Source organism: Chinchilla lanigera, unplaced genomic scaffold (assembly GCF_000276665.1).
Source record: "Chinchilla lanigera isolate Chin_1 unplaced genomic scaffold, ChiLan1.0 scaffold00059, whole genome shotgun sequence".
NCBI classification, from domain to species: Eukaryota; Metazoa; Chordata; class Mammalia; order Rodentia; family Chinchillidae; genus Chinchilla; species Chinchilla lanigera.
Window position 1 is genome coordinate 12836446 of NW_004955460.1, and position 137528 is coordinate 12973973.

The 137528-nt window shown below is 49.2% G+C and overlaps 4 protein-coding genes and 1 pseudogene across 14 annotated transcripts; 2 read left to right on the forward strand and 3 right to left on the reverse strand.

The window, feature by feature from the left end:
- Positions 1-10994: 10994 nt before the first annotated feature.
- On the reverse strand, positions 10995-39169 carry Chst12 (carbohydrate (chondroitin 4) sulfotransferase 12). Of its 3 annotated transcripts, none has more exons than XM_005397875.1 (2): positions 39079-39169; positions 10995-13794 (listed from the first exon to the last, which is right to left on the reverse strand). In XM_005397875.1, exon 2 carries the CDS (start codon positions 13710-13712, stop codon positions 12453-12455), a length of 1260 nt encoding a protein of 419 aa, XP_005397932.1. In that variant the 5' UTR covers positions 13713-13794; positions 39079-39169; the 3' UTR covers positions 10995-12452. The 3 variants fall into 3 exon arrangements, with proteins under 3 accessions (XP_005397932.1, XP_005397933.1, XP_013376742.1); XM_005397876.2 differs by lacking the exon at positions 39079-39169 and adding an exon at positions 27576-27597; XM_013521288.1 differs by lacking the exon at positions 39079-39169 and adding an exon at positions 19690-19711.
- Positions 21535-23721, forward strand: LOC102023445 (annotated as a pseudogene).
- A 5852-nt stretch (positions 39170-45021) lies between the features above and the next one.
- Positions 45022-79537, reverse strand: LOC102023785 (kinesin-like protein KIF19). Its single transcript, XM_005397970.1, has 20 exons — positions 79502-79537; positions 78653-78733; positions 76031-76141; positions 73445-73532; positions 72680-72816; positions 72339-72464; positions 71156-71350; positions 69095-69244; positions 68422-68544; positions 65983-66130; positions 63231-63408; positions 61451-61628; positions 59400-59670; positions 55819-55940; positions 54411-54532; positions 52708-52816; positions 51144-51533; positions 48762-48912; positions 46004-46111; positions 45022-45475 (listed from the first exon to the last, which is right to left on the reverse strand). The coding sequence occupies exons 1-20, from the start codon at positions 79526-79528 to the stop codon at positions 45375-45377; spliced, it is 2916 nt and encodes a 971-aa protein (XP_005398027.1). The 5' UTR covers positions 79529-79537; the 3' UTR covers positions 45022-45374.
- A 2366-nt stretch (positions 79538-81903) lies between these two features.
- Positions 81904-104705, reverse strand: Eif3b (eukaryotic translation initiation factor 3, subunit B). Its single transcript, XM_005397880.2, has 19 exons — positions 104252-104705; positions 99186-99378; positions 96056-96175; positions 95678-95735; positions 95365-95493; positions 94971-95128; positions 94165-94296; positions 94019-94085; positions 93353-93399; positions 91204-91414; positions 89828-89900; positions 88532-88654; positions 86430-86508; positions 85612-85750; positions 84825-84950; positions 84280-84357; positions 83323-83431; positions 83052-83168; positions 81904-82374 (listed from the first exon to the last, which is right to left on the reverse strand). The coding sequence occupies exons 1-18, from the start codon at positions 104679-104681 to the stop codon at positions 83065-83067; spliced, it is 2376 nt and encodes a 791-aa protein (XP_005397937.1). The 5' UTR covers positions 104682-104705; the 3' UTR covers positions 81904-82374; positions 83052-83064.
- Positions 104706-104925: 220 nt separating this feature from the next.
- Positions 104926-120758, forward strand: LOC102017102 (speedy protein E4-like). Of its 9 annotated transcripts, none has more exons than XR_001236529.1 (6): positions 104926-105142; positions 105239-105502; positions 112823-114384; positions 114987-115045; positions 115606-115691; positions 117875-120758. XR_001236529.1 is itself a non-coding variant. In XM_013521229.1 (3 exons), exons 1-3 carry the CDS (start codon positions 115022-115024, stop codon positions 118026-118028), a joined length of 264 nt encoding a protein of 87 aa, XP_013376683.1. In that variant the 5' UTR covers positions 114437-115021; the 3' UTR covers positions 118029-120758. The 9 variants fall into 9 exon arrangements, 1 of the variants encoding a protein (XP_013376683.1); XR_001236530.1 differs by having other exon boundaries at positions 112830-114384; XR_001236526.1 differs by lacking the exon at positions 112823-114384 and having other exon boundaries at positions 105052-105142; positions 114944-115045.
- The last annotated feature ends 16770 nt before the right edge of the window (positions 120759-137528 follow it).

The following is a 137528-nucleotide window of genomic DNA, read 5'->3' on the forward strand; positions in this document are numbered from 1 at the left end:
TCCCTGGGTGGAGCAGGAGGAGCTTCGGCCTCTACAGCAGGGAGACAGGTCACTCCCACCCAAGCCTCAGCCCCAGCCTGAGGCTGAACCAGGACAAACTCACCCAGGAGGACCTTGTTTCCTGGACCAGGGTGTGGGATGAGGGGTGGGCAGCTGAGCGGGGCTGCATGGCAGGAGATGGAGAGGCTGGGGGTGGGGGGTGGAGGTCAGGGTCAGGGAAGGTGGGGACCGGGTGGAATTTAACCTGGGGACAGCAGGCAAAGAGGAGGTGGGCTGGGAAGGCGGAGGCCCTAGGGGTTGGAGGTCAGTGTCAAAGGCTGGCTGGGATTGGGTGTTCCAGAGTGGGTCTCTTCCGATGGAGCCCCACGGAGGGAGCTGCCGGCAGTGAGAAGGCCCAGGGCTGACCAGGGCCACATCCTCCCTCCCATACCCCGCTCAGCTTTGATCCGGCATCCCTGGCTCTTCCTTCGCGCAGGATCCTGTCCAGAGAAGAGGCCCGAAGGTGGGTCCCGGCAATCCCAGGGCATCCACCAGCCCCAGGCCCCTCACACTCTTAAGCAAGGACACAACTTTGGGGAGACCTTCTGTCTCAGAGGACAGACCCCAAGCCCAGACGCGGATGTTGAGGGAGGACGGTGTGGGGCGCTGGAGGAGGAGCATCCGGCCAGGGTGGAAGGCCGTGGGGAGCAGGGCAGGCAGGAATGCCCTTGTGTGCATGCTGTCTCAGGCGCCAGAAATGTCCTGTAGTGTCGTGGTCAGGTAGTAGAGACACAGTGAGCATGTCTGTCGACTCTGTACATCTTAACAATATATCATTTCCCCCTAGAACTGAACTATATCCCCAATCCTTTTTATTTTTTATTTTGAGACAGGTTCTTGCTAAATTGCTCAATTGCCCAGGCTGGGTTTGAACATGTGACCCTCCCGCCTCAGCCTCCAGAGGCCTGGGATTATAGGTGGGCGCCACTGCACCCGGTTGCATGTGGACATTCACTGAGCTGTGCCCTTAAGATCCTGCACTTTGCGCACACAGGGGAGCCTTCAGTTTCCAGGTGATGATGATGGTATTTTAGGTGGCCCAGACAAGAGGATTAGAACCTAAGGACACAGCCACCCCGAGATGAGCAGAAGGGTGGGGGGCAGAGGCTGCCTGGAGGCTAGGCTGGGAGGTGGGGAGGGTGAGGACAGTCCCCTTGTTCAGGAGCCCAGAGAGAGCCCGGCGGATGACTCAGGAGAGGGACAGAGCACTCCAGAAACAAGGTACTCTTCTCCTGGCACCCGCAGACCCCTCGGGCCCTGCCCCTGGGGCCCTGTCCGAGGCCACGGCTCCTGGGAACAGGCCTCTGTCTCACCAAAGCGCCTTCTGCTCCTTCTTGGCAAGAAAAGGGATTGGAAGGTCAGAGCCCAGGCCCAGCGTGTGACCAAAGATGCCAGCGTCCTTCCTCCGGCTCACACGGCCTCAGGTGGACAAGGGTGTGCTGGGGCGTGGGCTGGGCCGGTGTGTGCCAGTGCCTCCGGGATGACCTGGGACACTCCAGGGAGAGACTCAAACTATGACCTGGAGCCGGAGTCGTGGTGGTGGGGAGACAAGAAGGGACTTCAGGGCCTGGGGAGCCAAGTCACATGTCCCCCAGAGCCCCTGAGAGGAACCAGAGCAGTCCTCTCAACAGGAAGTAATGATATAGCGGGTGGTACCCGGGCCTGGGTGATGGAGACAGGGTCCCCAGGGACAGCGTCAGGCTGGGGAAGGTCACGTCGCTGTCACTCTGGATGCTATGGGCCTGGGGGAGCTCCCCTGAAGATCGGGGATAGGAGGACTTCAGAGGCCTGGGACAGGGACCCAGCCCTGCCGTGGAGACACAAACCATCGAGTGCTCTCCTGCCCAACGGGCAGCCACTGCCGTGGGCACACCGGAAGAGGGACCTCAGGCCTGCTCCAGGACCAGGCCGCTGTTGCCGATCTGAGGCTGCCCCCTTGTGGACGGCGCCGGGAGCAGCCCGGCCCAATCCGCAAGGACAGCGCGGTCTCCTGCAGACTCATCCCGTCCCCACCCACGGACAGGGAAACTCTGGGGCCACACGCAGGACCAGGCTGGGCTGGAGCCACAATGTCCCGTAAGTCCTCTGCCTGGGACAGGGAGCCAAGATCCTGGACCAGGTGCTGGGCACAGCCTCTCTGAGCCTCAGCCTCCCCACCCATAAAACACTCAGTGATGGGTCACAGTCCGATGTGGCGGGCTTGTGGGCGTCCGAACAAGGATGTGCTGCAAGTGAAAAACACACACTGATCTTATTTATTTTTGGTACCAGGAATCGAACTCAGGACCTTGTGCTTGCCAGGCAGGTGCTTGTGTCACTGAGCTCTATCCCCAGCCCGTGATCTTGAAGACTAATACAAAAAAAATATATAAAAAAAATCTATTTACAAAAACCAAAATATAAAATAGCTTAGGAATAAAGTAATAATTTTTATAGGAATTATAAGTTGAAATGCTAATATTTTAGACACTGGGTCAAATATATGATTAAATCAACCCCCCCTTTTTGCTTTATTCTTTTTCATGTGATTCTCAGGACACTGTAGGCCATGTGTGGTGGTGTACTCCTACAATCTCAGCACTTGGGAGACTGAAGCAGGATCACCACAAGTTTGAGGCTATAGACTAAGTTCAAGGCCAGCCTGAAATACATAGTGAGACCCCTGTCTCAACAAAGCGAAACAAAGCAAAGCAAAACAAAACAAAACGAAGTTGGGCATGGTGGTGTATGCCTGTAATCCCAGCACTCGGGAGGCTGAGGCAGGAGGATTGACGTGAGTTTGAGGCCAGCCTGGGCTACAAAGTGAGCTCAAGGCCAGCCTGAACTGCATAGGGAGACCCTGTCTCAAAAAGACCAAAACAAACAAACAAAAAACCCTTGTAAGTTAACAGCTCAAAGTGCTGTCAGGAAGGCCCAACAAGACACCTTCAGCCATCAGGAGACCCTGGGACCGATGGCCACTCCTGTTGTTACTGACACAAAGTGGCTGCTAAAAGGAAGAATCGTACTGACACCTTGTTTTATCTGAAAAATTCATAGAACATCTGTGTTCTCCCCCATGATCTATTTGTGCTTCTTTTCATGAAGTTGTTTTTGTTCTTGTGTTTGCAAGCGTGGACCCAGGTCACCAGTTGGGGGAGATCTGCGGCTCCTTTCGACGTGTAGGTATGGAGCGGGGGCGGTAGTTGTACTCGGCTTCCTCCCAGGAAGCCGGAAGGCTGGTGGGCTGGCGGCCTCTGCCTGAGGCCTCACACTCTCCCCAAGTCACTGGGGCCCCCTAACCCCTCCACCGTGGCAGGCCCCAACCCTGTGTGATGGCACGAAACAACGACCTGTCCATGGTTGTGCTCATTCTTGGGGACCTCTGGGGACCTGTCCCGGAATCCCACCCACACCCCCAAGCACGGAGTGCCCCCTTCAGACCACAGAAATGAGACTGGAGCCCAGGGAGAACTCAGGGCTTGGATGGCCTCTGCAACAGTCCCTTCAGGAGACAGGGAGACCACAGGTGGTGCTATTAGAAGGCAGAGGAGCCCAGTATGGTGGTGCATGCCTATAATTCTATACTCTGGGAGGCTGAGGCAGGAGGATTACAAGTTAAAGCCCAGCCTGGGCAACTTAGCAAGACCTTGTCTCAAAAATTTAAAAGTGCTTGGATATAGCTCAGTGTGAAGGTCCTGGGTTCAATCCCCAGTACCACTACTACCACCAAAACACACGCGCACACACACACACACACACACAAGCAGCAGTCAGGAGTCTGTGCTGAACTCTGGCTCTTGACTGGTCCGGGTCAGAGGTTGCGGGGTGTGGGAGAGTCCAGTTCCAGGGGTGACAGAGCTTGGAGGCTCCAGGAGAATCCACATGTGACTGAGTGAATCGATCAGGGCTGCAGATGCGGGGGGGCAGAGAATCAGAGATCTGGGTCCCACAGTCAGGGTCCTGGAGCTCTGCTCTGGAAGCCACCTTGCTGGCCACCTCTGTGCCTGGGACGGGTCACCCTGGAGATGTCTGGGTGAAGACCCTGCAGGTGAGAGGCAGGGTGGTGAGGAACAATACGTGGGCAGGCTTGCTCGTGGCCCTGACTGGTGACTGAGCTGGCTCCTTCCAGGGAGTACTGGAAGTCTAAATTTTTATGTGAAATTGCTTGACTTTTAAACATTTTAAAGCCAAGCAAAACCCATATGTGGCCCAGATCTGACCAAGATCTCTGCACTGGGGTGTCCACGGGAGGGACCCCAGGAAGGCTGCCAGGAGCAGTCACATGCTTGGTGCAGCGCTTGGTCATGGCCATGTGAGACAGCACGGGGCTCCCTGGGCCCCAAGTGTGGTGCCAGGGCCCTCCTCCCGCACTGCGCCGTCATGTGCCAACACCCTCCTCGGGAGGCACGCAGAAGCCTGCACGTTTCATGGAAGGTCTTTCTTCCAAGTCCCAAAGGGGTGGATCCCGGGAGAGAGGGAGGCTGTGCCCCATGGGCCCCGACAGCCAGAAGCTGCTCAGCAGCGCCGCAGCGCTAGGCGCCCACTCTTGCCAGCCTCGAAGTCACCTGAGTGAGATCCGGTTGGAGGCCTGCCTTGTCCTCCACACCTTCCAGTTCTTCTGTCGCCCCCACCCCTGGGTAGTGGGGTTCGTGAACCATGGGAACTGTTAAAGGCAGGTGGAAAGGCAGGCTCTTCTGCTCCAGGGAGGGAGCGCTCGCTTTTATTTTTATTTTTTGGCTGTCCTGGGGATGAAAACCAGTGCTTCACACATCTGCCACAGCAATACCTTTTAAAGTTGTATTTGAGATACTGTCTTACAGAGTTGCCTACAGTGGCCTGCAACTTGTGACCCTCCTGCCTCAGCCACCCGAGAGTAGCTGGGGTTACAGGCGGGCGCCATCACACTTGGCTGTAGGGAGAGAACTCTTCAGACTTCTCTGGGCCCAAGACCTCAGAGATCTCCTCTGCACCTGGGATGGGGGTGATGGGGGAGCAGAACCGGCCAGGGCCTCCCAAGCTGACTGTGCGCTGGGAAGGAACCCTGGCTGGCCTCCTGCTGCTTCCCTGGTGACAGGCAGCAGAAGCCCCCAGCACTGCCTGGGTGTTCATTTTCCTGCACTGCTGGCTGCCCCCACCACCTTCCCCAGGAGAAAATGACAGCACGCACGTGCACGCGCGTGCGCACTCCTACACAAGTGCTACAGCGCGCACAACCCCGAGGGAAAAACTGGGCAACATGAGGCTGAGCCTGCGGTGGCGGCCACCTCTGTCACCCCAGAGGCACGGGGATGAGCCAACACATTTCTGCCAAAGCCAAGACCAATCTGCAGAGCAGATTTTCCCATCTTCCCAGCTGGGGTTCCGAACTCCTGGAAACTGTTGGGAAGGTTGGAGAACTCTGTCTCCCCATCCCAGCCAGGCATCTCCAAATCCTGCCTGAAGCGAAGGCAGGGGCTGAGGGCGATGAGTGCAGTCGATGGGAGGGACCCAGGAGGTGGCCGCCATCCTGGCCGGAGGGGAGGGTGCATGGGCAGCTAGGATGTGGGTGCGATTGGACCAGGGCTAGCGTGGAATGGGTGGTGGCCAGAGCTGGGTGGCCTCCTATTTTCAGAAAGCTGCTGCCAATCTCCTTCTGCCCCGACACCCCTGGAAGTCTCACCTGCTGTCACCGCCAGGTACCCCAAGCTCAGAACAAGCCTGCCAGGCCCGCCCAGGGGCTGCTGTGGCCACTGGCCCTCAGGGCAGCAGTGCCGCAGGACAGGGAGAGCCCGTGCCTGTTACCAGCCCTCTCTGTGACCTGGGGAATGTCTGTCCCCCACAGCGGGGGGTCTACAGTGAAGTGGTCAGCCCGGCTGCTTTGGGGGCCAGGTCAGCATCACGAAGGGAGAGGTTGGTGGGGGATCCAGAGGTGGCTGGAGCTTGCCCCTGTGGGCACTAGCCCGCCTGTTGCACCCACATCCTGCGTACTTACCGTGGTATTCAGCTTCCCAAAGCCCCGCTGCTTCCCTGGCTGGTGTTCAGGGTCCTTACAGCTCCTATGGACGGCACACCTGGGAGCCAGAGCAGGCACGCGGGGTGCGGGCCAGGCCAAGGAGCTGCCGGGGCTGGGGAGGCGGCTCCCCAGTAGGGGCCTGGAGTGCCAGCTCAGAGCCCCAGGATGCCATCTCAGCTGTGGGCTGAAGCCTCCAGGAATTCCAAAGTCCACACACCTGGCTCTCCCAGCAGATTTGCTCTGGGCTCTGTCAGCAGGGGGCTCGGCTCCAGGTCAGCCATGCAGGAACTGGTCCTGCCGAGGGGGCGCCTGGTTCCCACGGCTGCGGCCTGGCTCCTTCCAGCCTCCCACCAGCACATGAGGCTGGGAGGGCCCTGGCTGTGCCCACAGTGCCCCCCCTGGACAAAGTGGGTCTAGATGACCTTCTATGATGATAGTCATGAGCTCTGGCCCTTGGGACCAGCCCTGGGCTGGTACCTTGGAAAAGACATCTCTGTGATGCAGGGGCTCTGGACAGCCCCTAGGCAGCAGAGGGAGCTCGAGGGCTCCAGGCCTGGCTCGCAGGGAGGCAGATGAAGAGCCCGGAAGCAGTCACGCCCAGGTCTCCATGGCTGCCACCCAAGTGCTGGGCAGGAGGCTCCATAACTCACCACCCTTTATAAGCAAGGCCTGCTTGGCTGGCCAGGGCAGGCTGCTCCCCAGGGCAGTGGGGTTAAAGCCTGGCCACACCCACGGCTGTGGATGTTTTCCTTAAGCACTGGATTTTTCCTCTCTTCCCGCTGCCCGGGGCTTCTCTACCAATCCGGCCAACACTGGCGTCCACACCACTCCCGGCTGCTTCCAGCTATCTGCCCTTTCTGCCAACTCCATTTTTCCACCATCTGCAGGCCGGGATCCAGGGCAGCGGGCAGGCCAGCTGCGTACTCCCCCTCGGCCCTGTCTGTTCCTTCCGCTGCCTCTTCCAGAAGGCCAGAGCCTGCTTTGGCCAGGGCGCGGTCCACGTGGGTCAGCTGGGGCAAGTCCTGGGCCCACTGCCTCAGTCGTGGGTGGTGCTCCTGCATGGTGCCCTGCGAACTTTGGGAACCAGGACATCCGGCCTCAGCAGGTCACTGCAGCCTGAGCCTCACTTTCCCCATCTAGAAAATGGGATCAATATTCTACATGAAGCCCACGACTTTTACAGAACTTCCCATTGCGCTGTTTCCATCACACAGGCCTCTTCCCAAAGCAGACCGCTCTTCTTTGTGCAGTCCTTGTCTAGTCCTGAGTGACACTGCCCTGGGAGATGTTTCTGTGGACAGGGACATGTATGTGGGCTGAGGCCAGGATCAAGGGAGGTCCAGGGAGGACAGCAGCCTCCCAAAGGTGAGCCCCTTCTGCAGAGCGCCCTCAGAGGGACGCCTAAGAGAGAAATGCCTCACAGGAACGGTTTTTTGTTTTTGTCTTTTTGAGACAGGCTTTCACTATGTAGTTCAGGCTGACCTCGAACTCACAGCAATCCTCCCACCTCAGCCTCCTGAGCACAAGGATTATAGGAAGGCACCACCACGCCTGGCCTAGGAAACAGGTTTCGGAAGGCACAAACACATTTACCCGGAGCTATGTTTCCCAGCGCCCCAATGAGCACTCGGGAACACACCCTCCTCTGGCGCAGTGGCCCTGCCCACAGCATGGCTGTAGCTCTAGGTTCTAGGAGACATTTCTGGAACATTTTAGAACCAAAATATTTTTCAACCAAACCTTTTAAAAACCACTTTCAAAGCCAGCCTATTTGAAACTTGACACTTGAAAACCGACTCTGCAAGTCTGTGCCCGAGTTTCAAAGCCCAAAACTTCTGGAAAACTCCTGGCAGCAAAATACTTTGGAATGAGACCAACTGAAATGGCAAACAGTTCCATCCAGATTGCTTTTTAAGCCGATTTTTCATTTTTTGAGACAGTCTCACTATGTGGTTCAGGTCAGCCTTGAACTCAATATATAACCCAGGCTGGCCCAGAACTCCTGTTAAGCCTCCTGCCTCAGCCTCCTGAGAGTACTGGGATCGGTTTGGGCCACCACACCGGAATTAAGCCCCCAAGTTTTACAAACTGCCTTGAAATAAAAGCGGTTTCATCAAAGCCAGATCTTTCACTGGAATTTTCCTGAGAAGAAACCGGGATGGCTGGCAGCCCTTGAGCAAGTTCTCGCTTGCATGGCAAAGGCACCCATGGCACCGTCAGAGGCCAGGAGGCTCCTGGATTTCTGCTTTCTGTACGCCTCTCGAAGCCCCTCCCAGCTATCTCCCCCAATGCCTTCCCAAACCAGGCATCGAGTGTCTGTCTCAGTGACCAGCCCTCTCAGCCTGATGCTCTCTGTGGGGGGACGCTTGTGGCCTGTATGCGGCCGAAGCTGCAAGGCACAAGCCCAGGGGTGCCGTGAGATGGGGCACCTGAGTCCCACCCCGCCTGTGCTCGCTCACACTGCCATTTTGTGCTTTCACATCCTTCACATTTCATTCTTCCAAGAAGGCCGCTGAGCGCCACTGTGAGCAGTGCCAGGTGGCACAGGTGACCCTGAGGACACTGTGGCCAGTGAAACAGGCATAAAAGGACAAATTCCATGTGACTCCATGTCCATGAAGCCCCTAGAGGAGTCAGATTCCTACAGAGGCAGGGTGGTGGGAGCCGGGAGGGGGACGAGGAGTTCGTGTTCGTGGGTGCAGCTCCAGGTTGGGAAGGTGGGAGTTCCGGGGTGGAGAGCGGTGACAGCTGCACACCAGCGTGGGTGTGCTCAGGGCCCCTGGATGTGCACTTACACATGGTTACAATGTGCCCTTTTGGAACTGAAATGAACACCAAGGAGAACCATCCCCACTACCAGCCTCTGATCATCCAGGAAAGTATCATAATGGAATCAACTTCTTTTTTCTTGTGAGACATCCCTTCTCTAGACAGGAAGGCCTGCCATGTAACAATAAAATATAACGGCTTTACTTTAATTATTATTATCTTAGTAAAAAAAATTTTTTTCAAGGTCCCTACTTCAAATATGCAAGCGCAGCTGTCCTGCCTTCCACATCTGGAAGGGCCTGGTGCTGAGGCCCTACCTGCCCTCTCCTCCTCCCCATGCGGATTCTCCAGGGGGCTGGGTCCGTCTCCTCGGAGTGAGGTCTAGGAGCTCACTTAGCACAGGGCTCCATGCTTTGAACCTTATAAGCAGAACATTGTCTGGAACCCAGAAAGGCACAGCTGAGGTTTTAGCTGGTGCTTAGAGAAGGAAAAAAGACAGTGCCTCCCCTCCTCTACCCAAGGATTTCAGTGTTTCTACACACTCAAGTGTAAGGCAGAAATCTCACACCCTGCAAAAACAAAAATGCACGAACATTGGTGGCCCCCCACCCCAACTATAGGAGGAGACAGAACTGTACCAGTTTCTAAGTTGTCCTTTAAATTCTACCAGACAGACCTAAGTGTGATGCTCTTCTGTGAGTTTTGCATGCACAAAAATCTACTAGTGTTGATGCATTCCCACCCAAAGAAGGTAACAAGAATGCCAGCTCACCAGCTGGTCCACGGGCACCCTTCTGCAGGCACCTCAGGGTGGGCATGGGCCTGAGCACTGCCCCGCCCACCTGAAGACCTTCTATCCAAAGCCCTGACTCCAGCCTGGGCTTGTGTGAGTGAGCCAGTCCCCAACATGCAGGTCAGGTCCCAGGTTAGGTTCAGCTCCACCCGGAGACCTTGGCAGGGGCTGCCCAAGCCCACCTCTCAAACTTCAGCACGTCACTAGTCCCGCCCACTGTCGGCTCCCCAGCACTGCCAGCCCCAGCTGAAGGTGCGAAGAGCAGAAGGAAGCAAGGCTGTGTCCATTTATCACTGTCAACCAGCAGACCTCATCAGACAAGCGTGACACTACTGTCATGGAGGACAATTGCTCTCGAGATGACACCCAGGATGGCCACATGGAATCATCCAGGCCTCTGACCCAGTGTCGTGTCCTTAGCAGCTTCCCTCTCAGAGATGCATTAAGTAATTCCTGAGAAGAATCTCCCACATTCTCCAATTCGTCTCTACTGGTCTGAACTGGGATCCCAGTGGGGGAGCTTGCCTCCATCACTGGGTTGTGGCAGAGTAACTGAATATCTATACTATTTCAGAATACTAATACATCACCAGTGCCCCAGAGAATGCCTGCACTTTCAGAGGTCACGTGATTCTCCATTACTGCAATGTCTTCAATCCCAGTTGATCCAATGCCAACATATTAGTTAATAGACTGATGTGTCAGTCAAGGTCCTGTATGTTAAGTGCCACAAATCCAACTCATTATTTTAAGCAAGTGGATGCTTATCAGACCCCACACCTGAAAAGTATGGGTAACTCTAGCTTTAAAAGCTGGACTCATCTGGAGGTCTATGCTCCTCTGTCCCCTGCCTTACTTCCTCCCCTGCTGGGCTAAGTGGCACTTCTAGGTGGGGCACAGCTGGCTACAAGCTCTCTGGGCCAGAGCCAGATGGGGTGGGAGATGCAACACCAAGATGGGGCGGAGGCTCCTCCGGGCACAGGTCCCTGCTGGCTGTCAGCAGGTCCAGCCCTGTGGCTCAGCGGGGGCTTGATGGTAACTTGCAGAGGGGCTTCTGTGCACCATGACGCAGCGCTCAGACCCGGTCTACTGGTTTTGGGTAGAGGAGGTGACACAGGCTGGAGGACAGAGGCAAACAGAGTTAAATACTTCTAAGTTTGGAGAATGTCTGGTTAAATTATCTAATTGTGTAATACTATTTTTTAAACTGTTTTTTCTTGGTAGGGAAAAAAACAGTCAAATTTCTGTACAGGCTACCACACACTGTGGGCCAGAGACATGGCAGAGAATCAGAGGAAATGAAGTCTCCCCTCCGGCACAGTGGGGTGGCCCTCTTCCACAGCCCATCCCCCACCCCTCGGCCTAGCTGGTGGCCCTGCATAGGAGCTGGGTAGGCAAGTGAATGTGGCTGGCGTGTGCTCCAACAACCCATCAAAGGAAGGCGGTGATTTTTAGTGTGGTGGAGAATGTGCCCAGGGTCACCCGGCAGCCACAGACCTCACAGGCCTTGATCCCTCCTGGACAGTGGGGACAGGCAGGGACACTGCGCTGCAGAGATGCAGTGAATGCCCCTACAGAGCACCACCAACACTCCAGGGAGCGGCAGTGCTGACCAAGTGCCATGAATGGAAAGACAATGCCGGTGTGCTGCCAACAGCAGGAATTTCTGCAGCAGCGCCATTCAGCATGGCGGCAAGGTCAGCCTGCAGAGGGGTGTGGCCGGGTGCTCAGGGGCCTCCTAAGGTGCCTTCAGGGGCTTCACCCCCACTCCATACACACACCTGAGTGTTCAAGGTCAGCCGTGTCCTGAGGGCAAATGGCACTGGAGCTGAACCAGCCAGTGTGAAACACAAGGGCACCTGAGCTCCCCACTGACAACAGTGCCCACGGGAACAGTCCAGTGGTGACAACCTCCTGCCACACCACCCCTGCTGACTATGATGGGGACAGCTTCCACTGTCTAAGGGATGGCTGGAGGGGGAGGTTGGCTTCCCCTGTGGCTCTGACTCAAAGATAGCTTCTCTATGTCCCAACCCGATCTCAGACAGAAAGCCCCGAAGCATACGCGGGCTTGCACTTTTAAAGGATTTGCCTGCCACCCCTTTAAAAATACAAGCAAGGCTTGTATGGGTCACGTTGTCCCCCAGGGATCTGCATGTGGATGCTTGGTCCTCCACAGGTGGGCCTGGGGGCAGCCCTCAGGTCGAGGGGCTCATGCCCTCAAAAGGCACCACGGGACCCCAGCTGCACTCCGGCCTCCCATCTTGCCATGTGACCCCTGCCACTGCCCCCACCCTGAAGTCCTCACCAGAGCCAAGGTGAGGTTGGACGATGCGGAACCTCCGAACAATAGGCTCACAAACCTCTTTGTGAACACTGACTACAACAGCCTGCCTTCAGATTTCTGCTGCTCCTCCCCACTGAGACACCATGAAGCCTCCCTCTCTGGTGTCCGCGGGAGGCCTGGGGTCCCCATCTACTGCTGTCCCCGCCCACCGTGTGCTTGGTGCGCAACCCGAAGAACTTCAGAGTGCTGAGAGCGCAGCTGCCGCGCTTTACTCTGGTTCTCCTCCACTTTCATTTTAAATATCTGAAATATATTAATCTTAGAAAACAATATTAACACAGTGCTCAGAGAACACAGGCTGTGGAGTGAACGGCAAGCCCAGGCTGCGAAACCGGGGGTTGTTTAAAAACCGGAGCATGTGAAGTCAAGCCCAGACCCTCGGCAGCCTCCCGGATGGGGCGTGTGACACCCCGAACAAGGGCAAGGAAGCAGAAGGGACAGCTCGGCCCCAGTGCCCTGCTCGGATGTGGCACCACGGCAGGCCCCCCGGGGCTTTGGGGGACAGGGCTAGCACAGTCTTGGAGTGGGCCTCAGTCTCTGAGCAGGTGTTCGGGCTTGGGGTAGCCAAAGAGAACGAAGTCCGCCTCGTAGAGTTTGTAGAGTTGTCGCCGCCAGGCCAGTGGGATCTTGGCGAACCAGTCCTCCTCCCAGCTGCTGGCAGTCCTGTTCCGGTAGCTCGGGGGGAAGTGGACCTGCGCGTCCACCTTGAGGAGCCGCAGCAGCTGGGCTGCGTCCTCATCCAAGGTCTCCAGCTTCCCCACGAAGTCGTAGTCTATCTGGCACGGGTGGCAGAGGCGGTACACCTGCCGCCAGTGCTCGTTGAAGGGCGCCAGCTTCTCGGTGTGCGGGTCCAGCAGATACTGGATGAAGTTGGCGAAGGTGACCTTGAGGCCGGCGCTGAAGGCCTCGCTCACCGAGGTGGGCAGGCTGGTGCGGTTGGCGTAGAGCCGCAGCATGGGCGCCGCGAACTTGCGGTAGAATTCCTCGTTCTCCAGCTCGAACTTGCTGCGGAAGGCCGAGATGAGCCGCACGAAGGGGTCGCGCACGAACAGGAACTTGGTGTACTTCTTCAGCTTGATCTTCATGAGGTGCCGCGAGAACCTGCCGTAGCGGCGCCAGAACTTGTTGAAGGTCAGGTGCGTGCTGGTGTTGTGCACGCGCTCGCGCGGGATTTCCAGCGGGTCGCGGTAGGGGGCGCCGCGGTCCAGCAGGCTCTCGCTCAGCACGATCATCACCCGCTTCCAGTTGGTGCACGCCACCTTGGGCACGTAGCAGTAGATGACGCCGTGGCGGTCGTCCACGATGAGGTGGTTCAGCTCGTAGTTGGGGATGTCGTCGAAGGAGCGCTCCTTGGTGGGGAAGGCCAGGCTGGAGTTGGCGCAGAAGCTGCGCAGCACGCTCCTCCGCTCGGCCTGCTGCTGGCCTGCATCGGGGTGCTGCTGGGCGCTCTGCGGGGACCAGTCGTAGCCCCTCACGCTCTCCTCCATGCGGCTCTGTGCCGGCTTGCTGGGGGCTAGCACCTGGGGCTGCTCGGTCTTTTTCTTGGAAAAGTCACTTTGCTTTGCACCGGAAGTGAGCAGCTTATCTAGAAATTCGTCCATATCGGAGGTGAGCTCTTTGTCCTCCCCCTGCCCCGGGGTGGGGAGAGGCGCCAGTGCGTGGGTTCTGGACAAGGAGGTGTGCAGGTAGAAGTGGGCAGTGCCCACGTTGTCCCAGTACACTATGATGAGCAGGACCATGAGGACAGACCCCAGCGCCAGCCACAGCCGGAAGAGCCGGGGCTTGGTCATGCTGCCCCGGCAGGGCTGGGCCCGCGCCTGGACCCTCTCACTTCAGCTTCACAGAGAGCCAGGGCATCGCTCTGGGGTGAACCTGGAGGAACAATGACACCATGTTAGCAGCAGCCCCTCTCACAGTTCCTCGTACCCCCGCCCTCCGTGCTTCTGACCCAGCCTTCTTAGGCTTCATCAGCATCCACCTCCTCTGTGCAAGGTGACTGAGGACACTCAGAACGACCCAACACACGTGCAACCAAGGAGACAAGCAGAGATCTTCCGTCACTGTACCACACAGAGGAAGGTCTAACAGCAAGGAGCTCCTCTCCAGGAGGAGGAGGAGGTGCAGTGAAAAACAGTCACCAGGAGGCTAAAGCCAAAGTTTAGGAAAATGCTGAAGATGCCCCTTCCCTAAAACGCCCTTCCACTGCGCGCACCTGTTAGAGATCACCCCTGCGGTGGCTGCCTGTGAGGGGAAGTGCCCTCCCCACACGGCACAACAACCTGCTTCCTGCTGGGTCTACCGCTTGATGTGGAAGGTGTGAAATATTCAACTAGTGAGCTTGGAGCCCAGGTCAGCAGGGAGGTGGGGGAGATGCGGGACACAGGCCAGGTTCCAGAGCTCCAATACCCATCTCATGAGTGGAGCTGGGAACATGCGCATGGTGGCCTCACAACAGAAAGCTTTTCAGCAACACCTGTTTCACGTAAGCCAAATACCAACGCAAGGCTACACGGGGGCCGTCCAGGAGCTGACCTTCCAGCCTTTCCTTCCCCAAACTCCTGACCCCTAACCAGGCCCCGGTAGCTGTAGTTCTGGGGCCAGGCAGGTAGCTGAACCCCTTCTCTCCACCCAGAGGAGCAGGAGGTGCTTTGATATAGTCCTGCAGTGGCTGGCCTCAAGCCCACTTGGTGTCAACAAGGTGGAAGGAAATGGTGCAAGGCAGGACACGTGCCCTCTGACCCACCCCCTCCCACCAGTGGGACACCTTAGGAAGCTGGGCTCACCCTACTCCTGTCCCCATCAGCACCCATGGGGTGGAGCCAAGTGGCTGGAGGTGGGGCTGGCTGGCATGCCACTTTCTCCACTCCTCTCTGCTGGGTGTAGAGAACATTAGCCAGACAACATTAATTGTCAGGAAGTAGAGATGACTAGATTAATACCACATGCAGTAAACTTCAAGGAAAAATTACAAGAAACAATACATTGCACCCTCAGGACCAAGTGCCATGGAACCCAAGCTGTGGGAAGGACACCCCAGCCCAGCAGCATGTGTGCAGACTGTATGTAACTGGACATCTATTTGTGAACATGTAGAGTCAGATATCTGGATGAGCATTCATCAAGACAGCACTGGCAAATAACCTTGGGTACTTGGGTGATAAGTGTCCTTGGGCATCTGGGTGACTCTGTTGTGGTTTATATCTAGATGTCCTGCAAAGCCTCATGCACTCACAGGGGGTGCTTTCAGGTGATGATTGGATCATGGGGGCGTGATACTTACCAGCGGATTAGCCCACTGGTGAGTTTATAGCTAAGTGATCACATTGGGAGGTAAAGCCCAGTTGGAGGAGGTGAGTTACTTCTTCTGCTCCTCCTTTGTTTGTTCTCAGCTTCCTGCTGCCACGCCATGGACCAAAACCCCTACAAAGTGGGAGCCTTTCATAAACCTTTCCTCCTTAAGTTATGGGTGTTGGGAATTGTGTTCCAGCAATGAGAAAGCAACTAAGACAATGACTTCTTTGTGGTTTACTGTATCTAAATGTTTTTGTTTATATTAACTGTTGTTTTTTACTATCAGAACACAATGTTCATTTTTTAAAATATAGGCTAGGGCCGGGGATATAGCTCAGCAGCATGGCACCTGCCTAGCAACTGCAAGGTCATGAGTTCCATTCCCAGTACCAAAAAAAAGAAAAGAAAAGAACAATTAAAAATATAAAAATATAGGCTACTGTTATAGTTAACTGTGTCAACTTCAGTAAGAAATGCTCAACTAAATTGGATCAACATAGTTCTAGGTGTGGCTGAGAGGAGTCCCACCTCTGGCCGGCTTGTCCCCTGGATGAGATAAAGGGAAACAAGGAAAGCTCACTTCTGTTTCTTCAGAGGAGCTCCAGTCTTCACCCTCACCTTGGACGTTGTTTTAGGGCTTCCAGCACTGACCCTTTGGCCTACTGATATGGACTCACATGGACACGACAGTGAGCTCCAGGCCTTCAACTGGATCTTTCAGATTTCTGGCACAGACAGCCCTTTCGCACTCTTCCACACCTGACTCTCTGGGCGGCCATTGTAAGCCTGCCTTGTAAATCTTCATAAACTTACATAGCTTGCATTAAATCTGTTTCTCTAATAAGCACTGACTAATACAGATTTTGGTACCAGGGTGGCTCTAGAGAAACAGAATTGTAAAGATGAAATTCTTTAATGGCTTTAATGGTTCCTGGAGTTGGCTCTCCAATTTGATGAGAACTAAAGATGTCATGGTCTCTCCTTCTGATACTGTGGGAAATTCTGATAGTCCTTGGTGTGAACTCCTTAAAGGAGTATGCAGTGTAGATCCATTGGATTATCCTAATTCACCACTTGTGAAATGTATGGAATTTAGTGATTCCATATATGATACTTTTGAATATTTTTGGCAGAGTGGGAAATACAATGATGCTGGCTGGTTGCTCTTAGCGTCTCTGGACAAACTAGTGAAGGAAAATAATGAGCTCAAAACATCCATAGGAAATCTAAAGTCTTCGAACTGAGGACAAATTAATAAAGGAAAATAAGGAGCTCAAAGATCCAAATTCCCTGCTCCGGACACCTAAGTATCTAAGCGTTTCTAAGTATGTCCTGAAAGAGCAACTCCTCTCTTTTAGCTGCAGGGTAGAGATTGAAGAAACCCCAACCAAAGTCCTTCTAATTTGATTGGATGAAAATACAGCGTAAGTTTAATGCTCATCCTCATAGAGTATCTGAAATAAAAGTAAGGGTACTGATTGGAAAAGAATGCGATCCCACAAGCTGGGATGGAGATGTTTGGGAGCATCCTGACAAGGCTCAGGATGTTGAGCTACTTACGGGATGCTAATGTGATTATTTTGCCAGAGGAAGAGATTTCTCCACCCACAGCGGTGGAGGCACCCTACCCCCACCCCCTGTGGAATTGGCCGCTCCTCCTATACCTGAGGAAACTAACCCTGTGTTGACCAAGCATGATAATGCTGACACTCCCCGAGACCCACCATCACCACCCATTTTTGGGCTTATAACCAAGCTTATAAGCCAAGCTCAAATCACAGAAGGCTCCTAAGAGTGAGGTACACAGTGTGACCCATGAGGAAGTCCACTATTCTCTCAACAAACATCTGAATTTTCTGTTATAAAAGGAGGCCTGATGAGCAACTGTAGAAATGGATCTTACGGGTGCGGGCTAATGGTGGCAAGAACAGACATCTGGGTCAGGCTGGGTTTGTTAATATGGGCCTGGTAGGTCGGGATTCTGAATTCAGTGTTGCAGCTTGCAGAGTGAAAAAAGGTGTTAACAGTTTATTAGACCGACTGGCAGAAGTATGGCTCTAAAGATGCCTCACTGTGAATGAGTTAGAGAGGCTTGATATTCGGTGGTTTACTGTTGATGAGGGGACTCAGAAGCTTAGGAAAATGGGAATGGTGGAATGGATCTGTCATACCAAATCTAATTCACCACACTGAGATGACCCAGAAAATGTACCCTTCACTAATACCCTGGGAAACAGATTCATGAGGGGAGCACCTGCATCCCTGAAAAGCCCCGTCACTGTCTTGTCTAGTCTCAGACCTTACAGTGGGGACCACAGTTACTCAACTGGGAAATTTAAGGGCAATGGGTTTCACTAGATCCTGGAGTGGCAGGGGTCAAGTGGCAGCACTTCATCACCAAAGGCAAGGTACATATACTTTTCATAATGGACAGCAGAAGTAGAACAATGATCAGAGCGGTCTCATACGTGTAGACCTATGGTGCTGGCTGATGAGCCACAGTGTTCTCGAAAGTGAAATAGATGTGAAGTCTAAAAGTTTTTACTAGATTTATATAATGAGAAGAAATTTAAGGGCAAATGAATAGAAATCTGTTCAAATCGCAGTAACAGAGAACCATGGCCCCTCAAACATTTCCCAGATCTGAGCCAGTTTACAGACCCAGAGTTCCCTGAATGAAGGGGAGCCTAAGTCTCCTTGAAGAAGGACCTTGGTGCACCACCAAAAATTTATACAGTCAGTCTTTCTCCCATCCTTCTTCAAAGGGACTTTGAGGAAGGATTTTTATCAGGGTAATTGTACATTGGGGGAAGGGAAATGATGGGACATTTTGGGGACTACTAGACACTGGTTCTGAACTCGCACTGATTTCAGGGGATCCAAAACATCATTATGACCCTCCATTGAGAGTAGGGGTCGACGGAGGTCAGGTGATCAACGGAATTTTAGCAAAGGTCCAACTCACAGAGGAGATAATTGGGCGATATATTTAGTACTTGGCAGAATCCTCACATAGGTTCTTCAACTTGTAGTATCAGGAAAGGCCAAATGGAAGCCATCAGAGTTGCCTTTACCTGGTGAAATAGTAAACAAAAACTACACTGCATTCCTGGGGGTATTGCAGAGATTAGTGCTAGGACCAAGGGCTTGAAGGATGCACAGGTGGTGGTTCCCACCACAGCTCCATTTAATTCTTCCATTTGGCCTGTGCAGAAGACAGATAGTTCTTGGATAATGATCACAGATTACAGTAAAATGAATCAATTTGTGACTCTGATTGCAGCTGCTGTACCAGATGTGGTTTCCTTGCTTGAACAGATTTAACACATCTGCTGGTACTTGGTACACAGCTATTGATTTGGCAAATGTCTTCTCCATACCTATCCATAAGGCCCATGGGAAGCAATTTGCTTTCAGCTGGCAAGGCCAGCAATATACCTTCAGTGTCCTACCTCAGGGTTAGAGTAACTCTAGCACTGTGTCACAACTGAGTTTGCAGGGATCTTGGTCACCTTTCTCTCCCACAAGGTATCACACGGGTCCATCCCATTGATGTTACGCTGACGGGATCAAGTGAGCAGGAGACAGAAACCACTCTGGATTTGTCAGTGAAGCATTTGTGAGCCAGAGGATGAGAAATAAATCCAACTAAAATTCAAGGCCCTTCTACCCCAGTGAAATTTCTAGGAGTCCAGTAGTGTGGGGCATGTAGAGATATCCCTCCTAAGGTATAAGATAAATTGTTGCATCTGGCTCCTCCCATAAAGAAGCACAGTGAGGCTATTTGGATTTTGGAGGCAACATATTCCTCATTTAGGTGTTTCACTCCAGCCCATTTACCGAGAGACTTGGAAAGTAGCTAGTTTTGAGCAAGGCCCAGCACAAGAGAAGGCTCTGCAACAGGTTCAGGCTGCTCTACCACTGGGGCCATGTGATCCAGCAGATCCAATGGTACTTGAAGTAGAGATGCTGATTGGAGTCTCTGGCGGCCCCCATAGGTGAACTGCAGTGGAGGCCTTAGGATTTTGGAGCAAGGCTCTGCCATCATCTGCAGACAACCACTCTCCCTTTGAAAAATAGCTCTTGGCCTGCTACTGCGCCTTAGTAAAAACTGAACACTTGATCATGGGGTACCAGGTTACCATGCAACCCAAGTTGCCCATTTTGAGCTGGGTATTATCTGACCAACCAAGTCATAAAGCTGAACATGCAGAATAACAGTCTATCATTAAATGGAAATGGTACACACATGACTGAGCCAGAGCAGGTCCAGAGGGCACCAGTAAGTTACATGAAGAAGTTGCCCAGATGCCCATGGCTGCTACTCCTGTTATACTGCCTTCTGTCTCCTAGCATGCACCTGTGGCCTCAGGAGGTATACTACCCTATCGGTACCGATGGGTGCATGGGGTATACACCCTGTGTACCAGGTGGGTATACCATACGGTCAGCTGCCAGAGGAAGAGAAGGCCACACCTGGCTTATGGATGGCTCTGCACATTATGCAGGCACTACCCAGAGGTAGACAGCCACAGCACTATGGCCCCTTTCCAGAACATTCCTGAAAGACAGTGGTGAAGGAGAAATCATCACAGTGGGCAGAACTTTAGGCAATGAACCTGGTAGTACATTTTGCCTGGAAGGAGAAATAGATGTGTGACAGTGTACTGATTTTTGGCAATAGTTAATGGTCTGGCAGATGGTCAGGAACTTGGAAGGCCCATGATTGGAAAACTGGTGATACAGATATTTGGGGAAGAAGTATGTGGATAGAACACTCCATGAGCAAGGGATATAAAAATATTTGTATCTCATGTAAATACACACCAAAAAGTGACTTCAGCAGAAGATTTTAACAATCAAATGGATAGGATGAACTGTTCAGCAGATAACAGTCCATCTTTCTTCAGTCACTTCTATCACTGCCTAGTGGGCTCAAGAGCAGAGTGTCCAGGGTGGCAGGAATGGAGCCTATGCATGGGCTCAGCAACATGGACTCCCACTCACCAATGCTGACTTGGCTACAGCCACTGCTGAACGTCCAATATGCCAGCAGCAAAAACCAACACTGAGTCCCTGATAGGGTACCACTCCCTGGGTGATCAGCCTATAACCTGGCAGCAGGTTGATTATATTGGACCACTTCCATCATGCAAAGGACAGAGTTTTGTCCTTACTGGCATAGACACTTATTCTGGATATGGATTTGCCTTCCCTGCACATAGTGTTTCTGCTAAAACTACCATATGTGGACTTGCAGAATTCCACCATCATGGAATTTCACACAGCACTGTCTCTGACCAAGAAACACATTTTATGGCCAAAGAAGTGAGGTGACGGGCTCATGCTCATGGAATTCACTGGTATTACCACATTCCTCACTATCCAGAAGTGGCTGGAATGACAGAAGGTAGAATGGTCTTTGGAAGAAGACCATTTGCAGTGACAGTGCCAGCTAGGTGGGGTGGCAACAGCTTGCAGGGATGGGGCACGGTTCTTCAAAGGGCTGTACATGCTTTGAGTTAGCATCTACTGTGTGGTATTGTGTCTCCCATAGCCAGGATTCATGGTCCAGGAACCAAGAGGTGGACGTGGGAATGACACCACTCACCATTGCCCCTAGTAATCCATGAGCAAAAGTATTGCTTCCTATTCCTTCAACCTTATGTTCTGCAGGACTAGAAATCTTAGCTCCAGAGTTGAGGGGAGGCTTTTACTAGGAAGCACAATGATTCCACTGAACTGGAAGTTAAGACTTCCGCTGGTCATCTTGGTCTCCTTATGCCTTTGAGTAAACAAGCTAAAAAAGGGAGGTAAGGTGTTGGCAGGGGTGACTGACCCAGACTATGAAGGTGAAATTGGACTACTGTTCTACAGTGGAGGAAAGGAAGAATACACTTGGTGTGTAGGAGATCCCTTAGGATGCCCCCTAGCATTACCATGCCCTGTTATTAAGGTTAACAAGAAACTACAATAACCCAGTCCAGGCAGGATAACAAATGGTCCAGAACCTTCAAAAATGAAAGTATATATACAAAAAAAGAATGAAGGTATGGGTCACCCTACCAAGGAAAGAACCGAGACCTGCAGGGTGCTTGTTGAAGGCCAAGGGAATACTGGATGGATAGTAGAAGGTAGTTCTAAATACCAGCTATGATCCCATGATAGTTACAGAAGTGAGGACTGAAACTGTAATAGTTCTCTCCTGGTATGCTTCTTATGTAATATGTTGATAAACAATATTAGTTCTTAAGTACTACTGTTAAAGCTGTGTTATACTGTTCAAGTTATAAAATGTTAGGAGCAAATATTACCCAAAGAAAACCTGTCTTCTATTCTGGGGAGCGAAGCAGTACATTTCCACTTATATGCAGAATAGTTATAACATGTTCAGCATAAGTATAAACTTGTCTTTGTATCTGAAAACCAAGTATGATTTAGGGAAATGTGTCTGGATGTCAAGTTGACAAGGGGTGGACTGTGGTAGTTCACTGACTGTGTCAGCTTGAGTAAGAAATACCTAACTAAATTGGATCAGTGCTCTTTCTTGCTCATTCTTGAGCCCAAAAAGGATGGAAGAGTCAGAACCTGAAGGAAAGCGAGCTCGCTCCAAGGCTGAGGACAAGAATGACAAAGCCTATATACCCAATGTGCCATTCCAACAGCCCCAGCAACTACTGCTCCAGAAGCTGCTGTAGCAAAGATGCAAGGAACAGCAGGACAATGGCAGCGAACCCCAGGGAGATGAGGACAACATCCTGCTGGGCCCTCGGTCCAATGTCAGCCTCCTCAATTTTCACCCGCACCTCAAAGAGGTTTCGGTCTTCGAGGAGTCTGAGGAGAAACAATTGAAAGAAGCAGAAAAGTCTGGAGGATGTGGCTGAGGGCCAAAGTCAGTGAGGGAGACAGTCAAGGGCATCACATATGATGACCGTATCAAAACAAGTTGGATACCACCCATTATGTCCTCAGCAGTCTGAGGAGCAGCATGAGCACACATTGAAGAAGTATCACATCTTGGTGGAAGGAGGCGGTTTCCCAAGACCCATCAAGACCTTCAAGAAAATTAAGTTTCCCGCAGCCATCCTTCGAGGCCTGAAGAGGAAAGCCATCCTCTACCCGACACCTACCCAGATCCAGGGTCTCTTCACCATTCTATCTAGCTGAGACATGATTGGTATCACCTTCAGGGGGTCAGACAAGACCCTTACGTTCATGCTGCTTATCATAATGGTTTCCTGGAAGAGAAGAAGTTGCCTTTCTCTAAGGATGAGGGGCCGTATGGACTCATCATCTGCCCCTTCCAGGAACTGGCCAAGTAGACCCATGGCATCCTGGACAATTACTGCCACCTGCTGCAGGGGGACGCTTTACCCCTCCTGCACTGTGCTCTCTGCATTGGGGGTATGTCCCTGAAAGAGCAGATGGAGACCATCCCACACCGTGCACACATGATGGCAGCCACCCTTGGGTGCCTCATGGATTTGCTACACCAGAAGATGGTCAGCCTAGACATCTGTCACTATCTGGCTTGGATGAGGCTCACAGCGTTGATCAACTGGGCTTTGAGGGCAACAGCTGTACCACCTTCTCCTACTCTAAGGGCCAGTAGCAGACTCTGCTCTTCAGTGCCACCATGCCAAAGAGGACCCAGAACTTTGCTAAGAGTGCCCCAGTAAAGCCTGTCACTATCAACGTGGAGTGCACATGGGCTGCCAGCTTGGATGTCATACAGGAGGTAGGATATGTGAAGGAGGAAGCGAAGACGGTGTTACCTGCTTGAGTGCCTACAGAAGACCCCACCCCTGTGTGCATCTTTGCGGAGAAGAAGGCAAATGTAGATGCCATCTCTGAGTGCCTGCTGCTGAAGGGGATTGAGGCTGTGGCCATCCATTGGGGCAGAGGCCAGGAAGAACTAACCAAGGCCATTGAAGTGTTTCAGGTGGGCAAGAAAGATGTCCTGATGGCCACAGACATAGCCTCCAAGGGCCTGGACTTCTCTGCCATCCAGCACGTCATCAATTATGACATGCCTGAGGAAATAATTATGTGCACCAGATTGGCTGTACTAGGCTCTTGGGAAATGCTGCCATTGCCACCACCTTCATTAATAGGGCCTGAGATAAGTTGGTGTTAATGGGCCTCAGGGCCCTACTTTTAGAGGCAAATCAGAAGGCGCCACCAGTGCTGCATGGACTGCACCGCAGGGTGATGCTGGCCATTGCAGGAGAGTGTGGCTGTGTGTCCTGTGGGGGCCTTGGCCATCGGATCACCAAGTGTCCCAAACTTGAGGCCATGCAGACCAAGCAGCTCAGCCAACATGGGCCATGAGGACTACCTGGCCCACAGCTCTATGGACTTCTGAGCCGTCTGCTTCCCTTCCTTCTAATGACCGATTAAAGATGTATGTCCTATGCAAAATTAATAGATTACTGGGGTTTGTCATCTTCATATGGTTTTGAATTGTAGTATGGATAAATAAGTTAATGGGCTATGTACTGTTTTAGTTCTCTGTACTTGCTCATAAGCATGTAGTTATTATTCTAATGCTGGTTATATATGTTTTATGTACCGTAATACATGTATGATATTTGTTATAGTGGTAATGGGGCAATGCGTTAGTACATGAAGTACGTAAGGTAAAGAATAGCATGACTGTAAAATGCTACAATATATGACTGCAATATTGGTGAAGGATAGTTTAATTAGAATTACAGCTTTGGAGGTTGGTGGTAGAGCTTAAGCTTCTTGCTTAACTTTTATGTCCTAGGGCCGGGGTGGTGAACCTATGACACACATGCCACAATGGGCTGTTTGTATCAGGGAAAGCCCTAAAAGGTTTGCCATTACTGTCCTAGGGAGATAAACTCTGTTTTTGGTTTATAAACCCAGAGTAATACTTACACTACAAAGATTCATCATTTTAGTCGTTTATTTTCTAGTAGACTCATGAATGGTATAAAGATTAAAATAACAGGAAAGTGTAAGATCAATGTTAGTTGATCAATAATAGTAAGTGGGTACTATATTGGCTGCTTTCCAATCCACGTTAGCGCAACTAAATTTGCTATTAGCATTCAGATAGGCATTGATTTGAAGGACAAAATATTATGTTTCATTGTTTTGATGAGTGAAGGATAGGAATGACAGTTAACGTTAGGATGGAAAATGTTAGTCCTTGTACCCCTCCAAGTTTATTGGGGATGGAACATAGGATCGCACATGTGAGTTGGGAATATTCTGGTATAATATATGGAGGAGTGTTAAGCAGGCATGTGGCTATGTAATTACCTCAGTCTCCTGTAAGTCTGGAGAGAATAAAACTAAAATTAATAAAGTTAACAATGAATAGAACACCTAAGATATCTTTAAATGTATAGGGATAAAATGGAATTTTATCTAAGTTGATGCCTTTATGAAGAAATAAAAGAATTACTAGGAAAGCTGGGATAATAAATGGTAAAAGGAAAAGCTAATTAATTGGATCAGCATAGTTCTGCTGTGGCTGAGGGGATTTACTGAAGACCAAAGCCTCCCCTCCCCCATGGGCTTGTTGCCTGAATGAATAAAAGGGAAATGAAGAAGGAAGGCTTTCTTTGGAGGAGCTCCAGTCTTCACCTTCACCTTGGACATTGTCTCCTGGCTTCCAGCACTGACCCTTCAGCTTCCTGATATGGACTCCCATGGGACACTACAGTGAGCTCCAGGCCCTGGACTGGATCCTTTGGATGTCTACCATGAAGATAGCCTTTCTGCACTCTTCCATTCCTGACTCTGGCCATTGTAAGCCTCTCTTATAAATCCTTAAGTATCTTTATATCTTACATTACATCTGTTTCTCTAGTATGCACTGACTTATACAGCAACCATAAAAATTAAGTGTCACAAAAGAAACAATAAACAAATCGACTTCAGGAAATTAAAAGCTGTTGTGTATGACAAGCTGCATCAACAGTAAAAAAGCTCTTAATGGGAGAAATATTTGCAGACCATGTGCCTGACCTGAAATTAATATCCAGAAACCACAAAAAAACTCCTAAAAGTAAAAAACAATCAACCTGATTTAAAAATGGCCAAAAGACTTGAACAGACCTTTCTTTGAAGATAATATACAAATGTCCAATGAACACAGCACGCGAAAAGGTGCTCAAAATCACTAGTCATCAGGGAAATGCAAAACAAAAGCCCAATAAAAAACCACCTCACACCTATTAGGAACACAATGATCCAAAAACCTGAAAAAGCTGGGGGTAGTGGCACAAACTTTTGACCCCAGCACTTGAGAGGCTAAGGCAAGAGTATTGCTCCAAGTTCAAGGCGAGCCTGCGCTACATAGCAAGACCCTGTCTCCAAAAACAAACAACAAAACAAAATAAAAACAAACAAAAACAGCAACAACAACAAAACCCCTGAAAATAACAAGTACTGACAAGGATAGGACAAAAGTGCAATCCTCATCTACAGCTGGTGGGAAGGTAAAATGGTGCAATCCTATGGAAAACAGGTTGGCAGTTCCTCAAAAAGCTGAACATAGAATTACCATATAAAATTACCATATGAAGCCGGGAGTGGTGGTACACACTTTTTAATCTCAGCACTTGGGAGGCTGAGGCAGGAGGATTGCTGTAAGTTTGAGGCAAGCATGGGCTACATAGTGAGTTTAAGGCCAATCTAAACTACACAGTGAGACCCCATTTCAAGGAAACTAACTAACTAACTAAAATTACCATACAATCCAGCAATTCCATTTCAGGGTCTACACCCAAAGGAATTGAAAGCAGGGTCTAAAGAGGTATTTGCACCCTGTGTTCACAACAGCATGAGTCCCAACAGCTAGAGCATGGCAGCAACTCAAGTGTCTACAAATGGATGAATGGATAAGCCAGTTGCAGTGTCTCCTCACCACAAGACAGCCTTAAGAAAGAGGGAGATACTGGCACCTGTTGCAACACAGATGAACCTTGAGGAAATGATGCTCAGGGAAATAAGACTGACACAAATCATGAGATTCCATTACGTGACGAGCCAGAGGAGACAAATGCACAGAGACAAAATGTAGATGGGTGGTGGCCAGGGGCTGGGGAGGAAGAACGGGAAGTGAGTGCATAATAGAGACGCTGCTTTAGTTTTGCAAGAAAAGAGGAGTTCTTTTTTTTGGTACCGGGAATTGAACTCGGGACCTTGCACTTGCCAGGCAGGCGCTTGTGCCACTGAGCTACATCCCCGGCCTGAAGAATGGAGTTCTGGAGAAGGATGCTGCTGATGTTTGCACAGCCATGTCGATATGCTTATATGTCACAACAACAAAAATTAGAACAGAAAAAAGAAGGGACAGATCATCGAATGAGAGCTATAATAAAGGACTTGGAGGTATTAGTGAATGAGTAAAGCAAAATGCAGGACTGTGTGTTTTCAGAAGTTCTGGCTTTAAGAACACTACGAAGCTGTAGCGGGTGGGCAGCTCAGTGCAATGTCTACTGCTGAAACTTCCACTCACCCCTTGCCAAAGACCTCTGGGCTGACTTTGCCTGCAAAGATCATCGAAAAGACATTAACTTCCCAAAATGTATAATGGGGGTGTGCAGGAGAACAAGATAGAAAATAAGTCCTACCTCATTTTTTTGTAGGAAATAAGACATAAAACAAACTCTGAAGATTCCCTTTGGACAGCCAAAGTCCTGCACGTCTGGTTACTCAACTCTGCACTGCTCCAGGGCCTCGCCACGCCCTGTGACCACACTACCAGACCTGCTTTGGGCGCCGCCCTCCCAGCCTTTTCACAGCAAGGCGCCGAGCCCTTCAACTCTGGCTGTGGGAGAGCATTCACCTTTGAGTCTGAGAGGCACTGGTTCTTTTTCAACATCAAGGGAAGGCCCTGTGTTGTCATTTCCAACCTCAGACAAGCCACATAAATAGCAGTTGCAGAAACAAACCAGCAGATACATGAACTAGGTCTGTGACAGCGATTCTTTGAAGTGAGAACTCTGCTACTTGAAAACACACAGAGTCACAGGTCTCGGAACTTCAAGGAACATGAGAAAAGGGAGACAAGGGCCCCAAGAAAATATCACCAACAAGCTGTACTTTTAAAGGCAGTGTGAGCTTCTAGATACTTCTGCCCCATGACCTGACAGCTCCAGCCTGAAGCCTGGGCAGCATTTTGCTGCCTTCTGGGGACAGAGAAGTGTGCAGCAGGTCAGATGAGAGCAGCCAGACCAAGAACCGAGATCATGATCTCACCCACCAAAAAACAGCGGGCACACTGCCCTCAGAGAGTGATTTTTCCATTCAAAAACTAAGGGCATTATTTCTAAATACAAATCTCTCCTTATGTCAGAAAAGCAGTCAGCAGAAAATCCTACATGTCCTGAAGAAGCAGCGTGCTGGTTTCCCAGACGAAAGGACTTCCCATCATCCAGTTGTGTGTGAACTTGGCTTCTGCCATCTGCAGAGAACGGAGAAAGCACGGTCTCACCCAGAGGTGGGGCTACCGTTCCACCGGCTGTGTCCCAGGTCCTCATCAATGCTGCTGCAACCTGGAGCAAGTTTAAACCCAAACCAGGCGGTTACAGCAACAGGGTAGCTCTTCACCTGGACAGGGCTGCCAGACTATTTTTTCTTTGTACACAACATGCAGGGCAGGATGCCCAGACAGACTCAGCAGCCCAGGAAGCAGGCCCAGCACTGGGGCCCCACCGGTACAAACGAACCTTCACACCAATAGCAGACTTTTTAGAAAGGAGGTCCCCAATGACAGCGGCCTTGTCCAGCCCACCTTGGAGCGGAACACACAGAACAAGAAGGGCACCTTTGGGGACTGGATGTCTATGAGTGGGAACACAGGTCCATTCCTGCCTTCCGATTGGGGTTTACACCATCACTCTCCTGGGCCCGGACCTCACAGCCTCTAAAATCATAGGAGCCAATTCCTTATGATCAGTCTCTTCACACACTGGTCCCCTAGTACAAACACTTCCTTGTCACTTGAACCAGAAGTTTCGTGTGTGTTGTGCACAGTGCAGACAGATGTGACTGATGTGACTGTGAGCACCGAGAACTGGAAGCAGGCCTGTGGTCTGGGGGAAGGAAGCCAGCGTCAGGGTCAGCCCGACTGCCCGGGAGCGCCGGGGATCCACTGTTTCCCACGCAGGTGCCAGCTGTCCCTGCACTATGTGTGGGATGCCCGTTCCTTCCTGACAGAGCCGCTCTGGCACCTCTGCTTTTTTTCTATCCGGTTTAGTGGTGTATGATTTACACACAGTAAAACTCCTGGTTCTTGCTACATGGACAGTCGGGTGAGTTTGGCAAGTACACGCTACGATTAAGATACAGGACATCTCCAACACTCCTAAAAGTTCCCTTCTCACCTGCTCTACACACAGCTCCAGGCAAGGCCCACTCTGTTTCCAGAATATAAGTGGATTTTGCAGTATGTAGACTTTCACGTGTGGCTTTTCTTAGTGCAGTGCTCCTGAGATTCATCCAGGCTGTTGCTTATCTTGACAGACAGTTCTTTTTCTTATTGCAGAGTAGTATGTCACAGTATGAATATCCACAGTTTATTATCTATTTCCCAATTGATAAGCTGATGGGAACTTTTCTGCATATAGGCCAGACTTTTTAGTCAGTAACAATGCAGGGCATCAGTTCAAAGTGACCATCAAAGTATGCTATGCAATAAACCAAACACACAAGCTTCAATACTGCATGGTTCCTCTTATATGAGAAGCCCAAAGTACACATCTGTTAAACAGCAAACTAAAAGATACATGACAGGAACCAAGGAGACAGATCTTTTGCAAGTGAGAAGGTGATCAAGAGGAGGAGGGAGATGAGGGGAAGGAGATGAAAACAGAATTAAGATATGTTATATGTGTGGGCCAACACTCCACAATAAACGCACCCACTCATGGACTCATACAAAAAGAAATAACCAAATAGTAGAATACACAAATCTTAGACCGCCAGTGATCTCTCAGTTACAAAATCTTAGGGGATCCACACGGAAAGCTACAAAACACTGCAAAGACAAAATGAAGCTCTAAATGAATGAAGAACTGTGTCAAACACACCCACTGGAAGCCTCAACATGAAGAAGTCTGTTCCTTTTTCTTTTTTTGTCTTTTTGAGACAGGGTTTCACTATGCAATTTAGGCTGGCCTTAAACTCACTTTGTAGCCAAGGCTGGCCTCGAACTCACAGCAATCCTCCTTCTTCAGCCTCCCGAGTGCTGGGATTACAGGCGTGCGCCACCACACCGGCTTCAAGAAGTCTGTTCTTTCAGGCTGGGTTCCAAAATCCCAGGAGGAGTTTTGTATGGATTGACAAAACTATTATTTATTTAGTTAGTTAGTTAGGTTTTTTTTGAGACACGATCTCGCTATGCAGTTCAGGTTGGCCTTGAGCCCCCTTTGCTGCCCAGGCTGGTCTTGAACTCGCAACAATCCTCCTGCCTCAGCCTCCCGAGTGCTGGGATTATAGGTGTGCACCACCACGCCTGGCAACAAAACTATTTTTTAAAGGTATTAGAAAATGCAAAGGTCCTAGAATAACCAAGACAAGCTTGAAAAGGAAGCACAGATTTGGAGAACTTATACCAATTCAAGACTGACTACAAAGCTGTGAAGTAGCAATGCAGTGTGTAAGGACAGACAAAGATAAATGGAAGAGGAAAGAGTCCAGGAGACCCATACATATGTGGCTAATTTATGTTTAACAGAAGTGACAAAGTACTTCAATAAGAAAGTCTTTCAGGGGCTGGGGATTTCGCTCAGCGGCAAAGTGCCTGCCTGGCAAGCACAAGGTCGTGAGTTCGGTTCCCGGTACTGGAAAAAACAAAAACAAAAACAAAAACAAAAACAAAAAAAAAAAAGAAAGAAAGGAAGTCTTTCAACAAATGGTGCTGAAGCAACAGGATGTCTGTATAGAAAAGAACAAACCTCAAGCCCAAACCTCACACCATATACACAATTCATCATGATGGGCCACTCCCCTAAACATAAACACCAACTATAAATCCTTCAAAGCAAAAAGGAGATGTTGCCCACAACTTCAGGGGAGGCAGATATGTGTCAGGATACCAAAAGCACAAACCACAAGAGGAAAAAAAAAAAACTTATACATTGGACTTCAACAAAATTTAAAACTCAGGTTCTTCAAATTTCACCATTAAGAAAACTGATTCCAGACCTCTGGGAGGCTGAGGCAGGAGGATCACAAATTCAAGCTCAGTCTGAGCACCTTAATAAGACACTGTCTCAAAATGAGAATAAAAATAAAATGGGCTAGCTGGGCGTGGTGGCACATGCCTATATTCCCAACATTCAAGAGGCTAACGAAGGAGGATCACTGTGAGCTCAAGGCCAGCCTTGGCAATGCAGTGAGTTCAAAGGCAGCCTGCAATACAAAGCAAGACCCTGTTTCAAAAAAAAAAAGCTGTGCTGAGAGTTGGGGTGTATCTCAGTTGTAGAGACCCTGCCTAGCATGCACGACACCTTAGGTTCAATTCCCAGTACCCCCAAGATAATAAAGATGTTTGTTCTAAGCTGTTTGCACATATTAATTTGCTTAATTTTCATACTAATTGTGATAGAATTAGGGCAAAATATTGGAAGACTGTCCAAGTCTCTGTAGCTATCAAGTGCTTTGAGCTCTAGTCTGCAAGTCTGACAGTCCACCTTCCCAAGCACTCTGCTCTTCCAGCCTCTACAGTACAGACTCGTGCAGAAATGGGGGACCTACTGGATTTTTACCACCTTTATTTCTGAAAGAATTAGCTCCTTCATTTCCAAACAACCAAGCTCTTGAGCATTAAATCAACTGACAGGACCTTCATGAGGAAGTCTAAGAATCTTTCAAGTTTTATTTATTTATGCTACTGCCAAAGACCAGAAAGTACTTAGAGCTTCTGCTTACTGCTTTTCCAGCTTAACAAACATTCTACAAAGCAAATAATTCACTGCAGTTCCACCACTGTAGTCAACAAAAACTTGGAAAGTTCCTATTACTGGTGTCAACATTTACTCTGAGCATTCCCTGAGCTGCCCAGCCCTGCATTTACATGGTGCACTCATTAAAACCCCTACTGTAAGACGAGCTTTCACTTGGTACCACCAGAACTATGCTTTTTTTTTTTTTGGTTTTTCTCCGGTACCGGGAACCGAACTCACGACCTTGCCTTGCCAGGCAGGCGCAAATCCCTAGCCCCAGGACTATGGTTTATTTGCTTAAAAAATTACTTCATTTGTGTTCAGTTAACCCTGAAAATGAAAGCTGACAGTATATATGAATAAATATAAGTGATCAGTGGTCACACTAATGAGACCAGAACATGAACGTAGGTCCCAGAAGACCTGAATGAAAGCTGACCACAAGTTTGGCCTCTAAAGTCTGGTGATTTCCCTGCAGAGCTGGGTGGAGGGCACAGCACGCACTGGCTCTTTCTTCCCTGGTCTCTGAGTCCCTGGGCAGCATCTTCCAAGTGGACAGGGTCCGAGCACACGCCACCAGCCTAGCACTCCCAGGCCACATGCTGAGTCCTCAAAAGACAGTGATTGTGTCTGATGCATCTTCTATATGCCACTCAATACCCCAAAAGATAACTCACTTCTAAGAGTTAAGTCAATTCAAATAAACTATTTCCAAGGAAAATAATAATGCATTTCACCATGATCAGTGTAGACACATGCACGGGGTTTCACCTGCGGAATCAATGCAGACCCTGCCCTCTCCCGGCCTTGCTGTACCCCATCTCCCCACAAGCTCACCCTGGTTTTTTTTTGGTCTTTTGTTTTTTGAGACAGGGTCTCACTGTGCAGTTCAGGCTGGCCTTGAGCTCACTTTGTAGCCCAAGCTGGCCTCGAACTCGCAATGATCCTCCTGCCTCAGCCTCCTGAGTGCTGCGATTGCAGGCGTGCACCACCACGCCCAGTTAGTTCACCCTGGTTGAGCCGCCGTCTGCTCTCGCCTGCATGTTACAATAGCCGGCAAACCTCTTCCTGCTTCTGCCCTCCTTCCGCTACAACCAACCCCAGAGCCACAGTTTTTCTGGTAAGAGCCAGATCCTGGCACATCTCTTCCCCAAATCCTCCAATCACAGGTGTCCCCTGCCTTCCCACAGCCATGGCCAGGTCCCCTTTGCCCCTGCTGATCCCAGTCAATGGTCCATTGTTCATCACTGCACAGTGGGCAAGCTCCCCTTGCTGGGCCTCTGGACTCCGCCCCTGGCCTCCATACCCTGCTGCCTGCCCAGAGCACTGGTTCTCACTCAGACTCAGTCACCGTCTGCTCACTGTCATTACAAGCGCTCTGCAGAAACTGTACGAGGGAGGTTGTCACAGCTGTGCCGTCTTCAAGGCTTCAAACAGTGCTCGGCATACAGTAGTTGCTCAATAGGTGGTATGCTAATGAAAGTATACAAATAGGACTGATGCTGAGTGGAAGGCTGAGAGGCTCAATATTAACCTCTGCTTGTGGTTATGTTTAAAAACCCCAAGAAAAGGAATCAAAGTCAGGCGTAGTGGCACACACATATAATCCCAGCAGTCAGGAGGCTGAGGCAGGAGGATTGCCTTGAGTTTGAGGCTAGCCTGCACAATACAGTGAGTTCCAGGCCAGCCTGAACTACATAGTGCAACTCTCTCTCTCAAAAAAAAAAAAAAAAAAAAAAAAAGGAATCAGCAACAGGAAAATAATATGATGACAGGAAAAAGTCAACACCTTTCAGTAATAACTCAACCCTCCAATGAAAAGACACACATTGGCGACTGGATCAAAATGCAAAACCCAACAATCTGGTGTACAAAATAAACACATTTAATCCAAAAAGAAATGCATAGACTAAAAGCCGAAGGACAGAAAACAATATTCCATGCAATGGGAGTCCCAAAACAGGCAGGAGTAGCTATCCTATTTTCAGACGAAGTGGACTTCCAGCCAAAAATGATTATAAGAGGCAAAGAAGGTCACCACATATTGATAAAAGGAATGATTCAACAGAAAGAGATAACAATTTTAAACATATATGCACTGAACATCAGTGCGTCCAACTGATGTTGGACTATTCTATGTAGCCTGCATAGAATAATATATGGGACAGATAATGGGCTAAAGTGCTCTCACCTGCCTGCTTGCTGTGGCCTGCTTCTCCTCGGTGATGCCCTTCTGCCACACCACAGTCAGAGCCAGTCAACTACGGACCAAGACCTCTACGAACTGTGAGCCATCTAAACCTTTCTTCCTTTAACTTTGGGTGTTGGGTATTTTATCTCAACAATGAGAAAAGTAACTAGGACAACCAGTACAGGAAAGAAAGATCAGAGCAGAAATCAGTGAAACTGAGGCTAAAAAATTACAAAGAATCAATGAATTCAAGAGCTGGTTCTTTGAAAGAATAAACAAAACAGACAAACCCTTAGCTAATCTTAACAAAACTGGGGGCTAGGGATTTAGCTCAGTGGTAAAAGCGCCTGCCTGGCAAGCGCAAGGTCCTGAGTTTGATTTCTGGTACTGAAAGAAAAACAAAAACAAAAACAAAAACAATCTTAACAAAACTAAAACTAAAAAAGGAAAAAGAAAGAAAAGACTTTAATCAATGCAGTTAGAAAGAAAAAGGCAAAATCACAACAGACACTGCCAAAATCTAAACTATTATTAGTTAACTACTTCGAAAACCTGTACTCTAATAAATTGGAGAATCCATAAGAAATGGATACGAATTGATAAAGAAAATGTGGTATTTATACACAATGGAGTGCTACTCTGCCATAAAGAAAGATAAATTTGAGTCATGTGTATGAAAAGGGATGCTCCTTGAGATCATAATGTTAAGTAAAATAAACCAGTTTCTCTTATATGAGAAACCCAAAGTATAAATAAAAAGCAAAATAAAAGTTAGATAAGAGGAAACAGGCTGACAGATCTTCAGCAAAAGGGAAGGGGATTAAGGATGGCAGGATGAGGAAAGGGAAGGGGATGGAAGAAGGATTAAGACGTGTCATGTTCATGTTCAACTCCCCATGAGGGGTGTAATCGTTTTGTACTGCAAACATGCACTGATTAAAAAAACAAAACAAAACAAAACAAAAAACTTAAAAAGTGCATGAAAAAAATCCCCTTACAAAGAAAGAAAAATGAAACAAAAACAGGCTAAAGAAAACACGGAATCTCTGAGAAGTGATAGTGGCCAGGAGACAGGATGCAGAGAACAGAGACAATAAGAGGAAGTGAAGCAAGTGAACACCCTGCAAACGAAGGCCCTGCACAAACAAAGCGGGCCAGGGGCTCCTTAGCCAAAGTGGGAGGCTGCCTGCAGACTCTGTTCCTATTTGTAGCAACCTTTCACACACACCCATTAAGGATTAAACCACTCCTCAGAGTTCATGAGGAGATGCAGCAGTCCCACCCTCTTCCCCTGTGCACTCAGGGACGGCCTCCAGAGCTGTCCCTTAGCTTTTCCCTTCCGGACCTATTTCCATCACAGCAGGTGAGAACGCATCCGTCCCCTCCCCCAGGCGTCCCCTCCCCACACAGCATATCATGATTCCAATTAGAGACACAGTCCATGTTTACACACATTATCATCTCCGTGGAGAGACTATTCACAGCTGAGCCTTCGAGTACATTATAATTATTTTTCTTTTCTTGCAGAACAGTTTATTTTCCCGGGATTTAATAACAGCCTGTGTCTTTGTTTGCTTTGTTTTCTGTGCACTTAGCACTAATCCAGCTCTAACTCTACCAACTGTCTCCATCTCCTCTGCAGATGTTCCAGAGCATCAGGTGTCCTGTTACAATTTCATCTTCTCCTCCCCAAAATCTCTCCAAGGAGGCTACCCATGGCTCACGTCAGGAATGCTGGCCCTCAGGGCCTGGCTGCCCCCTCCCAGGCTCACTACCTCATGTCACCAGTCACCTCTTTAAAGCTCAGAAGGGCAAACTGGGGGTGGGGGTAAGGGGTGGCGCCTACTCTACCTCCTGTGCTCAGGTGTGGAGCTCAAGGCTGACAATGTTTCTCTTCGGAATTTTATTTATTTTATTTTATTTTTTTGGTTTTTCTCCGGTACCGGGAACCGAACTCACGACCTTGCGCTTGCCAGGCAGGTGCTTTTGCCGCTGAGCTAAATCCCCAGCCCCTCTCTTCGGAATTTTAAAAGCAAGGCTCTCTGATGTTATACTGTCCAGGCTGCTACTTCTACAGCCCAAAGCTCTTTTGCTTCTTGGCCTGTGATCGCTATGTGTGGTCTGTTTATTTCTTCCCTAGAAGCTGCATACAGTCTTCTGTCCAAGTTCTGAAATCTCTCAATGCCTTGGAATGGGCATGCAGCACTTTTTTTTTCCTTTTTTTTTGAGACAGGGTCTCACTATGTAGCTCAGACTGGCCTTGAACTCACTATGTAGCCAGAACGGCCTCAAACTCACAGTGATTCTCTTGCCTCAGCCTCCCAAATGCTGGGATTAGCAGCTAACTCTCATTGCCAAGTTCTGGCAGTGTCACATGCACCTTCAAATAAATCCCTTCCTTGCCCAACTCCCAATAGTCTTTGCCTGAAACACAGCTTCCCTCACTGCCCAGGCATTTAGTTGTTTTTGTTGTTGTTGTTGTTGTTGTTTTCAAAATGTCTTTTTGAGACAGTTCAGGCTGGCCTTGAGCTCACTTTGTAGCCTAGGCTGGTCTCGAACTTCCAACGATCCTCCTGCCTCAGCCTCCCAAGTGCTGGGACTACAGGCGTGCACCACCATGCCTAGCTTCAGGCATTTAGTTTTTAAAAATTTATTATTATTATTGGTTTTTGAAACAGGGTCTCACTATGTAGCCCAGGCTGGCCTCAAATTCATAGTGATCCTCCTGCCTCAGCCTCCTGAGTGCTGGGAATATCAGCATGTGTCCCTACACCCAGCTCTGCCCAGACTTTTAAAACCCAAATTTGGAACTGAGGAGCCCAGCAGAGGGGAGGTCACCCGTGTTTTCATCCTTCCTTTTGGCCACTGGGTGGTCGTTCAACCTAGAAAGTTTGGGTTCTAGGACATTTTATGGATGATTTTGTGCCATTTTTTATTCTTTCTTGCTAGAACTCTTACTATTCATTTGCTGACCTCCTGATCTGATTCTTTGTTCTCTCACTTTCCATTTCTTTGCTATCTATTTTACTTTCTGAGAGAGTTCTCAGCTTTATCTGTTACCTGCAGACTGGCTTTCTTATTTCTACTGTCGTATTTCTATGTCTGCAAGCTCCTGTGCCTCTCCAGACCTTGCTCCTCTCCTTCAGAGCACCCTGTTGCCCTTCTTTCTCCTCCCGGAGCGTACCCCTGCGCCTGCGCACTCCCCACCACCTCCGAGTGAGGGTCCTGGTCTGGCTCTTCCATAGCAGGGCTTTCTCCACACAGCCTCAGTTATCTGTTCATATTTAAGGCACAGGGGATGAAAGGACACTGAGGGGTTCTGAATTATGATCCCCTGTGTTGTTATTCCTAGGTCTCTTCTCTTGGGCTCCTCAGGCCCCGAAAGCCTGGAGTCCGTGCCTGGTACTGGGGCTGAAGGGCCCTGCGTTGCACCCTCCCGGCCTGAACATCAGCATCACCACCCTCATTCTCAGCAGCGCCTGGCGTTTCCCATTCTGGTCTGAAATCTGCTGAAAGTTTCTAAATAGTTACAGAAACCTCCTTGGTTAGCGGCAGGAAGCGTGAAGTGAGAGGGCCAGTTATCTTCGGGCACATCTGTGGGCCAGAGACTAGAAAGCCACCAACCCCGAACGCAGCCGCCAAGCAGGTGTGAAACTTTGCTACTTTGTGAAGAGAAAGAATTTAAAACTCGAAACTAAAGATGGGAGTTGTTTTAAAATGACACACCAGCTGCATTTGTTTTACAGTTACCAACAGCCAGTCTCTCACCCGCAGCACCCTCAGCCCTGGACTTCTCCAGGAGAGGATCGGCCTTGAGAATCTCGCATTAAGGACAAGGAACTGCATGTACACAGCCACACAACAGCTTCTCTTCTGTCCTCCACCCGTCGGGCGGCTGCTTCCTAGGGTTCCAACCTAGACCTCACAAACAGCTGTTATTCTACAAGTCGGAGAATCACCTGCGCGCGCGCTCACCCGCCCCTCCTCACCGCAACACGCTGCGGAGCAGGTCCCAGCACCGCCCACCGTGCCCACCCGAGAACCCTGCGGTCCCCGGCCATTTCCTCGCCACTCCCAAAAAGCACCACCACCGAAGGGCCAGCTTTTGTCCTCCTCGGCTCCTCGGCCTTCCTGCTGTCTTGGCCATTGTCCTACACCCACACCCACAGTGCCATCTGCTCAAGGTGGTCTGCATCTCCAAACCCTAACCCCACCTTCCCCCTCCCTGCTATTATTAGTCATTTGTCTGAAACACAGGTTGAATCCCCAAACCTCAACTGCTCACATCCAGAAAACATAAAACTCAAACTCTCCAAGGCAGCACGCCAGGGCCCTCAGTCAGAAATGGCTTTCCACCCAACCCCCAACTCAACATCTCCCAAACATGACTGTCCGCACTGTCGCCTCCCCCTGGAATGTCTTCGCCAAACACCGCTAACCCTTGGCGGCCCAATTCCTACACTCTCCCCATGGTGGAAAACTCCCAGCGCCAGGCTCGGCGGCCCCCTCTGTCCACACTTTGCTAACACCTCGCTTGCCCACGCCAGGTTCACCCGGAGTTGCCCGGGGCAAGGCTCACGGATTTCCAGCATGCAGCGCAACCTGGATCTTGTGCACAGTTAGAGATCCGACAATGTGTGCAGAACTGATGAAGTAGGCGGACGCCAGTGATACCGAACCCTTACTGCGGGCTGCAAACGCGGCCCAAGTCCTACCAACTCCTCTGCAGTGAAACTAAGCACCTCACCATTCCACCCGGCTGAGGGCGGTGGACTTCACACTGCTACTTCCTAATTATCCCTCGTCTCTCTCCTTTCACCCAGACACTAGCTCACATTCTCAATGCCAGACTTCGCGGAGAAGGGCTACACCATGCCCTGCGGTGGGGGCGGGGAGGGGACCCGCAGCCCTGCCGTAGACTGGCATCCTCCCTGCCTGCGGTCACATTCTTATTCATCCCGGCCTTCCGAGTCTCTCCAGCACTGGATTATAAAATAAATAATTTAATAATTATGAAAACACTACGGCTTGTTGTGCTCGCCGCCAGACGGAACCTCTGCCCGAGCCAAGCGTTTGCTAGCGATGTCTTGGTGGCCATGAGCCCAAGAGAGAAGATAGATCCTACTGTTAGCCACTAATGCATGGCTTCCTTCTGCCCAAGAGGCAGGATGCTGCTTTGGGAGCACAGGGTCATTTAAGTGATGCTCTTCCACGCCCGGCCTGCGAGCGGGCGTCCGCACAGCTCCCGGCTTGTGGGCAGCAAAGGGGAAGCCGCCTTCAGGGGCAGAAAGTCGCCCGGCAGACCCGGACGAGGTGTGGGACCCGCACAGTCTCTGCCTGGGGACAGTCCTGGCCAGACGGAAGCCGACTGCGGACAGCGAGCCTCCTGCAAGGGAACCCGGGGACACTGCAGCACCTTTGTCGTCTCGGAACCGCTACCGAGGACCAAGAAGCCCAAGAACAAAACTGATAACATCCACAGTGCAGGGCCGGGTGCTCGGTCTGCCACAGGGGCGACAGGAGGTGAGGCGGCCGCACTCACTCCCACGCACCCTGCTGGTCCCGCCTCCCCGCGAGGAGAGGGCTCAGAGAGGGTGCGCGCTGGGCCAAGGTCACACAGCGGGCCGGCGTGGGGACTCGAACCCGGGGCCACGCTGGTCCTGCCCATCCCAGACCAGGGGACCGACCCGCGCTCCTCCGCCTGGCTGCGACTCCCCGTGCACGCCCGCGAGACCCCGGCCTCACCCGCATCCGCGCGCCGAATCCTTCGCCGAATCCACTGCCAAATAGCTCCGCAACTAACTGACCCTCCCGAAGCGTAGCCCCACCCCCGGCGCCAGAGCCCCGCCCCCACTATCTTCTCGCGAGAAGTTGTGGCTGAAGTCACGGAAGCCGGGGCGCACCCCCTCAATGCGCCTGCGCTCTCACACGCTGCCCCGCCCCTGCCAATCGCTGCCATGTGGCGCCGTATTTACGGCCAGCGATCGGCCACGCCCACTAACCACCAGGAGCCCCGCCTCTTCTGCCGCAGCCAATCCACGGCGTCGAACCTTCCGGGGGGGCGGGGCAAGAGAGCTCAGGGTACAATCTGCCGGGCAGTCTGTCTGGAGTGTGGCTTGCCTAAGCTATAGTCCCAATACCTGGCCCTTTTTTCCACCCTCAATATAGGCGTTGAGCCCAGGGTCTTTGTACTGAGCTAAAAGCTACCCTTGTTTATTTTTATTTTTAAATTTTGAAACAGGGCTCTCTAAATTGCCCAGGCTGGGTTCGAATTTGCGATCCTCTGCCTCAGCCTTCCAGAGCGCTGGAATTATAGGAGTCCAACTAAACCCGGCTCCCTGCCTTAATGGGACTCCTGCTGCTTACCAGACAAGTTGGTGAGTTTCAACTCATTGGCAGAGGGTTGTGACGCTCATCAGCTAGGGCTTTAGACTCGCTGTGTGATCTTGGCAAATGACTTAGCCTGTATGAGATAGTCTCCAAATCCACAAAAAAGAGTAACGATACTACCTTGTGAGGAGTCTCTGAGACTCAAATGAGATGTGTGCAAAGTGCTCACGCAAGGCGCCTAATATAGAGGAAGCATACAATAATCATTCTTGGCATTGAGTTTTTAAAATTGTGGTAAAACATACATCACACAAGGCCTTCACATTGAGCTACATCCTCAGGTTTTTTAGTTTTGAAATAGAATCTTGCTAAATTGCCCAGGCTCGGCTCAAGTTTGTGATCCTCCTGCCTCAGCCTCTCAGAGTGCTGGGATTACACATGTGCACCACGACACCTGACTCAATTTACCATGTAAATGGGCACTATAAAGTCAGTACTACTATAAAACATTGTTGTGCAGTGCCCTTAATTGTGCTGTCATGGCTGCCTTGATGACCTGAATTGATTCAAAACACCTCCATTTCATAGTCATAGTCATTTTGACTTTGGGGGAAGAGCCAGAAGTTACACAGTGCTAGATCCAGTGAATAAGGTGGATGAGGACACACTGTAACATTCCTACAAGCCTCCCTTTCTGGTGGATGGCACTAGACAGCATCATTCACTGTATTTTTTATCACACCTCATAAAAACATGAATGAAGACTTCCAGAAGTGCTTCACAAAGTGACGAGAAATGTGTTTGAAGCAAGGGGGGGGGGGAAGCTCATAGCCATGTATCTTTTACAGTTACAAATTACTTTTTACAATTTTCACCGTATTTTTTGATCACCCAGGTTCCTTGGTTCTAAGGTTGGGAGATGGGTGGCAGTTACATTGTTCCATTAAAAGGATTCAGAGTGTACAGCTCCTTCCCCTGTGTTGTTGTGTGTGCATCAGGGTGCTCCGGCCACCATGACAGGATGACACAGACCACAGAGCTTCAGCCACAGGAGCCTGTTCCACGTGGTTCCGAAGACCAGCAGCCTGGAGTCAGGGCCTTGGCCAGGCTGGTTCCTGCCAACAGGTCGGGGAAAGAATCTGTTCCGGCCCCTCCTGGGCTTGTACCGGGCTATTTTCTCTCTGTGTCTCTTCACACTAACTTCCTTCTAAGTGTACCTGCCTGTATGTCCAGACTTGCTTTTTTTGTATTTTTTTCTAGATTTCCCATTTGTTGTAAGGACATCAGTCACATTAGATGAGGACCATCCCAACGACTTGTTCATTTATCTCTCTAAAGGCTCTGTGTCCAAATAGTAACGTATTCTAATATACTAGGATTTAAAACTCCAGGGTAATCATTTTTGGGATTACAATTTAACCATAAGATTATGTGTCAGAAAATTACATAATAAACTTTTTTTTGGAAACAGGGTCTCACTAAATTGTTGGGCTCCAACTTGTGATTGTCCTAGCCCCAGAGTGCTGGGGCTATAGGTGTATGCCACCATGCCTAGCTCATAATAAGCCATTTGCAATGTTACTATCTACCGGAATGGTTAGAGTAAATTTTAAGTCTGACAGGACCAAATGCTGGTGGAGCTGCAAAGCAGCCGCATCTCCTACATTGCTGGTAGGATTGCAGAATAGTACAGTCCCTCTGGAAACATCGACTGATTTTTTGTTTTGTTTTGTTTTTTTCTCTGGTACCGGGAACTGAACTCACGACCTTGTGCTTGCCAGGCAGGCGCTTTTGCCGCTGAGCTAAATCCCCAGCCCCTAAGATCGACTGCTTCTTATAAACATCTTCCTGACAACCCAGCAGGCTCCCTTCTAGGTCTTGAGCTAAGGAAATGAAATTTATATTCCCACAAAAACTTCTTTTTTTATGTTTTTGTTTTTTTTCTCCGGTACCGGGAATCGAACTCAAGACCTTGCGCTTGCCAGGCAGGCGCTGTGCCACTGAGCTCAATCCCCAGCGCCCCCACACAAACTTCTATCTGAATGTTTTCATAACTTTTCTCACTTTCCCTAAATGGAGACAACCCGGATGTCCTGCACCCAGTGAACGAATAAAACTGTGGCACAACCACACCATGGGATGTAATACACAGCCATGAAGAGACAGTGTGTGCAGCCACCTTCGGATGCTTTGTGCTTGTTGGAAACGAAGCCAATTTTAAAGTTACCTATGAGTGTATTAGTAACTATTCCATTACTAACCATTCCATTGGTAACTAGTCCATGAATTCCATTAGTGATTATGCCTTACATAGTTTAAAGGAGGAGAGGTTTATTTTGGCTCGTGGTTGCAGAGGTTTCACTCCATCGTTAGCGGACTCAGAATCATGGTAGAAGCGCATGGTGGAGGGAAGGCACCCACCTTGTGGCAATCAGGAAGCACAGTGAGAAGGGGAGAATCAGGGTGGAGTGCCCAAGGTCTTGCTCCCAGCGAGCATCTTCATCCAACTAAACCTCACCTCCTAAATCTCCATCACCTCCCAATAACACCATCAAAGTATGACCTCAGCCATGGATCAACCTACTGATGAAGTTAGAGCCTTCACGATTTAATCATTTCTGGAAACACAGACACACCCAGCAGTATGCTTTACTAATTTCCTGCGTGTTTCTCAATTCAGCTGAGTTGATGACTGCAATTAGCTCTCCCACCATATGAATCCATTTACAGGATGTTTTAGAAAAGGCAAAACACAGGGATAGGTATCTTCTGGGCTAGGGCTGGGGCTAGGGAAAAAATGATTTCTTCTCCTTTTTTCTTAATATTTTTTTTTCCAAGACAGGGTCTTGCTATGTAGTTCAGGCTGGGCTTAAACTCATTCACGTAGCCCAGGCTGGCCTTGAACTCACAGTGATCCTCCTGCCTCAGCCTCCAAGTGCTGGGATTACAGGCATGTACCACCACGCCCAGCTTGGGAGGAAGTGATTTTGGAAGGGGTGTGAGAAAATTTAGGGGGATTCCACAGTTCTATTTCCCTATTGTGGGGGTTGTGGTGGCTACACGGGCATATGCTTTTGTTGAAACCCATAAGGCTGTGCATTCAAAAGGTACATTTTACCATGTATAAATGATGCCTTTGTTCAAAAATCTCTTAACATGTCATTTCCCCCAGCTGAAATTCTGCTAGTTACTGAGAGGTGGTACAAAATAAAGATTAAATGAAATCACAGACCGAGAGGGCCTGTGTTTGGAGGAGCTCAAAGTCAGCAATTCCCAAACTATCCCCTTGTTCAGATTCCCAAGTTCATGCTAGGAAAGCCTCATTGGAAATTTGAACAAAGCTCTGAAAGACATCTATTGAGTGCAAGGACAGAGGGCCTCGGAAGTCTGGACCTAGACTTTGATCAAGACCACCCCTTACTGGGATGGGGTTAGGTGCCGCCATTGTGTAATGGGTGCAGGTCCCTTTTTGGGGTGAAGAAAATGTCCTGGAACTTGCTGAGGTGATAGTTGTACAACACCCTAGATGGACTAAATGCTCCTGAATCCTTCACTCTAAAATGGTTACTTTTATCTTGTTGATTTTACCTCCACTGTCAATAACTGGATTCTGATGCTAAAAGCAAGTGGAAACATTTTTACTTACTTTCTCTGAAGTAGCTACACTTTTTTTGCAGGTTATAGATCAGGAAGGGATTTGGAGAAGTCAACCAACTGGGGAAGGTACACAGCTGTGTAAGTGACAGGGTCAGGGCCAGAGTTCAAATTTTTGACTCCAGAGCCAAGGCTGTACCACATCCGAGTGGCTCCCTCGGTGGGGAGAGTGTCCGTCTGGTGGTTGGGGGCAGCTCTGCCCTGGAGGTGCCCACAGTGGTGAAGGTCACTCGCCTTTGGTGCTCCCCACCCACCTCCTGTGCAAGGTGTGACCTCCCCCGGGCTGACCACAGCCTGGCTCAGCCGGCACCCAGCCCTCACATTCGAGGCAAGTGCTCTGCTACTGAGGTGCACCCCTGGCTCCTCTGTTTGTGTTTCAGTTTGAGGTATTCTAGGTCCCCTACCAGCTACAACAGCTTCTGCTTTCGTAACCAGGGTTGCAGCAGAGGAAAAATAGAAATAAGTGTGACTTGGGCAAGAGATGGACTAAGAATCTTCAGTTTCTGCTGACAGAGGAACTAGAAGACCCTAACGACTCCTGTGACTCCTGCACTGCAGTTGCTACGGGCACCAAAAGGGAGGGAGAGAGAGAGAGAGAGAGAGAGACAGAGAAGAAAGCAGGGTGGGAATTGGAGTCGCCACAGCCTTTCCAGAAAAGGAGAATGGACAGAGTTCCCCTATTAATGTTGTACCCACTGCTCCACGGCCTGGCCCTGCACACAGCCCTACACACAGCTCTGCACACAGCTCTACCGCGCTTGTCTCCAGTGTCCTGGGGGCACAGTGGGGTAACAGTGTTAGGAAGCCAGGCCCGGATGCTGAGGCCATCACCCAGCAGCCAGGTAACCTTGGGCTGGCCCTCCAGCCTCTGCAAGTCTCTAAGCTTTGGCCACTGAGCCACTGCACCTCACCCCACGCCGCAGTCCCACCAGACCTGCTCTGCCTCCTGCTTTACCCTGTCAGTGGCCCATGTGGCTGGAAGGGGCCACATGACATGGGGCTACATCTTACACCAATGAGGAGGTACTGGGACTCTGGGCCAGTCCCATGTGGGTCCCCAAAGGCCAAGGTGGGGTGCAGCTGGGCCGTGGCTGAGGGGCTCTTGGGGTCCTCCTGTTCCATGTGCTAAGGATTACCCTGGGGGTGTGGACAGGAAGCTTGGGGACCCCCCCAGGAGGCAACCCATGTACCCAAGAACTGCAAGTACACACAGAACAAGTGCAGTGGGTGAAATGTTTGTGTCCTCTCAAATCCATCTGTTGAAATATAATCTCAAAGTAATGGCATTAAGAGGGGGCCCAGGGGCAGTTTGGTGAGTAGGGTGCAGCCCTCACCAATGGGATTAGTGTCCCCATAAAAGCACTGAAGACACAGCAAAGTCAGCAGTCTGCAAGCCAGAAGCAGACCCTACTGAAGCCCATCCAGGCTGGGACCCTGATTTTAGACCTCTTGGCTTCCAAGCTGAGAGAAAATGCCTGCAGGCCATAAGTCATCAGCTGTGGTGTTTTCTTACAGAAGCTCAGTGGACTATGACTCTAACCCATACAAAAGCAAGGGAAGAACAAGCCGGCGTGGGACATGGGTGTCCAGCCTTCTGTGGTAAGACGATATGTTCTTAGAAAGAGCTGGAGAGGTCCTGAAGCTGCTGCCACCTGATCCCTGGTCTCAACACCAGGGCTTACCTGCTCGCACACCTCCAAACTGGGGAGCTCACTCTCCACCTCCGGCTGTGGCTGCTCAGGCATCCCCCGACCTCTGCAGCCCAGGCCTACTGGCTGCAGCCCCTTCCCCCTCCCCAGACAGCATCCTCCCAGAGCAGACCCTGGATGGGGGGTGGCCCCAGAAGAGCATCCTCAATGGTGCTGTCCCCAGAAAGGTGTGCGCTTCCTGGAGGGCCCATGGTCAGGGCTGGCTCTCCACGGCGTGTCTCTAGAAGGCAGCCCTGCAGTGGTGTGCGGGCTGCCCAGACGTGTCCCAGCCACAGCCCATCTTGTCCATCCAGCCTGACGGTAGGGCTGGCTCCTGGTCCCCTGTGTGCCTGCTTCACCATTCACCGACTACCTTGGTCTCTGTGGCCTCTTGGCGCTGCCTCCCTGCCGCCCGCGGGGGTTGCTAGGGGGCAGTGGGCTGTGGTGTTGGCCTCCGCTGTCTGCAGACCCTAGGGTGGATGGACAGGAGACCTGTCTGTGGGCCAGGCAGACTCAAGCGAAGCCAGCACCCCAGCTGGGGCACCTGACGTTGGACTCCGCACCCACAGGCCCGCCCTCTTCCAGCCTCAATGAACTGAGAGCCACTGGCTGGGAGCTCGGTCACTTCCTTTCCATTCCTCGGGGTCTAGTGTAGATTTAACTGCTCTAAGCATTGCCAGGTGGTCCCCAAGGCCCTTCTGAAGCCACATTCACCCTCTAGCAGCTGCACCCAGTAGCTCTGCCAGATGTGATAAGGACAGGGTCCTGAAGCACCCTTCTTAACCCCCCTCCTTGACTCTCTGACTCAGCTCTCCGGCTCCGCCCCTGCACCCCTCCCAGGTCCTGCCTGGCCCATGACTGCGCATAGGGGCCTGCAGAGCGTGAAGCTTGGGCTTGTGGGTGTGTCGCTCTCCCTCCCGCCCTGGCCTCTCCCCATCCCGGAGGCTGGTAGGGTGCAAGCCACAGGACCGCAAACAGTGGGATGGGGCAGTACTGACCTCGGATATCACGGGGCAGGAGGGGCGCTCTGCTGGAACCTGCGCTGCTCTGCCACGTGGGGCTGGGGAAGGTGAAGCTGACTTCAGGAACATGCAGCGTGGCTTCTTCTACACAGCAAGACCGGAGACAGGAGAATGTTATTTTTAGGAACCACCCAGAGAGTGGCAGAAATAAATTAATCTACTATGTGGTGGGCTCCTAATCCCCTCACTGGCCTTCCCCCAGCCCTGGAGGTTTATTTGCGTTATTTCGCCCATTCATTTATCTGTGCACTTGGGTTTTTGAGACAGGGTCTTGCTAAGTCACCAGGTTGGCCTCAAATTCATGATCCTCCTGCCTCAGCCTCCTGAGTGCTGGGATTACAGGTGTGTACCACCACAACCAGCAAAAGGGTTATGTTTTATGTGAACTCCTGCAGCATTTTTTCAGTCTCCCCCAGCACCACTCCTGGCTTGATTTTCCTTCTCCAGCACCAACTACACTTCTTTTTTCCATCCCTCCTTGCTCTCAGCTGCCCATTTCATGGTCATGAAGAGGACTTTTTGGGTACCAAACATCCTCAAATAGAATAGAAGCTGGGAGTCAAGCATGGTGGCACATGCTTGTAATCTCAGCACTCTGGGAGGTTGAGGCAAGAGGATCACAAGTTTAAGTTCAGCCTGAACAACTTAGCAACACCCTGTCTCAAAAAAATAAAAAGGATTGGGGATAAAATTCAGTTCAAAGATCCAAAGTTTAATCCCCAGTAGTGGAAAAAAAAGCATTTATTTATCTATTTTGATTTTTTGAGACAGGGTCTTGCTATTTTTTTTTTTTTTTTTTTTTTTTTTTGGTACTGGGAATTAAACTCAGGACCTTGTGCTTACCAGGCAACGCTTGTGCCACTGAGGTATATCCCCAGCCCCAGGGTCTTGCTATTTGTTCGGACTGTCTTTGAACTCACTATGTAGTCCAGGCTGACCTCTAACTCATGGTGATCCTCCTGCCTCAGCATCTCAAGTTCTGGGATTATAGGTATGTGCCACCACATCCCAGAACATTTTTAAAACAAGCAAGGGGAGTGGGTGGTAGGGAGGGATGTGGGTCTCTCCCATCTGAGCTGAGTGCCCTCTGCTCAATGGTCACCCCACAGAGAGGCCCCCCAGCTGCCCAAACTCTGGTCACACTTTTCCTGCACTCCATCCTCCTGTCTGGCCTTGCTCCATTCCCAGCACACCTAGGAGCTCAGGGCCGCAGGCCTTGGATGAGGGTGATCTCGACTTCCTGGGGAGATGCATGCTCAGCTCGGCAGGGAAGGGGGCTCTCTGGCTTTCCCCAGCCACCTGCAAGCCTTCATTATACCATGTCAGGCACAGAGGGAGGCTCCAGAGCATCCACCTGGCCATGCTGCTGACACCGGGTGTGACCCTGGGGAGCTCACTGCCCCTCTAGCCTCAACACATGGTGTGTGCTCGGTAAGGAGGAGCCTTTACCAGGGGAGCAGCTGTGCCAGCTGGAGCACCCTGTGATCCATGGGGAGGACTGGATTGTCTGTTTCCTTCCCATCAGCAGGGACTGACACTTATGTAAATGGAACAAAAGCGAATTACTAGAAAAACGAAACACTTAAAAATACAGAATCTAGGCCTTGGTCAGGAGTTACGGGGTCACCACGTCACCACACTACATTTTAAAGGCTCCTCTCAATGTGGGTTCTCCCTGCGGCAGGTAGTGCAGACACCCTCTGCAGGCGACCACCGGCTCTGCTGAGGCTTTGTGACAGGGACCACCCGGACATGGCTGGCATCCTGCCATGGGGGTGGTGGGGCAGAAGTCTACAGAGGACATCATCCTCGGTGGCTATTTCAGTGTGGTGACACAGTGGCTTTTTCTTATAATTTGGATCTATATGAGAAAATGCTCACAATGAGCACTCTTTTTTTTTTTTTTTTTTTTTTTTTTGTGGTACTGGGGATTGAACCCAGGGCACTGAGCTACATCCCCAGCCCTATTTTTAATTTTTTTTTTTAATTTTGAGACAGGATCTTGCTCAGTCACTAAGATGCCTAGGCTGGGTTCAAACTTGCAGTCCTCCTGCCTCAGCTTCTCAGAGTGCTGCAGTTGCTGGCCTGGACCATCATGTCTGGTTCTTTCTGTACTAATCATACCTAAGGAGCCAGCACTCAGACCTGCACTGAGCACACTTTCAGGGCCAGGAGTGCGGTCCGTACTGAGATAGCTGACTGTATGCAGGACATCAGTCACCAGCCTGAGCACTACTCTCAAGCCCAGAAAACCAGAGGCAAAGCTGGATGCCCGTTGAGTGCCCTTCTGCATGATACCAGCAGCTGCCCTAAGAAGACCTAAGATCAATCACAACAAGGCACAGATAGATGGCAACAGCCTAAACCAGCAATGGCAAACCCTTCAGAGCTTTCAATGCTATAAACACCCCACTGTGGCACCCTCGCCATAGCTTTGCCACCACTGGCCTAGACTATCATATGTTCCAAATTCACATTCAGAAGAAAGAACAGTGCTGGATTCAGGTGTTGTACACCTGTAATCCCAGCACTCCGGGCAGCTAAGGCAGGAAGACTGCAAGTTTGAGCCTAGCCTTGGCAACTTAGTGACTTAGCAATCCCTGTCTCAAAATAAAAATAAAAAGCAGTGAGATGTAGCTCAGTGAAAAGACCCTGGATTCAATCCCGTGCACACCCCCCCCCAAAAAAAAAGACACAGAAAAGAACATGCTATTTTCTTCCCCTGATTCTGTACCTGTGTGGAAACTGAGGTTGGGTTTTGTTTTGGAGGCCGTAGGGACAGCTGGGAAAAAGCTCTTTCCTGATGACTTCGATGGCTGCAAGTGTCCAAGGGACAGCTGACTCTCAGTAAAATGCTCCACAGAGAGGGGAGGTTTCTCCGTCATCTGCAGGGAAAGTACACACAGAGGGCAGGTGTGAGCAGGAGTGCAAGAGGGGTGAAAGGTCAAGGTCATACACTGATTAAGGACCTGCTGTGTTCTGTGTGAATGGATGGGGTTTCTGCTGGCCCTCTCCGCAGTTCCCGGGGATGAGTACATGAAAGAATGAATGAATGACATTCTAGCTGTGTTCCCTCCTTTCCCTCATCAAGTCCCCCAAATGGAAGGAGCTCCCATCTAAACCGAGGGTGATGGTTAATTATGTGTCAACCTGCTGGGCATGGCGTACCCAGGGACCTGTCTGGACAGTATTCTGGGTTTGTCTGGGAGGGTGTTTTTGGATGAGTGTACGTTTAAAAAGCAGACAGCCTCCATTGTGTGGGTGGGCCTTGTCCAATCAGGTGAAGGTCTGAACAGAATAGAAAGGCAGACCTCCCTCAAATACAAAAGAATTCCTTCAGCGTCATGGCCTCCAGCTGGACCGTTGGCCTCTTCCTGCCTGGAACTGAAACATCAGCTCTCCCAGGTCTCCAGTTGCTGCCTCAGCCTTGGATCTGGGGACCTGCCAGACTCCAAAATTCCATGAGGCACTTCCTGGTGACAGATCTCTGTCTTTCTCTGTGTGCGTCTACATGGACACAGAGGGATTTGGGGGCATATTTTTAGATATACATAATCATCACATTCTTTATAGGGAGTTTGTACCTGTACATGCTATATCTTCCTTTTTTTTCCCAATTTCCCTCTCTTCCTTTTAACCCATTTTCCCCTCTTTATTTACAAAACCTTTATTTCCATTTTTTCCTTTTATTCTCTTTTGTTTCTTGTCCCTCTCTTCCTTCCCCCCACCCTCTCCCTTGTTCCCCTTCTTATTTGAACATTTTCTTTCTATTTCCCAATATCTATTATACATTTTAGTCGTTATTCATACTTTCAGTTTTTCACACCAGAGAAACCATGAGACAAACAGATACAGCGTTCTGTCTCTCAGGAGAACGCAGACAACATGCCCTCCCTGCAACCCTTGCTGCTGTCCTCCCTTCAGGGCTGCGGAACAAGTCATCAGTTCCCTGTCACTGTCAAGCCAGTGGCCACCCCGTGCCCACCCCATGGGGCTCTGGTTGGCGGAGGCAGGACAAAGCCCTGCCAGACCCTAGCTACTAGCTATGCACCCACTTGTTTATTCACCAAGTGAGCAGTGAGAAAGAAACCCTGCCAAGGAAAGAGCAATTCCCTGGGAGCCCTGGGGACCCACAGACAATTCCATACCGTGCTCCTCAATCTCACACTTTCATGGATGTTTGTGGATCTGCTCGCCAACTCTTGTCCCTGAGCTGCACCCCAGCCTTGGGATTCTGCTGAGCTTTGCTGTGGGTCACATCATGCAGTACCCCAAGCAAGCAATTCAAAGAGGAGACTATAGTCCAATAGGAAGACTGAGGGTGTTGGCCGTAGTAAAAACTAAAGGCTCCTATGTGGCCAGTGAAAGGGAAACAGAAATCCTCAAGGTGGCCAGAGTCTGCGGTCATCTGCAGTCATTGGTCTGGTGAATCATCTCTTCCTGCAGATGTGGATGGAGCCCTGTACTGGGCAGTCATTGGTCTGGTGAGTCATCTCTCCCTGCAGATGTGGATGGAGCCTTGTACCGGGCTCTGCGAGGGAAAGGGAGACGGTGGAATCAGCTCCTGACAATCCAGCTCTCACGAGTTATCTAACTGCTGTGTTCTGGAACCAAGTAATGTACTTTTCCTTAAGTTAAAACACAAATACTGGCTGGGCATGGTTGCACACATCTGTAATCCCAGCACTCTGGGAAGCTGAGGCCAGAGGATTGCAAGTTCAAGCTCAGCCCGGACAACTTAGTGAGACCCTGTCTCAAAAATTGAAGAGGGCTGGGAACGTAGCACAGGGCAAAGGCCCTGGGTTCATTCCCCAGTACTGCAAAAATACTAAAATTAGAACTAAATACTGGGCTGGCAATGCAGCTTAGTGAGAGCATGCTTACCTAGCATGTGTAGGGCCCTAGTTTCCATCCCTAGCACCAAAAGAAACAAAACTACAGAAAAATTCACAAAATCATATTAGGGGAAAAACAAACATCTTATAGTACTGTGTCCTAGGGGATTCTAACTTCACGGAGCCTGAGAAGCAGACCTGGGGGAGGTCCCCAGCCTGCCCACCCTGGTCTGGCTCCACTCCAGCAACCAGGCAAGTGGTGCCATGCTGACTCCACTCACCAGCTGCACGCCACAGGTGACAGAGGGCGACCGCTTCCTCCTGGCCTTTCTTTCCACGGAGCGGTCCCTGCTCGGGCTGGCAGGGAGCCACCTCTTCTCTGCAGGGCTGGGGTCTGGGGTGGCACTGGGCTTTTGGTCCTTGGAGTCCAGGGCTGCCTCCTCCAGGTGACGGGACGAGCGGCTGCTACTGCTGTCCCGGTCCTGTGCCTTGGAGCGCCGGCTGGCTGCGATGCGGGCAATGCTCTTGGTGCCCAGGGCCATCTCTTTGCGGGCCTGGACACTCAGGGCTGGGCTGCCAGCTCTCCCCGTCAGCCAGGGGGTGCCCAACTCCAGACCAGCCGGGGGGTTCAGCTTGGAGATGAGGCTTTTCATGGTCAGGGTGCTCGGCTTCTGCAGGAAATCAGCACCAAAGGGGAGAGTCAGAGGTCACGAGCTGCTACCAGGGTTCCAGGGTATCACTGTGGTCTGGAGCAGACCCAGAGACAGTGACTTGAGGTCAGGATCATGGCACCCAGGATCACTCCTGGGCCAAAGCGTCTCCTGAGCACAAGTGCCCACTCCTCTGCGTGGCAGAGCAGCCCCCACGGCTGCCCGTGGAGGGGCTTCCTCACTGGTGGTCAGCAGCTGGAAAGTCTTCAGCCTGCCTGTTCATTAAGCTGATGGAGCAAGAAGAGCACTAACAGCTTCTTTCTTTTAAAAAATGGTGCCGTGGCTCAAACCCACAGCCTCACGCATCCCAGGCAAGTGCTCCTCCATGGGCTACGCCCAGCCTGGCCCGTGGGCTTCCTTGTGATAGTTCACAGGAAAGGACCAATTACCAACTCAAGGGTAGCCAAGCCTCCTCCTTCTCCTAAGCCCGCCCACTTGCCATCCTCCCTCCTCTGAGCACCTGTCCCACCCTGGTCCCCATGGAGCAGGAGATCATGTGCTGGGTGGAGGACAGGCGGATATACACCACAAGGGGAGTAGAGCAGTGAGACAGAAAATTCCAGGGCAGAGGAAGGGGCGGGGCTCAAGGCTGTGAGTGACAGGGAAGTGAGAAAGGGATCACCACTGATGAGGGGGTCACTCAGCAGCAGTTGGGGGTGTCGCTGAGTGTCTTGGGACAAGCAGTGAGCCAGTTGCTGTTCTTCAAGAGAAACGCAGAGGAACAAATAGCACTTTTTCTTTATTGAACTAGCTTTTGTTTTTGCTTTTTAATTTGGCACCATGCCAAGGCTCCTGGATTCCTCATTTTCTGGTGAAGAAATAGAGACTCAGAGATCTGAGGTAACTTGCCCAAGGTCACAGTGCAGCTAGCAAGGGATTTGAGCCCAGGTCCAGCTAGGTCCTGAGCCCCAAAGTGCCGACACCCGAGAGAGCTGGAGGCTGGAGGAGGCCACCAGAACCCGCGAGGGGCTTTTAACTCATCCACTCACCGGCTCCTTTCAAGTACAATACTCACTTTGTGCCAGCGGCCGCTGCCATTGTGAGGGGCTTCGGGTCAGCCCTCCTTCTGGAAGCCCCCCACCCATGCATGCAGCTCTGGCAGGGTGTAGTGGCCCGCTGCGACGCGCACACCAACCTCGAGCATGGGAGGAGTCAGCCGGGTGCGAAGCGGTGGTGGAGGGAGGAGAGAGTCCTGTCTGCCTGGCTTTCTCGATGCCGTGGCTTTCAGTGACTTGTTACCATCACTGCAGATGAAGCAGAGGCCCAGCAGGGCTATTGTCAGGGCCCGGCAGCCTCTGTCAAGGCCTGAACCTGGGCTTCTGTGCCGCTCCAGCCACGAAGGCTGTGCCCCCACACTGGGCAGGGCAGTGGCCTCGGTCGCACTCCTGGTCACCTATCATGGCCAGGCCTGTGCTGAGGACCAAGGGTGCTCTGGTCCCTGGCAGAGAGGGCCCTGCCCCACCACTCTATCTAGGTGGAGCCATGCACCCAGTGGGCAAGGGATGTGAGGGCAATCCCCGAGGGCTGTGATCCTTGTACCAAGAGGGCTAGGGATGAGCCAGAAGAGCCCACTTCAGACCAGGAATCAACCAGCCTCAGGCCAGGCGCCCTGTAAGCTCCTTGCTATGTTGGTGAGGTGACTCCTGGCGGCCCCTGGAGAGACCCAGCTTGGAACTAGAGGGATAGGACATGGGCCAGGCAGACCTGCAGGGAGGGGAGAGGGCTGGAGACTGAGCTAGCAACAAACTCATACGATGAAACCCCAGTGAAACACGGGCCCAGAGGCTGACTCCAGCATGCCAGCACCTCAGGGGCAGACGCAGTGTCCCTGTGCCCCATGCAGAGCTGGAGGGAGCTCAGCCTGAGGTCTGACTGCATCCAGGCTGCAGCTGTAGGTCCGGCTCTGGAGAGGGAGGTGGAGCTGGCCTCCTTCCAGGGAGAGAGGTGAGACTGGGCTGACTCAGTGGTCCTGCAGCCCCTTCTGAACACTGTGTTCTCAGAGTGGAGCTGACAGCAAACCCACACACGGGGTGCCAGTGGCAGAGGCATCCAGCCCGGACCAGGACAGGGGCACTGTGTTCACGTGCGCATGCACACGAGCATGCACAGCACATGACACGTGGACACAGGCACGCACTGCACACAGGACTTGTGTTGGGACCCAGAAAACGAGACTCCTACTTGAAGACATCAGAAGCATGGTCCCCCTCTGACCTTCCCCTGTCCTCCTGTCTCTTGTCACTCTTCCCCACAGTGCCAAACTTGTGACCCTCCAACCTCAGCCTCCTGAGTAGCTGGGATTATAGGCATGCACCACCACACCTGGGAAGATTTTGGTTTGTTGGAGGGAAGCACTGGGGATTGAACCCAGGACCTTCACACTGAACTACATCCCTAGTCCCTTTTTTTTTTTGTAACAGGAATCTAACTCAGGACCTTGTGTTTGCCAGGCAGGTGCTTGTGCCATTGAGCTATATCCCTGGCCCGTTTTTTTTTTTTTTGAGACAGGGTCTTACTGAGTAGTTCAGGCTGGCCTTGAACTCAGAGAAATCTTCCTGCCTTAGCCTCTTGAGTGATGGGATTACAGCTATGTGTCCCTGTGCCCAGCTTATGTTGTTGTTGTTGTTGTTTTGGTTTTTCTCCGGTACCGGGAACCGAACTCACGACCTTGTGCTTGCCAGGCAGGCACTTTGCCGCTGAGCTAAATCCCCAGCCCTTATGTTATTCTTAAAATAATCCTGCAGAAAGGGGACGTTAGACTCACTTTCCCAAAGAGGAAGCAGAGACTTCTAGGTTCCTAGAGGAGCTCGGTCCACACCCAGACACCGTCTGGCTTACCTATCTCTCTCTAGAAGCAGCGGGAGCAGCTCAGATTGGAGGCCCCACGGGAGGTTTTTCTTGTCCTTGTGCTGGGCTTGGCTGGCCTCGGGCAGAGATGATATATTCAGAACAGAAGCATCCTGGGGACAGACAGACAAGGCCGGCAAGGCCAGCAGGGACGCAGGTAAAACATATCATCAAGCAGGTCCTCAGGGGTTTCTGAGGGGCCACGGGAAGGTAGCTGCTCTCCCTGGCACCACCATGCAGTCAGGGGGGCCACTGAGACAGCCCCCTCACTTGAGCCCCCGCTGTGGAGACAAAGGGAAGTGCTGCTGCTCAGGGAGCGCCAGGTACCATCACACGGCCTGATCCTTGAGCAGAAATGGGGTACGAGGGAACGCCTCTAGTCAGATCCCAGAAGGCTGCAGGTCCTCAACAGGCTAGACACAGAATTATTGTACAAGTCAGCAATTCCACTTTTGGTCCCTACCCCAAAAGGAGTAGAATGCTACTGGAAAAGAGGGACTCAAAATAGATACAGGGTATGATTGAAAAATATGGTGAAGTTTTGATTATTAAAAGATTTATTACATTAAAAGACACATTGCCATTAATCGCTCTCAAAAATACCCTCCCTCACTTTGAACACACTTATCCCATCATTCTTGCCACTTTTTGAAGCGGTTCTGCAAATCCTCTTTTGTGAGTATTGCGGTGGCTGCCTCCATGTCCTGAACTGATTCAAAATGCTCACCTTTCATGGTTGTTTGGACTTAGGAGAAGAGCCAGAAGTTGCACAGCACCAGAATAAGGTGGATGAGGATGAGCTATCATGTTTTCATTTGACAGAAATTGCCATGAATGTTTTGAACCAACTCAGGACACTGAGGCAGCCATGAAAAGATACTCATGAAAGAAGACTTCTAGAACTTTTTCAGAAAGTGGCAAGAACAATGGGAAAAGTCTATTTGAAGGGACTGGGAGCCAGGTGTGGTAGCACATACTTGTAATCCCAGCACTCAGAAGGCTGAGGCAGGAGGACCTCAGGGAGTTCAAGGCCAGCCTGAGGTATAAAGCAAGACTCTATCTCAAAAAAAAAACCAAAAAAACAAAAAATAAATAGAAGAAACAAGGGGAAGTATTTTGAGAGGAATTAATGGTTGTATGTCTCATATTGTAATAAAAATTAAAAACTTTAGGGGGCTGGGGATTTAGCTCAGCGGCAAAAGCGCCTGCCTGGCAAGCACAAGGTCATGAGTTCGGTTCCTGGTACCGGAGAAAAAACCAAAAAAAAACCCAAACAAACAAAACCAAACAAACAAACAAACAAAAAAAAAAATTAAAAACTTTAAAATTTAGACATTTACTGTCCGCTTTGATCACATCTCATATTTTCACACTGGTGTTCACAGCAGGTCAAACTCACCTGCAGTGAGCTGGCCATCCCAGAGTGCAGCAGCAGCAAGCGGTCCAGCGTGTCCTCACCTAGCTCCCGGAAGTACAGCTGGTACTGCCTCTCTAGGGCCTCTGGCACCTGGATGCCACTGTCTGTGGAACCAGGAAAGCAGGGATTAGAGTGGGGTCAGGACGCCCCACCCCACCCCCACAAAACTAGGCAAATAGCCACCACTTGTTAAAAAGGCAGTACCATTGCTTTGAGAAGGCAATAACTTCTACCTCATAGAAGAGGCTTTTCTGATGTGTTCTCCTATGTTTTCATCTATTTTTATTTTATTTTATTTTATTTATTTATTTTTTTGTTTTTTCTCAGGTACCGGGAACCGAACTCATGACCTTGCGCTTGCCAGGCAGGCGCTTTTGCCACTGAGCTAAATCCCCAGCCCCTTCATCTATTTTTATTAAAAAAAATTGTTTTCAATACTGAGATTTGAACCCAGTGTCTCACACACACTAGGCAAGTGGTCTTCTACTAAGCTATACCCACAACCCAAGCTTAAAATTTGCCGACTGTTCATGGATTGCCTTTGAATCATAAAATGTTATTAATGATTCTAATAATGGATGAATAAAATTTAAGTCAAATGTTAAAGGACCACTCCAAAAGAATTGAAAACAAGTTAAAAAAAAAAAAAAACCTCCAGGCAAGGTGGCTCATGCCTATAATCCCAGAAACACATGAGAGGCTGAGGCAGGAGGATCACCACCTGGGTTATATAGCGAGTTTAAGGCCGGCCCGAACTACGTAGCAAAGACTTTGGAAAACAAAAAACAAAGAAACAGAAAAATTTGTACACAAATGTTCTTAGCAGCATTATTCAGAATCACCAAAAGATAGAACATCCTAGATGCGCCTGAACAAACCAACAGAGAAGCAAAATGGTCCATCCACACAGCAGAGTACAATTCAGCCATGAAAAGGAATGGTGTTCCCACACACGCTGTGACACGGAGTCTAAAAAATACTATACTAAGGGAAAGAAGTCAAGCAGAAGTAATCATGTACTGAATGTCTCCATTTCTGTGAAGCATCCAGGACAGGTAAATCCAAGAGACAGAATGCAGGCTGGGGGCTTCCAGAGACTGGGACGGGGATAGTGGGGAGTCACTGTGAATGGGGCGGGGCCTCTGGGCCATTGGGGTGCTGTAGGACCAGACAGAGGAGGCTGCTGACCATGGTGGGGAGACATGAAATGCCACTGAGTTAATCACTTTAAAATGTGTAAAATGGGAATTTCATGTTATATAAATTTTAATATATTTTTATTAGTGCCTATTCATTTTATAGAATATTTGGTTTCAATGTGGTAATTTCCTACATGCATATGACATGTTTTAATTGTAACCACTCCCCCACTGCCACCCCTCACACCACTACCACCACCCTTCTAATTACCTTCCTCTTGTCTAATAACAGTCTTCCTTCTACCTTCATGCCACCCACCCCCCTCTTTCTCTCTGTCTTTCTTTCTTTGATTCCACACTTTAGGGAAGACATGTGACACTTGTCTTTCTCAGTCTGGGTTATTCTACTTAATACAGTGATCTCCAGCATCCGTTTTCCTTCAGATGACACAATTTTGTTCTTTATGATGGTTGAATAATACCTCATTGTATATAAATACCATGTTTTATTTTATTTTGTTTTTTCAAAGTAACACTTCACTCTAAACTCCAGACTGGGTTTGAACTCATAATGTAGCCCCAAGATGGCCTAGAATTCTTGGTGATGCTCCCACCTCAGCCTCCAAAATACTGGGATTACAGATGTGTACCACCACACCTGGCTGTATCACATTTTCTTTATCCATTCATCTGTTTACAGGCACCAAGGCTAGTTCTGTAGCTTAGCTATTGTGAGCAGTACCACAATAACCATGAGTATACAGGTATCTCTACAGTATGATGACTTTAATTTGGGAAGAATATCCCAACGAGAAGTATAGCTAGATCAAACGGCAGCACTACTTATAGTTTTTTGAGGAACCTCCATACTGATTTGCATAGTGGCTGCACTAGTTCATGTTCCTATGAGCAGAGCAGAAGACTACCTTTTCTCCTATATCCTTGTCACCACAAAATGTACTTTTGTGTTCTCAAGGGTAGCTGTTCTGACTGAGATGAGACGGATTCTCAATGTAGTTTCCTTTGCATTTCCCTGGTGTTATATAATTCTTACCTCAGTGAAAAACGTAAAGGAGGAAACTGAAAAGCAGATTAGTTATACCTCTGACAAAATTTGATTGCATATAGGCAGGGGGTGGATTATAGGGAATCTGTCTTCCTTTCCAAAACACTCTTTATTGCTGCTATAAGTTTTTAATGCCTTCTCTCAGCCAGGCACAGTGGCACATGCCTGTAATCCCAACCCCCTAAGAAGCTAACACAGGAGGATCTCAAGTTCAATGCCAGCCTGGGCAGTTCAGCAAGACCCTGTCTCAAAAAATGAAAAAGGACCAGAGATGTAGATTAGGGCTGGAGTTCAACCCCTGGTACAAGACAAAACAAAACACTAACTAAACTGGGTGATTAGGACTATTTTTTTGGTTTAGGGACATTAATGGGACAACAGGCAAGACTAAGATACAGTCTGAAAATCAGTATTGTACCAGTGTCGGTATCCTGTCCTCACATAAGAAAATGCACTTGTTTTTAGGAAATATACCCTAATGTACTTAAGGGTTTAAAACATGGTTTAGGAGAGAAAGAAACAAAGAATGTAAAGTAAAAGTGAAAACATTACTATGTGGGAGTCTAGAGGGATTCTCATACTATTCTTGAAACTTTCCTGTAAGTCTGAAGTGCTGTCAAAACAAAAGCTAGAAAAGAACCTGGGTGTGGTAGCATACACCTGTAATCCCTGCTACTGTGGGAGGCTGAGGCATGAGGATTGCAAGTTCAAGCCCAGCCTGGGCAAACTAGTAATTGAGCATGAATCTGTATTAGCTTTTTTAAAAAGTGGGGAGGTGATGGGGATGTGTTAAAGCCCTAGGTTCAATATCCAGTACTGTCACACACACACACACACACACACACACACACACACACATACACGCACACACAAAGTGTTTCTCCAGACAGAGGCAGATTTCACTCGTGCTTACAGAACAACTTCCAGGTGAGTGAGAGAACGAGGCCCAGTGGGTGTGCGGCATGGTCCATGGATGTGAACATCTGCCTTGTTGCTCACTCACTACACAGGGAGCTGCCCACAGTGGGCCAGGCCAGAGGGGAAGGAGGCTGGCGTCTACTCCATGCCACTTCCTATGCAGTGCTGTTTGTTTCTTTGTTTGTTTTGGGGCATTGGACCAAAGGGCACTCTACCATGGAGCTACATCCCCATGCTCTTTTTAATTTTTTATTTTGAGACAAATTCTAAGTCACTGAGTTGCCCAGGTGGGACTTGAACTTGTGATCCTCCTGCAGTGTGCTGGGATCACAGGTGTGCAACACCAGGCCTGGTTGTCCACTGTTTTCTAACCCCAGGCACAGCCTCTGATTTCCAGACAGTAACGACATAAACTGGAGCTTCCAGCGGGCAGGCCTCACCATGCATCAACTGCCGCTGCCCCCGGATGAGCTGCTCGCAGAGCCGCTGGTGCTGGCGGCAGTGCTGGATCACCAAGTCCTTCTGGCACAGCAGGGTCTTGCGGCACAGGTTGTCGGCCCGCAGCTCTGTGTTCTCCACCTCCAGCTCATGGGCCCTGCACAGCAGCCGCAGCACCTCCCGCTGGTCCTCACTGGTCACCTGCGTGGGCAGCAGCGTCTCCATCTGGGAGGCCTTCTGCTTGGCCAGGGCCAGCCGCTGCTCCAGGCCAGCCTAAGGGGAGGCAGGGCACTCAGGGAGGATGCAGGCTGATACATGCTTGCTGATGGACAGGTCCGAACACACATAGCTACGAATACATTAAATGCACTAAAGGTCAAGTGATATAGACGTTAAATACACCTCCACAACACCTTCCCAGCATCCCTCAGTTACTGTTTCATTAGATCACACATCCAATCTGCTCAAGGTGACACTGCAAAGTAACCATCACACCACGCAACTCTATCCATTAAGGCTTGGGTCCAAGCTGCCTTGTGAGCCTGGAATCCGGGTCCCAGGAATGGGTCAGATGGCAGCTTCCAGCACACCGAGAAGGCCATGTGCTGGCCACTGCCTTCTTGATGTGTGATCTGTAAGGGACCACTTGAGAGGCTTGGCTCAGCAGCCGCTACCAACATCCTGCTCCCCTGCCTTTCATGCGGCCTCTGCCCAACTCCTCTGACTCCCTGACTGAACAAACAGTTCTATGCATCCATCATGAGGACTGTGTTACCACACAGAACCGCAGAAAGAGCTGTGCCTGACTGTGTCAGATAGTGAGCTGGTTCACCTTTTTATTTTGAGACAGGGTCTTACCACATTGCCCAGACTGGCCTCAAACTTGTGGTCCTCCCTCTTCATCCTCCTAGGGAGCTAGGATTGCAGGCATGCGCCACTATGCCTGGCCTATTCATCTTTAGGTCCCCAGAGTCCAACATGGAGCTGGACACTTACAGCACTGATTTGTTTATTAACTAACTTGTTCATTAACAGACCCAGCAGCCCCAGACCATCCATGTCAGCATCTATATCTGGGTCCTCAAGGGCATGTTTTCTTGCTGGTACATAGCACTAGTTTAAGTGAAAGAAATTTTTCTTATTTTTAAAGGTCAGAGGGAAAAAAATAAAGATCACAGGAAATCCGACTTTTAATTTTGAAGTGAAACTGCATAATCTCCAAATTGCTGCAGGCAGATATAATAATATGAAGACATCCTTGGTTTGGTTACATAGCTTTTAAGTGAAATAAGTGCCTCCTGCTTTTAACAACATGACATCATCAGGCAGTTTGCGCCTCTGCCTGGAAACATAGCCACAAGTGTTTAACTAAGGGCGCAGCAGCACCAGGCTCCCTGGCACTTCCCCTGAAGTCTCCATCGTGCGCCAGCTCTGCCATTTTCTGAATGAGACTATTAAGTAACCAGCTATTATATAAACAGCTCATATAAATAACTAGCTCTTCTCGGGATGAAATTTGTGAAGACTTCCTTCTCCAGAAAGGAGCTTGGATGTGGCTTTCTTCTGGCCCCAGGTCTGCCTACGACTTGCTTAACCAGAATCTGGCAAAGACAGAGCAAACGCCCCTGGAATCGCTTTGCAAACTGGAAAGTACTTGTTCCACGTGAGGGGTTATTGCAAGGGGAAGGAGCTGAAGGCTTTGCCATTCCAGGCTCCATCCACAGAAGGCAAGGTGGGCAGGGGGTCTCAGTGGGACCCATAGTGACACCATTGCCCCATTTCCACACCACTGGTGCGCAGACTCCTGGGGGAGCCATGACTCCACACCGTGGGCCCCAAGCTTTAGGTCAGACCCAGGCCAGGTCTCAGCCAATGGCTCCTGTGCTCTGGGGCTTTGAGACAATTTACCCCGTACCTCCAAGACCCCGTTTTCTCATCTAGAAAGTGGTCCTGACTGACCTCTCCTGCGTGGAGGATGATCACAGAGGAGCACCTGCCCTTGATCAATAAGCTCCGCCCCTGACTGGAACCGTGCGACTCCCCTCCTCTTCACCTTGAGGGCTGAGGTTTTCCGATGCTCGGCTAACAGCAGGTTGACTTCTTCTCTGGCCACAGCCACCTCCTGTGGCTCTGTGGGTGCATCCTCCCCATCAGTCTCTGCCAGCTCCTCTTCCTTCTCCAGCTCGTCCTGCTCCCTCTGCATGTGGAGGTCGCTCTTCTCCCGCTCCCAGCTGCAGCCACAATAGGGGGGTCACAGTGCAAGCCTTGCCCAGAGCTGGGGGTTCTTACAACTCCAGTTTCAGAACCTCCCAGCTTCCCTACACCCCAACACTGGGGATTGAACCCAGGGCCTTTACACTGAGTTACATCCCGAGCCCTTCCTATTTTTTTATTTTGAGACAAGGTCTCGCTAAGTTACTAAGTTGCCCATGTTGGGCTCAAACTTGCAATGTTCCTGCCTCAGCCTCCCAGAGGACTGGGATTATAGGCATGCACCACCACTACCACTCCTGGCTCCAGGGACCTTCTTGACCTCAGATGGCCTCCTTACAAGTGTGGGTATAACAGTGGCACAGAATTGGGTCTTATGATTTTCTCTCCCTTCTCTCTCTCTCATATATATAATATATATATTCTATGTAATATATATAAATACCTCAGTTCATGAACACTTCTGTTTGCAAACAATTCAGTTCACAAACAAAAGCACTTAACAAAATTTTGCTTCTGTTCTGTTCTAAACTCCTTATGGGATGGCAAACACAATCACAGCCATCTTCCCCACACAAACACAAGTGCAGTCATTTTTTCCCAAAATCATAAAACAAGTTGGTAAACCAAGGAACCACTGTTGAACTGTATATGTAATTATATATATATAATTATATACTATAAACTATGTATATATAAACTGTAAACTCTCTCTACATATATAAACTCTATCTGTATCTATCTATCTATATCTGTATCTGTATCTATTAGTTTCCCCTGGGGCGTATTCTCTCCTATGTAACTGTGCCCCGTTGCACCCCAGTTTCTTTACTGTAAAGCTGAGATAATGAGAGACATAGGCCCAGGGCTCTGAGAATGACTGCAGCCCCCTCGGGCTCTGCAAGAGAGGGTGCCATTGAATCCCCACCCGTGGGAACATGGGGGAAAGGAGCGGTATGGCCAGGGTAGAAAGGGACCCAATCATGAGTACACTTCTAAAATTTGAACTTCAATGTAAGTCTTGTGCTGTTTGAGTAACTGAAAAACAAAAGGAAAAGAAAGAGAAAGGCAGGAGGAGTACGGTCACTGTGGGTAGAACTGGAGAACTGGGAGCAGGGGGTGAAGAAGAAGAAATGGGTAAACCACAGTGCTATTTTAAATGTTTCATAAATGGGACCGTGTGTCCTGGGTCATCCAGAGCAGTTGCAGGGGCCACCTGCTGTTCTGGGGCAATGGTTGGCAGTGCCCTGTCACCCCCAAAGACAGCCTGGTGCGGCTGATGAATGTGATGTCTCTCCACGCCCTGCAGAGAGGAGCAGCGGGCAGAGGTGCAAAGGGAGAAGGAGCGGTGGCTTAGGAGATGCACAGCCATGGGCAAACACACATCTCTGAGCCTTAACATCCTCTCCCATGAACACTGCTGATCCTTGCCAACTGGCTCTGGACCCCAGCCTGTGACAGACCAGAGGGACACAGAAGCCTCCTCACCTGGCTCAGCTTAACTACAGCAGGAGAAGAGCCAGGGAGTGGGGACAGGAGTCCTGGCTTGGCCCACAGAGAGCAGAGATGGCTGGACAGAGCAAGAACAGGGGCTCCCTTGTGGCCTCTGCAGGGACACTCACTCTGCAATGGTCAGCAGGTGGCGGGACAGGTCCACGTGCAGTTCGAGGTTGGTGTTCTCCAGCTCCACCAGGCTGTGCCGCATCTCCATCTGCTCCTTAAAGGCCCTGATGAGCTGCGCCCGGATCTTGTTCATCTGCAAGTGGCTCTCGTCTTCTGCATCGTTGGGGGGAACCGTGACTGTGGGCAGGATGGGGTACTATGCCAGGGGCAGGGCCAGCTAAGCTCAGGCTGAGCCCCACATTCACCCACTCAAAATGTCTGGTCTGTGGTAGGACTTGGTATACATGTGTGCATGGATGGAAGATGGATGTATGGATGGATGATAGATGGGTAGATGTATAGATGGATGGAGGGATGAATGGGTGGGAGAATGAATAAATACATTAGATGGATAGATGGATGGTTGGGCAGATGAATGGATAGATGAATGAGTGGATGGGTGGATGGATAGATGAGTGGATGGATAGATGAGTGGGTGAGTGGATGGATGGATGAATGGAGAATGGAGGGAGGGAAAAATGGATGGGTGAGTGAGTGGATGGATGGATGAATGAATGAGTGGATTGATAGATGGGTAGGTGAATAGATGGATACATGGATGGGTGAATAATGGATTGATACATGGATGGGTGAGTGAGTGCATGGATGGATGCACGCATGCGTGCCTGTGTCGATGGATGAGGGTAGATGGGAGGATATTTGTGTGAAAGGAAGTATGTGTGGGTGGGTAGGTAGGTGGGTGGATGGGCAGATGAATGGTAGGTAAGTAGACGGACGGACGGTTGGACTGGTAGATAAATGATGGACTGGTAGATAAATGATGGATTCAAACCTTCTCTTTGCCTGGTTTGGGGCCAGGCCACCTGCATTTGAATTCCTGCATCAGGAATTCACAGAGGGTGAGGCTGGGCTGGCCACTTCAGCTCAGACCTCAGCTTCTCGGAAAAATCCTGCCAAGCCTCACTCAGAGTCTGTCTGCCTCCTGCTCTGATATCACCCTGGCTTCTCTGTCACAGTCCTCTGCATGTCTGTGACGAGGAATATTTTGTGAGAAGTACTTCACATCTGCCTTTCCTGCTAGACTGTGAGCTCCACAGAGCTGGAGTAAATCCATGGTATGTTTCTCGTGGTAAATTCCTAACAGTTGACCAGTAATTAATCAATGGCATTGTGCTTGTGCTGTGCTGGGAATCGGCTCCAAGTCTCATCATGCATGCTGGCCAAGCCCTCCCACTCCAGTGAGGAGCTCCCTCTGGGCCTGCAGTTTGTCATCTAGTGTCTGATTTGAGGGCAGTGGATAAGCCACCCTCTCTCTCTGCACAGCAAGCGGTCTAGATTGGTGAAATAAACTGCGGTGTGTCCAGATGAGTGAGTCACCGCCAGCCATTAACACAAGGTTTTGAGCGAGGTGTGGCGGCACACACCTAAAATCCCAGCCACTCGGAGGATCCCAAATCCGATGCCAGCCTGAGCAACTTAGCAAGGCCGTGTCTCAGAATAAAATAAAGAGGGCCAGGGATGTAGCTCAGCACTAGAGTGCTTACGTAGTATGTACGAGGCCTTGGGGTCAAACTCCAGCCCTGCAAAACATCTATACACATTCAGGGAGCACTTGGAAGCCCACACTTTTTTTTTTTTTTTTGTACCAGGAATCAAACTCAGGACTTTGCGCCATACTTCTTCTTAATCACCTAATGTAGTAGATTCTCTGCAGCACCTCAGTGCTCCCATCAAGTTCCCAATAATCCAACCTGTCACTAACCATAGCACATCCCCTCTGATTTCCCTTCACCTCTGACTCCAACAGCAACCTAAGCCTCTAGGTTGACCAGAGAGAAACAGCACCCAGGTGCACGGGAGGCCATGGCCAGAATGCCCAAGTACCCACCCCAGGACCAAGACCAGCAAACTGAGGTATACCCTCCTGTGTGACAGAGGGTGAGGTGGGGCCAATGTGCAGACAGATGGTCCTCAGACATGGGCCTAGAGAGAAAGCAAGTGGACAACAGTATCTGGGTGTAGTAGCCGCCCCTGCAGTCCAGCTACCTGAAAGGCTAAAGTAGGAGGATTGCTCCCATCCGGGGGAGTCCAGGAGTTCAACACCAGCCTGGATAACACAGTGAGACCCTATCTCAAATAAAAACGGAAATAAAAGGTATACAGGAGGATCGTGCATGTTACATACAAACACTATGCCATTTTATATAGGGACATGAGCATTCAAGGACTTGGGTATCCTGAGGACTCCTGGAACTGATCCCCCCTGGACACTGAAGCACAATAGTATTTACACTAGTACTGTGGGAATATATTCTTGTTACCAAAACTTGACTAAAACATTGTCAAAAGAACCCCTTGGTCCTCGGATCACTCCTCTCCTCCTGTAGCAGTGGCTCTCTCTGACATCCAGCTCTGCGTGGCTATGAACGTGTGTGTGTGTCTAGAGATGGGTGAGGCTTTGTGGGTTGGGCTTTAGATGTTCAAACAAATGGCACCAGACTGTCGCTACTCGTGTCTGAGGACCGTCTGTCTGCACAGTGGCCCCAGCTGGCGCCCAGCCTCAGCTGCAGAGGTATTCGGGGCTCTCTGGTCCCCCCATCACTCTCTGGATACAGATGCTCAGAATGCATCAGGCCCCCAGCCCTTAGGGGAGGAGAAGCAGTGGGACAGAGATGCTGGTCACAGAGTACCGGGGAGGGTGACACAGCTATCAGGGCCCGCAGGAGGCACCCGGCCAATACCCAGCCCTACCTTGAACGTCCGGGATGCCAGGTCCACTTTTGTTCTTCTCTTGCTTTTCAATTTTTGATTTGAGATGCTCAATCTCCCTGCGTAGTTCTGAGATGACGTCCGTGTACTGAGCGATGCGGTAGGAGACGTTCAGCAGGTTGCGCTTGACCTGGCAGAGAAGACTGGTGGCCAAGGTTGGACCCAGAAGAGCTTCCCCTCACAGGGGTGTTTGAGATGGTGTATGAATGTGTTTATGTTGTAAACTCCAAATCAATGCTATTTGGCCTTAAAAAGGAAGCCGTGAAGGTACATACCTATAACCCCAGCATTCTGGGAAGCTGAGGCAGGAGAATCGCAGGTGAAAGCCCAACCTAGGCAACTTAGTGACTAAGTGAGAGTTTGTCCCAAAGTAAAAATTTAAAAAAGGGGTGTGGATGCCAGTCAGTGTGAAGGCCCTGAGTTGAATCCCCAGTACCGTCCCACCATATACGCGCGCGCACACACACACACACACTCACACACACACACAGGAAGGCCATTCTGATTCACACTGTAACCTAGGCAAAACTTGAGTCAAGAACATTGGACTCAGTGAAACAAGCCAGGCAAGAAGAGCAAATACTGCAGGATTCTGCTTAAGTGGGGTGCCAGTCTCATCAAATCCATGGACACAGAAAGCAGAATGGTGGGAGTGAGGCTGGGAGGGCTGGGGAGTGAGAGTTTAATGGGTCAGTGTGGGAAGAGAGAAGGTTTTGTGGATGGTGACGGCTGTGGAACCATGTGAATGTGCTTAATATCATTGCTCAGTGCACTTTAAATGCTAAAATGGAAGATTTCAGGCCACATATATTTTACCACAGTAAAACATTCAAATAATCCATTGAGAATTATTTAAAAATCCTCTCACCAGTTATTCCTGTCATTTTGACGTGTGTCTTTCTAGAGCCTCCCAAGCAGTTTTGTACACATTTATGTGTCTAGAGAGGTTCGTGGTCTGTATCTTAATTGTGTAGGGCTGGGGGTCCAGGCTATAGATACTTTTTTTGAGATAGGGTCTTCTTCCATTGCCCAGGTTAGCTTCCAGTTTCTGAGTTTTAGTAATTGTCCTGCTTCAGCCTCCTGAGTAATTGGACTACAGGGGCATGCCACCATGCCCAGCTCCTGCTCCTCCACTTGACTTCTCCACAACCTCATGTCTGGAGACCATCTGTCTGTACACTGGCCCCACCTCGCCCTCTGTCACATAGGATAGTGTGTCCCAGCTTGCTGGTCCCAGCCCCGGGGTGGGCCCTTGGAGTGTTCTGGAGCATTCTGGCCACGGCCTCCCGAGCACCTGATTGCTATTTCTCTCTGCTGGATGTGGAGGGTGAGAGCAGTCATGGAATGCGTGCACGGTAAGCTCAGCAGCGGTTGCGCAGTTGCTTCCATCTGTACACCATATCTCATCCCCTGGTCCCAGCTCCCATGTCACCTTGACTCGAGGCCTCGCCTGACTTCCTCTGACTGCAAGGCCTTCTAACTCAGGCTCTGTTGTTTCCCTGTAGCAGCCCAGGGTTCTCCTCCGGAGCACTGACCACTGCGTGAGTACGAGAAAGCACTGCCTCCTCTCTGCCCTGAAGCTGCCTCTCTGTGCTTTCATTGCTGATGCTCAGCTCAGAGCTGGGCACTAGGAAAGGCTCCTCATGGGCTTGTTAACCAATGACGAGAGCAGGCACGGTGGTGCACATATCTAATCCCAGCACTCCAGGAGGCTGAGGCAGGAGGATCACAAGTTCGAGCTCAGCCTGGGCAATTTAGCAACTTAGCGAGAGCCTATCTCCAAAAGGAGCTCGCGCTATAGCTCAGTGTAAAGGTTCTGGGTTCAAGCCCAGTACCGAAAAAAAAATATGATAATTATGATAACTCCTATCATTTGCTGCCTGCTAACTAAGTGTCAGCCACTATACTAAGCTGTAACATGCACCATCTCACAGAATCCTCAGGCCTGAGAGACAGAGCCTTTGGACTAAAGGAAGCAGGGTAGACAAACAGCCTGGCAGGTGCACCAGGCCTCTGGCTCCCATGCTAGCTGCAGGAGGTGGGAGAAGTTGCTTTATCCCTCCCTGTAAAGCGGGGATGATAACAGGATCCACCTCCGAGGGCTGCTGTGAGAATAAAATGGAGTAAACCACAAGCAGAGTTTACAGCCCTGCCTGCCACACAGAAAGAGGTGGCCACGACCTCACTCCAGGCCTGGGAATGTGATCTTACTGGGGAAAACAGCTTTTGCAGATATAATGAAGGACCACAAAATGGATGAGGGTGGCCCTAAATCCAAAACCAAGTCCTTATGCAAGAAGAGAAGAAAAAAAAAAAAACCAAAGAGAAGAATCAGGCACAGTGACATATGCCTGTAATCCCAGCACTCTGGGAGGCTGAGGCAGGATGATCACCAGTGCCCACCCAGCCTGGACAACTTACCCTCGTCTTGATGTTCTTGGCCCTGTACGCATAGAGCAGTGTGGTCCGTGACTCTTCAAAGCTGCTGCTGGCCGGGCTGATGTGTGCAATCATCACCGTGTGGCTGTTCCCTCCCAGGGCATCCTGCTCGGGTGGAAGCGCTGAGCCAGGGTGATGGGAGTGGCCCGGGGTGCCAGCCTTCCCCCAGCCACCACCAGGCCCACCTCCAACCAGCCCTAAGAAGGACAGCTGATGCCAGGAGGCTGGCGCCAGTGTTCCAGGAGGGGACCCTCGGGATGATGTGGGACCCATCCCAGGCTACTCAGAGCCTTCTGCTCTGATGAGAACGGATTACACCAAGAAGTAGAGTTTATAGGGACATTGAATTACCGCTTCGCCTTTGTGTCTCTCCTTGCTGTAGAACAAGGTGACAATATTTACCTCAGTACAAAGAGAACTTTTCTCACATCAGAGCCCTTATGATGGGACTGGCAGCTTCAGGGAGGTAGTGGGCTCCCTGTCACGGGGGGGATGCAAGCAAAGCTGGATGATACTCAGGGGGGTAGGGGTGGAGACAGGCTGCGACCACAGATTGCCTCTGTGGTGTCCTCCGGCTTCAGGAGGTTCCCGGAAGTGCCTGAGACTCACTCATGTGCGGGCCTTGTCCCCACACCTGGCGAGGGAGAGCACCCACCTTCAGCAGGCGCGTGAGCTTGCTGTCCCGGAAGTTGACGTACTGCCCTCGGCCGCCCTTCTCGCTGAGCGCGTTGATGCAGTTGCCCAGCGCCAGCAGCGAGCGGTTGATGTGCGCGCCCTCCTTCATTCTCTTGCCGCGGTTCTGGGTCTGTTGGAGAGGCCGGCTGAGCACAGGACCCGTGTCCCACCCCACAGCTACCGCACCCTGCTCCCATGGTAGACCGGCCCATCTGCTCTGGTTTCCCAGGGACCCCAACATAGAGCCTCATGGAGTGGGGGGTCTTCCTGGCAGAATGTGGCCTCTGGTGCTTTCCCTGATGTCCCTCAGGCCCCCAACTCTTCACACTCGGCGTTTCCCACCCGCTGCCCACGGAACACAGGCCCTGTGAGCACACAGCCTGTCCCTTGCTGGCCCTGGGTCCCTGGAGCCTGGACACCTGCAGGTGCCTGGCCACAGCAGTGCTCGACTGCCCACAAGTGCCAGCAAACACTTGGCACTTGGACAAGGTGGACGAGGTCACAGGCAGAACCAGGTGGGCAAAACCCAAAACCCGAACTGCCGCTGGGCAAACAGCCTCACGGTTTGGTGACAATGGCAGGGATGGGCCTTCACTTTCTTCCTTTTGCTTCTCCGCATCTTCCAAATTTTCTGCACTTTATTATGTTTGAAATCAGGCAAGGATTATTGAAGCTTCCTTTTTAAAGGTGAGGGTTTGTTTTAGAGCCTGTCAGGCACATGGCTTGAGAACAGCTACAACTACTTATTGCAGACAAATCTCCCAGTCTGTCTCAGCCTCCTTATTTCCTCATCATGTTTTGCAGAGGTGTGGAAGGGTGTCACAGGACAGCGTGGGTAAAGGTCAGCACAAGCCTGGCAGGGTGGCACTTGCCTGTAACCTGAGCATTCTAGGAGGCTGAGGCAGGAGTGTCACAAGTTGGAACCCATTAATTAATGAGGGCTACAGATGTACCTCAGTGGGGAGGGCCAAGTTCAGTCCCCAGTACTGTACACAGAGAGGGCGCATAAGCAAGCTGCAAACACTAGCTGCTGCCAGGCTGCTGGAGTGACCAAGCCAGGGGCAGTCACTACTGTGTCACGTGTCTGTGTCAGGATAGGAGATTTCCTGGAGACCTTGTGCCCAGAACAAATTTTTATGAGACATTTTCTGCGAGAGCCAAGTAGACCCCAAAGATAGCACTAGGTCACTGGATATACAGCTCAAGTCCCAAGGCCCAGAGAGGGCGACCGGCCTGCCCAAAGCCACACAGCAAGTAGAAGAAAGTGAGAGCAGGGGCCTAGGACCCAGACCCAGTTGTGGTGCTGTCGCCTGAACCAAGCCCTGGCCAGGCCAGTCTGGTCTCCACTGCTTCCTGAGGATGGCACCTGCCCACGGACCAGCACCATCTGCCCCGTGGTGCTCGGCTCCTCGGCGATGCTCCCGCAGCTGTCTGCATACCAGCTATGCCTTCCGTACTCTGTGCTCTGGTGCTGGGACATCTCAGGGTGTTCTGACATGGAAGGACTCCCCTCCCAGCTCAGCCAACCCTAGGATGGCAAATGACCCACCTGCAAGCCCACCTTTCACCTGCATGCCCGCCCCGCAGAGCCCCCTCCACAGCCCCCTGGCTCTGAGCACTGCCGAATCACACCATCCTGAGTCACTCGGCCGTGCCGTGCCGTCTGCTGGGCACAGTGCTGCCCTCCTGGGATGGCACTGGTGCGTGCTAAGTGCTGGGTACACTGGAAGGTGTGACCAACGTCACTTACTGGTGACCTTGTTCTGACACTGGCTCTGTCAGCTCCTTCTTGGTCCCTGGCCCTTGGTCGGGTCCCTGCACTCAAGGACTGCTCAGGCCACTGGTCCCATAGCCAAGGAGCCCCACACCCACACCCAGAGACAGGAAGAGCAATGGTGGTGAGCCTCCCGGGGGGCTTGGGGCGGCATACTTGGTGAGTGCCTCTTCCGTGCCAGGCGCTGTTCCAGGCATGGAAGGCCTGGTCAACAAGGACTGGCAAAGTCCCAAGGGAGTGGGCGTGATGACATCTGACGGGCCACACCTGGGAGGCACGCTCTGAGCCGGCCAGGTCCACCATGAACAGCCTGCCAAGGTGCACTTCCTCCGCCAGGTCTGGGCCACGCCACCGCTGGCGCACCGTCACCTGCAGCACTGCGTGGGAACGTGAGGACGTCTTGTTGGTGGCCGTGGGCTCCTGTGTGCGCTGCCGGTTGCCCCTGGTGAGGAGCTGCATGATCTGAGGACAGAGGCAGAAGGGGGTGGTCAGGGTATGGGAGCGGCCAGGTGTGCATTCAAGGAACACCCAGAAAGAGGAGGAGTGGTGGTGCTCTAAGCACCCCGCCAGACGGGGGCAATTAGTGGTTGGCAGCAGGAAGTGATTCAAAACTCAGTCACATGTGGCCAAGCAGAAGCGGCAGATTTCTGACGCCTGCAGTAGCTCTTCCTATCCTCCACCCACAGCAGACATCACCAGTGGATCCCCCACCTCTTCTCCGCAGAGCCCAGAGCAGTCTCAGATTCCAGGCAGCTGCAGAGTTGCTGGGGTTGGCTGGGTGGGGGGCTGGAACCCATCTGTCAGGCAAGCAGCTGTAGAACTCAGGCCAGGAAGCGCCTGCTGAGCTCCCGCTGTGTACATCCCCACGCTAGGACTTCGAGGTACATGAGGAGAGACTGAGAACAGAAGGCGGCATCCCCAGCAAGCCCACAGTGGGACGTGAAGGGCTGGTAATGACGGAGCTGGACCAACTCGGCCATGCATACAGGGCAAGGGCTGAGCGCTGAGTCAGTACTGACTCTGGAGGTGAGAAGGAGCCAGCGGACTCCCTGGGCAGGAGGAGGCCCGCCCTGAGGGCGTGTCAAGTGTGGGCTGGCGCATAGACTGGAGGCAGAGAGAAGATGGAGCTATGGATGTGTCTGAAGCTGGCCCTTGGTGAAGGAGTGACCATTAGGTCAGGGTGACCCATCCAGATCTAAGGGGTTGGGACTGCCTGGCGCGCTGCATTGAGAGGCCCAAGCCTATAGCAGGTGGCCTGGGTGGGGGGTATGGTGTGGGTCCATTAGTGATGTCTGCCCTGAATACTAGTAGAGGTGGTCACCATAGAGATGATCGCCATTCCCTGAGCTCAGATCCCAATACTGGAACCCACTATGGAGCTGCATGTTGGTCTCTGCTCAGCAAAGTTGAACCAGAACTTCGTGAGCTGCGGGGTATGGCTGACCCTCACCTCTTGGGCATTCAAGGTGGAGACCTCTGTGATGCCAGCAATCTGGATGTTGCCCCTAGAATCTTCTCTCAAGTCCAGAAACCCAGAAGATGGGTTCAGGAGGTCCCGGATCACTTCATTATAAATCTGGAGCAGAACAGAGAGGTGGGAACAGAGGTTTGGTGCAAAGAGCCCCTTCCATACCATGGGGCCTTGAGCTGCTGGAGAAACAGGCTGAGGCTTTGCACAGGCTGTCCGCACATGGGTAACACACAGGGCTGGGGCCTCACATACATGCTTATGTCTCTAGCTATTGCGCCCATTTTGCAGACAGGGCAGTGGAGGCAGGTAGGCAGGCTCACCTCAAGGTAAGACATAGACACGCTATAGTCCATGTTGTCCCGGGTCTCCTCAATGGCCTGGAAGAGGTCAGTGAGGGTCCGCAGATAGATGCCAGGCTCTGTGTCCATACCCAGCATGGTGTGTGTCTTCCCTGCACCTGCGGGAGACATGGGCTCCTGAGACAAGCTCAAATGTGCTGTTTTGCAGTGAGAGAATTAACATATCTCCATGGGTAAGGAGTGCCTGTCCACAGCAGGTGCTTCACCCCCTCACTCTCCATTCCATGAAGATGAGGACCCAGCTGCTCTTTCCTTCAGAGTCGGGCTCGTACTAGAACTCACTGACGTGCACGCGCATGCTGAACAAGTAAAATGGACAAACACTGCTACTCTGGACAAGCTACCTCCCTTGTCTCCCCGTCTGTGCAACAGCAGAACTAGGGCGGGGCCTGTCAGGCTCTGATCCTCTTTGGTTCCACTTCTGAGGGATGGGAAAGGTAGCTTAGGTCTGCAAATGTTGATTGAACTCAACTTAGACTCAGAGAAGAAATCTGTGCTTCTCATGGGTAGCAGAGTGCGGGCTTGGGTTGAATTCCAGAATCACACCAGGACCTTGTGGAAGTCACTTTATCCCTGGGCTTACTTCTCAGCTGTGAGCAGAGTTAATCCCCCCACCTCTCAGGGTGGCTGAAAGGAAGCCAGGGCCCGGCATGTAGACTCCTGTGCTGTTAAGGTTCCTCTGCCACCAACCCAATTCCCTCCTGGGGACGCTGTGCCGGATGGTACCTGAGGGGCCGTAGGCAAACACCGTTGCATTGTATCCAGAAATGACACCCTCTACCAAATGTTGGATGGTGGCAGAGTACACGTCTTCCTGCAGACAGACAGAAGGACAAGCAGTCAAAGGATGTCCAGCCTGAGTGGGCAGCCTGGCTGCTTGGAGGGGACAGTGAGGTGGTGGACAACGTGGTGTCCCCCTACACGTGCACGGCACACAGAGGACAGAGCTCAGTTAGGTTCCCACCCCAGTCCTGTCGCTGGGCTACTTTGGGCACACAGCCTCCCCATGCAGAGCCTTGTGCTGTAAGATGGTGGTGAACTCGATCGAGCCTGGTTTCGAGGGTTAAACACAAAGGCGCATGACAGCTGCCACCATGAGGCCTGACACACCCTAGCAGTGAGCACAAGCGATTCTCTCCCAGGGCGTCTCTGCAGGAGTCAAGAGGCCAAAAAGGACACAAGTTTCTGGAAGGAGCGGTGGCTTGAGAGTCTTTTCTTGAAGAGTATGATTCCTCTTTTTCATTGCAGTACTACAGATAGCCTCAGGGTGTCACTCATGCTAGACAAGCCTTCTACCACTGATCTACACTCCGGCCCTTTGAAAAAATTTTATTTTGAGATAAGATCTCACTAATTTATCCAGCTTGGCCTTGAACTTGCAATCCTCCTGCCCCAGCCTTCTGAGTAGCTGGGACTACAGGCATGCGCCACCACGCCTGGCTTCATGGACCCATCTCTATGGGCCAAAACTGGGACTCAACACAAGCAATCTGGGGCTCACAGGATGTGGTACAAGACTACAATAACTAGCAGTGGGATGTGAGGGTAGTGAGCTCCCTGCCCACCAGGGAGTTCAAAGAGAGATACCATCAGGGCGGGTGTATGAGGCATGCAGGTTCAGCTGGCCTGACAGAGCAGCAGCCCCCACCTCCTGGGCACCTTCTCTGGGTCCTGCTCGTGAAACTGCTGCAGTTACTGCTCCTCTGGGACCCCAAAGCCGGCACTGTCTCTCTCTCCCTGTGGACATCCGAGGCCTGGGCCTGGTTAGGTCTCTATGAGACCACAGGCAGGAAGCCAGGCCTTTCCACACAGGTAGAGTGGGGATCTGGGCCCGTGTATTCTGCAAGGTCACTGCAAGGGCCCTAGAACAAGGTATGCACAGCACTGGCTCACAGTAGCTCCTGCATGAATGCTAGTGATTGGACCCCCCATACCCTTGATGCCACTAGGACCTCAATGTGAGAAAAACCAACTTGCTCAGACAGCAGCTGGGACTGCACTGCTGTGTAATGATGTGGAGTGCTGACCCAGGGGCATACTCTCTGGTCCACCAGCATCCCTGCTGAAGGGGCTGTTGGGGCCCAGCTGGCAGACTCAGTATGCTGGCTGGTGGAAGAAAGAGTGGCAGGTTGAAGAGGTTATAGATTCTTCCCCTTCTCCTCAGAAGGGCCCAGTCTGATCTCCCACCCTTGAGCCTGGCCAGCCCTGGGCACTGCTTGACCGTGAGGTGTGCACAGGTGGTTCTGTGCCAGCTGGCTCTAGGGTCCACCTCACCCTCTTGCACCTCTAAGGCCAGCATGCTGCAAGAAAACCCGTGCTGCACAGAGAAGGTACAGGTGGTCTCCTGGCAGATCACCTGAACGAGCTGCCAGCCAATGCCAGAACCTACTGACGTCTGAGTGAGTGGACCACTGGGGACACCCAGTGGATGGTGTCCAGCCTCAGTGTCTGAAAGTCTGCCCAGCAGAGCCTGCCAACCCACAGAGTGGGAGATCACAACAGACGGTGGTGGAAAGCTGCCCTTGTCCGAAGGGATGCCTCCCACCCAGTCACACCAGGCCTGGGCTGCTCAGTCAGGTTTGGGACTGACTTTCTACTTCTCTACCAGCAGGAAACCACTGAGGTGGGGACACTGAAGTGAGCACAGGGTCCCACAGCCTTCACTGGGCCTTGACTCCAACAGATCACCTTGTACCCTGGCTCAAAGGCCTGGGTTCAAATCCTGTCCTTAGTCTCATAGCTGACCTTGGCTCCCCTCTGGGAGGTGGAGCATACAGGCCCCACAGGGAGGCTCCAGTGACATGGGGGACAACATGGGTCCTCAGTCGAGGGTGGCACTGGTGGGAAGGATAAGGACGAGCAGGACTTGATACTGGCCTGAACACCCAGCTTGGCCTCACTGTGACCTCTGGAGCCTTGGTGCACAGCTAAGAAATGGGCTGGACCCTCCTTCCTGGCCCCACAGCTGGCTCGTGCCCCTTCAGGTCTCGGTGTGGATGTCCCTGCTCACAATGGCCTTCGCCAGCCACCCCACACCAAGCTTGATACACTGAGCAGCACCGAGAGTCCTCTGCTGTCCTCAGCCTGCCTGCGACTCGGGCTGCAGCTGGTCTCTCCCTCGGTACACAAGAGGGCCCCCTTGTGGAAGGGAGTGAGTGACTGAACTAAAGAGAAGCCCCCTGCCGGCCCGTGCTTGGGAGGGCTCGCATTCCTGTCCCTGGTTGGCTTTCCAGCCTGTACCTCCTTCCTCATGGGGACCCTGAGAGAAGGTGGGTGACTCAAGTGAGCTGGGGAAGGTGGGCAAGTGGGCACCTGTGACGAGTGCTGGTCAAAAACCATGTCAAAGATGAAGGTGCGCTCCCGAGACCGGTGTGCGCGAAGGGTGTCCTCAGGGTCCTCACCAGGGTCCATGAGTACAATTGCCTGAAAAGGAGGGGACGGAGGAGGGCTGGTCAGAACCCCTCGCAAAAACAGGCTCAGCCCCCATGCTGAACCAGGCCAGGGTAAGACCTGGATGTGAGGGCGGCTGTGGGCCTCTGCACTGGAGCCCGCCCACCCAGCAACCCCTCCACTCCCCTTCTGCCAGGTAGCAGCCCCTGCTCCTGCACCCTGAGGCAAATGTGAGCTCCGCAGCCTGCTGGCTCTGCCGCCGCATTCACAGCACACCCATCAATGTCTGACAAACCACGGCTGGCCAGGAGGGCAACTGGTAGAACCCTGCCCAGCACAACAGGCCAGCGTCAGCAGTGACTCTCCCGGGGCCCAGGCCCCACAGTGACAAAGCCTGCCCTGAACCAAGGAGACAGGGGAGGAGGAGGAGCTCTGTAAGCTGTGGGTGCTGGGCTGGCCACCCACTCCTGTGCTCACCCCACACAGCAGCCCCACAGCTTTTCAGGGGGAGAGGGACAGCCCTCGCACAGGCAGGGAAAAGAAAGGGATTCTGGCAAACCCTCCATCGTGGCTTTGTTCCTCAGGGCCCGGGGCCCCTGGGGTGTCTCCCATCCCATAGAAATATGCAATTATGAAGCAAAGTGTAGGAGGCTCTCTGGGGACAGAGCACTGAAAGGAGTCCTTCCTAGGGAATTGGGGGGCATCTAGATCACAGTGTAGCCTGCCTGGTGGGACCTCAGGGGCTGGGGGCCTCTGGGAGGACCACAGAGTTGGGGAGCATGGCAGGGTGGCACCAAGAGCATGCCATCTGGCCACCAGCTGGTCCCTTTTAGTCAGAGCTTTGGAAACTGAGCTGGAGGGCCAGAGTCTGGAGAATTTCTTGGGGAGTCAATGCCAGGCTGCACCCAGATCCCCAGGGCTGCTCCTGGCTGCTGGCCAGCTCTTGTTCCATGACGTAAGCTGCCTCTGCTTGCCTTCTCCTTCCAAGGCCAGGAGCAGGGGACAACACAGGCAGCCCTGGGTGTGCCCATGGTGGGCAATGCCTGTGCTGCAGGAGAAATTGGACCGGCCTCCAACTCAGTGGAGCTAGTGATCACACCACGGGTTCTGGAGCCCCGAAGCCAGGTTTCCCAGCATAGCTCCATGACTCGCCAGACAGGAGGCCTCGGACAGGTCACTCGGCCCTAAGCCTCAGTTTTTTTCCCCTGTGAAAAGGCAGTGATCATAGAATCCACTGCCAAGGGGCTGAGAAGGGTGAATGGGATGGCCCCTGAGCCCTGAGTACTCAAAAATTTACCAGCTGCATTGGATGCTTGGTCACAAAAATACTTCTTTCTTTTGTTAGAAATAAATTATTGAAGCCAGGTTCAGGTGCACATGCTCTGTAATCCCAGCACTTTGGGAGGCTGAGGCAGGAGGATCACAAGTTAGAGCCCAGTTTGGGCAATTTAATGACTTAGTGAGATCCTGCCTCAAAATAAAAATTTTAAAAAGGGTTGGGAAGAAAGGAGTCAGTATGCGGGGGAGAGGGTCATGTCAAGTTACAGTAGGGCAGGGTTATAGTGTAGTGCGATGTCAAATCCCGACACAGTAATGTGGGAGCCCTATAGTGTTTCTGCAACTTTGTAATTGGTCTGAAATCATTTCAAGATAAAAAGTTACAGGAAAGTGTGAGCGTGTCACAACATAGATGAGCCTCAGTAACAACAGGCTATGTAGAAGCTACTCTCAAATGGCCACACACTGTGGGGTTTCACAGATATCAAACACCCAGAATTCAGATAGAAAGCAGACAGTGGCTTCCAGGGGCCATGTTGGGGGATATGACAGCTCAGTGGGAGTGGGGTCTCTGGTTGGGTGATGAAAATGTTGTATGACTAGCAGAGTGAACTACACAGTCAGTCTGTGTGGTGTAAAACATACCCTGCTAAAGACTGAGCTGGCTTCTTATAGCCCTGCCCTGCCTGCTGGCACTGAGCGCTGGCCTCGTCTTTGGGGTGTCTCACCCTGTTGGAACATGGGTCATGTGTGCTGTGCTCCTGTCAGGTCTCCTGTCTCCCTACTTGACGCTGACAGATGATGACAGCACCCTCCCCAGAGCCACATTTCACTCGCACGCACGGAAGGCAAGCAGGAAAATCCAACCCACGGAGCATGCCTCCCCCCACCCCTCCCCAAATTCTGCATTATTCTTGCAAGTGACAGCCAAAGGCAAATGCTTCCCTAGCTGTGGGTAGCTCAGGGAACCACCTGGGTGGGGCTCTGCCACAGATCTAGACCTAGACCTGGACCTGCCAGCTCTGTCCTCCCCCCTTCTCCTCCTGCTCTCAGGGCTCCTGAGGTCAAGCCCACCTGCACAGTTTTCCATGTCCCCTGCTCTGTTCCAGGGTCCCACCAGGCCTTCCTACACCACAGCAGCGGTGTGGGGGTGGGGCATCATCCTGGCTCCACCCATGTCAGAGCGTTTGGTAAACGAGAAAAGCACGCATAGCAGCTGAGCCTCACAGCTGCTCCACCATGGACCTGCCCCTGGCTCTGCCTCACCTGGTCCCCTAGTTTGTGGGCGATGATGGTGGCTCCTTCCTCCAGTTCAGCTTCACTGAGCGGGCGGATCCGAAGCGCCACCTGTGGGCAGGACGCGAGCAGCGCGTTTGCAGGCATTCTTCCAAGGCAGTCCCTCTCCCCAAGACCCCAACTCTGCCTGGCTCTTCCTCTTGGAGAAGCAGTGAAGGGCCAACCCCTGGTCCTGTCCTAACTCCTCAACACTTGCCGGAAGTTGCTTGTGCTCCCCAGCAATGCTTTGAGGAACACAAGCCTTGTCACCTTCTTCATTGAACACACAGCACACTGAGGCAGAGGGGTAAAGTAACGTACCCCAGGCCACATAGCTGCAGAGGGAACTTACCACCTGGCCAATACTGAACACCAGAAAGTGCACACCAAGCTCCGCTCATCGGGCCATCAGAGAGCACTTTGGGAAAACACTGTCTACCAGGAGAAAAACTGTAGGCCGTCCATGGTCTTTACCTGGCTGCCCTCTATCAAGGGGGCCAATTGAGGCCCTGGGGTTGGATGATGTATGAGCTGTAGCTGCTCACACTGGTCTCTGACTGACTGGGCTACAGGCTTGGGGCAAGTCCCTAGTTCACCCCAACGTCAATGAGGCTAAGGATCCAAGTCACCCAGCTGTAGGTGCCTGCCCTCATCTGGGGTCCTGGTGCAGCCCCTGAGGTTCCCAAGAAGTGGGGCTCACAGGGCAGGGGGGTGAGGAGGGGGTAGGGTGTTACTAGGCCCCAGTGAGGGAAAGCTAAGAAACAGAGGACCTGCCCTGAGGGCACAGGGCTGGGAATGCTCCACAGAGGACACAGGTAGCTGGGAGGGAGGGATGCTCACCATGAGCTGTTGATCCTTGGGCTCCATCTCCCTGAAGGCTGGGCTGCCCCGGGCTGGGGAGAAGCCAGTGGTATTCTGGGAGGGCATGGTGCCAACCAGGACAGCCCCTTGCTACACTGGCTGGTGCTTTCTGCTAGCCTGGCAGAGGCGGAGGCAAGGAGACCTATCTCAGCTCACCTTGCCCCGCCCCATGACATCAGCTGAATCCTTGGGGAGGGGGAAGCCAGGGCCACTGAGAGCTTGTTTACAAACCTGGTGTCGCCTCTAACCCTCTCTGCAGTCAGGACAACCCACTCCTAGGTAAGTGGGCCCCAGGCAGTGGGGCAGACCTCCTGATCTGATCTGCCCAGGACAGCCATGGCCAGAAGCCCAGGGCAGCCTTCCTGCCTGTGCACGCCGCCAGTGCCAAGCGACCTGGGTGCCACAGGCCTCCCTGTGCACAGCTGATCCCACTTGCCACCTGCCCTGCACATGGACTTAATCTGTTCTTTGCAGTGCAGAGCCCTTCTCCACTTGAGCCCCAGATGGGTAGCCACAGGGTCACCTGAGACATTGTCTGCCCCGGAGCTACCTTGTCATCTCAGGTCCCAGTGGCCTTGCAGCTTTCCCATTCAAAGGAACAAATAGCAACTGCAAATGTCAGACCATATTGTGAATTCATTTTTCCAGATGCCTTTCAAAGCAACCTTGAGATGACCTGCTTGAGCTATTTAGATGCAATTTCTAAGCCTTTCTCTGGCCCTTCACACTCATGGCCTGATTAAGGATTGACCAGGTGTATTTGCTGCTGGGCTCTTTCCACTGCACCCCTGGAAGAAGGTCCTGCCCCAAAAACCTATCCAGCCAGGCACGCAAGTAACAAGGAACCAGGGTGGTGCCTGTATTTTGCTCTTGCATTTTGACAAACTATCACAAAACCTGGATCCAGGAAGCCCAGACCTCAGCCCACTGCCAAAGCTTCCAACCACAGCTGCGAAGACGGCAAAGGCAGAGTGGGGATGGACTCACTCAAGGTCACTAAGCCTGCAGTCTCACCCAACAGGAAGGACCCTGCCTCTTCCTTTGGGAGCCAAATTGGAGTTTAACCTTAAGAAGGCAGCACCATGCTTGGCCGCATTCTTCTCTTCCTTGGTGTCCAGATCGATGCTGGGCATCAGAAAGTCGTTGCCACCCCGCCACTGTCCATGTCCCTCAGCCTCCTTCCGAGAAACAAGGCTGAGGCCTGGGTGTTGGGTGCTGGAGAACCCAGGTCTGGGGTTCCAGCACTCTCCTGATGGCCTCAGGGCCCCTGGAGACAGGCCCTGCAGGGAGGCCTAGGCCCACCCAACACCTGAGCCCCCGGACACCCACCCTCTCACTCAGGAGCCAGGCACAGGGCAGGTCAGGATCTTCCCCCGCAGGAAGCTGCCCTGGGAAGTCCATCTCTACTGCAGAAGAGAGCACGCACCAGTGTTTGAGAAATTCTTTTATTTACAAATCACATAAAACAATTACAATTGAGTTTAGAACAATGAAAAACTTCTGAAAGCTATTCAAAAATCTGTATACCTTTTTTTCCCACTGCCATAAAGTTGGAAAAACAGCACATTTAAAAAACATGGTAATGACCAAGAATCTTATAAAATGTGTGCTGAAGGGGATGGGATGGGCCAAATGCCAGGACTCCGACAGTGACAGAATCAGAGGAACCAGAGGAAGCAGAGCTGAAGATGCGCAAGGAAAAGCACCAAGCGTCCCTCACTTGGGGATCAGCCAGGAGGCCCCGAGGAGCCCATAGCACAGCCTCACTGTGAGGCCATCAGCACAGCATTTCAGGGGCTTCTCCAGGCCCGCACTGGGCTGTCCGCTGCCTAAAACTGCAACTGTCCTGTGAGTTTGAGCAGGCCGTGAGCCTGCCATGTCCTTGCCGCAGATCCTCAGTGCTTGTGGCTTCCAGCACCGTAAGATGCAGGGGAGTTGGGGAACCAAACTGCGCAGGGCAGGCAGCGGTAGCACTGTGGGCGGAACTGAGCCCAGAATAGGGCTGCTCCTGCCCTTCCCAGAGAAAGAAGCTCACACGCAGAATGACAGTGCCTGAACTGGCACCCTCACCACGAACTTTCCACCTTGTCTCACGGCGAAGTTCGAAGGGTTTTCATCAGGTGAAGTGACATGTGTTTCTTCAAAAAAAAAAAAAAGGAAGGAACTCCACTTTGGACCCAGTGGACTAACTTGTGGCCAGAGACGGCAGAGCAGGAGCAGACTCCCCAAGCTGGCAGCCATGAGGGTCCCTGTAGGGCACTATGTGTGCCAAGGGACAGAAGGTGCCATGCTCAGGCTGACCAAAGACCCTTACCACTGGGGAGGGGACAGGCACCAGGGTCAAGGCCACGATCTATGTGCAAACAAAGGAGAAAGACAGCTTGTTCATACAGGTTTGCTTTATTTCCACGGTCAGCCTGCCAAGAGGACCTGCCACCCCCAAAGGGCAGGCACAGGCAGTGCTTCCTGGACACCTGGTGGGCACCTCCCTGCTGGTCTCCAGGATGCACCTGACATGGGCCCACGCAGGGGCAAGTCCTCGAACACAGTTACCAACCACTCAGCTGCGGCGACCCCTGTAAACAACACCACAGCAGGAGAGTAGCCACAGGAGCACTGCAGCGGAGTCCAGGTGCAATCATGGCGGTGGCGACATCCAAACAGGAGAAAGTGAAAGCAGTGCCTAAAACTGCCCACTGCGGACACCAGGGGTTAAAGGCACAAAATCGTGTCGTGATGGAAGGGTCCCAGGTGCGTTCACAGTCCAGAGTGAAAGAAAGCACAGGTAAAAACCCAGGAGCTGTGCAGGCCTTCTGCAGGAGGGCCTCAGCGACCGGGCCCAGCACGGTGACCTGAAACAGGAATCGCTGTTTACTCTCCATCCTGATGCAGAGGACTCACAGCAGGGGCACCCCTGGCCTGCCTGACAGCAGGCACGGCGGCCATGGCACTAAGAGACCTGCTTCGGTCTCGAGGACCACAATGACCCCCAGCATGGAGCCAGCTGCAGGTATGTAACCCACTATTTGGCTCAAGACAGAGACAGGCGGTACCTGAGAACCGTCAGCCACATGGCTTTGGCTTAGCCCTCCCTCCCTCGTCCCCAGAGCCCCGGGATGCACACGGCTGCACTTCCACTCAACAATGGCTGGTGACAGCCAGCACAGAGTCACAGCTGCTGTGCCCATCCTCCTTCCTAGAGAACAGCTTGAGGGAGACCCTAGCAAAGCCCCCTGGAGCTGGCCAGGCCTGCTGCTGTCTTTTCCCTGGCACTTCACATCAATTGCCAAGGTCTCTTTGGCCATGGCTCCTTTTTTAACCAGTCACCTGCTTATTTGCCAGTGCCACCTCCTGACCTGGGAGTGGCTCTGCACATCCTCGTCACATTCCACATACAACACTGCACCAGCCTTGCGTCCCTGGAGCTGGACTGCTGCTCTTATACAGGTATCTGATACTTCTCAGGCCAGGGGAGGCAGCAGGAAACACCACTCCACAGGCGCTCCCACGGGGGCAGTTTGTGTCTCACCACAGTGCTCTGGTCACTCCTGGTTCCCAAGGGGAATGATCTCCTCTGTGACAAAGAACTCGATGGTCTCTTCCTCCCAGTCATCCACATTGCTGTCCAGCTCATCCGTGTCCACCCCTGAGAGGTGAGAGAGCAAGGCTGACTCTCGGGTGACTCTGCACCAACAGGGCCCAAGCTGATGGGAAGCAGCAGGCCCAGGCTTTGCGGCTAGCACTGAGCTACAGCACAGGGGATCGCTCCTCTCAGCACAGCCTCAGAACCTGCCAGTTACCTCCTCTCAGCTCCAGACGCTCATTTTTCTGCTCCATGTAGCGCTCCTGGGCCATCTTCCGGTATTTCCGGAAGTCTTCCATCATGGTTCTCCGCCTTTCCACCAGTTCCTACAAAATCCAGAGGCGTTACACAACACAATTCCCCAGCAGCGAGCTCTTCTTAATCAAAGTGAGAATGTCCTTCCAGGACCCACACCTAATCAGTGGATGTCCCAACAATGCATTGAAAGAGGGGCTGTCAGGCTGGGGATTTAGCTCAGTGGCACAAGCGCCTGCCTGGCAAGCACAGGGTCCTGAATTCGATTCCTGGTACCAAAAAAAAAAAAAAAAGAAAAGGGGGCTCTCAGAACTAGAGGTGGTGGTACACAACTATCATCCCAACCCTTTGGGAGACTGAGGCAGGGAGGATCAAAAGCTCAAGCCCAGCCTGGGCAACATACTGTGACTTAGCAAAATAAAAAAATGTATTATTAAAAAGGCTGAGGAATGCACTCCAATGCAAAGTTCGCAGGTCCAATTTCTAATACCACAAAGAAAAAAAAAAGAGGTTCTCAGGCTACAACAGCGGGATGCACTTGTTCCCATGTTCTTCCATTAACATCCCACCACCGGGGGCTGGGGATTTATTAGCTCAGTGCCACAGCGCCTGCCTGGCAAGCACAAGGTCGTGAGTTTGATTCCTGGTACCAGAAAAAAAAACAAACAAAAAAAACCCCAAAAAACAACATCCCACCACCACCACCACCACCGCCAACAAATACAGCCAGTCACGCCATCCCTTCCAGGGGCCAGGACTGGTCTGAAGGTGCCCCTGCTGGTCCACCCCACACACAGGAGAACATGCTGCTGTTGGGGAGGAGCCGCATTCTTCGCACTGCCCAACAGTGCCTGCCTGTGCCATGCCCGGGACGGCGGCTGCCTTCAGCAGCCAGCTCAGCTCCCACAATGAGGCTCACCTTTGAGGCTTTGGACTGGCTCAAACGATCCTTCTGCTCAAAGATCTTTGAATATTTCTTCAGATCCTTTTTAATTTGCTGAATCAAAGACAAGTCACTCAGGATTAACATTCAGTGCAAGAACCAGAATACAACTTTCACAGTCACTGTCAGTGATTCGAAGACCACTGAACACAATCCTGTTGTCATTCGCTTCTGAGTTCACTGTGTGGAGCGACTCTGTCCTGGGATTCACAAGCTCCTCTCCACTTTGACCTGGTACCACCAGCCCACTCCCCGACAGCCACGTCTGCACGAGTCCCCAAGGCTGTGTTCCAGCCTGTCCATGGAGAACTTCGGGCACAACCTCAGGGCTGTGACAGTCAGGGATCCTGACGATCTTCAAGCTACTCTTCTCTACTTGCTCACCCCTGCATTGCCAAGAGCCCTGAAACTGTCTCGCTCCTATTTCCTAGTCACTGCCCTCACAGTAACAAGGAATTACAACCATTTCTCTTTGGCACCATAATGGCTTCTACACCCTGAGCCTGAAGAGGAGCCCAGACCTTTATCTGCTCCTGGCTGAGGAGTGTTGGGGGCCGAGGTCTCCAGAGCAACTGGCAGAAGCGGTCTTTGTTATTCTTCTGCAGGAGGCGTCCCTGGAATGTCCACAGCCAGTAAGCATTGTCCACCTACAAAAGAGCAGGGAGCATCCTGAGCCGCTCTAGCAGGTCACATAAAACAAAGATCCTGGAGCCTCAGCTGCCAACAGAGCCAACAGCAGCAGGCACTACATCTGCCAAAGGATGCTCTGGGCATTTGAGAGACAGCAGGGAACAGCCCAGGAAACTTTCTGAGATCCTGTCTCAAAGTAAAAAATTAAACATGTAGCTCAATGCAAAGGCTCTGGGTTCAATCCCCAGCATCACAAAAACCACCCCCTAAATAACCATAACCGCCCCCAATAGCAAAAATAAACACATATAAAGCAAGAAAGTAAGCAAGCAAGCAAAAAATGACACAATCCAAAAATAATCCTTTCAAGGCACTATTCCCAGGCTATCTGAAAGTCCTGAAAACTCAGTGTTTTCACTAAATAGAATTACTCTATGTAATCTCCCAGGTTCTATCTGCATGAACTACTTCAATTATCAACACCTCTTTTCCTCCCTCGCTGAGACACCAACTGCTGCTTCTTGGAAGTCAGAAACAGGACTAAAAACACTCTTTGACAGCCAAGGAGGAACTGGGAGGAAAGGCCTGTGCTCTTTTCCTGGGGACCCTGCACACCACCACCAGCCCACATGGCCAGTCCAATTCTGCTGCCATGGCTACTTGGGTCTTTCCCCTTACCTTATGGCTCCACCAGGACACAGAGGTGACGACATAGCGTCCAGTGGGGTCCCACTCAACATCAGAGGCCATGTAATGCTCTGCAATGTTCATGACAGTGCAATCTGAGGTGTCAACGAACGCCAGGGCCCCATTCATGCTGTGGAAATAGCATGTGGTCAAACCTCCCACATTCCCACAAGGACCAGGGTCCCCACAGGGACCAGGGAGCTGGCTGCTGCTGGCTGTGGGCTCACAGCACCCAAACCTCTGCCTCAGCTGCAGAGTTTATAGAGGAACAATCATGGTGATCGTTCTCACATCTTCCTTCCATGCTTGGAAGGAAGGTGTGAGAGTGGGAACTACTATACAGACAGGGCACATAAGATTCCACACATTGTGATTACCAAGGAAGTATTACAGGAAGCTAGCCAGGCCTCCGAAACTACAGGAGCGAGTCTGCAAAAGAGCAGGGAACTGGGAGGCCGTGTTGAATGGCTCCACTTTAAGTTGCAACAACGGAGACATTAAGTTATCTTTACACCAATCACTGAGGTAATGACAGTCACAGCTGTCTAGTGAAATGCCTGTCTTGTAAAACACCCAGGGTTCTCCAAGAGGACAGCCAGTAAGACCTTTTCTAAGTAGGGGAATGTCTGCATAGGCACCCGTAAGAGCATTCGAAATTCCTCACCCACGTCTCAGATCTGTGATGGACACACAATGGAAAGACAACGTCCCATCCTCCCAACCAGAGCCTCAAGGAAGCAGAGCCCTGCTATGACCCAGCAGAGGCTGGCCAGGGCATGGCTGCAGCTGGCAAAGCCGCTGGGACTCACCTTCTCAGACCAGCTAGCACGACAAACTGCCCCTGGGGACTCCAGAAGATGGTGTTTGCCTGCTGCTTATCGAACATTTCTGGAAGGAAAGAAAGTGCCCGTGAGTCTATGCCATGGCCAAGATTCAATGTTCCCTAGGGACGGTCTGGTAAAAACAGACTTACAGCCGGGACCCACTGACACATCAACCTGATGGGTCACCTCTGAAAACTACTTCAGAAGACCCAGCATTTAGGTATAGCTTAGGTTATGAGCCACCCTTAAAAAGAAAAGAGGAAAAAAAGAACCACGGGGTACTTTGAAAATACTATAGTATTTTCTTAAAAAACTTCCCAAGCCAAGTGGACAAAGGATTCCTGAATAGTAAACACTATACTTATAATACCCAGAAAGTCTAGCAGATCACCAGGGACATGACCCCAACTCCTCTACAGACTCCCATTACCTTTTTTTAGTTGTGGGGTCACAGAAACTAAGTCTATCATCTTTCTACAAATGCTCATTCCCACAGTTAAGCACAGTCTCTACCTGGACCACATGTCAGGCAGTTAACAAGCTGCAGTGAAGGATCCTCACACCCACTCCAATGAGCAACTAATCCTCACACCGGCAGGATCCTATAACCACCCCAATGAGCAACTGAATAGTGAAAAAAGCATCCGACCTGTGAGAGTCCCAATGGTCTCTGACACATGGCAGGATGCAGACGATACAAAATTGACAACCAGCCCCATAAAGGCATGTCATGCACAAAACTCAGAAGGTAGAAGGTACCTTTCTGTGCATCTATTTTATAACTTTGTATGAGATGCCTTTTGTCTGTAACTGCCTTTATTTAATTTTTTTTTTTTTTTTTTTTGAGATAAGGTCTATGTAGTCCAGGCTGGCTTAAATCCTCTTGCCTCAGCCTCCTAAATGCTTGAGCTACTGGTGGGAGCCACCACAACCACTTTGTAACTGCCCTCATCTGTTATGGTTGATACATTGTTTCAACTTGGGGAGTCTAGAGGCTTGGCTAAGTGACTCAGCAGGGAGCCAGGGTGCTTACTTTGTATTCATCCTGAGCCTGTGGAAGAGGAGGGCACACAGATTTTGTGAGTGCTACACATCCCCTGGGTGGGGGTAGCCTGTTTACAATGCAAAGGAGGGAAAGAGGATGCCTGCCCAGATGCTTCCCTTTTGCTCTAGTTGTTTTTGCTGTGTTCTGTTGCCATGAACGTTTGCCCTCTGCCATGTTCCACCCTGCCTTGGAGCCAGCCAAGTATGAACTGAAACCTCCATAAACTATAAGCTAAATAAACCTTTCCTTCCTTAATTTGGGGTGTTGGGTATTTTGCCTCAGCAACGAGAGAAAAGTAACCAAGACAATATCCAAAAGAATACTACAACCAATTCTGTGATGCACAATCTACTGTTCCTGCTAAGCTGTGGCTGAGTAAAAACTAAATTCACAGAACTGTCTTGGGAAGAGCTATTCCCAGGATACACGAATCCCTCTTGGGTACACTGTGGCCTAGGAGCAAGGGAGCACAGCCTGCGATACCCTCACAGACTGCCATGGATGAGAAACACTGGTGAAGCGGCCACTGCCTGCTCAATCCCATGGCACCTGCTGAGTCTGTGCGTGCGCTGACCCTTGCAAAGCACTAAGAACACAGGACAGAGCGAGGGGCAGCTATCCTCAGGCCCACTGCACACGTGGGAACGACGAGGCCCTCTAGGGGAGAACAGTGGATTGGCTCAGTACCGCTGGGCAGAACCCACCCTGAGCAATGGCCTGGCACATGCCCTGGGACAGAGCAAGGCAGAGCCTTATCTACAAGTTAACCTTTGGGCCCAAGGGCAGAACTAATGTCACTTAGAATGGTGGTCAGTGACTGAGCTGAAGGCCAGAGCAGCTCAAAAGCAGCAGTGTGACCTGAAGCCTTCCGCTGGCAGCCATGCACTCCCACCACCATGCAGAGCATCATCTGAACCCACAGCCACACATTTACAGTATGTGTCCCCAGGTAAGCCACTCTTTCCTCCTGGGCACTGGCCACACGCTACCACCCATCCTGATATGGCAGAGGCAGAGGCCTGAGACGGGACACACCACTTACTGATGAGCTCGATCTTCCCATTGTTTTTGACATGGTAGAAGGAGACAGATATCCGTGGAGCCTCTCCATGGAGCACAGCAAACTTACTACCGTTTGGTTCCCAGGCGAAGGCTATGATGGTTTCTGAGATCAAAAAACACCCCTTGTGAACATTTGTGAAACTATCCCGATTGGCTCAATACTCACTACTAAGAAGTAAAAGATATTCGTTAGTCAGTCAGAGGGAAAAAAAATCCCAATTCTTAAACTCACTGCAAGGACCACACAGCAAGTGACAGCAAGAAGAGGTACACTTTTCCCAAGTTCAAAAGCAGGTGATTTAACCTTTGTAAGATGCCTTGTGTGAAACCCTACCCCGGTTCCCAGAGCCTACTGCTTTCCCAAAAGTCACACGTAGCGGACAAGCTGACACCTGGTGTGGCTCAGGGATATCGCCTCTTTTATTCAGGGCTGTGCCACCACAGGAAGACTGTGGCCTCTTTTCTGCCCTGACACATGGCTATGAGGCACATCTTCTCATCTCTGTACTTCTTTCTTTTCTCAGTGGCAAAACAAAAAGCCAAACGAAAGGCACACGCTGATATCCAGCTAAAAGCAGAAACACAGCGCTAACACTGAATAGCGTGCGTTAGAACAGCAAGGGAAGTAAAGTCAGCTTTGAGAAACACAGTTAATGTTCTGTTTAAAAAAAAAAATCAGGGCTGGGCACAGTGGCATACACTGGCACTCTCAGCCCTCTGGAAAGCTGACACAGGAACTGTCACAAGTTTTACGTCAGTCTGGGCAACTTAGCAAAACCCTGTCTCAAAATAAAATAAAAAGGACTGGGGATGTAGCTCAGTGTAGAAAACACTTTCCTAGAATGCATAAAGCCCTGGGGTTCAATCCAAGACGCCATAAAAAGACTAAACAAAAACCAAACAAAAAAACAACAACAAAAAAAGGCCAACCCAAACAAAAACACCTTTGCTAGACCAGGAACATGTTTCATATGCAAGATTCTGGCTTCGTGTCCTTAGATAGAGTGAAGACCCATCCCTTACACCCTCATGTGTGAAAATAATGATCCTCTGCTACAAATCAGAGGTATGAGAGAAGTGGAGAGCTTCAACCAGCACCTGGAAAACTTAAGGGCTCCATCTAGAAACTGGGACTCTGACATGCGCTGCAACTCACAGTTGACTGTTTATGGGGAAGGACGAGCCTTCAAGCACCTGCTCAACCAGTTCACACCAGAGAAGCCAAGTGTGAAGCAGCTCAGAAGGCCCATCTGGCGATAAAACTACTACAACTTACCTTTCATTTCAACCACGTCGACAGGTACCTGTTTCTCTCTCATTCGGAAGATCTCAAAATTTGTGACAACACCCTGTTTATTGAAAAACAAAAACAAAGAATTGGTTGACTTTCTGGGAATTCTTAAAAGCGTGAGGAAACACTTAGAAGGACTTAAGAATTTAGTAGAAGATTTAACTCATGTGCCCAACAAACACATGATACTTGAAGTGACCACAGTCCTACCCCTACCAGGAAGCAGTTCCTAGAGCTATGGAAAGAGAATAGGCATGGTTGTAGCAGACTGCGGCCATGGTCACTCCGCCCAGGACTCTATTTCAAGGGAGCTGCCCAGAGGTCCTACACGCACACAAAAGCTCCACAGACACAAAATGCAGCACACCAGCCAAACTTCCCAGGGCCTGAGGTAGCTGTCAATGGCATCTAATGATTTAGATGCAGTGGAACCTCCTGCCCTAGAATCTAAGAAAGTACCCAGGCCAATGAGCAGGGTGTCACCACCAGTGTATGAATGGATGAATACAACACTGTCCATCCAGACAGGGAATACATTTCAACCACAAGAAGGAACAAAACACAGACACACATGAACTGTAAGGACGTGAGAAATGAGAAGCCAGATACAAAGGGCCACAGCCCGATGCCATCAACATACTAAGTCCAGAAGGGGGAACCCAGAGACAGAAGGCAGAGGTCAAGGGTGAGGAGGGGAATGAGGTGTAGCTGCTAACAGCTAGAGAGTTTTGGCGGGGTGTGATAAAAGTGTTCTGGAAGTAGCAGTGGCCATTGAATTGGCTTTAATAGTATGTGAATTAAATTAAGAAGAAATTCAATGCAGGAGAGGAAATTCTCCACTAGAAGGCAAATCCAGGCAATTACAGTGATACTTCTGTTCATGAATTTCTTTCCATGATTCTGGTCACAGAATTCATTCAACCCGAATTGTGGAAAGAATTAAGTTTGTGAACTGAGGTGCCACTGTACTGACAAGGTAAATAACAAATGATGAAAACAAGGAAATCTGGGTGTAGTACTGTGTAAAGTATGTTATTCTTGGTGTTTTTTAAAAAAATGATAAACTCTGAACTGCCATCACAGGAGGAAGGTGTCTGGGAATATAGCTCAGGTCAAAGGCCTTGGCTTCAATCCTACTACTAAAGGTGATGGGGAGGCTAAAACCTGGAGAAAAGAAGCTGTCCTCAACTAGATTATGCCAAAACCTCTCAATATGGTCAGCTAAATGCTTTCAGTATCAGTGGGTCTGAAAATAATCCACAAACTTCAACAACAAAGAATACTCATTAATTCCTTCACAACAAAATAGCTAGTTTAGAAGCAAGTTTAAAAAAAACCTGTTCTCACTGGCATCCACTTACCTGGGTGCCTTTTGGCGTCCTGTCTACTTTAACACACAAGTAATCTCCATTTTTCTGCCAGTGCAGCTTGCAATCTACCACGTTGAAGAGATTCCTCACTCGGATCTCTTGTCTGCTGGGAAGCTGCATCAGGGTCACCCTGGCTGGAATATCCTTGTCTTCTGGCACCCAAAAGGCTATTATGTTACCACCAGGAGACCAAGAAAAGTCTCTGTTGGACAAAGAAATAAAACGTCACCCAAAGACTCAGTACAAAACTGAAAAGCAGGAGAGAACAGAACTCATTTACTGTATAAATGCTCTATTTGGGCACACTAACGACGAGAGCAGAGAGCCTGCCATACAAGAAACCTGTTCCTAGCACTCTGCCTGCAGCTCAGCTGTCCTCGTGACTCTGGGACACAGCCATATCACTTTAACCGTGAGGCAGTAAATAAAGATAGATGTTATTAACCCGGCCCACTGTCACATGGCAGACTGACCCAACTCTGAGCCACCACACAGTCACGCTACAAGATAAATTTTAGGCTGATGAGCCAGGTAGAGTGGAGAGTGCCTGTAATCCTGGCACTTAGGTGGTAAGAAGATAACCCTGAGTTTGAGGCTGGCCTGAACTACATAGAGACCTTATCTCAAAAAATTTTAAGCTGATGGATCTAGCTGTATTATATAAAGATTAATTAAGAAGTCGGGTATGATGGCACATGCCTGTAATCCCAGCACTTAGGAAGTAGGAGGATAACCCTGAGTTTGAGGCTGGCCTGAACTACATAGAGAACCTGTCTCAAAAAATTTTAGGCTGATGGATCTAGCTGTATTATATAAAGATTAATTAAGAAGCTGGGTATGATGGCACACGCCTGTAATCCCAGCACTTGGGAGGGTGAGGCAGGAGGACCACAGCAAATCTGAGATCAGCCCAGGCTAGTGAGTTTGAGGACAGCCCAAACTACAGAGCTGGACCCTGTCTGAACACCCTCCCCAACAAAAGAGATTAAGATTTAAAAAGGGTAAAGTTCCCCAGTCAAAACTGTAAGAAGACTCAAGATGAGCAAGGACAATTCCCATACTCATTTTAAGTCATCTGTAGGAATACCGCTGTAATTGTTTATCCACACGACCACATCTTTAGACGTGCTATTGTTTCTCTGTTTTGCTTTTACTGAGTGCTAACATCTTGGTTTTGGTTTTAAATTCAGACTGTACCAAAGAATGCAAAAACAAAAGGATTAGGACACATTAGTGTCCTTAGACCACTGGCACTTCACTGCTCCAAGACTGACCAGTCCCAGGGGCCTTTGAATAAACATACCGACTCGATATGAAGAATGAGCTACAACTCATGGATGTTTACCAGCCACTTGCAGATCACCCAAGCCACCCAGTGAGACCCTTTGCCTGAGGTACTTCCTTAAAATCCCTGTAACCCCACTCTAGGTCAAAGACAGGTACAGCCTGAGACTCTCAGGCCTAAGAGGTTGACTTAACTATGCCAAAGAAGCAGAAATGCTGTGACCACAAGCAGCGGTAGCAGGGGAACCAACTGCGCCATCCCTGGGTTTAGCCCAACTGGTATTTCTTTCCAGCTGCCTAAGAGCTGAATGGTAAAAGAGGGAGAACAAATAAAACCACTGCAATGGATCAAGTGTGTGTGTCCCAAAATTCACATACTAAAATGCTAACCACCAAGATAATGCATTAGATGGGGGCCTTTGGGAGATAATTTGTCAAAATAAAGGGACGTCAGGGAAAGAGCTTAGTTTAATGTAAGGACACAGAACTCCTTATATTATGAAAGCTCCAGAGAACTGCTCTTTCCAACACCTGAGATTACAAAGAAGCCCACCTCTGAGGAACCCCTCACCAGACAAAGTCTGCAAGTAAAAAGCTCAGACTTGCAGCCACTAAATGGAAAGGAAGACATCTTGCTGTGTGAAGCCACCAGACTGTGGTGTTTTGTTTCCTTTTTTTTTTTTTTTTTTTTTTTTTTTTTTTTTTTTGGTTTTTTTCTCCGATACCGGGAACCGAACTCACGACTTTGCGCTTGCCAGGTAGGCGCTTTGCCGCTGAGCTAAATCCCCAGCCCCTTAGACTGTGGTGTTTTGTTACAGCACCCAGAGCAGAGACAACCACAGAAGCAGTCACTTACTTTATTCCAGAGATCTTCAAACTTTTCTTGTCCAAAAGACCCATAGACTGTCCAAAAGAAAGAGGATTACAGTTGAGTGTACAGTGTGCAAATGTTTCAATGGTGCATGTTTTTAAAAAAGTTTGCAGCACTGGGGACTGAACCCAGAGAAGCTCTACCACCAAACTACATCCCACACTTTTCTTTATTTTGACATACAGTTGCACTAAGCTGCCCAGGCTGTCCTCAGATTTGTAATTTTCATGCCTCAGTCTCCTGAGTAACTGGGGTTACATGTGTGCAGCATCACACCCAGTTATAATTATAGAAAATGTTTCTAGAAAGCTAATGCTGCAAGTTTGCTGGGGAGCAGTATAAGTACTCAGGGCGACAGGTGACATGTAAAACAATGTACCCCAGCAATAAAATGTGTACTTCCCAAGCCATTTTATGAATCCCTAACCTTAATTCCTGCAGCAGCACATGGCGGGGCAGGCATGATTCAGGAACTCAACCCCACACTGAGAGCCAGAGCAGCGCAGGAAGCACACTCTGTCCCGCCTGCACTAAGGTGCATCTCCTCTTCACTGCACCTCAAATAAAAGAACAGCGCTACATTCTCTAGTACACACATTGCTAGCTATGAGTGATGGACAGACTAGTTTTTTCGATCACTAAATCACTCACAGGAGTTTCATAGATGCTAAGGGTGTCCATTGTCATTCTTGCAAAAAATTTGCCATCATGGCTCCACCTAAGAAGAAAAGAAGTTCCAGAATATAACAACGAATAAAAGAAAAGATACGAAGAGTCCACTGCTGTGGTCTACTCACTTGAAAATAGGCCAGTGGGCTGAGCTCTCACAGTGAAAACCTCTCTTCTTGTGCCCAGTAAGGATGTCCCAGATGATTATGGCCTGAGGGTCATCCTGAGTGTCCATCAGGGGGCTAAAGGTCACCAGGTATCTGAAAGAGAGGGACCCACTTAGCATAATCTCCTAATGCCAAGCCCTGTATACACAGTATTCATTTTTTGGTATGCATGCCCAACTGAGGTAAGATTAATTTATAAATTAGGCAAGGTCAGAAATCAATGAAAAGGAGAACAGGTCTAACATACTGTAATAAAAGTTAAATGAAGCCAGGCATGATGGTGCATGCCTGTAACCCCGGCACTCAGGAGGCTTGAGGCAGGAGGACTGCTGCAAGTTTGAGGCTAACCTGGGCTACATAGTGAGTTCAAGGCCAGCTTGAGCTACATAGCAAGACCCTGTCTCAAAAAATAAAACGAAACAAAACAGTAAAATAAATTAAAAATTATGTGAATGTGGTGTCTCAAGAGTTAAGACATACACCAATGTTCTCGTGCTATGGCTGTTGGTAGGTCCTGAAACTTTAGAATGTCAAGTGTGGGAATGGGGAACAGCATTACTCTCAAAAGGCTCAGGGAAAAATGCTTACACGGGTGTTTGACAAAGGAAATAATAACAAACCCAACAAAACGTTAAGTGGAGACTCTCAACAGATACAGTATACAGGGTTCTTCTAGCAATTTTTCTATTAATCATAAAATAAAAAGGTATAAAAATCATCTGCAGAAGATTGGAATGAAGACCACATCCACTCCTCCAGCAGTTCACCTCTCACAAGGTGAGAAGTCGATGAGCTGAACCCCCTGGTGGCTGAACCTCTGGATCTGCTTGAATTTCTCTCCCCCCCAAAGAGCGATGCCTCGCTGATGGAAGGTGGCCAGGTAGGTGCCCTTGGGAGACCAACGCACGTATGTCTCTGTCCACCTCTGTGGAAAAGGAAGATCAGCATTAACACAACAACAAAGTCAGACACAGAGACCCTTCCTTCTACTGTGAATCTACTGTTCACTTCTCAGAACTTATTTCAGAGCTGGAAAGGAATAAAAGTTGTTCTCAATAACCCCAGAGAGAAACACTCTTCCTGCTCTTTCACTAGCTTGTGAAATAGTTGTTCCCCCTTAAGGAAATACAGAAGTCAGCGCCGCAAGCAACAAATTCGTACCGCTCTTTCTTCAATTGAGACAGGATCCTTCACATCATTCCAGAATATGGAAGTCCGGTCTCCGCTCTCAAAAATCACACTGTATTGATCTCTACATTCTGCCTCTTCTAGCCAGTAACGTAAGTTTCCCTAAAAAGAACCGAAAGCAGGGGATTTAGTCACACTTCATCAATGTTAACCCAAGAAAACTCACCTACAGCTTCTGCTTTTAGATGACAAATTTGGTGAGCATCTTTGTACTCCAAGACACTCACGATCTCAAGAAATCCAGCATTTCTATTAAATGCTTAGATACAGATTGCATGCAACTTACCAGGTCTTTAAAAGGCTGTTTTTCTGGGATATCCCATTCATCACTGATCGTCATGTACCTGGAGGAGAGTGGACAACTGCTGAGCAGCACTAACGGTGACCAAATTTGATGGGGGGGGGAGGGCAAAGTCAACAATCAATGGTGCATACCCAGGCCACCCCACCGCTCGCCCACCCATGGGGGACACATGGAGGGATGGAGATAGGAGTGTTCAACTGGTATAAGAACTGGTGCGAGGTCCGCTGGCCAGGAGCACGGGGCACAAGTGGAAGTGCTGCTCTTGCCTGATACTCTGAAAAGCCACCAACACCCACTGAGAAGTAATGAATCACCTGCATGTGTCAGTGCTCACATTTTCGAGGTCAAGTCTGAACTCACTTGTCAAAATCGGTGAAGAGGTTCACTCGGAAGGTGTGCTGCTTGTCGAGCTTGTAGCCATCAGCGTTTTTCACAGCATCCACAGCATGAGCAGGAGATGCATATTCCAGGAAGATATATCTGAAGTGAGAAAGCAGGCAATGTATATGTGTGCAGGCTGTCAGGTCAGGGAGGTCATACTCTGCACACCAGAGACCTTGTCCTGTAAGTATCTTACTACCATGGCCCCAAGGCAGTCAAATTGAGTAACAGCACAATCCCCAGGCAGAGCAGCTTCCCAAACAAGAATGATATCCTAAATTAGATCCAAAGTATCTAATTTCATAGTTAGAATCTAGAGAGGTTAACAAATATGTGTGAGCTTTTTTCTTTTTTGATGGTACTGAGGATCAAACTCAGAGCCTCTACTTCTGAGTTACATCTTCAATCCTTTTTTACTTTTTGAGACAGTATCTCACCAAGTTATTTTAGCCTAGGCTTGTACTTATGATCTCCCTGCCTCAGGCTCTCAGACTGCTAGGATTACAGGGTTCCACCATCACGTCTGGCTGAAAACATGTTACTCTGACTATGGATGGATTCATGATATTTAAGTATGTCAAAACCTACCAACTTATACACTTTAAACTATGCAAGTTTATTAGCTATCCACTACCTCCTTAAAGGGCTGGGAGTATAGCTCAGCAGAATCGTGCTTGCCTCATAAGTAGGAGGTCCTGAGTTTGAGTTCCAGGACCAAAAAAAGAAAAAGGAAAAAAAAAAAAACCCCAACTAGTCTCTTCCTATGTGCTGCCTATGGAGGTGGCAGCCATCTTCAACTCAGCACCATGGCGGCCCTTACACCCCTCGTGAGGCCCAAGATCGTCAAAAAGAGGACCAAGAAGTTCATCTCGCACCAGTCAGATTTTTATGTCAAAATTAAGTGCAACTGGTAGAAACCCAGAGGCATCGACAGCAGGGTTCTGAGAAGGTTCAAGAGCCAGATTTTGATCTGGAGGTGCTGCTGATGTGTAACAAGTCTTACTGCTCACAATGTCTCCTCTAAGAACCTCAAGGCCACCATGGAAAGAGCAGCCCAGCTCACCATCTGAGTCACCAACCCCAACGCCAGGCTGTGCAGTGAAGAAAACAAGTAGATGGCTCGTGTGCATGTTTATTTGTCCTTAAATAAAACCACAAAAACTGCAAAAAAAACCCAAAACAAAACAAAACAAAAACCCCAACTACCTCATTAAAGCTTTTAAAAGTAGTTCACTATTGGGCTGGGCGTGGTGGCGCATGCCTGTAATCCCAGCACTTGGGAGGCTGAGGCAGGAGGATCGCTGCAAGTTCGAGACCAGCCTGGGCTACAAAGTGAGCTCAAGGCCAGCCTGAACTGCATAGCAAGACCCTGTCTCAATAAGACAAAAAAAATTTAAAAAATGAAAATAAAAGTAGTTCACTATTGGGCATGGTGGTGCACACCGGTAGTCACAGCACTTGGGAAGCTGACGTAGGAGGATTGCTGTGAGTACAAGGGAGCCTGGACTATATAGTGAGTTCAAAGGCAGTCTGAACTATATAGTGAGACCCTGCTGCAAAAACCAAAAACAACAACAAAAAATTTAAACTGAGGGTGTATGTAGCTTAGTGGCAGAGCATTTGCCTAGCATGGAGGAGGCTTGGGTTCAATTCCCTGCACCATAAAAAACCAAAAACACACCAAATAAAAACTGAACATTAGGGGATATAGCTCAGTGGTGCAAGTGCCTGCCTGGCAAGCATGAGGTCATTAGTTCGATTCCCGGTACCAAATAAAAACAAAAACAAAAACTGAACATTATCATCCTCACAGTCTGATGGGACTGGAAAACAGCAAACCAGTTTCCATCAACTGCCAGCAGCAGCCACTTGGACCTGCGTTGCATTGGCCAGGGCACAAAGGGTAGGCACTGCACATGGCTCAACAATCTTGCTCTTGAGCACGACAAAGAAGCTCTCACACTTGCACAGGACATGGGTACATAACTGTTCAGGTGTCCATCAACAAGAAAATGGATACTTCACGGACAACAACAGAACACCACAGCATTCACAACAGATCAAAGAAGGATGGGGCTGTAGCTCAGTGGTAGTGTAGTTGGCCAAGGATGTGCAAAGCATGGTTTGATCCCCAGCACTGCAAAAAACAATAAAAAATAAAAATAAAATGAAGAAGCTGGCCACAGTGGTATATGCCATTAATCCCAGCACTCTGGGAGGCTGAGGCAGAAAAATCGCAAGTTTAAGACTAGCCTGCAAATGGCCGGGACTGGTGGTGCACGCCTGTAACCCCAGCACTAAGGAGGCTGAGGCAAGAGGATCCTTGCAAGTTTGAGACCAGCCTGGGCTGCAAAGTGAGCTCAAGACCAGCCTGAACTACATAGAAAGACCCTGCCTCAAAAAGACTAGCCTGCAAACTCAGTGAGACCCTGTCTCAAAATCTAAAAATTTTTAAAAAGGGCTGGGGATGTAGCTCAATGTGAAGGCCCTGGGTTTAACCTCCAATACCACCTCTGCCCCGACAAAAAAGCAACACAGTAAGTAGAATGAAATTTATCAACATGGAAGACCTAATTTTTAAGAGAAAATGCAAACCTCGGGTCACATACCTACATTGCAATTTTTAAAAGGGACACCACTATTTCAGGCAGTACTAAGAAAAGAGTTGCTAATTAAGTGGTGACACAACACTTTCACTTAAACTGTTAAATGCACTTCCATTTCAGAGACATTCAAACATGGGGGAAAAAAGGTCAAAATAAAATTCTATGCACAAAATTTTCTTAAAATTCTGCCAGTCTCCAGACAAGCCTAAGTTTTTACCCAGGACACATCTGAATTGTCAATTACTGTTCTGAGGGCAAAATTAAGAAACAAGTCCAGATTCTTCACAACTTAGCAGCCAACGGACACTGTAACTCAAGAGCCGTCCTATGTTCTCCTCCCCAACCACTAAGGGCCCCAGCACCCAAACCTCAGTTTCTGCAAGCTCTTAGCACCTGAATCAACAGCCTTGCCGCAGGAAAGCATAGGTGTACAACGGGTTCCCACAAAGGGTGATCACCACCAAAACACAAAAGCTACTTCAGTGATGAGACAGCAAACTCACCCTTTTGTCTTTCCATCCTCTTCAGGATAATAATCATTTGTGATTTTACCAAATTTGGAAAAGATCTTGTGGATGACATTTTTGAGTTTCTCAAGTCGGTCAGGTCCCACCTGAGGAACATTGTCCACTACAATCACCGAATCAATTCCATCTGCTTCCTGAGGCCGATCTTTGAGTACATCTCCAAGCAATTCTGTATGGGTGAAAGAATTGCCAAATGATCTTTAAAATACAAACAAACCAAGAAATTGCTAGGTATAGCGGCATGCAGCTGTAATCCCAGCAGTTGTGAAACTGAGATAAAACGATTACTACAAGTTCAAGGCAAGCCTGGGCTACATAGTGAGTTTAAGTCTAGCCTGAACTACATAGTGTGACCCTGATTCAAACCCCTTCTCCCCAAAAACAAACCACCAAGAATCACGCTCATATATTACCTTGGTACCTTGAACAAACTCTCAGGAAGCTAAGTACGAATGATCTAACGATCTGCTTTTATTGTGACTAAGTCATGAATTGAATGTTAGTGCAAGTCTATAACCCCACCACTCTGGGATTTCAAACAGAATGAAGAAGCTGGCCATGGTGGTATATGCCATTAATCCCAGCACTCTGGGAGGCTGAGGCAGAAAGATCACAAGTTTAAGCCTAGCCTGCAAACTCAGTGAGACCCTGTCTCAAAATTTAAAAATTTCTAAAAAGGGATGGGGATGTAGCTCAATGTGAAGGCCCTCAGTTTAATCTCCAATACCACCCCCCAAAAAAGGCAACACAGTAAGTAGAATGATATTTATCAACATAGAGGACCTAATTTTTAAAAGAAAATGCAAACCTCAGTTCACATACCTACACTGCAACCTGAGCCACTTAGCAAATCATCTCACTAGCATACCAAAACATTACTTTGGAAGTCCCAAAATTATAAGGTGTTGTGGATAAGAAAGCAAATATATATTTCCTACTGTATTTAAAATATCAGGGTAGGAACACTAAACTAGGAGACTATGGTATAGCCCTGTAATCTCAGCAATTTGGGAGGCTTAGGCATGAGGATCATGAGTTCAAGGAAGACCTAGGCAACCACAAAATTAACTAAATAAACTAGAAGAATATATAAGCTCCTAAACATGTAATTAATAGTATTTTCTCTTTTGGGGCTGGGGCTTTAGCTCAGCGGCAAAAAGTGCCTGCCTGGCAAGTGCAAGGTCGTGAGTTCAGTTCCCGGTACCAGAGAAAAACCAAAAAAAAAAAAAGTATTTTCTCTTTTTTTTAGTGATACACAAAATAATGAGGCATCTTCCAGGTCGTGATGGCACATGCCTTTAATCTCAGCATTTAGAAGACTGAGGCAAAAGGATCACTGAATTCAAGGCCATCATGGGTCACACAGGGAGTTCAAGGCAGCCCAAACTACACAAGAAGACTCTCAAAAAAACAAAACAATGAACAAAAAAGAGATGCATCTTGCAAATGTTGGTGTCTTTGACTTGATGAAATGCCATACAGGGCAGCAAGCAAGCATCAGACAACCGCAGACTAATATTAAATGTACAAATGTTTAGGATGGTGCTTGGAAGACAGGGTATGTTCACTTTCCATGTGTTCCACATGTTAATACACCTAAAAATGCAAAATGTGCTACGTTCATGCCACCTGCTTTTAAAGCCCAAAACTTGCGTATTCAAAGTTCTTAAAATGGATTCATTTCCATAAAACAGCCAGCGAGAATATGAGAAACTGCAGGTTGGTGTTAAAAAGAAAAAAGGAGAGAAAGAAAGACAACAGGTCAGTAAGTCAAAGGCACTCTGCTGCTGCTCTGTGTGAGGCTGGTCTCAGCCCCAACCCTTGGGACCAAGAAACTCCTCCAGCATCACTAGAAACACCTGACCACCTGCTGCAGGCAGCCACAAGGGCAGCAAGTGAGACCCAAATGAAATGAAGCAAATCCCCGTCTCCAAGTATAGTTCTGTGCACATCCCAAACCTTGATAGCTTGCCTACAAAGCTGTAAATGCGAGGACCTGGAAAAGAAAGGCACCTTTTATAGCTGCCATCAAAGTGCACTCGCCAGGTGAAACCACATCAGTTATCATAGCCAAAATGATTACTAGGTAATTTCTGAGTAGTCAAAAAGATGGTTGCTACACTAATTTCTTATTCTGGGAGCTAATTATCACTCTGATTTTTTATTATACTCCAGAATTTCAACATGTTAAATGACATATCAGAAAACACTTTGTTTTATTTCATTCTCAAAGGTTAAAAAGTGGCTGAGCATGGTGGCACACACCTCTAACTCCAGCAATTGGCAGTCTGAGGTAGGAAGATCATTGCAAGTTGGAGGCCAGCGTAAACTACATGGTGAGACCCTCTCTCAAAAAAGCCAAAAAGAAAGTTAAAAAGTGAATTCTTGTCACTCTTTTATGTGTTTTATTTCTTTTTGTTGTTGTTTGTGTTTTAAATTATCTGAAACAAAAAATTAAAATGTTTTTTCAACTTGAGCATAGTGGCGTACACCTGAAATTCAAATTACTGGGGTGGCTGAGGCAGGAAAACTACAAAATTGAGGCCAGTCTGAGCAAGACAGCAAGACCCTGTCTCAAAAAAAAAAAGGGTAGGAGGGGGTCCTGGGGAAGTAGCTTAAAGGTTGAGTGCTTACCTAGCAGGCCCACCTGCTTCAACACATGGAGGAGGAGACAGCGCGGCTATTTAAAAGGGAAAAATAGTTTCAAGTAGCAAGCTGTCATAAACTATTTCTAATTAATTTCAACATTTCTATGAATAGTTACTTAAAAATAGCCACTGGGCTGGGGATGTAGCTCAGTGAGACAGCTGAATATCAAAGACACTAAAATTGAGATCAGGCAAAAAGGAAAAAGCAAGGAATGAGGCAGGTCAGAATCACAGCAGTTCCAGAAATCCATTATATGAAACTGTAGTGAAATCTCTGGCATATTTTTAAAAGGTTCTCGGCATACAATTAAATGCCTATTAAACTGCATCTCAAACTTATAAAGCTTATACCATAAAAAGCTCAGCTTCTATACAGAACTGTGGACTCCTTCCCACAAAGCTCAGAGCGTCTACTTAGTCTGTAAAAAAAAAAATCTGCCCATAGCTAGGAAAGGAACGAAGTAACTACACAGCGCAAGGCCCACTGTGTTCACTATCAGGTACTCCCGGCTCTAGGACTTCCAATCTGACTCCAAGAAATAATTTTCAAAACTAAATAGGAAAAATGTAGATGTACGCTACTTAGTGAGCCGAAGAAGATACCCAGAGTTAAAATTCTTGATCACGTATTTGTCTAGCCAAACAGGGCTGAAATACTGAACAGAATGAAAGATACAGATTAAGGTATGACTGTGGAAGAGGCAAGACAAACTCCACACTGCTCTTCCTAAAATCCAGTCCTTTTAGAGAGGAATGTAGACCCTGCCTTACCTCCCCCGGGCCCCTCTGATCTGGTAGGGCACACCACAAGCAGGAGGCAGGAAAAAAGCTGGAAGATTACTGAGATCTAGTTCCTCAGGACCAGCTGCCTCTCAAGTCACTCTGGCCAACAAGGCACACATCAGGACCACTCTGGCACCTAGAGATCACAATGACTTCACCCAGTCTGGACACTCCTGCACTCAGGTTACCGTTCCCTGACTGTCAAACACTGAACTCTGGAAATAATCCACCTTATCATCTATGAATTAGATGGGCTCAAACAACATTTTTAAAATACCTCAGCTGAACTGGGGATAGCAGCAAACACATAATCCCAACACTCAAGGCTGAGGCAGGATGGCCAGCCAGTTCAAGCCCAGCCTGGGCCGAATAGTGACTTCAAGGACAACCCAAACTACACAGCAAAACTCTGTCGCAAACAAAAATGATGTAGCAGCACATCACCGTAATCCCAGCACCCACAAGGCTGAGGCAGATCACAGGGTATGACCTAGCCTGGGCTACATAGTGAGTTCAAGGTCAGCCTGAACTATGTAGCAAAAGCATGTCTCAAAAAACTTAAAAACAAAATGATCTTCAAATTACAAGGGTCCAACATCACACCCATCTTAAAACAGGATTTTCTGTTTGTTTTTTGAACAGGTCTCATTATGTAGCCCAGGCTGGCCTTGAACTCCTGACACTCCTCCTGCCTCAGCCTCCTGAGAGCTGGGATTACAGGCATTACAAGCAGGAGCCACCACACTCAGGAAAACTTAGCATCTTAAAACGTAAGAAAAATTGGTGTGAAGAAACCACTGGTCTGGGCAGACTAGTGTGAATTCCCAGCTACCTGCCCCACTTGAAGGGATGGATGCTCTTTTGCAAGGGCAAGGGACGCAGACTAAATGCTCTCAAAGTCTCAAAGTATGTTTTTATTTTTTAAATCTCTCATGCTAAAATGTCTTTAATAAAGTAAAACTAAATAATGCTGACAGTAACTGGTAGCCCCCTAAAAAAGTGTGAGTGCCAAATTAATTCTATTGGTTCTCTAGACTTGATGCGTCTCCACCTACTTCAACAGTGGTGTTCTTGTCTTTCTCACTTTGGTACTAAAGTTAGTCAACACACACAAGAACTGCATGATGCAATTCCCGCGTGGAGAATTAAAATAGTTTTTAAAAAAAGCAATCTGCTATCATCGTAAGTCATTTCAGCAAAAAAGCTCCCAGGCAGTGAGCAGAAACAATGCCTGTAAAACCACAGTTAAGAACTGCCCTACTAAAATATTTCTGTGGGGTGGGGATGCAAAGGCACCCGGCTCGGCGCAATCTGCCAAGAAGTCTGACTGGTCAGCGCTGGTGATCTTGGCCAGGGAGGCAGAGGTCCCGCCTAGCTATGTTTCCAGCTGCTCCTCGTGCACATCAGGCCACCCTGGAACCCGCTCTGCTCTCTACTCCTCTCAGACGTGCGGCTGTGCTGCAGATAACTAGCTCCCACAGTGATCTCTTGTAGATCCCTCTTTAGAGAGAAGCAAACAGGACCCGCGTACTCGCAGCACACCCGCCCCATGCGGAAACGGCAGCAGCAGGCAGAGGTCCTCCCACCCACGGCCACGCTCGCCCCCCTCACCTTCCTCGCTCACGTCATCCACAAAGTCTTCGGGGTCGCTGAAGGAAGGCTCGTCCGCCTCGCCGTTCTCTACTGGGCGCTGTGCGGCCTCGGCCGCGCTACCCTCGCGCCCGGCCGCCTCCTCGGCGCACTGCTCGCTGGCCTGCTCTCCCGGGGGTTCGGGCTCGGACTGCGGCGCCGGCTCCTCGGTGGGCGGGGGTGGGGGCGATGCGGCCGGGCCGGGGGTTGCCTCCTCTGTCTGCTCCGCACTCACCTCGGGCTCCGGCCCAGCCGCCGCCTCTTCCTCGGTGTCCTCGCTCCGCGCTGCCTCGGGCGTTCCGGACCCAGCCGACTCCTCGTCCGGGGGTGGCTGAGCGGCCGGCTGCTGCCGCGCGGGCTCTGCCCGCTCATCGGCCGCTTCGGGCGCCGCCACGTTCTCCGCGTCCTGCATGGGCCCGCGATAGTCTTCGCCCGGCTCCGCCGCGCGCTTCCGACTCCCAGACCGCCCCGCGCCAGCTAGCGCCTAGCCATGTGCGTGCGCCCGGGGGCTGTACCAACTGCCGTGCGGGGAGGACCCCAAACCCCGACTCTTCGTAAAACCCCCAGAGGAACTGCACTGCACAGAAGAGCGTCTGCCACTAATTCCAGCGATGTTTACGGGAGAAGAGAGTGCTCAGGTTTTAGCTAGAAAGTTGCTCTCGGCAGCTGCTAAACTCACGGGGGAACTATTACTACCCCATTTCTGGCAGCAGATGATTCCGTCCAACATGGTAGCCATAGCCTTCCTTCTCCCATCGGGCTATTCGGTCGAGGACGGGACTATTGAAGTCGCCGGCAGATTCCAGAAATCATTTAAAAATAGGAATTTGCATGAAGACATAATGTAACTAAAAACCCGTACCATGTAAAACTGTAAGTTCAACAAACTTTTCTACTTGGGCTGATGTATAGCCAGACAACATGTTTACCTTATTCCTAAATTCCCCCTTTCCGTTTCTGGATTTTTAGACGCGTCTACTGACGGGGCAAAAGAACGGACGATTCCAAATTACACAAGAAATTCGCGGCGATCGAGAGATGCCCGATACAACTATAAAGAGGACATCTCTGCTCAATATAAAAGCATAGGTAGATGCCTTCATTCACTTAGGCCATCCCCACCCGCAACACTTGTAACTGGGGCGCCCCCCCCCATGCTGCCGATCACCATGGTTTGGTCCGACGGAAGCCACAGCCCTACTCTCAGGAAATGGGTGAGGCGAGAGTAGTCAGGTGAGTCGCGGCGCTGAGTTAAGAAGGGTACAGTGGATCAGCTGGGACTCTGCGGGCTGTGGGAGGGTCGTTTGTACCTGTGTCTTTTGGTTTTTGGTACAGGGAATTCAATACTAGGGCTTCCATACTGAGCTACATCTCAGCCCTTCTTAAAAAATATTTTGAGACCGGGTCTCACTAAGTCGCTAAGATTCCCAGGCTGGACTGGAATTTGGAATCCTCCCGCCTCAGCCTCCCAGAGTCCCAGAATTACAGGCGTGCACAACCACTCCCGGCTTGTGTTTTGCTGAGCTCAGGAGCAGCTACTGGTTTGTTTTTAATTGTACTACAAGGGGGGTTAGAGGATTTACTGCGTAGTAGGGAAGCAGTCTTTGCCGGGAAGATCCAGAGCTCTGGAGGTGGCCTGCGGAACAGTGAATGCCCCTCGTGGCTCCGCATACTTAAAAGTAATTAGAGTGGGGCTGGGCGTAGCTTGGGTACTTTCGGGCGGTAAAGAGCATGTGGTTGACAGGTTGAGAACCTGGGATACATCCCCAGCACCAAATAGTACGGAGAAACACGCTCCAAATAGTACGGAGCGAATTTCATTCATCGGATCCGTAGGTGGCATTGCTCTGCGTTGCTGGTCCGGAGGAGGGAGACACTTCCCTCTGAGCTCTGAGCGCCGGAGGGTGCGCTGTCCAGCCGACTGACTTACAGGCCGGTGAACAGTAGGAAAGGCAGATTTGGGAGGTACCGGAGCTTCACAGAAAAGCGGGGTCAGCACGCAGGCCCCAGGGGTGATGCTCATAGGGAGCAGGCGACGACGGAACAAAGATGGAGGGTTCCTGGCAGAGGACGTGCTGGTTTGTGATTGCATTTGGGGTCCCCGGCGGGCCTGCTGCTCTTCCTGGGTTGATGTAGCCGCCTGGAGGCGATGTATATCCGGCCAGTTTTTAAGGGAAAGTCAGGACAGCCTCACCCTGCCTTTGTTTTACTCGGAGTTCTAGGCAGAAGCAGTGTGTTTGGTGCAGCATTTCCTGGACTCTTCTGGAGTTGAGATCTCTGCCCTCATAAGCTGCCACTCTAGTTGGGAAGACAGAAAATGAGGTGAAGAAATGAGAGAACTGTGGTAGGGCAGTGATGATGATAGCAGACTAGCAGGGCTGGTGCAGGCCATCTTTGTGCAGGGGAGCAGAGAGAGCGCTGAGGAGGAGGTGTGGTCCAGCTGGGACCTGAGATGCTGATAGGGAGTCAGAAGTGGGAAAAAGGCACAGGGCTGGGGGTGCCTTTTTGAACAGAAGGAAAGTGCAAAGGCCCTGGAGCTTTGCAGGCCTTGGTGAGGTTTGCTCTCAGCAGAATTAGGGAGGAGGGAGGGAAAGAGGATTTAAAAAAAATTAAGATGTATTATATTGCAACAGCAAACAGAAACACCAAAATGACACCTAGAATTTGGAGACAGCTTTATTTACATCGATGGACGCTGCTCGGGGTCATTCTCAAAATATCAGGCCCCCAACCTCTGGTGGTCTAGGGCTTTTATAATGCACAAGCAGGAGGTACAAAGGCGAGATAGAACAGCCTGGCAGTTCTTCTGATTAGCTAGCAGGGTGAGATCATTGTTTACAAGGGTAGATGAAGGATCACCAATTTATGAAGCTTGGTACAATAATACAGTCAGGCATTTTGTATGTTCAGTTATGCTCCTGTGGGTACAGGAGTCAAAGTAATTAGAAAGCCATACAGAGCTAGGCAGTTTCAAAAGAACAAAGTTTAAAAAGAACACTTTCACTTGTGTGGTTTTTCCCTTTCAATATACATGTACCAACGTCCCATGAGTAATGTAATCATTATGTATGCCAAACATATGCTAATGAAAATAAAAGAATTAGGAGTTATTTTTTGTAGTTTGAATCCAACCATGAAATCAGTAAAAAGATGTCAAAAAATGGAAAATAAATGCCAATGAAGAAGTGGCCCATGCCTATAATCGGAGCACATGGGAGGCGGAGGCAGGAGGATCTCCAGTTAGAGGCTAGCCTGGTTTACATAGCAAGACCTTTTCTCAAAACAACAGCTGAGTGTGGTGGCGCACACCTGTAATTCTAGCACTCGAGGCTGAGGCATGAGGATCACCAAGAATTCAAGATTCCTGGGCTACCCTGAGTTCAAAGCCAGCCTGAATTACGTCGGAGTCTCAAAAACAAAACAAAAAACCACAAGAAGATACAAGTCAAAAAGCAATGTTTCAAACCTCTTGATCTACAGCTGTGTTTTCTGAATTCTGACATAGAGCCTGGGAACTTTCTAGGGAAGCTGTGCAGATAGACCACTGGGCTCCAGTGCATGTGCCCTGGATCGGCCCCTCCTGGATCTCTTTTCTGTAGCAAGCTTCTCCCAAAAGTTGGGTTTGGTGAGGGTCAAAGGGGAAACTGTCACCGGGGTGAAGGTGGGCAACTATGGGTTAACTGTACAGCTAAGCTCCCAAAGAAAGTCGGTGGTTATGACCTCAGCTATGTACGGTATACCAATAATGTAGTGTCAGTGAAGCATAGTGGACTTGGGAAGTTCCACCAGAACTTCCTGCTCTCCCTTGACCACCCCTTTAACCGCTGCTCTGTATCCGTAACCTTGCTTCAAGCTGACCTCTAGTGAAAAACCACCCTGTGAAGAAGAAATGATACAAAAGTAGAAACGAAGCTTTGTTCAGAGCTCTTAGAAGGACAGAAGTCCCCTGTAGAGATGCTGGCAAATCAAACTGCTCTTTGCTCCTAAACTCTGTGTTCTGTTGGTTCTGTTGGGGATCCCCATTCATTTTCCTGCTTCAAGAGGATTTGTGGTGAGTGTCAGACAATTGAGCCTTTACCTTAAACTTGCCTTATCTCAGCAAAACAAGACCCAGTCATTGAAATCCTGTGATTTTCAGCAACACTGGAGTTGGGGTGCTTGTACAGTGTTGGGGGACCCTGGTAGTGTGGTCTGTCTGCGTACTCATGTCCCTGGTGACACTGCTGATTTCTCCGCTGTCTCCTTTTCTTTTAGGGGTTGGGATTTCCTGAGGTTGATCCCAAACCCTTAGAAAAGAACTCTATCTCCAGTCTTTTAAAATTTTTTTGTTTTGAGACAGCATCTCCCTAAGTCCCTAAATTTCCCAGGCTAGATTCTAACTTGCTGGGATGACAGGTATGTGACATTTTGGCATGTGGATAGGAGCAGCAAGGTTGAGTGTACTAGCTTTTGGAGGTAGACTGTGGAGCCACAACCTGTTTCCTGCTCACCAACAGTGTGACAGTGAGTTTCCATTTTTGCAACATTGCCATAAATCTTTATCCCAAAGTCACAAGTTCATGTAAGATACTTTTGAGACTTGGAACAGGTGCTTTTACACCCATCCGTACACAGATGTTTGTATACTCACATGCCCCATGTTCTTGGTGGCATTATTCACAGTGAAAATATAGAAGGATACAGGTGTTCATGGACAGATGAAGAGATACACAAACTTAGGAATATGCATACAACAAAATATTACTTAGCCTTAAAGAGGAAGGAAATTCTGAGCTGGGTATGATGGTACATGCCTGTGATTCCAGCACTCTGGGAGACTGAGGCAGAAAGATTATAAGTTTGAGGCCCGTCTGAGCAATTTAGTAAGATCCTGTCTTGAAATGAAAAATAAAATGGGACTAGAGATGTAGCTCAGGGTGAAAGCCCTGAATTCAATCCCCTGTATCCGCTCCCCCCTGACAAATGCAATTTTAGTGTTAAATGAAATGGTGAATACTCTTCAGCACTTGACTTAGTGCCTGTCACATGGGAAGTGTTTAATGAATCTTAGGGCCTACTCATCCTATGAAGGAAGTTATACTTTCCTCTGCTTTTAGGGTCCTCCACCCATTCTGATTTAGAGCCACAGGCCACTTTCACACGAGGCTCCTAAAGGGAGAGCAGCTATATATCATAGGGCCCGTGCTGAAGGCGCCGAGAATGGGATCCAGCACCCAGAAGTCTGAGTTTTGTCAGAGGAGCAGACCCAGCAGGGTGTGCAGAACTTGCTGGGTAGAGGCCTAAGTAAAACTTACCTCAGAGGTCTCTGTGTTCCTGTGAACACCAAGGCTGCAGGAGAACCTAACATCACCCAGCAGCACAGGAGGTTGGTTCCGAGGATCTCTTCAGCTAGGGATTCCCATCCTCCCCAGCCCTGCCATTTCATGCCCAATCATTCTGCACCTCCCACAAGCATCTTACCTGTTCATTTTTTTCCCCTGAGGATTCTGGTTCTATTCTTCCACCAGAGAATTCCAAGTCAGTACCTGTACCAGTCCTGCTAAACTATAGACTATGCGACTAGGCCCAGGCATCTGACTTGAATGTGCCTCTGTGTAGTGCTTATGCTGAATGGCTGGTATTGATAAAGCATTTCTGCTGCACTCTGATATTTCTGCAGTAGAACCACAGCCATTGTTTATTAAACTGCTATAGGTGGAAAGAAGCAGAAAAAGGACAGTACATCTCAGACAAAACTTGGACTGCTTAGTTATTTTTAGATGGCACCACTGTAATTTTTAGACAGGTAAAACCTAGATTTAGCATGTGTACATGAAGTGAGAGAGAAGTACGCACACTTAGATGTAAATTGTGGACAAACTAATGAGAGCTTTGCACGGTACAGAAGAGGAATTTTAGAGAAGAGAGAATCTCATTCTTCCAATATAGTTATGCATCCTCTGTGGAGGGAGTGAATTCTGAAAAACATGCCTTTGGGCAAGTTAATCATTTGGGGAGCAACGTAGAGGACTTACACAAACTGGCATAGCTACTGTGTCATTAGGGTGATGGAATTTTGTGGGATCGCCACTGTATACGTGATCTGTTATGCATTGAAACACTGACTTGTCACACATGATTGTATTTGAAAGCCTGTTTATTAGGACATGGTCTGAATGTTTTGTCAAATAAGAATACAGACAGCTCTGATAATTGCAAGTATCAAGGACACAAATTGTAACTGAAGATGAGCAGAGTTTCCTGGCCATTTATTGGCTTTGTACAGTAATGGGACCTTTCCTATCTATGCGGGACTCTGAGGGGACCCAGGGCCCAAGATGTTTGAAGCTCCCTGAGATCCCATTCAAATCCAAAGCTCCAGGACTGTATGGATGGTAAACACGCTTCCTGCACATTGTGTTCACTGACCTGAAAACCTCATGCTTGGTGTGAGTAGGTGAGAAACAGGTAAGGGATGACGGTACAAACAACCTTTAGACATAGCACAAATAACAGACAAACTTCTCATCAATAGGTTCCAGCAAAGGATCAAAAGTAAAATTTAGAGCCCAAGTGTGGAATCCAGCCAAATGTCCCTTGATAGACAAATGGCTACAAAAAAATATGGAGTGCCCATGCGCTGGGCTATTATTCCTGTCTTGAAAGAAACAGACACTAATGACAGACCCTGAAGACATTGCACTCATTGGAGCGAGACATGTGAGGACAAAGGTAGTTTGAGTCCATGTGACTGCAAGGCACATGAGGAGCCCAAAGGGACACAAGGGAGAATGGTGGTCACCAGGGGCTGCAAGAGAGGACATAGGAGTCAGTGTTTCACCGGGGTAGAGTCTGTTCAGTGTGATGAAAAACTTACCGAGATGGATGGTGGCAGTGGTTGCACAACATGGCAAACATACAGTCGTGCTACTTATGACATCTCAGCCAACCAACTAGGGACCCCTTATACAAGGGTAGTTGTAGGAGATGATGTCAGGCAGTGACATCATGGCCCTGTCAGTTGGATAGGTTCACTCCATGATGTCAGCATAGTGACCAAATCAACTTACTACAGACAGCTAGGTTAGATAAATATTAACACGCAGTCAGAGAGGGACCAGGCCCTCGAAGGAGTCAGTTCAGAAATGAGACACATCAAAATTGTGGCTGGAGACAAATTGGAAGAGAACCAGGCCTGCAAGCCTCCCAATAGACAGCAGCTTGAGATCATACTGTAACCAGCACCACCTGGTCCAGTGAGCCTAGATAAGACGTCACATTCATAGGTGGGTGACCAGAATGTACTGATCCAGAGTCCCATCCCTTCCCTGAAATGCCTCTGGCCTTTCTATATTAGAAGTTATAGATAAGGTGAAGTTAATGATGCCCACCATATACCCTTGCTTCATGCCTTGCTTCCCTATTGGATGAATATCAGCTAAGATACTACACTTGTAACCCCACAGGTTGGCTTCAGCTTGGCCCAGAGTGGTCTGAGATGTGGTCATTTTCATCTATAAAAAACCCCAGACAAACAGCCTCAGTGGCAACCCACTTTCAGGATCCCTCCTGTCTCTCAGGAGTTTTCTGTCAATAAACATCCTATTCTTAACCCCTTTCATCCTCGTATCCATTCTCTGGGTACTGAGAGACACGAACTGTGCACATCTGATGCCTAGCAGTTTGAGTCACTTCCCTGTGAAAAGTGACAACACCTTTCTCAGAACACATCCCCATGATGAAGGGTGCATGTCTGTCCTTAATACCACTCAACCCTATATTTTAAAATGGCACAAACCAGGCATGGTGGCAAACACCTGTAGCCCAGACCTCAGTAGGCTAACACAGGAGGACCACCACAAGTCTGAGGCAAGCTTGGGCTAAATAGTGGGTTCAAGGCTCACCTGAACTACATAGTGAGACCCTATTTAAAAAACAAAACCAAACAAATGAACCAAAGTGGTACAAATCAATTGGAAGTGGTGGCATAGGTCTATAATCCCACGGTGGGGAGGGAGTATCAGAAGCCTTAGAGGGTGACCCTCCTTTCTGCATCACCCGCCATCTTGTCCCACCTCCACAGAAAAGATCGTAGTCTGTCTTGAACTGGAGAATTTTCCACTTAAGTCTCTTATAACATATGATATTTCATGCATATGGTACAGAAGTGCTTGTGACATCTCTAGGCCGATGATGATACAGTTGCTCCAGCACTTGCTATGTAGACTGCTGATAGCTAATAGGAATTTTGGGGCTGACTTTAGGTGAGCACTGCCTCAGGAGTGTAGGTAGCTGTGGAAGTATGTGAGCACCTGTCCAGATGTCCTTAATTGCAGGTCCTCAAGAAGTCTCTTGGACTCAAAGGAACCTGAGGGGAAACTGTGTGTACCTAGTAGATTCCTGAACTCAGAAAGGACCAGTGGACACTGAGCTTTACCAAGCTGAGTTGTTTTGGTTGAAATTTTCCCGTCAGAAAGTCAAGGCCCCTGGGATCTTTTGCCCTTACTCATGCCCTGCTTATGAGCTCTTACCATTTCTGATATCCCTAAATATCTGCCCACTGTGCTTCTTCAGCGACCAGGTTATTCTCTGGAGGGAAAGCACAAAGGACAGGAGGACCACACATGCTTGGAGCTGACAGTGGACACAACAAGGCACCTTCTGAGGAGAGGAGACAGAGGAATCTACAGGCCCAGAGGGGACTTTACAATGAGGAACAGTGTTGGGTCCATGGCAGGAGATGCCATGGGCCTCAGATGTTCAGTCTGGCAGTTAGGTGTGTTTTCCTCCAAACTGGTTACCACGTCTGAATGCATGATGACTTCAGAGGCTTCTGACTTCCCTGGCTGGGAGGTTCAAAGGTAGTAGAGTCTGGCAGCCCAGCAGGCAACAGCTGCTTCTCAGAACTGTTCTCCACTGGTGACTCGTGTCCTGATTGGAGGAGAGATAATGGCTTGGGCTCGACTAAATTACAGAAGAAGTATGTAGGCAGATCAGAGGCTGTGTTTTGTGAAGGGGGCGATGATATTTGGGAGAACTCATGGCCAGAAGTCAACTATTCTCCCAGTATGAAAACCAGAGTTCCCGGACTATCCTTCCTGGATACACCCTGGAGGTGGTGGTGGTGGATGATGATGAGATCCTAGGACCATCTGTGATGAGGCTGGAGGCAGAAGAGGTCTGAGAAGGTGACTGGTAAGGAAAAGGGGCTACAGAACAAGGAAGGAGGGGCTCAGGAAGGCAGAGATGGGAGAAAGAAAAGACAGGAGGCGGGACAAGGATGGGCAATGGATGGAAAACCTAGAGAGCAGGAAAGGGGTCAGGAGATGAGATCCAAGATGGACAGGGGAAGAGGTGACTCAGGCAGAGTCCCTCCCCTGGTGACTGAAAATGTCTACATGAGGAAGAGTTTATAGGGATGGGGTGAGGGGACAGTGGCATGCAGAACTGGGGACAGAGGAGATCAGCAAAGGTTGAGGATGGAACAATGGCTTTGGAGGGGACAATGGTAGAAGTTTTGGGATTTATTTGGAAGGTGAGAGTTGGAATTGAGATGGTCAAAGTCTGAATTTCAAAGAGGGAAGCTGAATAAACTTCCTACTTGGGTAGCACCCAGCCTCCCACCTCAGGCCTGTGCTCAGAAGAGGAAGATAGATTGGTCCCCAGAGTCTGAGGAAGAGCTGCGGGAAGACCTGATGGGTCTCTCTGATGGAGTCCCTGGGTTAGCACCTTACTTTCTGCCTCTGGCCTATGCCCAGAAGAAGCACAAGGAATCAGAGGCAGAGCAGGAGAAGAATCATCACCAGGGTGCTTCTGACTCACCCCAGAGAGGGAACCCCAGCCTCTTACCTTGGTCCTCTGGCCAGAAGTGGAAGAAGGAGTGGTCATTCCAGCCTACAGAGGAAAGGAGGGGGGAATACCCAGGTGCTTGATGTAACCCCATCAGGCTCCCACCTTGCAGGAGATGGAGGGATTCTCTCTCCAGGTTGCACAAGGTGTCAAGGGAACTAGTGGGGCAGCGGGGCCCTGTGCCCTCTACACAGATGGATGTCACAGAGAAGCTCTGTGGCCTCAAGAGGAAGAGAAAGGAAGCACCTGTCTTCAGTGCTGCCTGAGCACCACGCGGCCTTCACCAGGTTGGTTCTTAAGGAACACAGGAAATTTCTGGTCACTTCCTTCACCTATGGAAGGGAGTCTACCGTGAGTCTTGAGTTTACCATGCCTGGAGAACTCCGGTGCAATCCTCCCCCAGGGACATGCAGATGACAGAGGTGATACAGTCCTCAAAACATGTTCCCACTTGGGATCGCAAACCTTGGTTCCATCCAGCTCATCTGACATACAGCAATTACTGACCTGCCTGAATGGAAATGGTAGCAGCACCTGAGGGGCAACAGGGCCACAGGCACACCAGGATGTGATCGTCACAAAATGACGCAGATGCCTTCTGACTTCTGAGGTGATGCGTTCATGCGGCACAGGAGGCTACTGAAGTCTGCTTTACGGTCCAAACCAGGCAGAGTTGCTGCTACGCAGGCCCTGACTTAGCTGCTCCTCTGGGAGTCCCAGGGCTGGCCCCTGTGCCCTGCCTGGGGAACATTATTCTTCCTTCTCTTCCTATCTACCTGTCTCCGGCCCCATCCAGACCCTTCTCCCTAGCAGGCACAGTTCTGCTCCCTATTTTCTTGCTCCCAGGGACTCTTGCCAGGTCACAACCTGCCACCGGTTCTCTTCACAGAGGTTCTGGTCATCAAGAGATTCCTGGCCTGAAACATGAACCCGAGGGCTTCTGACAAGGTGAGGTCCTTCTCCCCTGAGCTGGGCTCTTGATGTGGTCCAGCCCATGGAGGGCCGGGGTCCGGCCCCACAGTTATTCTTCTGTCCCTGCCAGGAACTCCCACCTCACCCCGCAAACCAGCACCGTCTCCCATCCGGGCTTGCCTGGGCCTGGAGGCTGGATAGGCACAGCACCCTACTCTGCCTAGGTCCTCTGTGAACTGAGCCCAGGCCCCGTCTCCCTGCATACAGCTTCTCTGCCTGGGGCAGCATGGTGCTCCTGGTCCCTCCCCTCAGCTCTCAAGGAACCCATTTCTCTCACTTCAGAAATCCCCTTCTGATTCAACTGACCTCAGTGTCTGGTCTCCATTAGACCTTGGAAGAGCCACCCTGGGCATCATGGCCTCCTCATCTGCAAACACCTTCCAGCCCCTGACTTTCCCCAAATGACCAGGCCGCCCAACACTGGGGTGTCTTCTCTGACTGGGGCCCTGCTGCCCACTCCCAGTCCATGTCCCCACACCCCTCCTCCAGCTGTGCCTGCTCTCTGACCGTCCCTCCCCCCCCCCACCCCCCGGCAGTATCTCCTGGCCATGGTCATCGCCTACTTCAGCCGGGCCGGCCTCCTCCCCTGGCAGTACCAGAGGATCCACTTCTTCCTGGTGCTGTGAGTACTGCGCCTCCCCCCACAGCCACGGTCCGCCCCTGAGGGTGGGGAGGGGACTCTAGCCTGGCCTCTGGGTTTAAACCTCCCTGTCCTGGTGACTCTGTAGGACATGGGCATCACGCTACAGTGTGCTGATACTTCTCTGAGGAAACCTTGCAGTCTATGCTCATGTTGGTTAAAGGAAGCCACCAGGGAAAACAGAGCCTCAGACGGCAGAGGCAGGAAGAACCCATGTGTGGGCCTCAGCCCTCAGGCCCTGAGGGGAGCCATTTCTGAGCCTTCCAGGGTCTCTTTCTTTAGCTGTACCAAATGTCTTTTTGTCCCCTCCTCTGGGTTCCCAAGACCCATGCCCCATGCGTGCCCTCCTTATAGGCACGCACTGAGGGTAACGTGCGCCCTTCCGGTCTTTCTGACAAGTCTCTCCACAAGCCAGGCAGCCAGGGAGCGGCTCTGTGCTCCCTGATCAGCCTTCAAAGACCGGCCCACAGCTCACTTGCCTTTGGTTACTGCATCTCCAAGTACTTCACCCTCACCAAGGCTGGAGGTGTCCCCTGGAACTCACCCACTGTACAACCTCTGCACACCCAAGCCACCTCATCATCTTGTATTTCTTTCCTTTCACTGCTCCTGCAAATACTCTTCTGTCTTCATCCTGTTTTCTGTCCATGTCCTCACAAACTGAACCTGAATAAAAGTATGTATCTTCAAGTTGGTCAAAATATCCAAACCTGGATCGCTGTGGTGCTGCACACTTACATTCCTGGCCACTCAGGATGCTGTGGGGGTTGGATTATTTTAGTCCAAAGGTGAAGCCCAAGGGTTCAAGGTCAAGGGCAACTATGATCACTGTATTCTGGGAAACTTGAGATAGGAGAATAGCAAGTTTGAGCCAGGCCTGGGCAACTTAGTAAGATAATAAGAACCTGTTTCCAAAAGAAAAATTTTTAAAAAGCAGTGGGGATGTAGATCAAGAACTCTGTGTTCAGTATCCAGTACTACAAATAAAATAATAATACTCCACACTCTGTGCCTCCTTCCCTGATCTCCCATTTTGCATTCCAATAGCACTGTCCTCAAATCCCTTCTGACAGGACATTTCAGATTCCACTTCCTGGTTTCCCCTCCCTCTACCTAAAATCCCCTTCAGGGAGACAACTGCTGAGGGCTGGGTCTTGCATTCTTAAAACAGCAGCTCAACCCTTTTCATTTTATTTTCTGTTACAACACTGAGTCCGTGGGAGACTGTTATGGTTTGTGTCTAGATGCTCCCCCAACAAAGCCTCATGCAGTCATGGGGCAGGCTTCTAGAGTTTATGATTGATCCATGGTCCAATGCTGGGATTATGGGTGTGGTCTACACCCACCCTAGGGTGGGTAGCCTCCATACAGTATAAGGGAGGGAAAGAGGTTTGCTCTCTGCTGCTCCTTCCTTTTGCTCTTGCTGCTTTAGCTGTTTTCTGCCGCCATGAACTGTTGCCCTCTGCCATGTGCCACTGTGCCTTGGAGCCAGCCACGTATGGACTGAAACCTCCACAAACTGTGAACTAAATAAACCTTTCCTTCCTTAATTTTGGGGGTCAGGTATTTTGTCTCAGCAATGAGAGAAAAGTAACCAAGACAGGGATACACCATGGCCTTTGTCTGCAGATAAAAGCTGGCATTTATTCCTTCATTCATTCACTCACTAAAACTTTCTGCAGTGCATCCTCTGCCAGGGATCTTAGCAATGGGCAGGGACATGTAGGACTCACTGGTGGAATTCGTGCACACCCTGAACCAAGCCCTGTGGTGGCCACTGGGGAGGAGAGGGAAGAGCACAGAAACATACCGTCACCCTATGCAGATGCTCCCCATGGGTCAGGAGGCAGGTGGGTGCACAGAGGATGATCTGCAGGGAAAGGAGAGGATGGAGGCGGGGAGATGGTGCTGTCAACTTCATCTCGTGACGGGCAGGAGGCCACCTGAGGCTCTACACCGGGGTCCTGTCTTCATCCCTTATTAGGGAGGCACTTTCACAAGGGCCCCTAGAGCCTATGCCTCTGCACTCAGGCCTGGTCCTCGGGAGCACTGTTGAGCTGATGGCATCCTGAGCTGGAGGGGCCCGTCTGTCCTCCCTGGGAGCTGACTCAGGGCCCAGCTCCTTCCTGGTTGTGCCCCGACCAGCACCTTGCTTTCTTTCCTAGATACCTGGCCATTGACATGGAAGAAGACGACCAGGCTTCTAAACTAGAACTGTTATTCTTCCTCTATGGGAGCATCTTTGCTAAGATTCCCCAGTTCCAGAAGCTGCGCTACCAGTTCATTTGCTGCATGGGCTGGGACCCTCAGAGTGACTGAGAGGAGTGTGAGGTGGTGGCTGGGACTGGGCCGACAGGGACGGACTGGGCTGGGACAGACGGGAACAGGAGATTGGGGACGGGTGAGCACGAAGAGCTGGAGGCTGGCTATGGGGTGGCATCACTGCAACTCGGCATCCACTCAGGGGTTGCTTTCCTTTCCAGATCCAAGCTTATGATCCTGTGCTGTGGGTGTGGGGGGAAGATCACGCCCTCATTCTGTGGACCCTGAAGACCTGAGGACAGTGGCCTCAAGAAGGTTGGTGAGAGTCCCAGGGTTCAGAGAGCACCACTGCTGCCTATGTAGGGAATGCAGGGAGCCCATGGGAGGCTCCTCTCATGATCCCCCCACCCGGTCCACCATCTACACATCTGGAACCAGCCCAGCCCCAGGCACAAGGTCGGTCCCTCCCTGTCTCCTCCATAGCCAACCAACCTGACAAGCAGACAACACAACCTCAGAGAGATGTCTTGGGTGCTGGGACAGTGCAGTAAGACCTCACAACCAAACAAAAACAAAACACTGTCTCAGAGGCACAGATTCGGTAGGGATTATTTAATTCAGAGCAACTTGGTCCAAATGACACTGCAGATTAAATGCTGATTTTTGTCCCCAGTGAATACCGACTAGATATAAATTTCCATTTCTTCTTCTAAAAGTTGTTTCTACTGTCATTTATTGAGGGGCTATAGTCCCATAGGGGTATCATTCAGAATTTAGTTACACTGAAGTAAATGAAGGAGGAGGTATCAGCTAGAACAGGCTACATATTCAGAAATGGAAGAGAATTAGCCTATGTGCTCCTCTTAGTTCATATCCACAGTGCTTCTGGCCTGAGCACCCCTGGGAGATCTTCCCGTACCCTGTGCCACTGCGTCTGGAAGAATTTCTCCTCTTGAATAATTACCCATCTTCAAACTTAGGGTTATAGGTATTTATCATTATGATGGCAGATTGACAAATATGAGCTCCAGGGTGGCACCTTGCTGTTAACACATTACAGTATGGGTTTGCACAGATGAGTAGGCAAAGATTTAAATTACATGCAATCAGCCAAATTTAGGAGCAAACATGTTGGTGACATATAAGGGAATGGGATTAGGGATTCAGTATGTGGTTTCATGGTCATGATGCTGATAGATTTATTAGTTATGTTTATAGTGTGGTAACAAGTGCAGATATGAAGGGAAAAAAACCAAAAATGTGACTGCACAGAAAACACGCCATCTTCTCCAAGGGCACTCTAGACTCTAAGCACAATCACCTCAAGTCCTCAAAAAGCAGGAAGCTGAGTCTAACCTAAAGCCTCTTTTTTTTGGAATGGGGTACAAAAATTCTGAACCACAACTGGAAATGAGGGCTCAGGATTGGAGTTAAGAATGAAGGATTAGAGATAAAGTTGGATTTGTAAATTGACTGGAACTAGTTGGGAGTGACTTCATGTGTCAGTCTTTTCATCTAAATAACTGACCCCATGAAGACTGACATGCTCTCTCTCCCCCACTTCCAGATCTCTGGGCCTGGGGAAGATGAGCTATTTCAGCACAAAGACCATGTTGACACTAATCACAGCCTAGGGATGGATTAGAGAAGCCTCTTGTTTGGATAATCTAGAAGAATCCAGACTTTTCTAGAAGAACCCAAAGAGAATCAGTGTATCATACTTCTTCCTAGAGCTGTGGAGTCCATGGAGGCATAATGAGCAACCAAAGTTTTTGGGCTCAGCTTCTAAATTTTACATTCCTAATTCCAGTTGCTGTTGAGGTGAAGTTGCAGGTACAGCTGTCTTAGTTACTTTTTGTTGCTGGGACAAAATATCCAACACCCTCAAATTAAAGGAGGAAAGGTTTATTTTGGCTTACAGTTTACAGAAGTTTCAGTCCATAGTCAGCTCGCTTCAAGGCAGGACATGATGGAAGAGGCAGAGGCAGTAGCAGCAACAGCAGCAGCACCATCACCACCAGGAACCCCAGCTTCTTTGTTCCTTTATATTCCACCCAGGCTACAAGTCTGTTGATTGGTGCCACCCACACCCAGGGTGTGGCTTCCCATTACCCACATGCAGAACAGCACTAAACCGATCAGTAAACTAATCCAACTATCACATCCTAATCCACATTCACACACCCTACATCCACCACCTCTGAAAAGCCCCACTTCTAAATGCATGAAGCTTTGGGGGATACCTACATACAAGCCGTAACAGCCATTTTTGATATATTTGGTTTCCACAGTCTTGAAATCAATTGATGGGGACCTGTAGAGGGCCAGGTTGGGAAGCAATTATTTTTAAAGTTTAATGTGAAAGTCACAGCAGTGTCACAGTTTGCTTTAATACACAGTATAAATTTTATTGATTTATTTTGAACGTTTGACATAGAAATATTACTGTACTATAGTGCTATACTATAATTCTGTGATATAAGTATTTATATCTATCTTATAAATCTGTTCTTACAATGCTCAGTGTTGGATATTTCAAGTGAGAGATAAATATATATATTTTTTCTTTTAAGAGATTTTTTTCTTTTTACCTATTGTACTTATACATCCATTATATTTATAGCTAGGTATTGCTATTCCCTAACTTTTGTAAATAGAAATGCTTACAGGATGTCTGTTCTTCATCATTGAGTTGTGAACACTGAGCTTGACTAGTGTGTCTGATACGGGACTGAAGATAGGCCATGCATCTCAGGAAAATAAAAGGAAGATGAACTGTCTTCTCACCTTCCTGCGTGTCAGTCTGAATTGCTTATTTGCTGTCAAATGGGATTTTTTTCTCCTCAGGGGGCTGTGGCTATTTGACCAAACTTCTTCACTCTGAAAAAGAATCCAATGACATGACATCGCCTACTGATGTTCTAGCTCTCACAGCTGGGTGAAGAGCTCCCTGTAGGTTGTTTGCACAATGACAATTTCAGCAAAAGACTCATTCCTCAGAGCACATCCCCATCATTATTTCCTCATGCCTGACCTCAATGCCAATCAAGCCTGCCCTTTACAAGAATTGGAAAGTGCTTGGCACAGCGGCCCCACCTGGAATCCCATTACTCTGGGGGCCCTCAGCAGGCACACTGCATATATAATATAACGACAGATGGGCTGATTTCCACAGAAGACCGAAGGATTCAATTTAGGGAAAAACAGTTTATTGAATTTAGACCAGTCGCTGTACATCCCCGACTAGCAGGTCAGGGAACATCTTTGTTTCAACTTTAAATACACCTTTGGTTTCTATGCTAACAGACTGGAATATTGCAGCCATTCACACAGGTGGCCACGCATTGTTTTTCTTGTCCCATGTGACTGGGTCAGGACCAGTCATGAGCCCAACCACAATGATATATACTTTCCACACTCTGTTCTGTATGTCCCCCTTTAGATAACCACACATTTCCTTTATGGTTACAATGTTTATCTAGGGCCAGGGAAGGGATGAAACAACCCAGGCAAGGTCATACATGGTTATCTAGGCCCTAGTGTTCTCTGTCCTTAATGAAACATACTAGGGCAAAGTTAATCCCTCCGGGATGTTTCTCAAGACACAACTGAGGCTTGTATTAAGACTAAGACTAAGACTAAGACTACTCTAATTTAAGAATCGTATGCTAAGAGTCACCGTCCCCGACAATATAAGCCCAGCCTAAAGGAAAGTCGAGTTTGGACAGATCAAAGTCTGCATTTTGTAGAGTGGACGGCTCCTGTGAGCACTCTGACCACTTGGCAACCTTCTTCCAAGTCTGGGTCCAGAGTCCCCAGACTAGCTCCTCAAGGTAGGTATGGCCTGGAAGTGGTGTGGATGATTAAATCCTAGGCTCATAAGGTGAAGGGCTGAAGAGAGAAGAGGTCTGAGAAGGTGACCAGTAAGGAACAAGGGCTACAGAAGGAGAAAGGAGAGAATCAGGAAGACAGAGATGGAAATGGGAAAGGACACAGGGGAGGGGGGGACGGACAAGAATAGTCAATGGATGGAAAACTTGTAGATCAAGGAGGGGGTTAGAAGATGAGATCCAAGAATGAATAAGGGAGAGCTGACTCAAGCTGTGATGGCTGAGTGATTGTGTCAACTTGAGAAGTTTAATTAAGAGAAGCTTAACTAGGCCAGGTGTGGTGGCACATGCCTGTAATCCCAGTACTCAGGAGGCTGAGGTAGGAGGATCATTACAAGTTTGAGACCAGCCTGTGCTACAAAGTGAGCTCAAGGTCAGCCTGAAGTGCATAGTGAGACCCCGTCTCAAAAAGACAAAAAAAAGAGAAGCTTAATTAAACTGGTCAGCAATTCTACACCCTAAAGTATATAAGACCCACTCTAGGGCAGGTCATCACCTGGATGGTATAAAGGGAAATGAAGAAGGGTAGATCATCTTCTGTTTCTTCAGATGAGCTCCAGTCTTCGCCTTCCCCTTGGAGATCATCTCTTGGCTTTCAGCGCAGATTCTTCAGCTTCCAGCATGGATCCTTCAGCCTTTTGGCATAGACTCTTCAGCCTTCCATTGCAAACCCATCAGCGTCCTGATACAGACTTGCACAGGACACTGCAGTGAGCTCCAGACCTTGGACTGAATCCTTCAGTTTCCAGCATGCAGCACTCCACCCTCTGCACTCTTCTTCATCTGACTCTGTAGGTGACCACTGTAAGGCAATCTTGTAAATTCTTATACATTTGTGAATCTTGTTTCTCTAGTAAAACACCAACTGGTACACAAGCACAGGTCCCCCCACTATATGGGAGGAGAGTTTGTAGACAAGGGAAGAGAGATGACAAGGAAAACTGGGTGGAGATAGATATCAGCAAAGATTAAAGATGTAACAATTGCTTGGGAGGGGATAACAGTGAAGTTTAGTGTTTGGGGAAGGCAGAGTTGGGCTTAGGTGATCAAAAGCTGAATTCTAAAGACAGGCTTCACATCCACCCTGTGTTTCATTCCTTAGGGCTGTGTATAGCACCCAGTCTGTGGCCTCAGGCCTACGGCCAGAGATGAAGACGAACTGGTCTTCATTTGCCCAGAAGGAGCAGCAGGAGAACCAGGCTGATCTTTCTGATCAAGTCCCTCAGTTAGCACCCTACTTCCTGCCTCAGTCCTCAGGGAGCGGGGGGTGGGTAGGAGGAGAAGGAAGAATAGGAGGAAGAGGAGGAAGACCGAGAAGGGGAGAATGAAGAGGAAGAAGAAAAAGTGAGATGGGGAGGAGGAAGACCATGGGGAGCAAGGGGTTGGTTTGACTCAGGTCTCAGAGGTGACCCCAGCCTCCCACATCTTTCCTCTGGCCAGAAAGAAGTAGGAGTAGTCATCAGAGTTGGAGGAGAACTCACACAAGGACATGTCTGGGTTTTTTGACTTCTCTATACCACAGAACCTGATACAGGGGGTTGGGAGGTCTAGGAAACACTACTGAAATTCATGCACCCCAAGTCACTCAGTGTTGGTCACTTGAGAGGAGAGGGCTAAATACACAAAGAAACCCCTGAATAAATACCTCTCCCTGATGCTCCTCAGTTGTGGGGAGTCACGAGTGTGCACAGAGAATAAGGTCCTGGGAAGGAGGAGGATGGAGGCAGGGAGATGGCGGTATCACCCACACAGGACTCCTTGGGGCAAAAAGGTATAGCTGCTTCCTTGACCAGAACAGGCATGACCACCTACAGGCCAGAAATGAGCTAAAAAACTCATCCACAGAAAGGAAGAACCTGGGTGAAGGGAGCCCAGAAGGCAGAGGTGTTAGAGGGGAGGGGTGTTGTAGGGCTTAGAAAACTGCTTAATCAATAAACCATGTAAAATCACCAATGTTGCAACAACAAATGCTAAATACCTAAATGGGTACAAAACTGCACCCATACCTTATACCACAAAAGAATAAACTCCACCTGGGTCAGTGATCTAAATGTGAGAAGTCCAACCATACAGAAAAAAACAGGTGACTGACTCCATAACCTTGATGTGGGGAAAGGCTTTCCAACTGTGACTCACGTATATAAAATGCAGAGATGTTAGGACTTCTGTTTTCTTCCATGACTGACACCACACGCACACACACACATACATACATGCACATACACACACACACAAATTGTTCAAAGATTGGTTTTCAAGAACACTAACCAGGGCCAGGGAAGTAGCTCAGCCACACAGCACCTACCTGGCAAGTGCGAGGCCTGGAGTTCGATTCCCAGTTCCAAAAAAAAGAAACGCTAACCAGTAGGCAGTGAAAGATGGTAATCCATGAGGGATGGGAAACTAGCTAAGCCTGACAACTACTGGCTAAGAGTTTCCAGGCTATGACCAGAGAAGAAGAGAGACAGGTGATGAGAAAGAGTAGAGAGATCAGGAAAAACAGGACAGAAAACAGAATCTACACAGAAGAAAATAACCAGTTAATCAAAACTGGCCCAGAACATACACAGTTGATACACAGATGTTACAATTAGCGGAGACCACTGAAAGTTTGTCACTGTATTCCCTAAGTTCAAAAAACTTGAGTATAGTCAGGCAAGGTAGAAAAGGTTTCAAATTGAACTTCTACAGGAGAAAGTCTAATACCTGAGATGAAATTTTACTGGGTAAATGTTTAAGTACAAAAGAGCTAAAAGAAGTACTCACCAACTAGAAATGTTAAAGTCCTGAAGGCAGAAGTACAACGACAGCAAATTGTGGATCCACACAAAGGAGAGGATGAGAAATGAGGACTATGTATTTTGTCTCATTATTTATTATGAGGTAACCAACTGTTTAATTTAGAAATATGGTACCTATAAAAGTTAAAATGCAACAACAGTACGAAGACCAAAGTTGGAGGGAGAAATGGGAATATCCTATTGTATGCTCTTTATATTCTGGGTAGAACAGTCTATAAAGTACTTTTGAAGACCAACTGTGATAAAGTAACATTGCACACTGTAAATCCTAAGCACCTACTAGAACAGCAAAGCAGTGTTACACCTAACAAAACAGAGGATTACAATGGGGTTGGAAAAAAACCAGGCATGGTGGTACAGACCTGTAACTCTAGCACTCTGGTCTGGGCTCAAATGTGCCAGTCCTCCTACCTCCCAGAGCCCTAGGCTTCCTAGTACCTTAGGCCTCCCTGAGCCCTAGGTTGCTGTCATAAGCTACCACACCCAGTGAATGATTTCTTCCAATGGTAACTACAATATCTGTAAGGTGTATTGTTTTCTTTTGGCCATGACTGTCAAGAACATCAGAGCCAGGTTTATCGAAAACTGGGTTAAAGAACCCTAAGTTATTGCAGGCTGATCAGGCCCGAAATCTCCCAAGCGAGTGGACGGCGAAGGCTTAAATAAATGAGACAATGGCAATGATTTTAGGGCTCCAGGAGGGACTAACTCTCTTACAGCTTTAGTATTCTCTGAGTTTAGCCAAAGACTTCTCTGGTTAGCCCATATTTATTTGGTTTACAAACAAAGGAGGAGGATACTCAAGAAAAGGTGGGAATCTGGGCAGGACTTTTTCAAGTAATACATTATGTTAATTAGGAGAACTATGTTATCTCCCGGAAGGCCTTTGCAGCAGGAGTGAGATGCCTGCAGCTGCAGTCTCCCTGTAGTTAATTGGGGTGGCAGACAAGGTGCCTAAGCTTCAGACAACTCACAAATAAACACGGAAAGCCAGTTGCTTAATATTAAATCCAGCTCAGAGCCACTTTGTAGTGGTCCCCAACACAGGTTTGCTGTTTAACTTCATCAGCGCTAAAGTACTTACACAAAAGACTTGACAAAAGCAAGACATTGTGGCACACACCTATGATCCCAAGACTCTGGGAGGATCACAAGTTCAAGTCCAGCTTGGGCAACTTAGCAATTGAATGAGCAGATGACTCAAAATGAAAAATACATAAAGTCCTAGGTTCAATTCCAGTATCCCGAGAAAGAAGGAAAGAGGAAGAAGAAAGACCTATATATATGACTATTATTGCTGATCTGACACTAACTGCATTTTACACAATAATGTCTTTTATCTACTTCTACACTTCCATTTTAAAGATAGATCAGCCTCCTGAAATGCATTACAGAGGAATGTGGGAGAAAATAGACAAACAAGAAAAACTCAGGAAAACTCACCTGCCGTCTGTACATTTTTTGCTGCTCTTGGGACAGAAAATAACTGTTACTTTTGGACCTAGAGAAGGAAAAGAAGGTCACTGAGGTCAGGAGTTATCCGGCTGGCACAGGCGGGAATCTCCTGCAGCAGTGCCACCAAATGAAATCATACTCTGAAAAGTCACAATTGGCAAAAGGGATGAAAGGGAAGAAACATATACTGTAATTTCAACACAATCACGTGCTGTTTAGATGGACTGGATTCTCAAAGGTGGATATAAAGACTGCTTTCTCACAGGTCGCCATTAAATAAAAGAGTGGTGGTCATGGGGGAGAAATCCTTGCTGGTCTATATGTTTTACCTGTTTCTTTAAATTGCTTTTAAAAAAAAATCAAGCCTCAGGAATTGAGAATTTCAGCTCTCAAAAGTGAAATCCCTACGAATAAGCACGGTTTTTTTTGTTTTCAAATTGTCTGGTTAAAAGTAGTGAAGGCTGTCCGTAAAAAACTAGAACACAGTGGACAGAACACTGGCTTGGGGAGTTTAAGTCCTATCAACAACCCTACTCGGAACCCCACCCGCACTGCCCCAGTCTTTCCTACAGAGGCAGTAGGAGACCTGTCCTGCGCTCCACTGTGTGAGTCACCAAGGGCACCCATGAGGGGACTCTGCGGTCAGACAGCAGGGGGCCGGTTGACGCTTACAGACACCTTGGTAGACTCTGGAGCTGCGAGAAGATGAGGAAGGGGGCTGGGGAGCGGCGAGAGAACTGCCGGATGATGCACTAACCTGAGACCGAGGACGCTACCTCCCGGGACACCTCGTCTGCGCCAATTCTCCAGCTGAGCGCCTAGGCCTGGGCAGCGAGGCCTGCGCTCCCCCGACTGGGCATCTCTCCCCGTCGCCTTCCACACCCTCCCTCGGCCCATGCGCTCCCGACCTCGCCTAGCAGTGGCGCCCTAGTCCCGCGCCCTAGTCCCCAGCCCTATCCGCTCAGGGCCATAAACTCAAACCCTACCCCTGCAGGGCTCCGAGGCCTCAGCCCCGCTGCTCCCGAGGGATCCAATCTGCCTCCCCTAGGTCTTAGCGTCTTGCAGAGTCGGCCACGCCACTAAGGTCGCCGCCTGCCCGGCTCTCTGGCTTTCGCCTCGGGCTCCGCGATCGCGCTCCTGTCCTTTTCAAGCTTCTGCTCAGCCGCACGCACCTTGGTCCGCGCAACCCATATCCGCCTGCTGCCGGGCTCTCTGGCCCTGCAGGCTCGGGTCTAGTCCACCTGTCAAAGCCTGTTGACCAGAGAAATCGGCATGTAAGACTCACCGGAAGCTACGGCAGCCCGGAGCCAACGCGCATGCGTAAAGACGCGCAAGGGGCGAGGAGGAACTTGCGCAGGAGCGCACCGGAAGTGCACGTCTCAGACCTGACCTCTATTCCCCAAACGGCTAAGTACCTTAAGAGTTAGGGAACTGTATAACGTCTTTATCTCTTCTAGCTATACACTGGCGCTATCATGAACACAAAGGCCCCCTAGAGACCCGCATTCCTCTACCTTTTCTCCAGTCCCTTACATTAGCTGTTGGGATTGCGTATTGGAACCGAAGTTCTTTCAACGACTGAGACCTAACCGTTAGAACCAAGATTCTGAGAAACGGAAGGAAAGAAGACTGCCTCAACTTCCGTTAACTGAAACGCTACCAGACGTTTCTCTCAACATTAGGGTACCGCAGATGCGCAGCGATGCTTTCCAAAGAAGGAAAAGAAAGCACATCTAGATCACACAACCACTGCTTACAAACTGTCAAAGAAGAATCAGAAAACACAGGCCAAAAGAAGAAAACAGATGCCTGTGGTCTGACCTCTTCAAGATTGTTTAGCATTAGGTAAAAGTGTCAGTTTTAGAAAATGACCCTATATGGACATTGATTGATCACTTCGCTTTTGAAGCTAAAATAATAAAGCAGTACTCTTGCCAGTAGTTTCTTAAAAGCTAGTGGTAGTGGGGATTAAGATTGCCATCGCTTGCCAATTCAGAAAATCCTTTCCACGAATGCAGACAATGAAGAAAGGAGTTTCATTATGGAAGAAGCAGGAAGCAAGACTGGTGCCCATCATATGCAAACCACTAAAGCTCCTGCAAGAGAGTGAAACTTCACCTGTCTGCAGCCCTGTGGATCTGCACCACCGTGCAGCTGGTCTCAGGCTAAAGGGTAGCTCCTCCTAAGTGAAAGCACTGGACTGAAGCTAGCGCTGCATGTTTATGGCCCCTCCAGAAATTACCTGGTCTGTAGTACAAGTGATTATCAATGCTGGTTCATCACCTTTATCCAGGGAAAAAGCAGAACTTTTCTGTGTGATAAGCAGGCAGCTACAGCTGAGAGCAAGGTGTCAGGATGAAACTCTTAAGGCCACAGGGAAAGAGGGACACTTGTCTTCTTTGAGGTTTACCATTCAGAGAGCTGATTTCAGAAAAATATTCCTGATTTCTAATGCTGGCAAGAAGTGTATATAGCTTTTTAAGATATTTAAATGTGAATTAAAGCAATAGAGGAGGTTTTTCTCTGATGAGTTTTCTCAAATAAATGCTGTTTCAAAAAAGGACAAAAGACATCATACTAAATGGACAAAAAAGAAAGCTTTCACTCTAAAAGCAGGAACAACACAAGGATGTTCACTGTCACCACTCTTATTCAATAGAGTTCTGAAATATTAGGCAGAAAAATTAGACAAGAGAAAAAATAAAAGGGGGCGGGGAATATAGCTCAGCCTGGCAAGGTTGAGGTCCTGAGTTTGATTCCTGGTACCCACAAAAAAGAAATAAAAGGAATAAGGATAGGAAGAGAAGAAGTTAAATTATTATCTGTGGATGACATAATATGCTAGATAGAAGACCCCAAATGCTCCACCAAAAAACTTCTAGAGTTAATAACCAAATTCAGTGGTGTAACTGGATACAAAGTCAACACTCAAAAGTCAATAGCAAACTCACTGAGAAAGGCATTAGAAAACAACACCTTTCACAACAGCATTCAAAAAACTGAACTACCTAGGAATCAATCTAACAAAATAAAAGAACTTTATATTGAAAACTACAGTACTCTGAAAAAGGAGATCAAAGAGAATATCAGAAAGTGGAAAGATATCCCTTGTTCTTGGGTAGGAAGAACCAAAATAGTGAAAATGACTATACTTCCAAAATTATTATAGAGTTTTAATCCAATTCTGATCAAAATACCAATAGTGTATCTCACAGAATTAGAGAAAACAATCCTAAAATTCATTCTGAATCAGAAGAAACCAGAAGTAAAAGCAAGTCTGACCAAAAAAGGCAAGGGAGGGGGCATCACAATCCCTAACTTGAAATTACACTACCAAGCTACTGTGATAAAAACAGCATGGCACTGCCAATAAAATAAAATAGACCCAAGGATCAATGGAACAGATTAGAAGATGCAGAAAGAACTCCTACCACACTCAGGCACCTCATTTTTGACAAAGGAGCCAAACATCTTTCCTTGAAGAAACATAGTCTTTTTAATAAATCGTGCTGGAAAAACTGGCTTTCCATATACACCAGAGATTAAAACAAGACTCATATCTTTCACTATGCACAAAATAGAGCTAAATATTAAAACAGAAACGTGAAGTCTGCTGGGACATAGAATAGGTAGAACTTTTGAAGACATTGGTATAGGCAAAGGCTTTATGAACAAACCCTGATCACACAGGAACTATCACAAAGAATCAACAACTGGGATTTATCTTATTAAAAAGCTTCTGCACAGCAAGAGAAACCATCAACTGAGGGAAGAGACAACCCACAGTATGGGAAAAAATTTCTTCCAGCTGTTCTTCAGACAAAGGACTACTATCTAGTATATGTAGAGAAATCAAAAAAATCAGATTCCCCCAAATTTAAAGACCCAAAAATGGGCACCTGAAATAGACAACTTCTCAGATGAAGAAGTAGAAAAGCAAATATATGAAAAAATGTTCAACATCATTGACCATTTAAGAAATGAAAATTAAAGTAACCCTAAAATGCCCTCTCACTTCAGAAGAATGGCTGTTATCCAGAAACCAACTAATAAGAAATATTGGTGGGGCTGTGGAGAAAAAGGAACCATTCTCCACTGTTGGGAGTATAGAATGGTGCAGTCACTGTGGATATCAGTGTGGAAATTCCTCAAAAAATGAAAACTAGAGGTTTCATTTGACCCAGATATTCCCATTTTTGGTATCTTTGCAAAAGAAATAAAAGCATTATACCACAGCAATATATGCACACTCATATTTATGGTGGCACAGTTTGTAATAGCCATCGTGTAAATAGCCCAAATGCCCATCAACTGGTGAATGGATAAAGATGTGGGTTTTTTCAATACAATGGAGTATTATTCTGCCATAAAGAAGGATATACTTGAGACATTTCTAGCTAAATGGATGCAATTTGAGACCATTCTCTTAAGTGAAATAAATTGGACACACATTCTTAAATACCACATCATTTCTCTGGTGTGAGAAATGGAAATTATAAATAAGGACCAAAATGTGTAATAGGTACTGTGAAATAGGAAGAAAATGTTCAAATGGAAAGGAAACAAAAGAAGGAGGGATGGGGAAAAGGAAGAAGGGAAAAGTAAAAAAATGAGAAAAGAAAGAAAAATGGAAAGGAAGCTTTTGTAAATAAGGAGGGGAAGAGGGGTTGGGGATAGCAGAATGGGGGGGAAAGAATTAAGTTATATCATGTACAGGCACAAATTCCTTCTGATGAATGTTATCATTATATATACCTAAAATGTACCAATAAAATAATTTCCTTTGAAGATAAACTCTAATATAAAGCATATCTCAGTCCAAGGCATAGGTTTTTAAAGAATGCTTTCCTTTCTGGTATCATTGAGCTGTGACTGTATTCTGTATCCCTGTTTTTAGAAATAGAGGCCCTATTTCTGTTGGCCTGAAGCTTAATGATTGTAAATGTAAAAAAAAAGTTGTTAAAAGGAGAAAAAGTTGGAAAAAATTAATATAGAACGTGCAGTATAGTAATGTTCAATAAGTCACTCAGTAGGCCTTGCTGTAGGTTGAAATTCATAGCTCAAAGATAGAGATTGTATGAGCTGTAATGTAAAACTTCATAGCATAAAAAATATCAACTCTTCCAGTGCTGGAACTATGAATGCTGGGAGAACACTGTGAACTCTGATATGATTTTGAAAATTTAGAAAGAAGCAAAAACCTCCTTGGATCCTTGCAATTATACCTATGCTTCTACTGTTCAGAAGAAAATGAAGTTTGAAAATCATAGGAAGATAACAAACTTGCATAACAAAATAAATTATCTCCTGGTGCAAGATAAACCGTGATTCTATTTCAGTTGTCTTGGATACTCCATTAGACTTGAGCTGAAACTGCTCCATCATGTCATTTTTATAATTGATAGTGTTTAGTAAGAGTATTATCATTGTGTTGAAAAGGATTATAAGGTGATTGATTATATCTACATACTTTAGATATGATTCTTGATTTTGGTTTGTGAAGTGACAGGGTTTAATTTCTAGCCCATTTTCTGCTGCTAGATTGCAAAGCTCATGGCAGAAGCTGACTATAGCTCACCTTTCAATCTTCAATAACTTGTTTAGATCCTAGAATATAAACCTTAATATGTTTTTAAAAAGAAATATCAGAGTGCAATAGAAATGCTTTGCCAATACCAGCCTTTCAGCATAAGGGCCATTTGGAGGAGTATTACAATGGAGATAGATGCCTGGTCATCTGATTCTAGACAAAGGAGGCAAGATGTACCTTGGTGAAAAGACAGCCTCTTTACACAAGGTGCTGGGGAAACTAGATATCCACTTGTAGAAGCTGAAACTAGACCCCAGCTCTCAGCCTGCCAAAACATAAATTCAAAATATATCAAAGACTTGAAACTTTGGAACTTCTAAAAGAAAATACTTTAAGCCATAAGTACAGGCAAAGATATCCTGAATAAGGCTCTAATACCTCAGGAAATAAACCAAAATTAACAAATAGGCGTATAGTATATCCAATTAAAATTTCTACACATAGGGAGCACAACCGAGTGAAGAGACAGCTGTAGAATGGGAGAAAATCTTTGCCACCTACACTTTTTTAACAGAGCGTTAAAATCTAGAATATATAAACAACTCAAACTTAACAAAAAATCAATTTGCCCAATCAAGAAATAGGCAAAACATCTGAGCACACAATTCTCAAAAGAAGTACAAATGGCCAATAACTATATGAAAAAATATGCAACATCTTTAGCCATTAGAGAATTACAAATCAAGGGCCTGGGGATTTAGCTCAGTGGCACAGTGCCTGACTGGCAAGCACAAGGTCGTGAGTTTGATTTCCGGTACCGGAAAAAAACAAAATAAAAACCAAAAAACAAACAAACAAAAAAAGAATTGCAAATCAAACTGCATGGAGATTCCATGTCATCCCAGTTAGCATAACTATCTTTGAGAATAAAAAGATACAATAAATGTTGGCAAGGATGTGAGGAAAAAGAAACTCTGGGAAAATAGGGATAGGAATGTTCATTAGTAGAGCCAGTACCCAGTCTGTATGAAGGTTCCTTAAAAAAAGTTAATATCCACTAACATTTGATCAAATCATACCACTACTTGGTACATACTCCGAGGAATTATAGTGACCTTATTATCATAGGAACACCAGCAGACTCATATTCATTGTGACAAAATTCACAATAGCCAAGATAATAAATCAGCCGAGATGGCCATTGACACATGAATGAATAAGGAAAATGTGCTCCCACATACAGTGGACTACCATCAGCCATAATGAAGAACAAATAAAGAACAACACACCAATATTTGCAAAAAATACACAAAACTGAGATCATATGGACAGTGTCACAGTGAGAGCCCAGCCTGGGGGAGGATTTCATTTTATCAGATGCCCTCAGGTTCTTGTGGCAGAGCAGGAAACTCTTGACCACAGGGTCCTCTGTGAAGAGAGCACAGCATTAGCTTGGGACCTGGCAAGGGTTTCCCACAGGGCAAGAGAACAAGTAGAACTGGGCTTGTCTGCCAAAGAGCATAGGGTAGGCAGATGAGGAGAGGGGTTGGAAAGACTTTTAGCTGGCAGGGGACACAGGCTGACCGCCGTCTCCTGGAAGAGTAACTGAATAAGAACCTGAGCAGCAGCACATATCAGGGTGATCAGGACCTTTGAGCACACTGTGGTGGCCCTGTGACACATGCACGCACCTCTTTCCCACTCAGAAACCATGCACGTGCTTTCTCCTCTGAGGGTCACATCCAGGTGTGAATGTGACCCTGTCACATGTCTAGTACTGAAATCGTTTGCGCTGAGCAAAGTCACCAAGAGTTGTGTGAAATAGGGGACTGTTGCAACCAGGCTTTCTGATGTCAATGGGGCCAATTTTAAGATTTATGTGAGGTCTTTCATCTCTGTATTCCTGAGGAGGGATGGGGCCAGAGTCCTTCAGAAATTGTGAGTTCCTAGCTCACAATGCGCTCCCTTCTGCCATCAAGGGCCTCCTACTTAGCTGCCCAGTGCAGGTCTCTTGGTGTCCCCTGCATCCCTCCTCCCATTTTTTGTAGTTGTCCCTCCTGACTGGTAACCTTCCGAGACTTCTACTCTCTCCAGCCCCTCACTTGCCAGTCCTGGCATTTTGTCATCTAACCCTAATTTTAGGGTATCCTTTAGGAACTTGGCTGGGGCCCCTATTCCACAGACTGGGGAGAAGCTTGATGGGTGGCCATGAGTTCTCCCAAAGACCTTCTTCCCCTCCACAAAAATCCAGATTCTACTCAGTACAATAGAAATGGAAATATATATATATTTACATAAAATAGTTGAAATATTAAATAGAAGAATTTGTTTATTTTATGGAAAAAACTCACAAACAGGAGTTATTCCACTATCATTATCTTCAAAATGCTCAAAGTAAAAGACATAAACTGAAAATATTCTTACAAAAGAGAAACAATCAGATACACTAGCAGCATAAATGAAGCTAAATAGTATATCTCAAAAATGCGCGTAATATATTGTCCTGGGATAGAAGACGTATCAGATATTAAACTGAAAAGAACAGGTACTCTACTTCATCATAGCCAAAAGGCCAAGAAGCAATGAATAAAATACTTTCAAAACTACAAAGACACAAAGTGTTTAAAAGAAGCATGGTAACAATTCTATGCTCTGTATGCAGAAAACAAGTTCATGAAATTTACAACATATCCTAAAGCAATCTTGAAAATTCTAGGGCTCTTAGCAATATTTTGAATTATTTTCAGTTCCCTCCCATTCTGAACTCATACAAGTCACCTTGAAATTCTCTCACTCTTTAGAAACCAAATAATTTTTGAAAAAAATATGAGAAGTCCTCCAACTGAGATTTGACGTGAGCACGTAAAAAGTGCCTGAGGATGATGGGACCACGAAAACACAGCTTCTCGATTGTCCGTCTATGGATTCCCAGCTCCTGAGAGTCTGATGGAGGAGTCCATTGGCTCCTTCTGGAGTCTACATTCTTTGCTGTGGTCTGGAGAGGAAATTCCTCTGTTCCCTCCCATGGCTGTTAGTACTGGAAGCCTGGTCTTCAGGCTTAAGATGCTCATCTGCCCTGGGCAAAGAAATGAGCAAGAAAGACAGAGACAATGTCAGACTTCATAGCGTCCTATTTCCTACATGAGAAGATTGACATCCTATGTGAATTCCAAGTAAAGTTTCCACCAGCTAGTCAAACCCATTTTCTCTAACCTTTCATTCTTAAGCCAAATCCTGAACCATCATTTCCAGTTGTGCTTCCTACAACTTGGTTAATCTTCAGTCATTCTGACAAATGGCCATGATAATCTACTTGAGGAGAACATATGTCATTGTGCGAGAGGAGGAAGTCACCTAGAGTAGGAAAGGGGAAAGGAAGACCTCCAGGTGCACTCAGGCCATGAGCACTGTGTCTGCAGGCTGACTGGAATAAACATGCACTTAGGGACACATCTCCTCCCTTTCTGGATATCTGCCCTGTTCCATCTAATATCGCACAGTGAAAACATTCACTTTTTGTAAATACATGTCTACCATTGCCATCCCTCAAGGTGGGAAGGTTTGAAATCAATGACAACAGCAAAAAAATGCAACTCATGGTGGAAAAGCAAATTTACACAGGCTGATGCACACGAAGGACAGAAAACAACATTTCCTCCATAGTGTCTCCTGGACCTAGCTGATGATAATGAAGGGATTTCTACCAAAGCTATTACTCCTGGGATATGTACTTTCTGTGATGTCTGGCTGAGCAGCCTCCCAGCACCCAGTGGTTCCTTCCCAGGACCTGTGTGTCTGGTGGTCACTGCTCTGACTGTGAAGAAAATGGTATTGAGTAGTTCCTCTTATAAATGACTTGCCAATTAAAAGTATTCCATGTCCTTCTCACCTTGAACAAAGAATTGAATGAGACAAGCAAAAAATGTATCAAAAGTTTATTTGAAGACGTAAAGTGAAGAGCGAGGGCTGGGGTGGGTGTGAGAGGGTAAAAGGCTCTGTGGGGCAAACTTGGGTTGAACAAGCGGCGAAAAGACATAAGCAAAAAAATAAAAGCACATCCTGCATCTGGGAGACACAAGGTGGGGTACCGGGAAAGAGAGGGGACAGGCTCCTCCTGGTGTCTGCCTTCTTATATGTCATCCGTGTCTCATGGGAAACCATGAGAAGTTCTACATACAGGGTCCTGAATGGTGGTGCTGTACAGACTCTAGAATCTGCTAGAGGTCTCTTCCCAACTAGTCTAAGCCACACCTATCTCCTAATCTTAGGAAAGACAGAGGAAGGCCTTGTGTCTGGGACCATGCTGACCCATGGTGTGTAGGGGGGAGATAGGGAGGGAGGGACATGAAAACTTGTCCTTGAATGGGGTTCTTGAACCTGCTAGATTGAAGAAAATCATGCAGTTTGTTCCCAATAAATGCAGACATACCTGCCCGCAGGCCAGTGTGCTCAGGATCCCAGGGTCCCTGGAAGGCAGGGGTGTGCTCTCCTGGACACGCCCAGATTTGAAGATCCTAGGATTGGACCTGGAAAGAAAAGCAGACCTCTGAGGTGATGAAGAACACTAAGAACAGCACCCCTGTTCAGCCTTCAATTCTTTCTAGTCCCAAATCCGCCCCCCAAAACTGGTCCTTCCCATCTTTTTCCCAATTGGGAGATATCTCCTACCCCATTGCACTGGGCTGCCCACCTGCTCACACTCTGCCAGGAACCTCCTAGTGTCTCCGTGCATGCAGCTGCTGAACTGCTTGTGGAACTGAAGAATCGTGGCAAAGTTCCTCCCGTAGAGCCAGAAGAATATGTCTAGTTTGGCAAGTTGGTTTTCCTCTTCCATGTCACTGGCCAGGTAGCTGGGGGAAAAGCAGGTTTCCTGTCAGGGGCACAGCCAAGAAAGAGTGAGGTCAGCTCCCTGGGAAGGACAGATGGAATCCCTCTGGCTCAGGAGAACATCAGCCCTTCCCAGCGCTCCCCAAGGCCACGCCTGCCTGAGGAGGCCAGGACTGCACAGAGCCCTCAGGCAGGAGCCTCGCACCCGGAGCTGAAGACGGGAGCCAGGTGCAGAGACCTGGGTAGACTCGTGCGTTCTGAGTCAGTGCAGTTGCTGCCACCGTCTCCCCACCTCCCTTCTGTCCCTTCCCTGCAGCTGGTCCGGGGGCACACACCTGTCTCCCTGCCACATGGGAGCATCTCTGAGAGAGTGACCTGGGTGTCTGTCTGCATCTAACCATCTCCTCCCTAATTGCCAAACCACACTTGGCTCTGGGGGTGCATGAGTCCACCAACATTTCCTAAATTGCTTCTTGCTTCGCAACACATTCCCTGCCACAGGGGTCCCACTGTGTAGAGTTTTCTTTGGCCAAGAAGGAAGGAATGAGTGGGATCCTTACTGCTACCGAAATGCCACATCAACTTCCACATGGACTCAAGCTGTAACAAACACCTGCAGAGGGCAATGGTTCCAGCTGAGTGTTTAGTAACACATAGAGATTTTCACAACATGCTGCCTTCAACACTCATCCCACCTACGGATGCAGGACAAGAGGGAGAGATGAGGAATCAGCGTCCCAAATTCCATATTTCAAGGAGACTGGATTAACGAGGTACTGGCATCTCAGGAAAGGAGAGCACTGCTTTGGAGTTTGGCTTTCTTTCCCTTTGCTTTTTAATCAGTGGCACATGTGAGTGTCTGAGGATGACCTTGAAGCTATAGGCAAAGGCATTTTCCTGCCCAGGCCTCCTGAGTAGCTGGGCCTAAACGTCTGCCCACCACACCCAGCCAGATTGTGGTGTTTGCACACTCAAAGGTTGGGAATGTTTCTTCAGACTGAATGTGTGCACACACCTGGACAGAAATTAGAAGGCCCAGGAAGGTGCATTTGGA

Bases quoted from the DNA above. Each gene is read 5' to 3' on its own strand.
- Chst12 (XM_005397875.1), bottom strand. From the start codon at position 13,712: ATGACCAAGCCCCGGCTCTTCCGGCTGTGGCTGGCGCTGGGGTCTGTC.
- LOC102023785 (XM_005397970.1), bottom strand. From the start codon at position 79,528: ATGGAGCCCAAGGATCAACAGCTCATG. The intron at 69,245-71,155 runs GTGTGGCCCGTC...CCTCTCCAACAG, and splicing joins GCTCAGAGCGTGCCTCCCAG to ACCCAGAACCGCGGCAAGAG. The intron at 51,534-52,707 runs GTTGGTGTGCGC...GATTTCCTGCAG, and splicing joins TGACTCCTCCCATGCTCGAG to AAGCCGAGCACCCTGACCAT.
- Eif3b (XM_005397880.2), bottom strand. From the start codon at position 104,681: ATGCAGGACGCGGAGAACGTGGCGGCGCCCGAAGCGGCCGATGAGCGG. The intron at 96,176-99,185 runs GTGAGTTTGCTG...TTCTCACTTCAG, and splicing joins GAGGATGGAAAGACAAAAGG to ATATATCTTCCTGGAATATG. The intron at 89,901-91,203 runs GTAAGTGGATGC...TTCAATAAACAG, and splicing joins GGACGCCAAAAGGCACCCAG to GGTGTTGTCACAAATTTTGA.
- LOC102017102 (XM_013521229.1), top strand. From the start codon at position 115,022: ATGAACCCGAGGGCTTCTGACAAG. The intron at 115,046-115,605 runs GTGAGGTCCTTC...ACCCCCCGGCAG, and splicing joins ACCCGAGGGCTTCTGACAAG to TATCTCCTGGCCATGGTCAT. The intron at 115,692-117,874 runs GTGAGTACTGCG...TTTCTTTCCTAG, and splicing joins ATCCACTTCTTCCTGGTGCT to ATACCTGGCCATTGACATGG.